This window comes from Rhamphochromis sp. 'chilingali' (genome assembly GCF_963969265.1).
Source record: "Rhamphochromis sp. 'chilingali' genome assembly, chromosome: 6".
NCBI lineage: Eukaryota > Metazoa > Chordata > Actinopteri > Cichliformes > Cichlidae > Rhamphochromis > Rhamphochromis sp. 'chilingali'.
In genome coordinates this window covers 25,931,163-26,075,341 of record NC_137933.1, presented here as the reverse complement: position 1 = coordinate 26,075,341, position 144,179 = coordinate 25,931,163, and the positions used below count along the sequence as shown (strand labels likewise).

The 144,179-nt window shown below is 39.3% G+C and overlaps 1 protein-coding gene across 1 annotated transcript; it reads left to right on the top strand.

Annotated features, from left to right (window-relative positions):
• The first annotated feature begins 60,457 nt into the window (after nt 1–60,457).
• mafa (MAF bZIP transcription factor a) lies at nt 60,458–132,351 on the top strand. Its single transcript, XM_080885736.1, has 3 exons — nt 60,458–63,672; nt 71,082–71,149; nt 129,693–132,351. Exons 1-2 carry the CDS (start codon nt 62,705–62,707, stop codon nt 71,107–71,109), a joined length of 996 nt encoding a protein of 331 aa, XP_080741862.1. The 5' UTR covers nt 60,458–62,704; the 3' UTR covers nt 71,110–71,149; nt 129,693–132,351.
• The last annotated feature ends 11,828 nt before the right edge of the window (nt 132,352–144,179 follow it).

Below are 144,179 nucleotides of genomic sequence, written 5' to 3'. Positions count from 1 at the left end.
CCATGACAGGGGAACAGACACAGTTTCCTAACCTCCAGCCATCATCATGGGTGATCAAGTCTGACATGCATCACCAGAGGCTTTCATGTCCAATGAGAACACCTGTCTGACTCTTAGGGTGAAACTAGACAGAGGAATGCCATGGCAAATAACCTTTCACATGTACTTCAGACGACATAATGATAATGTGTTCCAAAGCAGGGACAGAGACACAGAAAATAATTCAGGAGAGGATGCTTGTTTGGTGAACAATTAAACAATTACTTGAGACTAAATTGTCACTATAGATGTACAAGACAATCTCTGGATCATATTTTGAAACTCTTAAGGTTAGTTACATCTTTTCATCTGTTGTTCAAAGCTTCTGAAAAAAGCAAACTGGTTCAGAGCAAATGAGCTGTACACAAGCTGGGATTCCCCATTTCAGGGAGCTGTCTTAGAAGTTATGTTAACTGATTTATTCTTGTACATAGTGGCCAATAACAAGGACACAAAGAAAAAAAAATCCGTCACCGGAGGTTAATGCTGACAATGTGCTGAAAGGAATGACAGTAAACACTCTTGGAAGTGTTGCGAACTGAAAGTGTCATGTCAGTAACAAAGTATGTACGGTATGTATTGTACAATGCTGAGTATGCTCAACTGTGAAATTCAGATTTATGAAACTCAGCAGAAGTTGTTCAAAAATCAAATTTTACATTTTAGTGAGTTGAAGCAACATATAATTCAAATCTAACTGACATGAACACATTTTAATTACAGTGAGTCACCCAGATTCAACAGGGGACATATTAAGGTTTTTTTTTTTTTTGTAAATGTAAAAATACAATTTAATACAACTTTATGTACATGGCATGTTTTTTTAAACAAAAAAACAAAACAAAACATGCCACATAGACATATGCAAGCCTGACTGCCTAATTCATGCTGGATGAATTCATGAGGATGTAGTAACTATAGAAACATTTTTTGAATGGGTTTAATGCTCACATTATCAACAACCATGTCAATGGTTGAATAAACCAAACTTCTCAATGCTTTAAGATTTCATCAGCGAACCACTTCTTAAAAAAAATATTGAGTGGAAGTTTTGACATCCCGCTGGGATGCTTGCAATCTCTATACCAGTTAGCGCTTCACGTAAACTGCTTATCTTGTGACAAGATAATTTCCTTTGTGTAGGAGGGTTTCACATACAACATCATCATCTTTTACTATGAATGTGGTGGTTAGAGCCACAACTGCATTTATTTTCTATTTGTGCACGAGTTTTCATTATGCTTTGAGTTTTTACGTTTAGATCTAGGAACCGTAGCTGTAGGGTTGATATGATTTATGTTATGGTGCAAGCTGTTGAAATTGGAGCGCTGCAGTTTGAGGAAAGTCCCACACTTGCTGCCTACCAGTATCAGTTTTCAGGTGGGGTGGACGTTATCATCAGAATAATCTGATTAAAAAAGAAAATCCGTGTGCCAGCCAGTCACTACATAAAATCCTATACATTAACACATAACAAAAATCATCTACTATCACTTAACATAATAAAATTCTTTTCATTAATTAAAAAAAGAAAAGTCTCTTTGTAATGTAGCCGTGTCATTAGAAATAAGATACATTACATCCTTCCTGTTTACAAACTTCAAAAACAGCAAAGGGGTTGTTAGATAAAATGAGAGAGCCTCATTTGGGCAATATTGTATAAAGATATATGCAGGAAAAAACAAACCCCAACAGCCGAGCTTGATGAAATTACAGACAAAAAATGGTCTCTGATGAATTGGCACTTAATTACTGCTTGATTAGCATAATTATGCATGTTAATAGCATCTCAAATGAATTGCAGTTGTCAAGAGGGAGGAAGCATCTGTAGTGGTGGCAGCCTGATACATATTTTCTCCTACCCATCAGCGTTGTCTAACTCTTCCCCTTAAGTGTTCACTATTAATCACTACACACTCCTCCTTTGGAGCGAAATTTGGCATTTTGGGATAATTGGGCTATTATGGTGTGCTTGTCACATCTGTAATAGTAGGCTAACGAGCCCCCTCGTGGGCTAGCATTCAGAGATGATGGCAGAGCATTGGCACTGAGTGGCATGGCAGGTAAAGATGTGGCTCAGTCAAGCTAAGACATAAGATCGAATTGTTTTAGTTATTACCATCCACATTTATATTAGTCTGATGCAGACTGATATAGATGGATGCATGGTTGTGCATGAGTTTATCATCTAAATGATATGAATTACTAAAAATAATGTATGCAAAACTATACAAGGTTTAATGTTGAGCACACACATTGTTAATAAACATTGGTAGCACAAAAACAGTCTCTGGTTAATAATCACACAACAAGTTAACCACTTAAGCCCCACGCCCCCGGTATCGGGGGCAAAAAGGAGGAGATCACGTTAAATCGGTTATAACACGGGATGAAAAATATAAGTCCAGACATGTGTGGTATCCACAGAAACCTCAGAATCTCAGCTAAAATGTCATACAAACCATTTCTACAACCACCAAACACACTGAAAACAAGCCGTGATTAAATGAGCAGTTGCGTAAATGGGCAGAAGTCCGCTAAACAAACAAAACCGAACCAGAAATTCTTCAGACTTCATGTAACCGGTTAAAGATAAGCTAATAAGATAAGCTTCCAGGGCTATCACTGACTCCACACACCAAGTTTCACCACGATTAGACCAAAATTCACTGAATGAGCCGCAAAAGAAGACCACAAAAACACACAGCGGCGCAAATGCGCTAAGACAGAAACTGGCTTACCATCCCGATTTCCTCCCACGTGATTACCAGTAGTTACCATGCCTACCTAGAGCATCAGAGCCGTTTTCCGTCAACAACCTCCATTTTAGACCCACCTACAGACACGTGACTGGACAGACGCCACGTGCAGTAAATTTGGGCCCACGTGGGTTTTGGCATTACAACGTCTGATTGGTTGAAGTGATGTGAACGTGGCATCGTTACTTTGAATCTATTGGCTCAAACGATTAAAAAGAGGTGCCAATCACGCAAATGGACCAAAAGAAACCAAAGTTACAGCCCCTCGGAGTTTAAAGGGCCAGAGGCCAATCAAACGCTCTATGCGCACGGCAGAAAAGGGCCATTACCATGTAAATGTGTGGTTAATTCTTCAAAAATATATATTTTTTTAAAAAAGCATTATTAGGCCTGTTAATAAAATTTATTAATTTCTGCTCTTTAATACCTAAAAAAATCAACTGGCATGGTGTCCAATTGTGTGCCAAAATTGGACATTTTTGTACAATGTCTGGATATTCATGTATTTTACAGGGCTGTAGTTTTTCACTGTTTCACTTTAGAAACATAAATCTTTGCACAGATGATGCTTATATGTTGGTGACTGAATTTCTGGAACCAAATATGATCCGAGGCATATTTTTAAAAGGGTTATATTCTAAAAATTAAAAAAATAAATAAATAAATAGGTGAGGATAAAAATCTACTTACTTTTTCTGTGTTCCAGTCTCAGTAACTTTGACACAGTAATATCTGCTTCAATATTTACACCTCTGATGAAATTTCCCAAGTGTTAGCTTTATTTTGACACCAAGATTGTAAGGACAGAGTTTGTAAATGCAGAGAAATAATCAATTAAATTTGGGCATTACATTTTCGAGCAGGAAGCTCAGAAACCCCCTTGGGGCTTAAGAGGTTAAGGCTTCCAGTGGCAGTTTCCAGTGAAAACAAATGGCTTTTCTTTTTTCCTGCTACTATTGTCCTTGGAGTATGCAGTACATTAACCATGTCCTTTACAGTTTAAACTTCTAAAGGTTTAATTTTTTTTGTCTGTTGCCACAGCTTTGAATCCACAAAGACTTTGACAGTATGTCTCTGCAACACTCAATAATATCATGAATTACTTTGATATCAGTGTCTACAGATTCTAAAGTCAAACAACCAACAAGCATGTTTCTAGCCCAGAAAAGGCAAGGCTTTAGGTAGGTATAATCGTTGTGTATAATCAGACCAGCCGCTGGCCACTGGCCTGTGTGGCAGGAAGTGCTATATCGGATATTAACTCACTGACGCCTGGTGGTCTGTCTATCCCACAGACAGCCTCTTAATGCCCTAATGGCTCATTTACATTATTGATGAGGCAACCCTGCGTCACCTCAAACACAGACTATTTAAAGGAAATAATTTTATGCAAACTACATATTGATGCACTAATGATCAATTGGCCCTTGTTCTGTGTGTTAATGATATGCAACTGTTGCAGTGTGATGTACATCTTCAATTAGAGAGTTACCCTAAGTGCTGGCTGACTCAAACAAGTGGTGTGACTGCATCATTTGTTCTGCTGACTGGTTACAGAACTGATGAGGCCACAAGCTATAACTTCTTCAACTTCAATTTCAACTAGAAAGGGATATAACAATGTCCTCCTCAAAACACAGTCCTACATCCATCTAGCCAGCCAGCCAGTGCCCAGAGGACATAGTCTGCACCTGCTTATTTTTAACTTCTTCTATCTAACTTCAATCTTTATACGATCACAGTATAATCTTGTTCTTTATTATGCCAGTATACGGTTAAAGAAGTCAAATGTATTACATAAAGGTTTAGTGGTAACCAGTTTCCTTGTTGGTTTAGGACTTATGTGATAAGATAAAAGATGTGTCATCCACAATGGCAACGGGTGTTAACTATTGTCCTAATGAAATAATTCACTTGCAATTTCAACATAATCCTTCTTCTTATAAAAAATGACTTGCTATTACTTCAGAGCCATGTCAATTTTCACTCCACCTGCTACTCAGTTCTGCTTTAAAAATGTATATATCTTCAGAAAGGTCAAATAAGATAAATTTAAGGATGCAATTATTCAACTGCCTAAGAAGCTCTCTGGGGACATCTCTTTTCTCAAAACAAAATAATCAATATTGTGATCAATGACATTTGTTGTTCACACAGTGATGCAAATGGGTCTGCCAGGACTGTTATTGTGTTCCTGACAAATTGGGGACATTGTTTGCATGCAGGGAGATTGCCTGTCTCCCATAGAAAAGCACATGGCACAGTGTGACACAGAGGACTTGCGTTTCTGATTGATTGGTGTCATGCTCAAATGCCCATCAATCTCTTGATTGATTGAACCAACACCTGATTGACTGACTGCTCATGGCAATAAGGTGATGTCAACTTAAAAAACAAATGGTTTTCTAGTCTCTGTGACTCAAAGATCAAATATTAGTTGTCATGGGGTCTATGAGAAGATATTAGGAACTTTCTTGTGTAATCATTTATGACCTATAAAATTCATGGATGTCACCATTCAAATGAAGACCTAAATATATGACTTATTTGTCATTCATATGTTGAATTTATTTTTCACACCTTTTTCAAAGATGCATGCATATATACATAGAAAACTGAAATTATTTACTCTGTGGTTATTTAAAGCCCCCTTAGAGGTTAGCCACTAAATACCCCCTGCCTCTTTTTTCTCTAACAAGGTGTCTGTGGCACTGCCTGCCTCTTTACATTAAGAGTCCCATAAAACAGCTCCATTTTCAGGATCTCAATCATTGAGCGAGGACCCATCACCACCCCTCAGGGCTTTTCTTACCCCTATTGAGACACTTTTAAAATGAATTACCACCATCTCCTTAGTGTTCACAGATCCTGGTAAGATTGATGGTCAAGAATAAAATGTCCCTCTTCACTTTTGGCCTTTCCACATCTATCAGTCAGGAGAGCCATCGTTTATCAGGCCCAGTACTGCTATTAGGTATGTTGACTGCTACCATTATGATAACATATAATAATGTAAGAAGGATTTAAAATGATGTAATGCACTACGTACTGAGCATACAAGAGGACCTAACCTAGTAGTTAACTTGTTAATATTTATTACAAGTTTTAAGCAGGATAAATTAACATTTAACAAAGGTTGCGGTGTGTGCTACGCTGAGAGTCCAGAGTTCAAAGTCCCGAGTGAGGAAAAAGTTGTGGACGTGAAATGGAAATTAGTGGCCTGGGCTTCTCAACATCTGGTGTCAACATGAGTACAGTAGAAGCAAAGAGAAGTGACAGAGGCTGCAACTGATCCTTAGATGAAAAAGTGTCACTCGCATACAGTGAAATAAAGTATTCCTCTCTTCACAGAAGGAACCTTTTCAATGCCTGTCTGTCAATCAAAGGCTTTTCTTAGGTGCAAGAAACCCAGTGCTGCAGCTGAAGACCAGCCTTAGTGTGTTGGTCAGTTTGGTTTTTGATAAGCAGTCCTTTCACTGTTATTACCAGATGTGTTCCCAAGATGTGCTGGGAAAAAGAGCCACCGCTTAAGGTAGAAGGCAAAAACATTTTGGTAAAAAAATAAAATAAAATAAAATACACAGTTGGGAGATTTATTTGAGTCCAGCTAGGTACAACTGACTGTTTTATTGAAAGGAAAACAAGATGTGAAGTTGGGTAAATATGCAGATATTTTTGTCCTCTGCTATGGAACAATGCCACACTTCCTACCTCGCTGTTAGAGCTTAAAAAACTCATAAGAAAGAATGCAAAAGTGTCCACAGTGCTCCAATATGCACAGAGATATTGTAGATATTCTGATTACTCTGATACAAGCAGCAGCATTGTAGCTTGACTGGTCAACTGATAGCAGAGGAGAAAAGGGACTTCATATAAATTGTAAATTAGCAGGGAGTGTCGTCAAAAGTAATTAACTCTCCTCCTTACCGCTGTCCATTAGCCCTGACATAATGACACAGGAGAAAAAAACATTCATGTCAACTCTGGTAGCAGCCTGCATTGTTCAGATAAACATTTTTTTTTTGTTTTGTTTTGTTTTGACGCTTGATTACAAAATGATTAGGCAGCGTGCCTGTCTCCTCCTTACCCTTCACCTCCCCTGTGGCTTGATTGACAGATGAGGTGATATGCTGTTGGGTCTGTGTAAGCTGCCTACCACCCTTTTTGCTACAAACACACGCAGGCACATGCGCACGCACACGTGCATGTATGCACGCACATACACACAAAGGGAGAGAGAGAGAGAGAGAGAAAGCGAGAGCAAAGAAGACTTGCCCTTTGCAAGTAAACATGACACTGGAGTTCTTGCAGTTATATCTGTGACATTATAGTTATTAGTATAGTATTATGTACTAAAAAAGATTAAGCGAATATGTTTACTCTGGTTTGTCAAAAGGTATATACTATATATATTCTGACAAATGAGGTCTAATCCCTGAATTAATTTCTTGGTATTGGTGCAGGTACTAGTTGCTCTTGAGTACAACTAATAGCTTTTTAATTAAAATATATTTGCATTCATTCAGACACTTGGGTGAACTGATTTATGAACATAGGCTGTAGTAAGAAGCATATCATAAAATAAAAGTACAAAATAGATAGATGGTTTGATTTCACAGAATTTTAATATGTCAACTCTGGTAGCAGCCTGAGTTGACATATTTTATTTACATAAAATAAAAGTTTCTCTATGGTTGTTTACCAGTTTGACTACACTGTCCACTCCCTCTGGTTGATCATTTACCAGCATCCCATGATTGACATCAGCTTTAAATAGCTTCAGATAAGACACAAACAGGTTCTTCGCAGAACAGTGTCATAGAGTACAATATAGTGTAGTGCAGTGATAATACAGTGTATGGAGTACAAATATTTAGTACAGTTTTTGTGCCAAATTTTTTTTATCACTGCTAGCAATAGCTTGATTTAATTGCAATGTTACTTGCGTTAATAATACTGGTCATTAATATTTCAGAAAAATGTCAGGGTTTTCGAGTTCAAAGACAGCATTTCTTTTTGATTGCTGACCAAATAAATGGTTAATGACCATGTGATAACTTGTTAAGATAACAGCAGAAAGAACACAGAATGCCCTTGTGTTTATTTCAGTAGCAGTAAGGATGTTCATTGATCACCCATGAGGCTTTAGGAGCTCATATTTTGATAAGAATGTGATAAAAGCATGATAAGGAGAGTATCTTAAATCTTGGGCTGCATTAATTTACAGCTGGCCAGTCTACACATGGCATATCACTATCTCCTTTATACCTAAACAACACACTCATTTGTAATCTGCATAACACTGGAATTACAAATACATATAATGCGCATACATTTATTTAAAAAAATTTGTTGATACTATATGATTTAATTAGATATAACCGCAATTCCTCAAAAAGCTAGGACGCAAAATGTACAATTTGACAGTCTCAGTTCATGAGTATAAGGAAAAGGAATGCCAGGCATGGGTGTTTACTGCAAAAGACTGCTGCAGAAGTTTTCAACATGTTGGTTGCTGTCATGGGCCTGGATGAAAGCACCAAGAAAGAGTTAGGATGGAAAGAAGTAGCCTAGAAGTGCATTTTATTGTACAATATATATTTCGTTTTTTGGGAAATAAAACCACAGTGATGATGTAGAGGTCTCAAAAGCTCACAAAACCCATGTTTCAAATATCATACACTTTAGGTTACATAAATAGGGGTTGAAACAATCTGTAAAAGTTGGGTACCACCCTGTAAGAAACTGTACACTAAGGTATTTTTAAAAAAATTTTTTTAACTGTAAATCTGATTGTCTAAAAAACAAAGCAAGCCATTAAACTATAAAGTCTGGGTAACTACTGTCCATTGCTGCAATGATATAAATGCCTATCTTAATTACCCTCAATTAAGATGATAAAAGGGGATGTTTCACCTTTGGACTTAATTCGTAGAAACAGTATCCTCTTCAAATCAAATCAAATCAAATCACTTTTTATTGTCACATCACATGTGCAGGCACACTGGCACAGCACATGCGAGTGAAATTCTTGTGTGCGAGCCCCACAAGCAACAGAGATGTGCAAACACAACAACACAAACGAGCAAAATACAAGAATGGCCAACCTGAAACTAATAAATATATGTACAATATATAATAGTGTATGCATTTCTGGATGTGTATACTAAATATTTTCCTACGTGTGTGTGTGTGTGTGTGTGTGTGTGTGTGTATACACATTTTTACAAATTAAATAGTAAAAAAATAAAATAAAATAATAATAATAATAATAATAAAATATATAAAATATACAGAGTTGAATATGTGCAAAACAAGTGGCATTTATATACAGTGTGGAGTGCATAATGTTGAAGTTCCAGTAGTGAAGCTGAGGTGTCTATGACGTGTTCAGCAGTCTGATGGCCTGATGGAAAAAGCTGTCTCTCAGTCTGCTGGTACGGGACCGGATGCTGCAGAACCTCCTTCCTGATGGAAGCAGTCTGAACAGTTTATGGCTGGGGTGACTGGAGTCCTTGATGATCCTCCCCGCTTTCCTCAGGCACCGCTTCCTGTAGATGTCTTGGAGGGAGGGAAGCTCACCTCCAATTATCCGTTCAGAGCACCGCACTACTTCGATGATTGCTGTTGAATCCTGCAAAGAAATTTACTGCTAAATTTTTCCCTCATTACACACTATAATTGGCGATGGTTAAAAACCATGGATAGATTAATGTCATTACAATCATAGGTATAAAATTGTAGTAACTCAAAATGTTTTCCTTTGTTTTTCTTTTTCAGTTTAAATGAAGATTGACTGACATGGTTTTCACACCCAGAAACAAAAACATATCTTGGTGTCCTTTCCCTTAACACAGTCTAGCTATCAAGTGCTTTAACTGCTGTGCAATCACAAGGATGTTTATGTTCTTTACTCCCTTACCTGCAATAGAATCATGTGCTCAACCACATGGTGATGTGCCTTGGCCTTTGATCACTGGGTGGCTCTGGAACAGCAGTCACATTTTAAGCCATGCTCTTGGTCCTGCTAAAAATAATTAACTAAGTCACTCCAGAAAAAAAAGAAGGACAGACTGCATGAGAAATCATCCTCTAACTAGAAAACACCTAATTGAAAAGCAGTGCACAATGTCATGAATAAAAGAAGCATGGGGGGGGGGGGGGGGGGGGGACAAAATGTGCATAAGGGAGAATGGAAAGGGTGATGGTTAATGGCATTTGCTTAAGTAGCATAGAAAGCAATAACCTACTTGAGCTTAGTTCCTAATTAGTATATTATTTTAATTTAAGATATGGAAATACTTAACCTATGAATGAAGCTCTGCTTCTTGTAATTGTTGCGTATTTTAAAGAATTTGTCTACAAAGAGAAAGCACTCACATGTATAGTGCACTACCATGTACATACTACACATGCGAGTCATTTTTTCCAATGTACCAAAGATAAAGTAAGGGCTTTATTGTAAGAAGTAAAAATTGTAATTGTAATAGCTAAAAATTACTATACAATGTGTTATTACAATCTTAAACTGGTTCTCGTTTGGAGACTCTGTGAAATCTTCAATATTCATGTGGAAATGTGATGAAGTCATAGCTTGGTTCAAGACCTTCCATTATGCTACAATGGCGATTGGATGCTTGGCTGATTATAAATCACCTTGGAAACACACAGTGATGCAAAATCCATAATGTGAACATCATGGTTAGAACCATATTTAAGCATTCAGGAGCACTGCTACAATTGCCTGTTAGCATGCGTTTTGCATTTATTTACCAATTAAAAATGCATTTGGTATGGATTTGAAAGTACTATGCAAAGCTGCAGTGTTCCTGTAAACAGATTATGGTCCCAGGGGACAGTGTGGTATTGAATGACTAAATAGGCCTACTATGATTTATGATAATACAAAAGAAAAACAGGGTGCCTAACCTTAGTCCCTCAACTTCATTGGGGGTTTGGAATAATATACTGCCAGTATTTCTTCAATTCACATTAAACCTAACTGTAATCTTTCATTATGGCAATTTTTTCTGAAGCTATTTCACATGTTTTGCATACACTATCCAATATGGTAAATTTAATGCAACCACTTGAGAGTGCCATTTCAATAGAGGAACTTACACTCTACTCATTGAGAGTGTGCCTAACACACAAACAGAGACACACATAAAAAGCAAAATAATGCAAGTTTTTTTTTCTTTTCTTTAAAGGAATATAAGAATCACTCTACACCTCAGCGGGCTCAGATTTCCCAGTTTTAGTGCACACGCCATCAGCATGAGCTACACAGCCCATGTTAAACAGTAAGTGGATGTGAGTGCTCCATGAGTGGGAGAGGTGTTCGTTAAGGCTTCTTTCATTTCAACTGACGGGTTGAATGCTCCTTAGAGCAAGGGGAGATTTGGGGCTTCACAATATGTGACAGAAGAGATTACAGCAGTAATCCAGCCTGCTCACCGGGGAATCATCTTGTTCTTATTAACTGGTTCACATTCACAGTTAATTAAGAAATCTCTTAATTTACACCTTTTTGATTTACGTAGTTTCTGTATTCAGCAGAGCAATTGGACTAAATATCTTTTATTCCATGGCTAAGCTATGTTTCATTCTAAGGCCGAGCTATTATCCTTTTAGCTGTGGGTTTGATAGACTTTGGAATAAGTAGTCATGTAGTTTTGTATTACAATAGACCTATCCAGCAGTACACGTAATGACAAGGGTTCCTGGCTAAGTCAAAGGTTCTTTACCCCATAGCCTCATTAGGCAGTGTTACAATAAAACGTTAGCCAAAATGTTTCAATGAGATATTCATATGTCAGATTTGAGGCCACATTTTGCTGATACGTTTCTTTTGGCCATTGTGGCCTTCCATCCACAAAGAGCCTGTCTTAAGTGTTTGAACTGATGACACTGGCCCTACTGTCTATGGTGGTTGGGAGATGCCTGGCAACAGTCCAGATATATCAATAATTTATGATGCTAGACAAAAGTATTTAAGCTTACAAATTAAAGGAAGGGAATGTTCTCTGAAAATTGATATGAAGAATGATTTATGGTAGGGTGAAACATTTCTTTTCTTATCAGTGCAGTTTCTTCTAATATGGTGATGCCATGGGACTTCCATGGGGCAAAAATGATCATATACTATAGTGGGTTTTTTATTAGCTTTCAACACAGGTGAACATCAATGCAAGAATTTGCAGATGTGTTAGACAGTGCTTTCCTTCACCATCACCAAAATATTACATTAAAGAATATCATTAAAGGATCATGTTTAATTCTCAGTAGAGCTCCAGAGACAAATTGTGTGAAACACAGTGAAGCTTTTCTAACAGTAGATGGTGGTTTTTCCTTTAATCTGTCATCCCTGCTTATGAACTGTCTACTGAAAGGCAGCTACACGCTGCAATATCGTGATTGTAATGGGGTGTTTCCTCGTGCTGTACCTGCTTTGGGAACCTTTGAAATGTAATTAGATTTTATCAGTCAATAAAAAAAAACTTCTTGTCCGGGTCAAGTGTGTGCATCATGTGATAAATGCACTGTACACTGATAAGATGCATTTCAGTCTGAATGAAGATGTGGCATTTGGCCTTGAGTAGGTAGTGTGTATCATATAAAATACAATTTTCTTCACATATATACATATTTAATTCCATATATTAACAGATTATCAATATTATTCATTTCAAAACATGTGCAGAAGCCATTCTGATTACTAAGGGATAGATTTTGTGGTGTGGCTTTTTTTCTTCTAAGTTGCATGGGGTTAATTTAATGATCAGAAGATTATTCGTCATTGTAGACTTTATTGTCGTAGGCCTTTTTAAATAAAGTTTCATTTGTCATGAACAACTGAGGTCTGTACGCATGTGAAATTCCTCCTTCTATATGACTTAACACACAGACAAACATATTGTTCATTGAAAAACAACAAGTAAGCCAGTCCAAAAAAATAACAGTGGAAGTGAATCTGGGGTCCACAGAAGCAATATCCAATGTTCAGGGTGAAACCACCCTGCTGTCCCTTTGTGAGTGGATTAGAGTTGGTCCAACATTCCTGCCAGCTACAAGAAAACCCCAGTTTGTTCCTGTGGCCTGCTCTTGGAGTTCTTTGACATTTGTATTTTTTTATGGTCCAGGATTTATTTATTTTTCCATTATCTGAATCATAGGGATCAAGGAAAATCTGTACAGACTTAAGAACAAATGCACTAAAAACACACAAAATGGATGTGTAAAAGTTTTATATTTTTAATGTGTTTTCATGCAGATATTTCATCAAACATAACGTAAGGCCAAATAATAAACTACTTTCCTTTCTGTGTGCACCATAGTAGGCTATAGTACATTTATACAGGAATATTGCTAGATTAATAACATTCCAATTATCCTGTAAGTGATATTGATTGTCTACACAGAAATTAATGTTTTCCAACTAAGTGAATGTAAATTGGAGATGTTACTGGTTACTCTTTCTTCAGTCTGCTGCCTACAACACAATGACTAGATGGAGACTCGGAGGTTTTCATGTTGCAATAACTATGTTCACCAAAATCAATAGCTCAGGAGAAGGGGCAATAATGCAGACTAAGTGAAAGGAATGAAATCAGACAAAACAAGAGGGGACAGAAGAAGTAAATAAGGTGATTTGTATTGAAGAGTAGGCTTTTCATTAAACACAGACCTTCTGAGTGTTGGCCTGCAACATTCAATTCTGGACCAAGTATTCTTTCAAATCCCAACCCTAAATTAAATATTCTGTGTCAGCACTATTTCATTATTGCTATTTCTCTCAGGAAAATAAGCAAATCATTAAGAATTTAGCTGTGTGTTTTACATCCGCAGTAAGAAATTTACTTTGTATACAGGTCTTATATAAATGCATCTCAACCACTGTATGTATATGCTGTTATAAATTTCACAGTGTGCGAGCACTGGCAACTTTTCTCATAAACATATTCCTTTTATCAAGTTACTTAAATTTCTCAACTTGTCTTTTCAGATTTTAATTAAAGCACACCACCCTACCCTACTTCCTTCCTGCAGTCCTGAGACCCCTGTGCAGGAGGATTATGGGATTACATCAATAGGGTCCTAGCTTGTGAAAGCCCTCTGTAGCAACTAGTGTACAGCTAGAAGCCCTGTGGCACAAAGGAATTCTAGGTGGAATTCTTCAGGACGACTAACAGAGCCGTGGCCTTTGTAAGCACTAAAGCACCTCTGCCAGCATCTGATGGCAAGTTTCCATAGTGGCCCAATAGTGAGAATAACAGCAACTGATTATAAAAATGATTATCCATGTATTGAGCAAATTAGAATTCCCTCAACTTGCAATGCCAAAATTAACCCTGAAGTGGTATTTGTGTGTGCGTGTGTGTGTCTGTGTGTGCGTCTTTGTGTGTGTGTGTGTGTGTGGTTGTTGGTAGAGGTGTGGTGAGGCTAGCTGCTGTTTGCCCCTGTAAGTGTGGCAGAATTAATAAGACCATTACCTCAACAATTACTGCTCTATGCAGCACCCAGGATTCATTTCTGTGGAAACTCAATGCTACTAATTAAAACTGTTGCCATTGCTCGAGCATTAGAGTGATTGTTTCAGAAGATACATTCCCCACCAAATTACAAAGGCAATTTTATGAGTTGGAAAACTGAGGGCAATTATTTTAACAAGCATAAAGCATTTTCTATCGAGCAGCAGTCTTGGCTGATCTAATATTAGTGCCCATACTAAAAAGAGAAAAATAAAGAGTGAAGCCAACATCAGGAGAGAATGAGGCTCCCTTTCTCAGAAATCTGTTAGGCAGCAACGTGTAGGCCTCCTGCTGTTACTCTCTGTGTGGTCACAGACTGCCTGGCCATTTTTACAGGATGCACAAAGACACACACAGAGTAGTTTGTAAGGACGCAATATGTTATGAATGGCACACACTGGACAGAAAGACAGTGGCTTTACTGCATGTGTGTGTGTGTGTGTGTGTGTGTGTGTGTGTGTGTGTGTGTGTGTGTGTGTGTGTGTGTGTGTGTGTGTGTAAAGTTTATACTACAGAAACTGCAGCTGATTGCTACTGACGGTATCATAATGACTCACTTATACCAAGATTTTATTTGCATGAATCTGGTTTAAAGCAAGTTTGCCATTATATTCAAAACTGGAAAACTGCCAGCCAATTACATTCGCAGATGAACACCACAAATGGGTTTGTATCATCATGTTTGAAAGTGTACTCTGTGTATGTAATGTGAGACTGTGGGAAGGATTTTCATAAACTTCAAAACTCCACATTCAGGGTAAAGAAGCTCTAAGGATTACATTTATATCCAAATTACTAGTTGGTTGGATGGGACACCTTTTAACAAAGAGTGTACTCTAGTGTCTAATTTTTCAAAAGGCAGAGTTTATATTGGTAATGGGTCTCCTTTAACCTTAGTCATAATCATTTCATAAGCTAACCAGTTAGCTTTTGCTAGTGAATTAAGTTAGTTAGTGAAGGCAACATAACGGCCGATGAACATAACTCTAAAAAACAGAAAACAAAGTTCAAGGCACCAAGAGCCTCATTAACATGCTTCTTATTTATGCCAACACCACTACCTTGTTATGCGCACTTGTGCTCTTTCCAAGAAAAAAAAAAAAGTTGGCTCTCCGAGTCCATTATTGCTAAAAAAGACCTTTCAAGTATGTACAATGCCAGAGGCATCCGACAAAAAAATCAGCATTTGATAGCCCGGGATAAGAAAGTGTTTGACTGCTAACAACACTAACATATTAACACAGCATTATGATTATTGTCATAATCGCTAGAGGTGAGTCACTATGTGAAATATTGATCAGTTTTTACGTATGTCTATGGTTGGGGCCTGTACGAAGCAAGGTCATCATTCCCAGAATGTATTTTCCTTATGTGGCTTCACTTACCCTAACATGGTCAATAAAGCTAAGCAGTCACTTGAAGGTGGCTACAAATTTGATGAGTCAACCCCAACAAGTAAGCCAGTCCAAAAAAATAACAGTGGAAGTGAATCTGGGGTCCACAGAAGCAATATCCAATGTTCAAAACAAAATAAGAACATTCAGATAAAGGGGTGGTACTGGCAGCATATGACCAACCTAAACATAAACATGTCTATTGGCAGAAGAGCTGCTTATTTTTCTGAGTCAAAGCCATTATACACTGAGCGTGTTGCAAAAGAAACACCACCGAAATTCAGAATTTTTCTGATTCAAACTTGTCATGCACAGTGTGCACACGGTGAAAATGTTGTGCTTTTGCTGAAAATGTGTTCTTAAAAACTGCCCTGTGAAAAAAATGAAATTGATGTTAAGTCATGACGAGCTGATCCTGATGTTTCTAAACAAGAAAAAAAGGAAACAGAGATTCTGGTTTCCATGGAATTCTTACAAGAAGGCGCAGCAGGGAAGATTTGATGGTTTGATCCCAGAGTTGAAGCTGTATCACCACCGCTTTCATATGTCAGGATGTCAATGGGGCAGTTTGAGCTCTTGTCAACACAGTTGGGACCACATCTGAGGATGCAGAGAAAGAATTTTAGAGAGCTGACTGACCCAAAGCAAAAATGTGTCACACACAGACACTGCCATAAAAGCTGAAAAATTGAGCCAAAAATTAAATTAGGAAAATTACTCCAGTGAAATTATGTGGTCAGTGTGAATGTGTGGGAATAGGTGAATCCAGAAAATATTTTTAACGCATGAAATATTTGCACAGATTTTACTGGTATACTGGTGCTTGTCCTTGCAGCACTCAAAAAGTCTCATAATCAGAATCAGAGTCATAATGTTTGTCAGTGCTAATCCAGTGCAACTGAATTAGCAAAGATGTGACATGTGATAAAAGTAAGAGCAAACCAGAGATTTAACGGTACCATGCAAAGTGAAAGCTCAGTCAAAAGGTAGCCCACTACTCAAGGATGATTTAGGTAGTGTTTTCATTGCCTAAAGCACAAATCTGTAAACAATCAAGGACTTGTTAGTCATCAAACTTTTAATAAAGTCTAAAAAATAAATAGAAATTTATATGTATTTTCATATAAGCATACTTTAGAGCTGAGAAATATATATACCTTCCCCCCTGTGTTTACTTGCTCAGATCCACAATGTTCCATAACCTGCAGCACCATGTCCTGACCTCATCACACTAACTTATAAAATGTGACTTTTCACACAAGGCCTGAACAGTATGCTGTCTCTCCTTGCCAAAACACATGAAAGATTCCCCTACATATCCAGTCTACACACATTCGTCAGGCCTCCCACTTAGTTCAGCGGTGTCCCTTCATTCTCCATTATATTCCCAATTAGGGTGGAGTTTCTGGATTTAACAATATTTTCCCTGGTAACACCCACTGTTTACAATACCAGTGTCTCTATGGATGTCACAGGGAATTTGTCAGATCTAGGAAACTGAGACCATTAGTGGAAGGAGAATGCTCTGTCATTGAAGGGGCCTCTTTAATAATAGTCATGACACAAGATTTTGTTAGTGAAAGTTTGTGTTGTCCTATTGACATGTCAGTGGTGTGCTTTAAGTCCCAACACGTGCGAAACTATGTATTTTCCAGCAAGTTAAAACAATATCTAGATGCTTAGATCCATAAATAAATATCACCAGCTAAATCAGGCAGAGCATGGATTTTGCTTTGTAAAAAGGCACTAACTCAGACATCAATAATAATGGATTGGATTTATATAGCGCTTTTCAAGGCACCCAAAGCGCTTTACAATGCCACTATTCATTCACTCTCACACACTGGTGGAGGCAAGCTACGGTTGTAGCCACAGCTGCCCTGGGGCAGACTGACAGAAGCGAGGCTGCCATATCGCGCCATCGGCCCCTCTGGCCAACACCAGTAGGCGGTAGGGTAAAGTGTCTTGCCCAAGGACACAACAACCACAACAGAGAGCCCGGGGATCGAACCAGCGACCTTCCGGTTACAGATACGCTTCCCAACCCCCGAGCCACGGTCGCCCCTAAACAATATAATGCAAGATAAATACGACATGCATTATATTACATAGCAGACTGTCATGTGGGTACTGCATGTCAACATGAGATCTGGACAGAAAAGAAATTTGCTACTACCAAAACAAATTCACTGTGGTATATGGATATCCATGTAAAACAGTATACATGGTAAAGAAATATGTAACAAGCTGTTTATCTGGCTCTGTCCTCAGTCTCCTGTACAGTCTCCTGTACATCTGGCCCTTAAATTACAGCTGCTGAAAACAGGGAGAAATTTACAGTGATCTTGACAGGGCTTCAGACTGGGCACAGAGCCCAGACCCCTGCCTCACACAGGCTTGGAGCCCTGAGCACACATGGGGGCCATTATTTGTAAAGTAGCTGCGGTGGCACCAGGGAATGATTTGAAAGTAGCGAGTGTGTGTGTGTGTGTGTGTGTGTGTGTACGCGTGTCTGTCTGCATGTGTGTGCTGGAACATGCAGCCCGAGTATGTTTACTCTTAGTTATCACATCCCCACATCTCCAGTAAGTGGCAGGGAAAAAGTGTGTCGTGTAGAGAGGCAGATATGGAGAGATTATTGTGCTGTTTAAACCCTAAACTCTCCCACCCACTCCTTTCTCCGTAAAAATGGATTATCTTTTCAAGTATTGTAAAGCACTTGAGTGAAATATTCACACACACATTTATCTCACTTGCCATTTGGCAGTGAAACTCTGCCAGATGTGTTATTACAGCACTAGATAAAGCACAACCTAGAAAGTGTGCCTGGATACCAAAGAGATCTGGAGGTTTATAAGTGCTACTACATTTAATTTAAAAATAGAATATTAAATAACACATTAACCTGGGAAAAAAAAAACGACATAAATGAGAGCGAAAAGAACGAGGGGTGGTGGCTAAACGAGGGGTGATATAATAATAAGGGAAAGGGGATAATATCTCTGGCGTGCAGCCCCTCAGTAAAGGCACTGGTTGGTCATGGCTCTGGGCTGCAGACGGACCGTCTCCTCGCAGCGCTGGGTGAATTAGGCTGTGGTTCCTCAGCAAACCTCAGCCAGCCTCAGCAATGTGCTAAACCCAGACGTGACTTATGGCTACCCACCAGAGATTTGGCCTTTGGACCCAGGACCTACACCACAAAACAGAAAGCCAAAAGACGTTTTATCACAAATACTGCATTACCAAAGAAAGGACAATGCATGACATATGCACTGCTACAGTGTGGTAAGCTTCATGCAGTATAATTGTTCTAACTTAGCATGGTCAAATGCAGAAAGGCTGGGTTCTGACCAGCCACTGCCTGGCTGTGTTCGTGGTCTGCTGGTCAGTACAAAGCCACAGGGCAGAGATGTTCTGAGACTTCATGACCACAGCTCATAGGGATACTCCCAAGTGGGACAGCTCTGAGTAACAGTGGTTAAAGATGGTTTAAAAAACATGATTTCTTCCACTTTATTCTTTTCGGTTGGATTTTTCCTAAATAAAGGTTTTTCAAATCCTTGAAAGGGAATTTTTGTCTTTCTAGGAAGAGCAAAAAATGGATTAAAGTCCCTCTCAGCATAGATATCTTGCAAAATGAGAGCCTGCTTCATGTCTGTATTTAATATGTACCACCAAAGGTATAGTAGAAACCTAAAACTTTTTTGTTTCCTTTCCAGTCACAATTAAGTCATTACATAACAAGTAAAACCGCAATGTCAGTGCTGTCTTAAGGGTAAGCTCCATGTGTGTCAGAGTGACTTTAAAGTTTTTGCCTTGTTAGAACATGTTCTGATAGTTTAATACACAACTCTCATTGTCATTCAATATGGGACTCTTTCTCTTTTCATATATAGCGAGGCGAGTAGCGCTTGATTAATCAGACTCATGTATCAAGCATCTTGCTTTTCTGCTTGCCATAGAATCTGTTTTTCATGCTTCAGCTAATAGACGCCATGCCCTGCTATCAAGATAGAGTTTCCCTAAATAAAGTGACTATTCATTTATTTGTCAAAGCTTCCCCGGGGAAAACTTCAGCACAAACTTGTACCATATTTTGTCATTTTATTACAATCATATAAGTTAGAATTGTGTTATTATACTACCCTTAGCCTTGGCCCATATTTAATATGCATGAGGTTACGATAAGCAGCAAGCACGTTAGCTGGTATGTGCGCTTGACATAAGAATTATGAACTACCATTGATGAGATTTACAGTTTCATTTGCAGCATGCAGTCATTTATTGATCTGGAGGAGCTTATTAGCGATCCCTTCCACGTGCTTTATCAACAACATGTAGCTGTCATCCCTCCTAAGCAGCAGGTTCCTGTGAGAAATCTATGGCTTTGTCACTCACTCTAGGAAGTTAAAGAATGCCCTGTCACAATACACAGCTGTCTATTTTATACAATATACATCATGACACAGCTTCAGGCTATGCTCTCACTATTCTACATTTTGGGGCAAGGACATCCTTTAACTTGCTGGTCTTTTTTTTTTTTTATAGATTGGCCCAAAACACTTCACATCATTGTCAATTCTTTAGTTTGAGGTAGTAAATATTCTACTTCTGCTTCTATTGTTTTTGTTCATTTAATTGCATTTTTTAAGTAGATGTTTTGTTTTGTTTTTTAAAGTGGTCAGTGTCACTCAAGTCTGACACTATTTTGCATGTAGGTTTTGTATTTCATATATGTGTATAAGACAAGTTCATAATAAGAGCAGCTGGTCAGCTATGCAAAATGTTAAATGGACTGGTTCTTATATAGCGCTTTTCTACTCTTTCCGAACACTCAGATCACTTTACACAACTTGCCTCATTCACCCAAGGACTTTTTTCTATGCTCTTTCTATGCAAGTGCTTTCTGTCCAACATTTGCGTGCATTTATACTCTTACAGACAGACTGGAGAGAAACCTGGGGTTAATATCTTAGCCAAGACTATACTCTTTGCATGCAGACTGGAGCAGACAGGGATCGAACCACCAACCTTCCAATTGGTGGTTCTGATGCACCTGAGCTACAGCCACTATTGAGGCAAAAGTGGGCATGTCTTCATTTCGCCACAAGGAAAGGCATACTCACATGAATTCTGTCTACAGCTAAGACTAAGCTTGTAAAGCAGTGACTCAAATGTTTATAACTTGTGAACTTCAAGTTGATTAAAATCTAATATTGATAAATCATATATTGGTTATCCCAACTATGTTTGTGATGATTCAGCGCCCAGAGCTTGACCAAATATACACGTAAGACACGTGATGTCAGTGGCTTGAAGCCTCATCTTTGCTCCATGTTTGAATTTTAAAACACGCATTTATCCCAGATCATTTATACAGCTTCGCTCTAACACATTTATTGGCCATCATCAGTCTTGCTTAAAGTATCCATGCATTAGAGATGGGGTTGCTGGGGGGGAAATTGCCCTAGTTTGATAATGAGGCCTGCAAGAGGTAGGTTGATGGCGGTGGGTGGGCTTGGGGAAAGAGACTCAGTAATTAAAGTGTACAGGTGATTCATTCAAAGAGAAGGCAGAGTATGGGAATGTGACAACATTGCAGTGAAGATGAAGCTTAATTGCAAATGTTGGCTATCTCTGAAATGAATTATTCTTACTGGGGTGTCCGTCTTAGCAGAAGCCGTGCTGTGAGGATGAGTTTATCTATGAGAGTTTTACTTTACTTTGTTTGTAAGTATAAATATAAAATATGTCTAAATCTTTTTTTTTCCTAATTTTTTCATACATGTAAATGATTCACATGATGGTCATCAGACTTGTGTACTGGCCAACGGTCATGATATAAGATTGTAAATATGATTTAAGGACAAATATTTCTTTATCTTATGCAGTTACATACAGTAGAGCACATCCTCACTCATGTTTATTAAAGCTGAAATGTAAAGCGTAACTTAATATCAGTAAACACTCATATTTTACTAAATATCCCAATGATTTCTTTATAGCCACCATTAAGGACAACCTTAACAAGAGTGTGCAATGTATTTAATTGAAATAGCACTTACAAGGAAGAATGTAGCATTGAATGCCATAATAGCATGGCCTAAACCAGTGCACTGAACTGAACACTGATCTTAAATAGCTTAATACCATTAACTTGTCCACTCATTCTGTTTACAGCCTGAGAACCATCATCGTGTGCATCTTGTGACCAGTGGTTAGGAGATGCCATTGTAAATAGCTAATGGCCCAACATTTTTTAACTGTCCACATACAGACAGATCTTGTCTTGTACTTTCTTTTTTTTTTCCAGCATAAAACATGTCTTTAACTGTATTAATATTAAAAAACAAACAAACAAACAAAAACATTGGATGCATTTCATAATTATTTCTGCCTACGGTGGTTCTGAAAACAGCAGCTTAAAGAAATTTGGTAGTTATTGTAATTGAACAAGTTCTGTGCTCCTAAAATGGAAAAAGGGCTGAAAAGTCAGAACGAGGAGAATTAATGCTCTAAAATGCAAAGGAAAATTCAAATATGAGGTCTTATAGAAAGTAACGGATTTGCAAAGTTTAATCCCTTTTTAAATAGACTGTACAGTGAAGCTAGTCCTTAATCTAGAGGAATTCACAGTCCATTTCAGATGTTTGGGCATAGTGGCTCCACAGGGGTGTCACTGTAATAACCCCGAGTAGGAATCCAGCTAGTCCATCCACAATAATTACTGTTATTACCAAGAAATGAATCTGGTCTATACTTAATAAGGCTCAGATGAAGACTTTTCTGACATGAACATGTTGACTTACTTTGATCTCAGTTGAAGAAAATGACACAAACTATCCAGTTCTCGTAACAGCAGTCCTGAGAATAAAATTAAATTCAAAATCTGTGTGCTATGTACATCCACACAGCTATAAACAAAACCATGTTCTTTTTCCTGCATAATAAATATTTATAAATATTTATAAAAATTATTTTTCTTAAGTATATTTCAAGTGTTAGAAAGGTGTATGGAGATATGGAACACCATTCTTCTTTTGATGATTGTAGTGGACAGTTTTGCGTTACAAGCCCTGTGCTACTGGAAGAGACTACTTCCATCACAACATTAAATTGATTTGTTCCCTCTAATGGGATACATGAACCAAAACCATAAATATATATGTATAGCTTTGTACAGTACCATTAGATACACAAAGTAAATTTGTGTAACCAAAACATGAAAACTGTAGTGGAATCTTTTGTGGTCAGAGAGGTAAGATCTGCCAACACGTTTCAGAAAGAACTCTGCATTGCTTTTTAACTGTGAATAATTAATTCCAGGGGCTGAAAAAAAATTAGCTATTCATGACCTTGATAGTGCACACATTAAAGAGGGTAGCGTTTGCTAAACGTGAAATTATATGCGACTAGAAAGGCATAGCTACATCACTGAAGTCACCCCAGAGTAAACAAACGAGTTCAGCAAGCAGAGGAGGGATTACCATATCTCCACTTAACTTATTTTATCCTGTGAGAATCATCAATATTAAAGGGTAAGGAGAGGGAGAGAAAGTGCTGAGGTGGGCTTTTAGCAGCAGGGTGAACCACTGTGTTTAAGGAGAGAGATAAATGAAAGATCTCCCTGGAATCTACAAAGAGAGTAAATATAGTCGTTTCATCTTTTCTTTTAACTACACAAGGTCTCTTCATTTTAAAATAGTTTAATGCAGTTTGATGTAACAATCATCCACATTCCCGTCCTCTCGTGTTATTGAATAACTTCTTATAGGTAATGTGTTTGTGTTGTCAACCTTTTTGTTTTCCTGTGCAGAAACAGACAAACACAAATATTGACTGGACAGTTTTGAACATATCTGCAGCCATGGTAATATTATTATTAAATCAATCATGGCTACATTTTGCAGGTCATTGCAGTTTTGACACATAAACACAGTGATTCTAACTGAGGCGTGACCTGTGTTTTTGTGCCTTTGGGCAATAAAGCCAGTGAATATGCTGTGCTTGCCTGTCATACCAGTATTTTGTACCATACAGAGGTAGACAGTGCCCCAGGGCTATCAGAGTCAGCATGATGTCTTTGCCAGATAAATAATCCTACAGGGACAAGTACTGGATTGCAGATCTATGGACTTTATTTCTGTTACTTTACTTCTCTTAACTTATCTGTCAGTCAAAAGGGTGTGACATTAAACAGCACACACACACGCACACACACACCCACCACCACCACCAATACAGTGTTTTCACACATGCCACACACATGCTAGTCAAGGCAGACACAGCCCAGGAGGAGGCCACTTGTTACACAGCCAACCTCCAGCTGATATAAGTTATTGATATTTTCCTGGCTGCTATTAAAACTTTAAAGAGGCTGTGATTAGATGGCTCTCAAAGCCTTTATTTAACTGTATAAAGGTGTCCCTGGTGTGTAGCACTGTGGGGCCATACAGGTATAACGAATGAACATCTGTGCTGCGGTCCTCCAAATCTTGGGTTCCATGTAAAGGACTTTACCGCTACTTTCTAAAGTTGTTCATTTACATCCTTAAATCTATTACAGTTTTTCTCAAATGCTAAAACACATGTCACAAACGTTACCACCAGGTCCCCCAATGTCCAAACACAACACCCTTCTCTAAAGCTACATAAACACAACCACACCTTCCCACTGCAAAACTCAAACTCCCACACCAAGAGAGCAGCTCGAAGCTGTCAAAACTGTAAACACTATACACAGCATTACACACTACAGCAAAACAATTGAAAACACAATGCTCAATTTGTGAGAAGGTTCTTTGTTTCATAACTGCCAATGCATATTTTAGAAACTATACAGTAACGGATCGTCGTAGATCTCTGCAGAGGATTAGGCATTTAGATTTGTGAGTTTCATATGAGTAGTATAAATCTATAGAAAATCCTGCATGTACGTACACTACTGTAACACAACTCAATGCAAAAACAGAATCTATTGCACACAACAGTAATCTTGAAAACATGAACAGGGTGTGAAGTTTTTTTATTTACGTTATTCACACCACACACACACTACAATCACTGTGCGGCATCATGTCGCTGAGCTGTTGCTCGCATCTCGTCCGTAATGATGGTGCGAGGTTGTCTTGCTCTCCCTCCTGGACCTTCTCCTCTCCCATGTTGGCCTTCTCCTCTTCCTCGTTGGTCGCTCCTCTTCCTCCTCTCATTTGAACTCCTCTTCCTCATTGGCCTGCTCCTCTTCTTCCAGGGCCAGCTCTTCTCCCTCCTCTGCATCAAATTCCTCTTCCCCTGACTCTGCCTTCATCCATTGTGTTTGTTTGGAATCTTCAGCATACTGTGCACTCTGAACTTGCTTTTACATGTGGGTACAGCATTAGCAACAAGTGTCTTCAATTTTGAGACATTGTGTGTAGTGAATGACGCCAGGTGTGTTCCCTGTGTTCAAAGATTGGTGACTGTGGCAAGCATTTTGCATCACATGGGCTTTCATTTGAGAATATGAGCAGAGTTGTTTTGCAACATGTGTTTTAGCAAGGAAAAATGTGTTTAGATTTATGAGTACAGAGGGTTGTGTTTTGTGACTTGTGTCTTCATGTGACATGTGTTTATGGTACTGGAATATGGTGGCTACATTTAGTAAATGTGTTTAGACTACTGGTCATTTGGGTTACAGGATTGGCTTTTGTGTTTTAACATTTGAGAAAAACTGTAATAATGTTAGTAATTCCATAATGTAGTGTGATTTAATTCTGTTACACTATCCCTCCAAAATGCTTATTTTATGTTTAGTAAACTGTAATATTTGTTCTAGGTCACACAATATCCATTCCCCCCCCCCCCCCCCCCCCCCCCCCCCCCCCCCCCCCACACACACACACACACACACACAAATAGTAGAAGTTGTGTTTAAGCCAATTGTCTGTCACTGGAAACATCTTTTTTCTTTTTTTTACATGTTCATTGGACCTATAAAATAAGCTGGATCAAAAAAAAGAAAGAAAGAAAGAAAGAAAGAAAGAAAGAAAGAAAGAAAGAAAGAAAGAAAGAAAGAAAGAAAGAAAGAAAGAAAGAAAGAAAGAAAGAAAGAAAGAAAGAAAGAAAGAAAAAAAGAAAGAAAGAAAGAAAGAAAGAAAGAAAGATGTTAAGTTTGCATTTCATGTTTTCCCAGTCTTGTTTATGGTAAAATTGCATTATGCCACTATGGTATTAACCTGCACTATAAGTATGTAAAGTCTTTGAACCCATTATTTTTTGGACTTTTTTGGACAATTTGCAGGAGTAGACTTCATTTCTATTGATGCCTTTGCTATACAGCAGAAAAAGATGGCTCAATTTCATGGCCACGTTTCATCTCTTCACATCGTCTACATAATTTCGCTGTCATGTTTGCTGCCAAACTATCAACATTTTTCAGTCAGGAGGAATTTATTTGGAATGATGATGTCAGTCATTTGTCTCATACAAGGTATCTTTTTTTATTCTTTGGGGTCCATTTATAGATGCTTCACACTGGACTGTGACAGACATTAGTGTGCGTCAGTACCATCTTGGACAGTGCTAAAGAATCATGACTCTGATGGTAGGGAAATATGAGGGTAATTTTACTGCAAATAAAGAGTACACTGTGCTCCTTTAAGGCATTTAAGGCAGTGAAATACAGTTGAGCCCCTCAAGAGATCACAGGGTTTGGTTTTGGATTTTTTTGATTGATTAATTGTTTGCTTGTTTATTATTTTGATCTTATAGTAGTCACAGTACTAACATAGTGGAATGCCTCATGTTTATGTAGCAATCCAGAATGTAGAACTTTGGCTGCTATTGCCTGACCAGAGTAATAAAGCATATATTTAAAAACAAATTCACAGTTACATAGACAGGTATAATAAATTAATCTTCTAGTAGTTGATACCACACCAAAGCTTTCATGGTAACAATAAGGATGTGGTAAGAAAATGTAACTGACAATTAAGTATGAAACCAGGGCTTTTAGAGTACTGTTTGATACTCATACCGAAAACCTGAAGTAGGGGAAATATCTCTGTGTAAGAGTATTACTATGTTCATTTATATTGTATACATTTACTTCTTTATTTATTTTTAATTAGCAGCTGTATTATTGTTCACATGTTTGCACAAAACCTGGGATCAGCGCTGAGGAGTAGAAAGCCTAGTCTAGGGTCATTTCCCTGTGCACTGACCATCCTTATTATAAGGCAGCTGGAATCATGGGAACTTTTAACGTTGTGGTTACAGTAACACGAACAGGCCACAAACAACACCCGTTAGTCTCAGCCCCCCCCCCCAATAATTCATTATTTTCTCCATTATGATCTCTCATTCACTTAATATTCACCCTTTCTTCCGCCTCCCTTGTCTTTTGGTCTTTCCTTCCTCTGAAACACCAACTGAAGCCCTTCAGGCTCACCGTATGCTGAACACTATCCTCTAAGACTATGAAAGGTTTAGGTGAAAGATGAGCTTTACGCAAAACAACTGTCTAATAGCTTGGAAACAGATATGCTGACATAACATCTGTAATGTCAAAATATCTTAATATGACAAAAAACAATAAAACAAAAACCCAAACAATAAAAAAAAATGTATGCAACAATTTATCCCAGTGTGTGTTTGTGTATATATATATTTCTCTCTCTCTTTCTCCCTCTAAACATTTTTTTAAACACTTTTGCACTACATGAGTAGATAGAAATTTGGGATATAAATTATTTATAACCTCACTGAAGATTTTGTGACAAAAATTATGTAACAACCTCAGAGAAGGTTTAGTAATAGCAGTCTATTAACAGAAGAGTCTCACTGAGGTTTCAGACCAGCTTTCATTAAATTCTTAATTAAAAAAAAAAAACTACAGAAGCAGATAGAAGTAAGTGTGCTATACCACTGAATGGAGCAGTTTATTACTTTCAATTTACAACAGATTGTTTTTGTGTGTTTTTTCAGGGGATTTTGTGGAAAGCTTTTTTTTATTACCACAACACAAATTATAATTAAAAAAAAGGAAAAGAAAGATAAAAATGTAAAAAATACAGTTGTAATGAAATTCTCTAGTAATTCATTAAAGGTGTTTTAACAGCTCACAGGTAATTTTGGTGAGGACTTTTATGGTATTTCCTTATTTCATGGTAGATTTAGATGGTAGCTTCCATGAAACACTTATCTGTCTTTCTACCAGCAACTGCTTCGTGTCTCTTTTTTCTGCCCCACATTCCTTGTTATTCGTTTTGTTTTTGTACCACTAGTGCTTCTGTCTTCCTTGATTTTCTTTCTGCCTTCAGTCTTTTCAAGCTTCCTTTACCTTCCTTACTTTCTTCTATTAATTGCACAGCTTTGTGGGCTGCTACAATTCCTGAGGGAGGTTCTACCTTGAAGAGCCAGTTTTGGAAGTTGGCTCTTTCCACAAGTACCACGTCCAATTTGGCCCATCTATGGTGGAAAAGCCGAGTGGCGACCACATAATGACCACTGTCTGAGGGCCTGGCTAATTTTTCATGTTCAAACAGGCGGCTGACTCCTGGACCCAGACTAGGTCTAATGTAAGGTTTGTAAGTGCCTCCAGAGGTCATAAAACACGGTAACCTGTGTGTCTGATCTCTTTTATGTAATCTAAACCATGACTTTCATGACAGCCTGCTGTGGCAGTGATAAATTCACTAAGATACATTAGAAAAGAGTCTTAACACATTTTCCTAGAAAAGTCTGTGTCTTTATCAGTTAATTTAACACAAGACTGCTTGGCATAATAAAAGAAACTTTTGCCAATATGTTCTTTCAAAAAAAAACAACTCATTTTTAGATTATGCATTTTTAAAAATCTACTCTCTTCTTCTGCACCGATCTCATCATTTCTGAAACAGAGGGGGTAATTTAGGTGGTGTGCACACGAAAACCAGTTTTCCTTGCTAGAAATGCCAGGCGCTCATCTGAAAACACCCAGCTGGGACCACTTGAGAGCATTTTGGAAGCTCAGTGTTTTATCAGCTGTGAAAATTTGGTTGCTGTGATACAGAACTTGCTTGAAAGTAATGTGTTGGAAAGGAAAGTACCAGAGTCTAGCTGACTGCTGCTTACCTGGTAGACCCACAGTACAAACTCAATTGAGTAATACACCCAGTTATTCTCTGTAACTCTGTTTCATCATTTTATTTAAAAATTTGACTGAATTCTCTACATCTGACATCTTGCCGTGTTGGACCTCATGCTCCTCATCTCTTGCTCAGTTCAGGTGTTGAAGAACATTTAAAAGGTGTGCATCTGTTGGAATTCCAGACAGTGTCTTGATAGTCCTGTGAGAGTACAAATATTGTGGTGTGTTGGGGGATTGTTGTATAGGTAATAATATAGTTTCTCCTTTGCTTTCCTTTGCCTTTGCCTCCTTTGCTAATAGAACTTGAACACTTGAAGTAGGATGTAAAGTCAGTCTAGTATTTGTCCACTTCAGTTTCACTATAATTGGATACCTTGGTAAAAATAATGATAAAGAAAGAAAGAAAAAAAGAATAAAAGAAAATAAAAGAAATAGACAGTTATGAGCTACTTCATTTAATTCTTGGAGATCTGAAAAAAAAAAGGGTTATAATCACTTTAACCATTATAATCACCTTGCCACAGTGTTAGTGTTTTTAGCATCTTATAAAAACCAATCTAGCATAAAAGTGGATCTAACAACAGAGACTTCACCCACTGGTTTTGGACTCTGCATTAGAGCATTGAACATCTTGCTTTTTTGAAGCCAGAAATGATCTTACATGAGACGGTAGACTGCACAAGTTTTCAGCTAATAATAGCTAGCTTGGTTAAAAAAGACCTTTAATAAACTTTATCTGTGCAGCTCAACACACAGAGACAGTGAGTACAAAGTGACAAATAAAATCACTGAAACTGAAGAACAAACTTCTTGGACAGTCTGGACCATGCTGTTAATCAAAGCACCTGTCGCTCTAACTCAATTATGCAGATGGATGAATATAAGAAGAAGAAAAAATCACCCCACTCATGGTTTTTATTACAGATGTCAAAACAGGCTGTAAATAAACTTTCTAATGCTGTAAATTTGAACATTTATCATAAGAGTTTAGGTGAGTTTAGACTCCCTTTCAGTACCAAGTGGTACAAAGAGGAACTGCAGTTGTGGGTTGGGTTTTTCAGCTCTGGATGTTGCCCCATGGTAAAAATACAATGCTCCTAACATTTTGGCTTTATAAAAACACTCCTGAGTAAATGCTCCCTTATGTTAGCAGTTTTATTTTAGAGCTTGAAAACATGTCAGCTAACCCTTGTACATATTGTCTGAAACCGAAGGCTATTACTCTTGATTCTGTCATGTTCCCATTAGTCCCATTATGTACATTTTCTTTTGACCACAGCTCCCCACAGAGCAGCTGCTCTTAGCTTTTGGGGCCTGTTGCTTGAGTTCTTCACTCTCTTTCCAGCCTGTCCAAGTGACATTGGCTTTTTGGCCTGATTCTGTGTGGTTTTGCTCCAGTAAACTGCACACAAATCATGCTTCCAGCAGGCAGAAAGATAAACATCCTAAATGTATTAGCAATAGCATTCTCACTGCAGTATGGCAAAGAAATGAAAATATGGTTTTGGAAGGCAGTGCATCATAACTGTTAAATACGGAGTCAGCTACACTTTGTGGGGGTCACTTCAGATTTTAAATAGGTTAGTGGAAAGTATGCAGCAAAAACAAATGTCTTGCGTCATCTCAATCCTCTAATTATTAGTAGGGATAAAAAGAATAAGACACGCAGATGAGCCGCAGTAAGAATAATAGACCACCTCTATTGTGACCTAGATAATCCATTATGTAAATGGAAATATTCACTGCTCATATTGTGTTAGCCGTCTATATTAATTTCTACTGTGTATTTGTGGGTGCGGTGGTTTACCTCCTTGTGTTTACAGTGAGTTGTGAAAATAAAACAAGATGTAAGACAAATCCACAGTGAAGAATTGCCCCTTTAGTATAATTCTTGTACAGTATAATAAGTATATCTTATTGTAGAAGAATATGTCTTAATTATTTTGAGTGATCACCTTTGCACCACTGTTGTGTGTAGCCACATAATTACTTTGCCACCCAAATACATTCTGGCAGAATAAGGTAACCTATTGTTATGATGTGTCATTGTTTAAAAAAACAACAGCATTTCACTGACTTATATGAACTTTCTTCAGGAACCTTAAATCAAATTTTAACCCTAAAACTTAATAGCCCCCTAAGAACCAAGGAAAAAAGAACCTTCCTATTGAACTTTGTTTGTGATTTCCTGCCTCTTTGGAGCTAAAAGAGGCCACCCAAACACATGAGATATCAATTGAAAACCCAGGATGCCCTCTATTTAGCGCATCAGGACTAATAGGGTAGTAATAGGGTAATAAGTCAAAAGATACAGACCAAAAACAAATGTCCATTACAGAGGACATAAATAAATAGGCTGGTTCTCAGGAGCATATAGAAATATATGATAATCTGCCACAGTCTTCCTCTTCCTGTAAGTGAACACCACAATAAGTGATAATCTGTTGCAGTGTTCCCATTAGCCTTTAGGTAATTTACATCATAATTCTTACAGTGGATCACTTTGTCTTGCACATCATCTTTTAAACCATATCCAGTAAACATACGGACCCGAACTGTTCATTCTTGCACTGACAAGCTCTTTCTCGCTTACTCGAAATGCCTCTTTGTGGATTTCCTGTGTGAGGAACACAGACTAGTCAGCTTCTCAACGAATCCGGACTTTTTCTTGAGGTCTTCTAATGAAGGGTGTTGTTACTGCAATACAGGATGTAGCTCACTGGCATCTTCATGTACAACTTAAAACTTGAAACCTCAATGAAAGTACCTTGTGGCCTTGTGAAATACGAATGAAGAACTGCTTTTTAACAATTAAAAAAAAAACTTCAAGCAAAGGAAACGACTAATGCGAGAAAGTTTTCCTCGTGTAGTCATTTCATTACTATAACAGTTGTGGTTTTAGAAGGTGATTACACTGCATGCTCTGCAAATTGTCAGTCTAAAAAGAGTTATACATGTTTTGAATATGTTAAGCACAACTGTTATTAATGGGGCAGTGCTCAAGGAGATGAGTGGGAGATGTGTTTTCTAATGCAGAACAACTAGACTATGTACTCTCAAACACTGAGGTCTATTCAGACACATATTCAATTTAATCTCTATTTTAAAAATGGTTGATACTCAAATCTGCACTTAAGGAAGCATGGGTTTCTCATTGCCCTTGCTGACATACAATATCCCAATAATTGAGTTGTATTTATGCCAGTGACTGGAAATCTAATGCAAATGTGACGCAAAACAGGGCAACCTAAAAAGATGGTTGGAAAAAGAAAGGACAGCTACTCCACTTCTGGGATTGTGGCTGTAAAGTAGCTGCCAAAACTGAGACAAACTCAGTAATTCACCCAAATGTTAGTCTGTTAATTCATGGTATCTATACCAGACAACTGTAACGCCAACAAGAAATCTAAAAAGACACAAATGCGCAATGAAGAAACTGAAAAGCAGTGGTTAATTCTGTTCTGCATTTCTGAAGAAAATAAAATATTTTTGGGTGTGAAAAATCTATGTTAGTTTAAAAAAACACATTTGCCCACTTGTACATAAAACTTCAGATCATCTTTTTGTGCACCACAGACGATTTAAGGGGAAACACTGAGATTGATGCAACAAATTGACTTCTAAGTGAACAAGAATTACAGTCTTCTTTTAACACTTAGTAGGTTTGAGTTAGACATCATCGACATCATCTGTAAAAAGCCATCAAATGAATTTTAACCAATATTACCACTTTCATCTACACTAGGATGATGTGTCCTAAATCAATAAGTAATCAAAACAATGTATTTACATTTACTGCCAAAAAATGCACGGTAGTTTAACACTGCACAAAATAAACCTGTGAAAGTTAATGACCTGAAAGCTATTCTATTATAAAATGCTCTTAATCACAAAATCCGAGTAGACGATTGGAATAACAAAGGAAGCTTCAGAGAGAAACTTATTAACAAAGACACCTCTAACCTTAAAGGACACACATTTGTTTATGTCTGGATGTGTGTATATTTTTTTGAGTGGGGGAGGAGGAGCTGTCAGTGGCTTGTCTCATCTGTTGGCAGGCCTTCCATCCATCAGGGCTTAAGTAGTTTTCCAACAGTACATTGACCTTGAGTGCCTGGTATCGATTTCCTGTGGTGTCGCACTGAGAGGGGTCGTTACCACGTGGCCCCTGCCGTGGGGTGTGATCAGGAACAGATTCTTGAAATCCCGATGCGATGGTGATGGATCGGCAGCCTCTGCAGACCATCAATCCTCACCTACCGTAACCAGGGTGACACCTGAACTGAATTTATCATCATACAAGCCACAGACGTGGCAAAGACAAGGATGCAGTGTTACACTGTCAAATAAACTTTCACGCAGGTACAAACAAATACACACTCAGTTGTGTGTACTATATCTGACCTTAGCTGAGAGCATATCCTTTTTCTATCTACGGTGGGCCCGTGATTAAACTGAGGATAGAATTTAGATTGCTGATGTGACAAGATGATGTATGACTAGATAAGAGTGTGTCCAGATATAGTTGTTCAGCTACATATAAAAGGCATCAACACAGTAGTAAAGATATCCTCTCTGTCTATGTGACATTGTAAAGAGGAGAAACTGAGCGAGCGCAAACTTCTTTAGCATTTAAAGACAAAAGCTCAAGTGACCTTACATGACTTGTCATCACTGGGTGTTATGAGCAGGTTTATTCTTACGATAGAAAGGTTATAAAATCAGGTGAAAAAAAACACTCTCCTTTTTTAAAAAGAAATTAAATTTGTTGTATCTATATTTTCTGTATCCCTGATATTGTCTCTCTGAGCAACAACCATGGTGATAAATTCAGTTCAGGTACCTGTATTATTTGCTTTGTCGTAGAGGGAGTAGTCTGTCGTGCCCTCCAGACCACAGCTCAGAGCCACAGCTGTAGGCCCCATGTGGAGGACATCAGCTTACAAGTGATACCCAACAGAACGCTCTCACAGTACAATGCTCCTTTTCTCTGAGTTCCCCAACAGGCACCACACGATAAGATTGAGCCAGAGATTTTAAGAGCAAGCAGATACACGCACACACACACACACACATACACACACACACACACTCGTCCAAGTTCTTATATACTTATTTCATTAACTCTGACAGCAAAAGAGATTAATGCAACGCACCAGTAATAGCAAAAAAGCAGAGTCTAGAGGCCCAAAACTTCTCCATATGCAGATGCCTCACTCCCAACATCCTCACAGTAAGACCTGGATTAGGTAGCATCAAAGGAAGACGACTGTAATCAATCGATTTCTTTTTTAATGTTAATTCTTTCATCAAAAGTAAAACTTTAAATTACTCTTACTTTTTATTTTCAATTAAGATAGATAGATAGATAGATAGATAGATAGATAGATAGATAGATAGATAGATAGATAGATAGATAGATAGATAGATAGATAGATAGATAGATAGATAGATAGATAGATAGATAGATAGATAGATAGATAGATAGATAGATAGATAGATAGATAGATAGATAGATAGATAGGTTCTTTCTTGAATTCACATGATGAACTATGTACAACTGTTGACTAGACATACAGAAAGATCTTGCTGTGATAATTGTACAAACGAATGCCTTTTCATGTGCTAATGTACAGTTTTTTTTTTCATTGTTCTTTGATCTTCTCAGTTTGACAGTGGACTGGCCTCCATCTCACCAGTTTGACTGAGAACCAAAGCAGACAGGACTAATCTATCCACACACAGAAGATGGCCTAGACCGTGCTTCAGAACAGCACGCTGCTTTGATAAGGAATGGCTTTGAATGATTCCTTAAACTATTGATTGGCTTGAAGTTGACATCCAGCAGCAGGAGAAAAAAGACAAAAAAGAAAGATAAAATCAAAAGGCTTCTTACTTATAACCCTTTAAGGCAAAAGTTTTGTATGTGAATATCTACGTAGTTTTCCTACTTGTTTTCTCTAAAATTTCAGTCTTACTTGCACATAACAATTTATTTCTATTTCTACAAATGTTTTTAATTAAATATCAGAAGATGTTTTATGTAATTAGTATAAATTGTCCCAAGAACTAAGAGGCTTTACCAATTTAGGTGTCAAATTAAAAACATTTTTAGTGTTTAAAATATACTGATATGAATTTATTTAACAAAACACAATACTAATGATAAATGACAGCACTTAAAAATAAACCTATGGCGGCATCAGCTTGCATAGTTTCCTTCATATTTGCGGTTTCAGTGTGGTACAGTAAATACATAAATAAAGGCATTGGGTTGGAGGAGTTGCAATGAGTCTTCCTGTTTCCACTTGTGGTGTCCTTGTCCGTGGTCTGCTTCTGGCTGCACAGGCTGTTGTAGGAACAGCTTCTCTCTGTGCACCACATAATTCAGCCTGGGAGGTAAGCTCACCCCCTACAGCAAAGTCGAGACAAGACATTGCTCAGTTCTTCCACTACTCCATGTACTTCTACATGAATTAGTGGAAGAACATGTAACCATCCACATTTCTTTCTTTTTTTGACAGAAACAAGCTTGGGAATCGTGGCTTTTCGAGTTGTTATAGTTAAAACGTCTGTATTTTCTGATGAATTTTCTTATAAAAACATAAAAAATAAATAATAGCAATATGCTAACAACTACACAGGGAATTTTCAGGATTCTACAATCCTTTGTTCATATGTCTGTGTCCTTCCAACCACTGTGCGCCATTCCTCTTGCCTCTCTCTCCGAACATTGACAACAGCGTAATTTGTACTGCTTTTCCCAGGGGCCTAATCGTTTACTTCCTGCTTGCAGAATATGCAAGTATTGATTAGATATCAGACCCTAATTGGGGTGCAATCTCTCTCACCCTCAAATGTTCAAATCTATGATGGAAATGGCAGAAAGTAAATAAACTAATAATACTTGTAAATAATTCTGGCCACTTGCCCTGCCACCACATAAGTACATTGTCTAATATTCATTCTTTCATTTTAAACCCAAGCCTTTAAGATCACAACAGTGGAGCTAAACTTTGCTTTAGCAAACATCTGCCTATTAGATCCATGTAAGTGATAGTTTCACTCTCTGTATTGTATGTAAAAGGATTGACCTACATGACCCCAGCTCTAGAAAGCCTGCACAGCTTTCTGCTCTGCTTGGCCTCTTTGGAATACTGTGGGCGGCTCCGGGCACACGGTGCAGAGCATGGCTGGAATGGGAATAGACAGTTAATGGGCACTTACAGGATGGTGAAAACATTTTCCTCTGGAGATTGTGTGGTTTGGAGATTTCTCAGCAGGACGTAGCATAGCCAGTGTCCCGCCACTCACTGCCTCTGTGTCTATGTCAATTTTTTAGTGTACTTACCCAGTTTCTCTTAATTTCTGGTGTAATAGCATTCAGCTGTCGGCATACCTCAATGGTAAATTGCAACTGCTGGTATGCTGTTTACTTATGCCTATCTGCCCCCCTACTAACTTTATTTTTCCTTCATTCATCCCATGGCACTCCACTGGACAGGTTTTCCACACACCAAAACCAGTCTGCTTATGGTGTGTCTGAGGGTCTGGATTACAGTGGAGCTTTTCGCTCACTGCCCAGCAGTGTCTGGTGATGGGTACTGGCTGGGCCCCAAGCCTCACGTCCACTCCAGACCAGACATATGAGAATGCCTTTGAGTCTGGTGTCACCTCAGGATACATTGGAGTCAGCTGCACATTTTCCGAACCCTTCGTTCTGCTTTTTACTATACTGCTATATCTCTGTCCATTTAATCCACACCTCATATAAGTTTGGACTTCAACCTTAATATACAGTAGATTTTATGATCTATAAAAAGCACTTTCCCACTTTCACTTTCATGTTTTTTTTTCACTGAATATGTTTGCTAATGTTAGGTCAAGTGTTTGCACTGATTCCTACTTTTCCACAGAACTGTAAAATTTTCCGATATCTACATATGAGGCTTACTTTTGTGCCAGTCTTTTTGATTGAAAAACAGCAAAAAATCTGAGGCACAGATTAGATCACTTCAGTTGTAAATGCTGAAGAACATACAAAGGCTAACGATGGCTAATGACTGCTGACATCTCAGCATTGTAGACTGTTTTCTGCCACAGTACAGAATATGCCACAGAGGATTGTTGAAGTGTAGGTGTAGTGAAGGATATGTGTGCCTGTGGGAGGGGTGAAATCTGCAATGGAAGGCAGAAGTGTCCAAATGTGACCCCCTCAGCAGAACCATCCAACTCTAAAGGCTATCTAATTGACTGGACGGTGCTCTCCTGCCTCTGTCCATCCTCCCCCAGTCCCTGTGGATAGCCATCAGATGGATTGTGTGAACTTGCCCCTAATCAAGACCCATTCACCACTAATGAGAGGACGGTTAATGACCAAATAATGTGTGTACATTAGGTCAGTGTGTCAGTAAGGCAGAGGGATGCATAAAGCTTTAGACAAGCAGGAAGCTTGAAAATTTAAATAGTCAGATTTAGCTGATATGGGAAAAAAATCAGCTTTTGAAAATGAATAACAATAAACTGAAAATAAAGAAAATACTTGCTTACTTTTTGCTTTTTAAACATTTGGAACGCTGACTCGAAAAGTATTCTCTATCTATGAAATTGGCTTGTTTTCCACTAAATTTATTTGGTAACACATTCAACATTATATTTGTTAGCTGTTATGAAAGCTCACTCATCAGAGAAACACTCTCTAAATAGCTGAACCCATTTGAGAACTCATATCAGTTGTCTCACGAAGATGCAGATAATTTTCTTGCCCACTGGCTAGGCCATAGTTGCACATCAGTCATTGCTCACAAATTTAGATATATTTTTATGTATCTAAATGTGCCATTTGTTTTAATACCATGATCACAATGTTACTGACGTCCCCACCATCAACACACTTTAAGCATGAGGAGGAAAAATGGATGTGTTAATGGTGTAAGTGGAACAATGGGATATAATTATTTTTATTACAGAGCAAGTATCTCCATGCCATCAACTGGAAGTAACACAAAGCTGATGCTCAAAAAAGGAACTTTATGCATGAATTTGTAATTAATTTGAATCGTAATTAATTAATCTGCATTCTGTTATTCTATCAGGTCATCTCTACAAAAGTTTAAGAAACAAAGCAAAGAAAATTACCAATTAGTAAAAGAAACAATATTACAAATGTAACTGATAAGCTTCCCTAGAGTTACCACCAAACTTGGTAGTGAGACCTACATTTGGTAGGGGGAAATGTTGATGGTTAAATGTAAAACAATAGCCTAAAAGCAGGCTCAACTATAGCTCTGTTGGTTGAGCAGGAAACATATATGCCAAAAACCTGCTGAAGCTTGGGTTCAACTCTGCTCTAGAACATTTCCTGTCTCCTGTGTTTCTACTCTGCTTGCACCATAATGCTAATAAAATCGAACTAAAAATTTTGTTTTTAGGCTCTAATATAACTCTCATTTTGGTCTCCCTCTTTATGAGTCCATAATATGACGTTAATAGATCTATTTAAAACTGGAAACCTGGAAGTAGTAGAAATAAGGTCAATGACAAGTTTAATGAATCTTGAAACATCTCTCTCCAACTCTTTGGGATGCTAGGTGTCCTCATGAGAATTTAGAACCAGACTACTATTTAAAAGGCCCTGGATGACCATTTTCCAGTCTCAAATACCCCTTTCAGAGTCCAGGTTAGTGTAATAAATGTCTATTTCTAGCTGATTGTGTGTCATCCTTGGACCGGATTAGTTAGCAGGCAGCGGGACCTCTGATGGACCAACATACCCTCTTCTGCCACAGGAGAGACAAGCATGAGGATTCATCCATCATTGCTTTTATGAAGACCTTCCTCAAGGGAATGAGCAACTACTGACTGCTTTGCTAGGGTTGGAGATGAACCTCTGGGGTACATCCTGGTCTTGTTTTCTTGAAACTGTGAACTGGATTTGATTTTGATTGCTTGATTAGCTAAATGCAAGGCAATTTCAAAAGCTATGCCTAAATAGATAAGAGCTGTAAGTGTTTGAGACTGTTGCTTTCACTTTCAGTAGCACACTATAGGGTTAAGCAGAGTGCTGCTCAGGCTGGATTGTATTCTCTTCCTCCACACTGTGCGGGGCCAAGGAGGGGGAAGGGAAACAGGAGATTTATGTCCTTCTGTGACACATGCTGCTCTAGGTCTCATGTTAGTGGAAAATTAGATGTTTAAGAGTCTGGCAGAGAAATACAGCTCTCTTTAAATCCTCTGCTTGTCAGCCAGTGTAACAGCATTATAACTAAAGTCCAGCATGATAATGCTTTTAATGACAGCAATATGTCACCTTTTCAGCAGATTTTCATGGTTCTTTTACTCTGTGTCCAAGTGAAGCCCTCAGCTGTTTAAAATACAGCTTATATGATGCTTTATGACTTGTCATGTTAGGCACCTACAAGAAAAAATGTAACTTGACTTGAAGATGAACTTAAAAAATAAAGGGTTTTTGTCACTTTGACCTGATTAATATTCAGACAGCAAGTTCACTGACAATGGAAGCCCAGTTTATCAACGTGCCTGCCCACTCTGCCTGTACACAGAAAGGTCTATGAGTGAAAGTGGCTCATAATGCTTTACCTAAGGTCTGTGGGAAAATGACTTGGGACATAATTTGGCAATCTTTTCCAAACAAGAAGTCACAATTCCATACTTTCCACCCATGACAGTTAGCCTTTGTCCATCCAATCTGACATTCCCATAATGCCCACGTGTTTCAGATGCCTCCCTCTTCCTTGTTTCTTCAATTCTGTGTCTGTTTACTTTCTAAAGGGCTCTCTCTGCCCTCTGTTCTCAGCCTTGCTGCCCACTCTTCTGTAGGAGAAGAATGGAGACTGTAGTAACTGCTGGACTTCTCGATGATGCTGAGGCTTGTGCCATAAGATACACGGTCCAGAAGCTTTTGAACCATCCATCCATCCATTCTCTTCTGCCTATCCTTTTTCCCATTACACAATTTTTGTTCTTCAAACTGAGTTTCATCACATTTATTTTGAATACAAAATGTAAATGTCATATTTAAATACCAAATACCAAAAAATGATCAAATATGCGATCCCCAGTGTTGTTTATCAGAAGGACGGCATTGGTTTGGGTTGTCTGCAAATAAACCGAGACCCTACTAAGGAAAATTGAAATTTTCAAGTTGTCGAAATGATCAAATTTATCTATAAATGTTCATGGCTGCCTCTTTTCAGTGATATACTAGTAGCCCAGCATGAAACCCACAACAACAAAAACTGAAAAAATTAGGGGTTTTTTTTAACGAAAGGGTAGATTTAGTCTGTCAATCACAAAGGTTCTATGAATGTCAAAATTAATAAATGTATATGTGTAAAATAGGCTAAAATATCAACGGAAGCAGTAAAGTTAATGTAGCAGTAGTTCAAGCAGAGTTTTTTTTTCTTTTGCAAGAACATGTTCATACAATTACCAAGAAAAGCAGTTTCACTTCACAGCTGAGATGTGACTGCAGCAGAGGATATCTGTGACCTTATAAGGAAATCTGGATGTTGACATCTGCTCAATACTCTGAAGTTTGAGCTTTAGGGTACTTTCACAAATGGGTTTCCCAATTTTTCAGAATTCAGTTGAATTCAGTTCAGTTTAGTTCATTGTTATGTATATAGTATCACAACAACAGTTGCCTCAAGGCATTTTTTATATTATATATCTTATTATATATCTAATTGTTATAACCCAACAATCAGTATATCCCCTTATGAACAAGCGCTTGGAAACAGTGGGAAGCAAAAACTGCCTTTTAACAGGAAGAAACATCTGGCACAAACAGGATCAGGGAGGGGCAGCCATATGTGTGGTGAGTTAAGGGTGAGGGGAAAAGAAGCAAGCAGAATGAAGAGAAGTTATTAGTTATGGAGAAATGTGGTCTCTCTTTCTAGTCCCTGTCAGATATTCTCACTACAGCATTTTGGATCAACTGAAAGCCCTTTAAGTAGTTTTTAGGACAACCCGATCATAAAGAATTACAATAGGCCAGCTTAGAAGTACTAAATGCATGAACTAGTTTTTCAGCTTCACTCCGAGCCAAGGTATTTCTAATTGATCAAATATTATGCAAATACAAGAAAGCATATTTGTTTAATATCCACATTAAAGGAAATGTCCAGGATTCCTTACAGTGTTACTGTAGGCCAAGGTAATACCATCCATACTAAGTATCTGGTTAGACACCATGTTTCTAAGATTCTTAGGGCCAGGTACAAAAATCTCAGTTTGATGGGTTTGTGTCATCTGGCTTCATGGACAAATAAAGTTGTGTATCATCTGCGTATCAATAAAAACGCATGCTATGCCTTCTAAGAATAAATGATTGAACACGTAATGTTCTAATCTCTGTTGTACAAACTTTACAAACTTGCAGTCAATGGTGCACTGAGTGCACTGAGGTTTAGCGGGACAAGCATAGAAATTAGTCCACTATGAGAGGCCACAACAAGATCACTTTTTAACCTGCATTAGTGATGTTTCTATACTGTGATGACAGTTTTACAACTCATCTTTCAAGAATTTTTGAAAAAGAAGGAAAGTTGGAGATTGGCCTATAATTAGCTAACACAGCTGGATCAAGTGACAAGTAATCGTTTTTATTACCGCTCCTTAAAGGCCTGCAGTACACAGCCCATTAATAGACTTATACTGATCATATTTAAGACTGAAGCAGTAGTTAATATAAGGATTTCCTTGAGCAGTCTTGTATGAATTGGGTCTAAAAGACACATTGATGGGTTGCAGGAAGTGTTTATTGATGTTATTCCAGAAAAACTAATAAGAGAGAAAGAGTAAATATCATTAGTACTGTTAGTAGCTTTACATAATGATATATTTGTGAGGATTATTGTGAGGGATTACAAAAGTCACTGACAAAAAGTCATTGACAGAAAAAAGTTTTTCATAAAATATCCAAGACGATATTTATTTTTACTTCTTCTCTGTCAGCCCAATTTTATATTTTTATATTTTTAGAATAATGATTTATCTCTATAGAAGCATTGATCTAAAACTTTACTGTTTGCAATTGAAACACGGAAGACACTTCATCTCATTGCCTCATCTGTAATGGCTTCAGGACTATCATCAGACTTATACTGCCAGGAGATGGTTATCACCGCCGGACATCCCTGTTCAAAACTTCAAATCCAGCTCACCCTCATCAGTGAACCAATCCCTAAAACAACAATAGGGGAGATAAAAACAGTGCTATATAAACCACAGCAGCTTGTCTTCCTCTTGAGCACAAAACCTGTGACCACTGCTTCCTGGGTTAGAGATTGCAGCCGGATTTCATCCAGGAAAGGACGAGTATTCTCTTAGCTAATCCCAGTTCTATGGATGTTGTGAGAAAAGCTTGACCAAAGAAAAACACTGGACTCCCATGAAAAGAACTGAATAGAAAAGCAGCTGAAATTTTTGTATAGTATATGTGGGTTTGTGCAATTACCAGTTATTTGACGCATAAAGGAGAAGACGGTGGAAAAATGTTCTTCAGATGGCATTTAATAAGTGATTTGTAACGCTATAGCCTAGAGATTATGCTGTTTGTATACCACACAAGGCCATCCTATTTAATCTCATCAAACATAACAACCCATATCATGTCTTCTCTGCCTGGCACTCCTTAGAGATATACACAGCCTCATTTATCTGGTCTGGACTGGGTCCAAAATCTTCCAGCAAAACCTAAATTTGTGTAACAAGATCTGGACCTTGAGATGCACGCCTGCCACAGCAAATTGGCCTCATGTAGAGAGAAAAAAAGAGGAGAAGTAGGGGAGGGCTGCAAAGCTAGTGAAGATGTAAGCTAGCAGGGGGAGGTAATCTTAGATCCTACATGGCCTGGAGTAGCGTGCCCCCTGATGCTAAACATTTGGCAGTGGACCAAACTGTGAGGACAAACACCATGTCTTCTACAATTAGACACAGTTCTCTCAACATAGTAACATGGTGCTACTTCAAATGCGTCTCTTTTTTTTTTTCAGAATTGTTGGTGTTTAATTTGGGTTTGCCACTGGAAGTGGCACTGGCTTAGTACATACAGTCAGTGAGCTGTAAATCCAGTAGGTAGGTACAGTTAGGGTTTTTTGTGCATGATAGAAATTCTTGCATTTATCATTGTTACAGTTATTTGTTTTGGAGTTTGCAATGCAAAATAAAAATTGCTTGATTTCAGACTGAGAAAGATTCTGTCATTCAATGATGTTTAGGACTGACTGTTTGAAAATCAAATATTCTCTCATGGGAACACTTTCTGTAGTCTCTCTTTGTTCTGTTTCCCTTTTTCTGTCTGACAGCAGATGTAGGTGTGAGATAAATGTGTTCTGGTAGTGTGTTGCATGGCTGGTTGCAAATTTAATGTATATCCTTTTTAATCTGAAGTTTCTCTTGGTTTAGGTCCAGTTCATATCCACAGCCTCTATGTACTGTTTTCATTTCCCTGGTCAAGTTTTTCTTTCCGTAAAGGTGCAAATGAAATCACTTTTCTACCTGCCAAAATATTTACAGCTGCTTAAACAGCAATATACCACGCCAACTTTATGTCAGTATTTCCTTATTACACATTTGTTTAATAATAATGAGTTGTTAATTACTACCAACTTCCTCTCCTTGTCCAGAAGTGATTAGTGAGGTCCTTAATCAACTCATAGACAGAGAGAGTTTAAGACACGCTAAGAGAAATCCACCAAAACATTCATCTGCTTGGATCGTATTGAGATGCAGCTTTTCTGGGGGTGAATGAAGCACTAGAAGTACTATCACTGTGTACTTGAAACAGTGCATTTCGGGTAGCTACTGAGCTTATAGAGTGCAACACTGTGACACTAGCGATAGTTCTCCCATATGGTGAGGTTTACATAGTACAGTAAAAGCACTTTGGTTTATGTTAGTCAAACACTGTGGTCATGGTTAGAGGCTGATAAATACAGGCAAAGTCACTGTGAACATTCATACATTAGAAATCTCACCAAGCCACACATTAACTAACCTAGGCCAACTGGGCCAGAGGCTAAACATAACCATAAAACATAATAATTTCACTCAAGAGGGTATTATACAGCAAAATCGGATCTTTTAGCAGAAGGCAAATCCATTCTCAAATATAATAAGTAGCATTTTTAGGAAATTTAATCGGTGTGCATTTACCTCCCTTTAAAAAACACTGGCTCTCAGGAGTGGATCAAAAATTCAAAGAACTTTATCAACTAGTTTGTTCAACTTTCTTTCATTTGTTATTCTATATTTGTAGCTCTCCTTTTAGTATATAATATAGATTTCCTACACTATTTCCACTGTATATTTTTTATGCACAGGCCTTTTTTTGTGCTGAATACAAGGCCAGTTCGTGCCACGAGCTGGAGAAAATGAAGAAACCTCAGCTCAGTTTATGCAGCCAACACTGTAAAATTAACCCTTTCCATTCCTCAAACTGGCTTTCCTTTGACCATTTCTTGTTGAAGAGTTATTGCATATGCATCACCCTCCGTTGTGCCTCCTGAACACAATGGGTTAACACAGACACTTCCTGTGTTGGCAGCAGTCCCAGATAAAACATGCCTCTGCACGTAGACGTGCAGACGATGAAACATCTGTGTTGCAGAATTGACACATGCATACAACATTTTACAGTTCTGCGTGCGCACCCCCCACAAATCTTCTTTATTGTTTGCCTTTTATCATATTTTTAGATGAAAAGATAACAGTGTGTGATTCATGAGTTTATTTCAATTCAGATTTGGAAAAAGAAAAAGAAAGATACTTTATGTAGCAAACTGCCAAGTCATGTGAAAGACTCAAAACGCTCATCTAATGTCACTTATTAACAAGATTTAATGCTACTTTTAAAAAACCAGTGATTGCAGTTGCCTTAAATGTTTGCATTTTAGTTTGTTAAAGAATCAGCTCTTTTGTGAAGTACTTATTTCCACCTTCCAGTACTTCATTACTTTGTTACTTCATAAACATTTTTGCTTTCTTTATCTGTTGCAGGATAACAGGGTCATATAGAATGCACAGACAAAGTCCTGTTAAGTAGAAGTCAGAAAAACCCAAAGGTTTACTCATGTTGCTGGCGGTGATTAGTGAATTTTAAATTATCCCTTGCTGTCTTTGTTACTGAACAATCATAATCACATTTTGAGTACTGGGAAGCTATTCAAACAAATCAAATCAACCTGTGTGTCCTCTGTAGATAAAAATGAGCGTCTGATTTGATCTTAATTTAAGTTATATGCTCATTATAACATGGGAGTCCAGCTTTTTTCTTTTGTCAAGTGTATGACATTGGTGACATTAACACTGAGCTTTGAATAATCCATGAACTTTAATAATACAGGGGTATTTTCCCCCGTCCTCCCCCATGTCTTCCAATTTGTAAACGTGAAGAATACATTGCACTTTCTACAACAGAGACCTTTTGTTTATTTAAAGGTTGCTATGCCAGACAGGCGGTATGCAACACTAGAGCTGCGGTGCCCTGAAGCAGTCACATTAATGAAAATCAAAACAATTGTGAGCAGCAGGAACAGCTGTCGTGCATACACGTTGGCGAAATGAAACTGAGAAAACTGAGAGGAGGTAGTCCCCCAGTCTCCATTGCAGTATTAATGTGAAGGAAATTTACACTACTACTTTTAGTTTCACTAGACTTTTCAACCCATCTCAGCTATATGTGCATAACTGTATCTCTCACTTGTTGCTTGTGTCTAGGTGCAGGGAGCTGGGTGTTTCTGCCCCAGGTGGAATTACTACCCTAACCATACCACTCGACTCGCTCATCTCCTGCTACAGGTGTGTTGTCTGATCTGGAAATCTATGGGAATCAGTTCTCTCTTTGTTCTGTTCCCCCATTATTTTCTGTCTTCCAGGAAAGGTACGCCTTACGATGCCAGTAAGGCATCTAGTGCAGATGTCACACCCCCATCCATCGACCCAGATCACGTCACTCACTAAACTGAAGATTCACTAAGATACAGAACTTCCGTTAATGACTTTATGCTACATCAGCACAACCACACAATGCTAAACCATGCTAAACCACACAAACTCAATTAAAACAATTAGTTATCCACAGTCCAGCTAGTGGTATAGCATGAGTTAGATTTATTTGAAAATACTTCATTTTCTTTGTTCCTCCATGCATCCTCTTGGGATTGCAGAGTAAGTTTCATGATGGGAATCCTTGAACTGGATCAGTGAGGTTTAAGACCTTCAGAGGAATAAAAGCTGTATCTTTTTATCAGACTTTTCCCCACAGATGACAGACAGTTACAGCAACACAGGAAACATTGTAGTGTTTTAACACGTACCAAGTCCGGGGTTCCCCAACATCTCAGGATGTTATATATGAACTTGCGGCATCACATCCTGCCTTCCTCTCACTGCTCTACCACATCACATTAAAGAGAACCTATGCACACACACACATATATATACAGACAAAACAGTACACAGTACACATACACTTGAAAATATTCCCACACTGTGGTGTTTCAGTTTTGTTTTCTTTGCCATTGTACTTCACCTACTTTCTAGGCTTTTTTTTAATCACTCATTGTTTGTAACTTAACCTCTTTAACCACCTTTGAAGTAGAATATTCTCTTATGTGAATAATGTAGACCATGCTTTATTCGGCATGTAAAAAAGTTAAAAGATTGCTTAGCATGTCTGCTCCTGAATGTCCTACATTGTAATAAAAGGATGACAGACCTTGTGAATATTAAAATGTCTTTCAAATGGGTACTGAAGAGCGAAAATGGAAATGTTAATGCAGAGAAAGAGAGACAGATCCGTTTTGCACTGTCCATGTCTGACTCAGTGCTCAGTGTGCAATAATGACAGAAGTAAAGCACACCACAGTGATCAGTTGGGTAAGCTCCTAGACCTCCAATACACCCCTCTTCACTCTAATTGACGACTGTAATTTGATGGCACTCGTAACAGAGTTAGAAAGCAATTAGCGTCATGGCCCATCGGCACAAACAGTGCAGAGAGGCCACCTGTGGGTCACTTTTTAATTTGGTGAGTGCTTAGTGCTTAGCGCAGGACTATGCCTTTGATATACTCCGTAGATGGTAAATCCTGTTAGTGCTAACTTCACAAACTACCCCACCAACCAATATCCATCTAATCCACTGGTTAGGAGCTCACCAAGCCACACAGCAAATTATTAGGGTGTCATCTGGCCTAGGATTAAAATCCAGACTCCTTCGCAGAAAAAAAAAAAGAGATGAAAAAGTGGAGACGAAAGGGAGGGGAGGGAAGAAGGACAAGGCAATGATGGGGGAGGGTGTTTAATTAAAGCGACTGATCCGTGCTGTTTGTTGAAGGACTAATTGTCTTTCCCCTGAGGAGGCTGTTTCCTCAAGGAGCCTCTCCAAATTATACTCTAGACGGTAAATCCTTCTTGGTGGTGAGGACTACAGCTCTAACTGGAAAGGAAAGAATAATTTAAGGAAATAAGTTTATTTCAAAACAGTAACAACATACAAGGAGATTTCCTTTGTTCCTTTTGTTCTATGTAAATACTGATGGTCCCGAGTGTCTGTGTTTGTTCTAATTAGGCCAACAGTGTTGATCTTGTCAGACACTGTGCTGTCCCTTTTTTGTTTTTTACCCTGGGGAGTGTGTTTAACATGTAGCCTGCAAGCAGGGTACTTGACCCAGAATGACCTTTAACCTCTAATTAAACCAGTTTGGGTTTTCCTCCCTAGCTGTTATCCTCTGGCCCAGATTTCTGACTTTCCTGCCTTTGACTGTAAACCTGCCTTTGAGCAAAACGCCACATGGTTCACCAGGACACAGTATAAGCTGTTTATGGCAGTCAGTACTCATTGTGTTTATGTGCATTGTAATGTGTTAATGAAAAATGCATTGTACCAGGTGTATAGTGGATAGAAAAAGAGAGTTTGGCATAGTCTGTTTCTCAGAAAGAACGTTCCCATCACATGTTTTTAGGGATCAGTGTTTTCTTGTTTACAAGACTTGACCCTGGTCTTGAGCAGGAGTCCAAATTATATTTTGTCTAATCTGGTCAGGTGGGGTTATGTTGCATTGCTGGATTTCAATATGACTAATTCCTTGATGGATCTAAACAGACTCCCTATTAGCGCTGATCAAGTGGTGCACCACTATCATCACATGTCGGTTTTCAGGTGGGACAGAGAGTGTGAACTGATGAGAATATGACATTTATTCCTACTCATTTTGACCACAGCTGCTCATTAATGAGTAGCACGTCATGCTGCTGCCAGTTTTAGTGTTCTTTAATTGGGTCTGTTTGGGTTTACCGCATTTTCAGATCTAATTATCCTCGTGTTCGACAGTCTTTGGGTACTATTTGGTTCAGGTCTGTTTTTTGAAAGCTAATTCAAGCACATCTGGTCCAGGGAAGTTCTTCATGAGCTTATTTGAGACTGTTCTAAAATGTATTTTTCAGAACTTGAAATATTAATAAAATTGGCACCACAGCTTTTACTTTAGAATCTATAACCCTTCATTTAACAATTCTGATCAACTTCAGTTAACAGAAATCATGATTCACACAAAAATTATGATCTATCGGAGAGGAAAAATCCTCTAACTGTGGAAAGTTACTGCTTTCTGTTTTTTTCTTTGTTTTACACAAAAATCTAACTATGTAACTGAACTCACATAATCACCAAATCAATGTATTGAAGCATGACTGACCTTTGCTTTTTTTGCTTTGCTTATTCAATTATCAGGAGGTAAGACTCTTACACTAGACGTAGGTGTTTCATTAGAAAAAAAAAATATTGCACAACCTTCAAAACATAATTATACATATGCTTTACATTCTCCATCAGTAGCTCAGCACTGATTGTGGGTTTTATGACTGAAGGTTAAATCATGGGTTTTTTGTTTGTTCTGTTTTTTAGAATATACATCCAACAGGTCCATAATAAATCACATGTTCAATTCCAGTATGGCTTCTGATTGGTGAAGAACACACTGTCACTAGGCAGTTTTAACCAGTTACATTTCTCAAAACTCCACCTACATAGACAAAGCCAAAGCTCTGGCCCCCACTTGACCAAACAAAAGAGGAGAAAAAGAAAAGAACTGAGAGATCCCACAGTGCTGGACAATGACACAGTGTAGACTGGACATGTGTGAAGTGTGGATGCTGTATCAGCTCTTTGTGCTACGACTGCTGAAAGCCTGAGTCACAGCAAAGTTCTCTGGGTTGATTTGTAACTGGTCATAGTAGAAAAATACTAGTTATTCTTTTCTAATAACAGGACTTGAGAGAAATATTCCAATAGACAGCACTATAATAAGTACTGGTAAAGACGTTTGAATGGCCCTTTTAAGCTAGTGCTGGATTACTGAAAATTCTTCATAATATAATATCAGAACACACTGTCCTCTTTTACATTTAGTTTCAAACGCCTGCAGACTAAATCAAGATACTCCACTGGGCATAAAATCACAATTGCATGCATATAAAATGTAGTGGTCTCTAATGCATCCGTTCTCCTGCAGTCTGGAGCTGAGGTTTGTCTATGAGGCCTGTGTGGACGCGTGAGTCTAACTGGCACTCTTGCAATATTTCCAGCCGGCGCTAATGTCTTTAACAGCCAACTGTGGTCTGAATGGGGTGCAACAGGAAACACATAGCTGTCATCAAAACACACTTTTCTGGTCAAGGGTCCTTACGATAAATAAAAACAGGTTTGATTCATGCACTGACTATATTTTCGTGATCCCAGATAAGCTTGCCAATTCACTGTCATAAACAGAGTGAATTTACAGTTCCTATTTTGCATTTTCTATGGAAGGGAGAAGGTTAAGTAAAATCCAATGGCAACATATTCTGCCTTGTACGAGAGTGAGCAGTGCTGTGTCTTCACTTCAACTGTGCATGGAGTGGGAGCAGCAGTCACAGATGGTGAACAAATGTTCTCTTGAGGGAGTGTTGCACAAGAGTAGGTTCATGCGCAGCCTAGCAGTGAGCTTTGCTGCTGATGGTGTGAAAAGCAGCCACCAACAAACACGACTTCTTCCATTGATCTATGGTGCAATTTCACTCGAAGAGTGGGAATACATGTTTGCTTTATAGCATGTTCCCCTTTGTTTGTGTCTGAGCCCTTGCCAAATCATTTTACTCATTGATCAGTATTGATCAGAGTAGCTTAGATATGGCCTAATCAGTCTTAAAAATTCTGTAAGAGCTGTTGTAGATTGGTTTTACATGCCATGTATTATTATTTAAAATAAATCAGCATCCTGTGTTGTCGGTCTGTAAGATATAGGTTGTAATGTAGCACCACTGAGTTTGGTTTTAAGAGAAATAATATTAAGACAAAAAATATTAAGACATTTCTTGAGATTTATGTAGGGCTAAAGCTATTTCCATTACATCTGGAATATTTCATCTCACACTGAATAACAAACCAGATTTTGCCCACAAAATTGCAGAGCAGGCCATTAACACATAATTACTTGGTGTGAATAATGGCTGCATATATGAAATGCAAGCATTTGGACAGCATTAACTTTTTTCAGGTTTATGTACCTTAAAGAAACTGAGAAAATTAACAAAATGTGTCAGGAAAGGGAGGCTGAGTGTAAGTATGGACACAATATGGTATTTAAATGATCTGGAAATGTGTATTCTCTTTAAATTTACGTTTTACACTGTTTTATTGGAGGGGCAACCTAGCATAAAGTAAATCAAATATAATTTGTTCAGGCCTCATATCTTTTATCACTGACATTTGTATTTTCTGTCTTAAAAAAGTAAATAAATAAATATTACACCCAGTTTTGTTTTTCATGGTACACCTAGATACCAGTGTACAGATTTCTAGGGAAGATGTCCCACTTGCAGATATTTTTTAATAATTTTTTTTTAACACATCTGCTCTTTGGTGGAAAAGACAGACACACATACATGTTGCTCTATCTTTCTCTTTAGTGTTGAAAATGTTATATTTGATTCAAGTCACGTAGCATACTTGGCCAGGTCATAGTTTTCACTTATTTCTTCTTTAGAAAGCCTCTGTGTAATTTTGGCAGTATGCTTTAGATCGTTATCATGCTGGAATGTTGCTCTTCTGTCAGACCTTTGGCGAGTCGGACTCGTCTCATCAGCCAAAATATTGGAATTATCCACAAGCATTCGCGGTGCCATCAATAAATTTCATCTCCCAAACACCTTTTGCACTCCATATGCATCACCATATTGTCATACTGTCACATCCCTGCTTCACTTGCAAAACTACACATTCACTTCAGCAGAGTTTGCCAGGCACATGCCAAACATGCTGGACACCATGTGCATTCATCTTTGTGAAGTTTCAGAATGAGATTTCTCCAGTTCCTCCGAGAATTCCTTTTCTGTGAAGCCTTCATGCAGACACAAGGACAGACACATCCCATAGATCCAAACCAACATACTTCTATTGCTCACATGTCATTATATAATCATGTTCATGAAATTAACCTAATTAATCATGGGTCACCATCAAAGTTTCAACAAACGTGTACTTTCGTGGAATTCATTTTCTTCTTAAAAAAAAATAATTTTATTGTTTATAAAAGGAATTTTTACTTTTCAAATTATGAAATACTTGATTGGTAACATAGCCTTCAATTGTTTCACAATTGAATAGATTATGTTGCACAGGGCGGTAGTCTCTTTTTTGTGTAATGCATTTTCCAGGAGGACCCCTGATTTTGCAGTGACAAGACAGATGTGCATTGTGTTATGTATGTTGGTAAAACAAAAGGAAAACAAGGTCAAACAAATGTAGCGCTGTAGGGAAATCATAGATGAATTTGGAAACATTAATTGCTATTGGGCCTGACAGCAAACACACTACCAGGACTTGTTGTTATGGCCTTTACATTAATGTGAAAGCATGCAATGATTGAGGATTCTTCTAATGAATGAGTTAAGATTAATAACAAGATTGGACCAGGAGCAGAGGGGAAAGGCAGACAGGATAATGAGGGTTGCCCTTGTGTGTGAACAGTTATGCCATTGTCTCTGTGAGTAGGTGTTTTGGTCTGGATTGGTGGGCCCTGTGCTGTAATTGCGGCTTGGAATGTCAGTCTTGTTAGAGGATGTGCTTCGACTACTGGGTGTCATTGTCTGTGTGCAGTCCAATGACAGAGCTGTGGAGTCACAAACTACAATTTAGTTCATGACTTTTTATTAGCCAATTTAGTTCCTATGTCTCCATGGGAAGAGCATCTTGCACAGAAAGACATTTGACTAACTGCTTTGACAAGCCTGAATGTACAACAACAATGCCTAGCTTGAGTGTTAAGCATATTCTATGTAGTTTATATGCATAGTATAGACTGAATGTGTGTGTGTCTGTGAAAAGTACATGTGTGGTGGGTGGCAGAGTGCAGTAAGCATTAATACTGTATCCATACGCAGGTGCCACATTGGTTGCTAATTTACTGAAATAATGCATTAATGTGGCTGCCATATTGTTCTGAGGTAGGCCTCTTAATGCACGAATGCCTGTGGAAGGAGAGGTCAATTACAACTCATTACTTGGTGAGTTTTCTTTTCCATTTTTATTTATTATTTTACACCAGCAACCTTATCTGACATTTCTATAACATAAGGTTTTAAACTGCTTGTCACTGACTCTACAGTTTTAAAAAACTGATGGGATTAATCATTCATTTACAGTAGCTGTCTGTCCTGCCTGACTTTAAATGAAAGTTCCAAATTGGTAATTTTGTCTTCTCTTCGTAGCACTGTGGCCGATGAATATCGTCAAACTGTATCTTTTAGGAAAACTTGCGCAAAATACACAAAATAAATCCACCTGAAATTATTTGAATGTGTTATTAACTACAGTTCAGAGGCCGCTAGCTGTCACTAAAGGACATGTTAGTATCGTTAGCATTCAGAGAAATAGCTTACATAATTTAAAGTCACTTTAAACATTTACACATACTGTTGCATTGAAAAGTATTACTGATCAACTCACTCATTTCATCAGAACATGAAATCTCACAGAAATCTGGCATTTAGTCTTGTGGCAGTTGCAATACCTGATGAAGTTACATACCAAATTCAAACCTGTGACATTCTACTTTGAAGCTACCATTAAGGTACCAGCGTTCAGTACAAACAGCCTACAAATAATGGTGCTAAGTGTTTTGACCTCTACTGAGCATTAAGTCCTTAGCACCTCACTATAAGGTTGTCCTTTATTTAGGCATTCTTTTACTGAGTTGTTGTTGAGTATTTAGAAAAGTTATTCAAACCACTGCTAATAATGCTACTGCTGAGTATGATATACTCTAAAATTCCCTTCTTTCATCCTTTACTTTTCGTGGAGTACACTACAGTGGATCAATACATGGCCAGACTCCAAGCTGTTGGGGTAATAATCCTCACTTTCACCATGTTTTAGACAAAAACAAATGCTTAGCAATTATTCACTCTTTTGCAATAGCAATAATAATAAATGTACGACTTGTTTTTGTGTAAATTTTGGGTCAAACAGCCAAAAATGTAATGCATTTATTGGTATTCAGGATACTAAACAGCATTTGGTAATGATAAGCCTGTGACATGCATTTTAGTATGACACCTACAGATCCATAGATACTTGCATTTATGTGTGTGTGTGTGTGTGTGTGTGTGTGTGTGTGTGTGTGTGTGTGTGTGTGTGTGTGTGTGTGTGTGTGTGTGTGTGTGTGTGTGTGTGTGTTTTTGTGCGTGCGTGTCAGGATGCAAAGGGAATTTTGATGCTTTGACACACTAATCACCACATTGACTGAATTATCATCATGTGCTGATTGCAAGAAAGCAATGTGAACTTTTATCAGTTTAGCTGCCAAGAGATATAAATGTACGCATTGTGCAATGGTGATCTATCTCTCTATCTCGCTGTTTTTCTCTCGCTCGCTCGCTCTCTCTGCCTATCTCCCTCTGTGTCTCTGTGTCTGTCAGAAGAGCCCGGAGACTCATTGTTGCGCAGGAAATGCTCTCACGATACAGACTGCTAGCTTGTATACTCTAGATTTAACCCTATAATAGCAAGAGCGACATTTAACTAACCAGCTCCTGTTTGCCTAATGTTAAACCCTCATTCCAAAAACAAACTGGACAGACTACAACCAAATAGAGTTACCAAGAATAACCTAGACAGAAGATGAAACTGAAAAAACAGGTGTTTTTTCAAATTATATTTGTATTTTTGATTGACATTATGCTTTGGAAATAGAAGATATATTTCTTTTTTTTGTTTTTTTTTGTTCATGAGGTCTTTACGTTTACAGACACTGACAATCTCAGTGTCTGTAAACTGCTTCTGCTTCTGCCGCTCATAAAGACTGACAATTATTTACCTGCACGTCTTGTGTCTCTCACGTACAAATACAGTGGGGCACTAGTTGCCTTAGCTTAACAACATGTCTCCAGAGGAAGAGACTTTTACAGGCCAAACAGCCCTGTGAATATCTTATCGCCCCCCTCCTTACCTATGCCTCTTTTATATGAGTCCACACTCATCAATGTCCACACTAAAATCTCCATTAAAATGAATCATTAAAATAGAGTTTGCAAATGAACTAAAGCATATCTTTTGAAGAGTAGCAGGCCTTTGGCTCAGGATTGTTTAGCGCATTTTTTAGGCTCATTTAACAGTGATAGATTTATTTATCCAGAAGGTGCTTCTCTGATCTTTTTATCAGTCCTGTAGGCTGAGAATGGGCCTGACTTTCAGCCTGCCTCCTAAGCCTCGTCAGTATCTTCCCATTTCATTAGGAATCACTCAGCACTTCAGAGAAACATTCAATTACGCTCCAATGGTAATTAAATGTTCTTCAAATGAGTTCATTTAAATCATCGCCATTTGGGCTTCAGTTGGGTTTTTAATGCCGTGCTCAACACAGAGCTCAAATGAACGTTAAGCGCCTCACCCAGTGGGAATATTTGAACGGCCATGCTCACAATCACAGTCAGATGACTTTTAACCAGCTTAGCACCGTTAACAATTGAGAAGATATCATTGCTAGGAAAAGATCAAGACTGCAGGATTTAAACATGCAACAACTCTGATAATATTGGTAACTCTCTAAAGCAGATGGTGTGTACTTGCAGGTCAGAAATGAGCCTCACAGTTTCAATGTCACAGTCAGTCTTATTGGAGAAGAGCAAGTGTGACATCGCCTGAAGTTGCTTTGCTCACCGTGTTAGATTATGTCTGATTTGACATGGGTAATAGAGGGGACAAAATTCATCCACTCACGTTTCATTGTGACGAAGGTTTCCACATTACAGGTTTGGAATGTATGACGATAAAAGGCTTAAATGTCATTGCAAATCCTGTGATTAGAAATGGCTGAAATCCAAGACCAGATTTTTAACATTATGGGACATTATGGAAAACGTTAAATATGACGAGGTAAAGCCCATAATGACACTTTGTACTCTTTCTTTGGCAATAGTCTTTTTATTTAGTTAATCAGACAATCCATTATGAAGGGCACAGCTTTAGTTTTACAATAGCTAATGCACCACTATAAAAGCTGTAAAGTGTTTTGCTCTTTTGTTTTTTTACTGATGCTACCTTTAGAGCAGAACATAAGTACTGAGTACACTCGTAGAGAATAAACTTTTAATTGTTCATATTGTGTGTTAAAAGGACCACCTCCTACCACAATGGACCAGCCCTGTACAGTCCAGCATAATAAATGCAATAATTATGTGTTTCTGATATAACTGTAAATCATTTAATGACCCTACAAGCGAGAGTTATTTTTAAAAGGGGATTCATCAATATTCTCCAGGGGTGTATAAAGAAAGGTCAGAAAATCTCTTATTAGGCTTGAGCATGCGCATGGGTGTGTGCCTCTCTTTGCATTTGTATATGTCTGCATGTAGTTGGGAATAAGTTTGTGCAATTGTTTCTGCTTTCATGTATTTATTTAGATAGAAGAAATGTCCTTATCACCAGTTCACAAATATGTAGACGTATTTCATCACTTCATCACACAAGACTGATAAAAAATGAAGATCCTGCTTTTCTAAACATTATAATATTATGTGCCATAGCCCTGAGGCCACATCATTTATTGCATATGAGAAGTATTAGATTTATGTACCAACATACAACACACTGGATTTGAGAACCCTTCTAAAAACTCTGTGGATCTTATCAAACTGTTGTTTGTCATAAGCAGACTGTTTATCTTCACTAAGTCAATAGTCTGTATTGGCATATTTGACAAATACTGTGTTGAACATAATAAAGAGATAGTCTCATTAGGTTCACTGTAATGACCATGTAGAAGGTGACAAATGAATGGAAAATCAACATAAATAAGGACATGTCCAAATGCTAAACTAAACCTAAAGCCCTTGTATAGAGTCACATGGAAAGGTATAACATTAGGTGGTATTATATCATATTATTATTTACCACTGCCATGATGATCAACTCAACAAAAATGACAGGAGTAAAAAAAGTTATCATAAAAAAATTTAGCTTAAAAAAAAGCAAATAATTATTGTTTTTTGATATTCATTGTGCATTTATTCATTTTTGCATTTGTGAAAATACACAGCAGGAGTTAGAGGCTGGATACTTTCCAGATGCTTCTTTACAACACAACAACTCCCCTGAACATTGCATGTTTGCAGCTTAAAATCTTGTAGCCTGGAAATTGAGAAATAGCTGCTTTATGGTAACGAACGTGCTATATCAGCACTGAACTGCTATATTGTATATTGTATGGAAAAACACCCCTTAATTGTTTGTAAAACAGCGAATGCAAACAATGAAGTAAACATATTTCATGTTCCATCCATCCATTCGCATCCGCTTATCCTTTTCAGGGTCGCGGGCGCTGGTGCCTGAAAAAAGGGGATTGGCCAGCTCTTGGATTTACGTAAGCATCTTGCGTGTATTTAACACAATTGCCTCATGCTTTAAAGTTAAGTGTAACTACATAGTGTAGAAACTACATGGTATGCAGAGAGGCTGTTCATATCATGTTCAAGTGAAGTAAGTCAATAATATATCAATGTTAAATCCCGCGACACCGTTTCAGACTCGCGCTCTTTAGATCGTGGTTTCAGGAAGGCATCCATCTCAGTCAAGTCGAGCAGCCACCTCTACTTTTTTTAGTATACCAAAAAAAGTAAATTGGGTGGTTGTTACATTAAAAAAAGTCTAACTTGTAATTTGAACACAATAATTTCATGTTTCTATGAAATTTCTACAAAATTCAACAACTTAATTTGTTCTTGTTGACATGATACAATCTAGTAAGAGTGGTTAGTTGCTGAACTCATGAAATTCACAAGATCGCACAAGATTTCAAACTGCAGGAAAATCACTGGAGTTATAAGAGGCAGACAACTACACACGCACCACGTGCATGCTATTGCTATTTATTGTGTAATATTACAAAAAGAAAAAAATTCTGCATCAAATACAGGAAATCATAGCTTTCCTAAGGTCCTGTGTTCAAATCCACATTCTGGCTAGTTTGCAGGTATTCTGGTTTCCTCCCGCAGTTAAAAGTCATGCAGTTATTAGAGTTAGGGTTAACTGATGATTCTAAATTACCTGTGAATGTAAGTGTAAATGGTTGTTTGTTTCTATGTGATAGACTGGTCAGCTGTCCAAGGTGTACCCTGCCTTGTAACCTATCACTTCAGGGTTATTTCCCAGCCCTCCTGCAACCAGGATAAAGATAGAAGGATGGTAGTTGTTGAAGACCCATTCAATTTTTATGGTAACCAGGATCTAGACTTTGTTGAAGATTATGTAATATGAAGACAGCATGTAGTATTTAAGTGACCAAGTAGTATTGGGGTAAAAGTTATTGAATAGTGTTAAAATAAAATGACAAAATTGTGAAGGATTAAAATATTCCAAGAGCTCAACTTACTTCATCTGAACATGTTTCAATCACGTTTTATGAACACAAAATGCACAGGTTTACTGAATATGAAAAAGTTGTGTTGATTTAACTCAGTTGTTTACGTTTCTGCCAAAGCAAAACATTTGTGTGCAACCAATGTCCACTATTGAATCAAGTAAATCCAACATGGACTTTTTTTCAGTGTATCCCAGCTGTCATAGGGAAAGAGGCGGGGTACACCCTGGACAGGTCGCCAGTCTGTTGCAGGGCTAGCACACAGAGACAGACTGTCATTCACACCTATGGGCAATTTAGATTTTTCAATTAACCTATTCCCACAAAGTGCACATCGTTGGGAAAGCTATCCACCAGTTAATATATCATTTAATTGTGATACACATTAACCTTACACATGACAGTAAACCAATACATTATGTTCATGTGAATGTAATTATGGCTAATATGCAAACCACTCTGCCAACTCTTGTACAATATTGACTAGTCTTCTTCGATTACTTAGCATGGGGTGAAGAGAATAGCATACATTTACTGGGCACATAGTATTAATTAGCAACCATGTCACTGAACTTGACAAATATTCAGCTGGGGGGGAGGGAATGGAATATGAGAGATAAAACCTCAAAACTCATGTGTCATCCCAGGGTCGTGTGACACTAAGACAGTCTAGAAAACATGTGTGACTGTGCTGTTCACAGCACTGTAACACATTCACTGGTTTACTGCTGGTTTTTTGCCATGAAGCCAAAGAACTGATACTAACTTGTGTTCAGACACCAGAGTTCTCTGCTTACATAAAGCCCACTAGCTGTAGGCTACGAAATATTTTCCACCGGTGTCACAGTGGCTAACCAAACTCCACCTCAGACTACAACCCTGCTCTCCTCCTGACCTTATTTTGTCTTCTCTGTCCTCTATCACACCCTTCTCTGCCTCACCCTTCTTCTGACTAATGGATTAAAGTAATTGTGACATGGCTGTGCCCACATTCTGTTGGTAGGGTGAAAATTGATATGCCAGCTTTGTTGCTGTCACTAAAGTGTTGATGAAACTGCATTGCAGCAGTGCAATACCAGCTCGTCTCGTTAGTAAAGATGTAAAGCATGGGTTGCCTTTCTGTCTTCTTCATTTTACAGTTAAAAGTAATGCTCAGAATGCTATGTTTTATTTGGTTTCTTGTTTGGTAAAGCCATACTAAACTTTTTTTTAGCTAAATTGCCTGTATGGTTGCAGGCTCTATCGGCTTCCAGGTATTTGAGTGCCAACATGGATACAGTAACAGTCTCTGGTTAGCCCTGCCTGAAACTGAGGAACCCGCTTCCCACCACACACAAAGTCTAACAGATACAAAAGACAACTTACTGACCTCTGATCTTCCCGCTCAGTTGCCTCTAGAGCTAACCAGAATGAGAGAAGTTCAGACAGATAACAGCAAAAGACCAACCTAAAAGACAGTATTCATGTTAATGCTAAAATTCTCTTCTAAGGTTTAACAACTACTGACTATATACTTTGTAAAAAAATAAGTGTCACCATAGACAAGGAGTCACACAACAGATGTGTGTAGAAGTAATGGAGAAGTAAATTTGAGTCCTTATCTTATCAAAGCCATTTTTAATATTCAGATCTAATCTGAGGTCAGAAAATCAAATTAGAACATGACCAACACCCTAGATTGATCATAAACCATTACAGACCGAAACTACAAATCATGTTGTTTTGTTTCTTGTTTGTTTCTTGTTTGGTTTTTAAACAGTACACTGTAAACAACTACACAGTGTTTAATGCATTACAATTGACGGTTTACATGATGCATTTTAGATTAGCAAATTTAACATAGTCAAAGCAAATGAATTGATAACATGTAAGTGGATCCATAATTCAGTGTTTAACACATTCACCTAACCTGTGAAAGATCCCCAGCTCAAGAGTGGGAAGGGACGCAAATCCCAGAGAGAGTTATGCCAGGAAGGGCAAAAATCCATGCCAAATCAAATATGTGGATTCATCCCTTGTGGCAACTCATGAAAATGTGTGTTAATTAAATAAAATGAGTGAAATAGGTGACACACAAAGTGAGTATATACACAAATAGCCTTCTTCAGTCGTGTCTCACGATTCTTAAGTTTGGAAAGCCAATGAACACATTGAACATTAATGACTACAGCATTCTAACAAGCTGCACTCTTCAGTTTCATGTGGCTGCTGTGGTTTCAAAAATCCTCCAGATTTTTTTTTCAAATTGCTGAAAAGCCTGAGCGAAAAAATGAGGTGACCTATTTAATGAGGCTGGATGGTTTCATATCTTTATAAGTCAACCTCGCGTTGCTGTTCCATCTCATCCCATGAACTTCTGTCTTTCCGGTTCGATAAGTTGTCTTCACAGCATATACTGATCTCTCTCCATGTAGATCTCTCACAGGTCTGCATCATCAATAACTTCAAAAGCACAAAAGCAGCTAAATTAGGTTCGCCACTTTCTTCTGTCATGACTAATGAGCTTTCCCTTCGTTTGTATATTAGTCTCAGTCCGCTGTGGCCGCACCCCAGGGAACAGGCCGCTGCTGTGCCTTCCTGTGAACAGGTAAGCCCAAACAGATGACAAGGCAACAGAATGGAAATACAAACAATAGGGTTTTGTTTGAATTTTATTTGAGCCATATGTAGCGTTCAATTACCATACAAATGGATACATCCACTTACCCTTTAATAAAACATTCAGTAACAGTAATGATGATGTTTTTACACAAAACACAGCCTTATAAAAAAACTTTTATTCTGCATTTATTCTAATTTATTCAACATGTAATAAAATATTTGAAAGTCTGTTGTTTTACCAAATTAATAATATATAACTAGTATTTCTCCCATTTAAAGATTAGAAAATCAGAATCAGAATACTCAAATAACCCCCATAATGTTATGTCAACAAAACATAAAGACATAACCTGAACTATAGTTTTGGGCAGCCATAGGCCAAGTGTTGAACTCCCTGTGGTTGTAACATATCTGGTTTATTGTCAAGATCATCTTCCACATGACTGAGTTGAACTATCATTAAATAGGACGCATACAAAAATCTAAAAATATACATCATTGCAAAGATGAGATCATACGCTTGGCGAGAGAGTGGGAAACAGGCTATGATTATAGGCTTTTGTCACAGGAAAGAAATGGTTATTTGTCAGCACCATGTCAAAATAGGCCACAAAAGAAATCAACACTCTTGTGGCCAGTAAGACAGGGCCAGTGTGGCTTACATCACTATTTTCCCTAACAAACTTCTTTATTTTTTTTTTAAGTGAGCTGCTATTAGTCATTAGTTAATTGCATTTTGCCTATACATTAATGGGAGACTTCAACAATACACTGTATACAAACTGTATACAAACCTTACTATTTATTCTGATTTTTAAAAGTCATGCTGTGTCCACTGGGGTAAAGAAACTATAACCACCTAACTAGACAGGACTTACAGTGGAAGCTGGATTACCAAGACTGACTCATGTTAGTGTTGTACACAAGTCAATTAAATGCAGGAGACCTCTGAACTGAGATAAAGAGCAATGTACTCAGATAAAGTGAGTTTTATGGCTTCCACAGAATATCAGTTTGCACTGAGCAGCGGGTTCACTCGCATCCACTTCCTCTGATATGACTTCTTCCATAAAACACAAAATTGACTTTGTTATGTAAGATGTTTGAAATTCAGTCGGGGTACCGTGTCTTTTTCCTACTGAAGTGAAGAAAACAACGACACTCGGACCGTGTACATGTGTTTGTGTTTTGCAAACAGTATATGTTTCATTCAACTTTCAACTCTTCGAAAATTGTGTGGACTGGATGGGGAGGGGAATCCCTTTCACTAGCGTGCCCAAAAGGTGGCAGTGTTGAGTTTTACAATGGTGTGCGAAAACATGACAACCTCTTCAATCCGCCTTTCATATTTTTTTTTCCTTTTTTTGTCAAGTTACCGCGCAGCTTCTTACATGCCACTTTTGTTTTATATTTAGTTGATAAAACATAGTTTCTAGGTTTTAATTGTGCTGTACATTCAGACAAATAACAGACATTGCCATTAGGAAGTGGACGGGTTTTGTTCAGGTAATGTTCGCAAGATTAAGACTTATGTCTTAAAATGTATAACCAGTTTATGCTACAGGGTTACGCGAACTATATAAGGTCTGTTTTATGATTGCTTTCTCTCTCTTTTTTCTATATGTCAAGCATTACAACTCCGTTTTGTAATTAATTTAGAGCATGCTCTGTTTCGTTCCACTTACAACTCATACTTCGAAAAATTAAAGTAATAAATGAATAAATGAATAAATAAAATGAAATCGAAATTACGATAAAAAGAACAAAAGGATCTATGCTCCGACTGACAGTCAGCTGGTGTCCATTGACGGTAGATAAAAGTTTTGTTTCTCTGGGCTACTAATATGTTAATTAGCTGTTAGAGTGTGCGACCCTATTGGCTCGTCGTCCGAGTCAATTTCCCATTTCCAGCCTGACGTCAGAGCGGCTACAATGCTTAAACTCATCTGCTGTGTGATCCCACTAAAAAATCGCCCCACCAGACAGCGGGTTAGAACGTGCAAGTGAGCTTTTACTCCCTGACTTTCGGTGTGTTTCCCTCTCCGCGTGCGCAATGTATTCATGAAGAAGTGTTAAATGTTTGAAATCCAAAACCGCCGAATTTCACATGCTGAAAAAGGACTCCGCTACTCGTACGCGCGGCACTGGTGTGTCAGTGCAATAGACTCTGCAAAGAAACTCTACTCACACACGCCTGCAAGTCCGCGGCTGCAAAAAGGACGCCGAAAACCTAATTTTTTTTTCAGTTTCAAGACAAACGCGTAAAAATCAAACTGGCTCACGTTCTTCCCAACCAACCCAGTTTGACAGCTGCTCTTCACCCCGTTTGGAGGACTGTCAGCAGCAAGAGGATGGCATCAGAGCTGGCAATGAGCAACTCCGACCTGCCCACCAGTCCCCTGGCCATGGAATATGTTAATGACTTCGATCTGATGAAGTTTGAAGTGAAAAAGGAGCCGGTGGAGCCCGATCGCAACATCAGCCAGTGCAGTCGCCTTATCGCCGGGGGATCCTTGTCTTCCACCCCGATGAGCACGCCTTGCAGCTCGGTGCCCCCTTCCCCAAGCTTCTCGGCGCCCAGTCCGGGCTCGGGGAGTGAGCAGAAGACACACATTGAGGATTTCTACTGGATGTCCGGTTATCAACAGCAGCTGAATCCAGAGGCGCTGGGCTTCAGCCCCGAAGACGCGGTCGAGGCGCTGATCAACAGCAGTCATCAGCTCCAGTCTTTCGATGGCTATGCCAGGGGCCAGCAGTTTGCTGGTGCAGCCGGAGGAGGAAGCACCATGGCCGGGGAAGAGATGGGGTCCGCCGCGGCGGTGGTGTCGGCAGTAATTGCTGCGGCAGCCGCTCAGAACGGAGCGCAACACCACCACCACCACCATCACCACCACAGCAGCAGCCACCACCAGGCACCGGGCGTCCAGTCCAACGGCACTTCTGGGACAAATCACCCACACATGCGCTTGGAGGAGCGGTTCACAGACGAGCAGCTGGTGACCATGTCAGTGCGGGAGCTCAACCGGCAGCTACGGGGGGTCAGCAAAGAAGAGGTGATCAGATTGAAACAGAAGAGGAGGACCCTAAAGAACAGAGGCTACGCTCAGTCCTGCCGGTTCAAGCGAGTTCAGCAGCGGCACGTCCTGGAGGGAGAGAAGACACAACTCCTGCAGCAAGTCGAGCACCTAAAGCAAGAGATCTCCAGGCTGGTCCGGGAGAGGGACGCGTACAAAGAAAAGTATGAGAAGCTCATCAGCAACGGCTTCAGAGAAAACGGATCCAGCAGTGACAACAACCCTTCATCTCCGGAGTTTTTCATGTGAGTTTCGACATTATCGCGAAATAAAACTATATCAGATGAATAACTCACCCCGCGTAAAAAGTTTTCATTCTGAAACTTTTTTTTTTTATTATTTACTTGACGCAAATCCCACTATATGCCTAGATGAAGAACTAATTTATCAACTTTTTGATTTTTTTTTATTACATTTATTTTTTTTTTTTTGAAAATAAGTTCCCTCCATTCTACCACTGCTGTAGATTTGGAGGGCTTTGTTATCCGCATTTTTTTAATCTAGAAGAGGCGTATTGAGAAAACTTTCTACTTTTTGCTATCATACTCAGTATATTACACATAGTTTGTCTGTCAAGATTTTTTTTCATCTCTGTTCATTAGATTTGCAGTGTTTGATATTTGAAAGTTGATCCAACTTTATGCCGCAGTATACCAAGTGTGCATGCAAGCACTAAGTATACTCATTTGAAGTTCATCAACTTGGCCCTTTTTCATCATTTTAGTTTTGATTCAGTGTACAGATTCTTATCAAAAGTGCATCCATCGACAGTATGTTTTTTCCTTTTTTTCTTTCTTTCTCCTTTTTTTATTTTTTATTTTTTTTGTCTGCCAAACTTGGAGGATTGCAAGCCTGCCGTTTGACGCCACCTCATCTCATGCGTTTGCTTGTTATTGTGTGGAGCAACAAAAGACTGTATCCATTACAAACTCTTCATTGTTTTAAAGAGATGTGTTATTGAACTGCCCTGCATGCTGGACATGTATGGTTTTTCTTTCTATGCTTGAAGATGTCCTATTTTGTCGGATGACTCCAGCATGGCACTCATACTTCATTTAGGCCTCCTCACTTTTTTGGGACAGAGACAAAAAAGTGACAGGACTTCCCACCCCCTGTAGTGGTGCATTTCAGCTGTGTTGAAGTGCACCACCATCGGCTGTCATAAGACTGCAGTGAATGCGCTGGCATTCCTGGTGGAAGTTTGTCGGCGGGGACCCTGGTGCGAGGGGAAAAAGAAAAGACTTCAGTATGAAGGAAATTACCAGTCAATTTCCTGGAAGTTTAGTCTGTTGCTAAGCCTATGTTGTTATTTAAATATATTCCATTGTGCATTTGTCATCATTTGAATAATTTTTAAAGCGTAATTTAAAGACAAAGTTTTATAATCTATGATGCAAAAGATATCATGTGCTACAGCTTATGTCATATAGATTTCTAGGATAATTAATAATAAGATTGCTGCCCAAAACTATTTTTAACACTGATTAAGAGAAATTGGCTCGGCTCCAATTTATACAGTGAGCAGTATTGTGCAGTGCATAAAACAGCGCTTTTGCAGCATGTGCTATAAACCGAAGTGTGAGAGATCTGGTGTCCGACACACATTTTATTATTATATTTTAAATAACTATATTAAGAAAAAGTATATTTGGAGAAGACAATTCTCACAAGTCTAAGTAAATTACTGTGCTTTTGAAAATGTGTTTCTTGATTGAACTGACTTATTCTGAACAGAAATGCACTAAAAAAATGTCATGTGGAAAATTAGCTTTCCATCTCCCAAGAAGATAGATCTGACATTCGTTTACGACTTAGTCGTATCATTTGGAGATATTAGCATCAGTTCAGGGTATACTGTTGTTTTCTCTTAAATAAACGTAAACATTTGCAAAGCAATAAGTAATTATTCTAATCTATAATGTCCGGACATTATTAGATCGTCAGGGAGTGTCACCCTGCATGTATAAAAGGGGGGAGTACCATTCGCCAATAAATTTTGAAAATATGTTAATTAATCTTTCATCTTACATATAGTATATATATACATATATATATATATATTTTGCTGTGCAAAATTATTTCATTCACTAACCATATGTGATGTTCATATGTGCTCGTTTCTCATTTCATACAATTAAATGATATGCAATAAATGTATGTAATTGTCTTCAATAAGTTTCTCACTTTTCTTTTGAGTTGTCCTGAGACTCTTTGTTGTTTGTGAGTGAAACACACAGAAATGAAACTAGAAAACATGTCATCTCCATATTACTGCCCCACATTTTAACACTGCTTATAGGGGTCTTGTTACCCTCTTTTTAAGGCGTTTCTGCCAGAATTAATTTAGTAAGAGCTTCTTACACCATTTTGGAAGAATCAGAAACAGGAATGAATTGAACATTTAAGGAAAGCAATTCAGGCTGGCAGTGTAAAAAAAAAATTGTAAAATGTAGAGATGCAAGTCCATTGTTGCAATAACTTAATGAAGCCTAATAATAATAACAATAACTCACACTGGCGTGCAGCTAATTAAACATTTCTGCTTTGACAGTCTGTTGAATGATAGAGACGCATGTTTCTTCACAATCCATGAATTAACACCAAATAAAAATATATGTATTTATTATTTCCTATGATGATGATCCTAAAAAGGAGAAACAGACCTTACCTGCTGACATTTTTCATTTAAAGTCCAACGTGATTCTATCATTATAATAAAAAAAATAAGTGTTAGAAATATTGTGTTTGCATCTCAGTTCATGAACTTCATCCTCATTTTTATTTGCAGAAGTCCAATTTGATTTTATGTCTGATAAATCATGTTAACATTATTATGAACAGTCTGGTCATGTGTGAGCCTTTCTATTTGTGCATATGTGTGTGCTTGTCTTAAGTGCTGCTTCATGTGGGAGTATGCAAGCGTGTATTTGGACTTAGGTGTAAATCTGAATGTGTGTGTGTGTGTTTCCTTGAGTGGCAGTATGTAATAATGACAACACTGTGAGTTTCTTGTGGCTGTGCATGATGCATGCTCCATATTTGTACCCTTCACTTACCCTTTTTACACATTCTTTGCTTACTTATCTGTTGTGCCCGCTTACCGTGTTTCTCGGACACTCTGCACTTACAGTCATTAGCATGTCATCGTTTGGCTTTCTCAGTTTCATCCAGCTCTTTCCTTTTTGTCAGTGGGTCTGGACGTTGGCCTGAAGCAAACATGCTGTGGGAGACGGGGCGCACGGAGGGCACAGCCATGTCAGGCATGTGAGGGGGCGCTGGAGAAGGTGCCAATTTATGTCAGCCACTGTGGTTAGCAGAAGAGTCTCTGCTCTGCTGTACCCAATCTTGCATTGCATTTGGTGTTTTTACATCATATGCTGATTTTCTTTTTAACATAACTTTTGGACTGCACTTGGACACGAACTAAACTTGCCACTTTCCAGAAAGACAAGAGGAAAAGTTCTTTGCTGAGTTCACAAGGAATAGGCTTGTGGGCATTCGGAACAATTTGTTTGTTGAAACAGGAAGACCAACGTGCCAAAATACACTTTGAGGAAACGCTACAGTTTCTGAAGACAGATTCAATCTGGATTTGTCTTCTGTTTTGCAGTTTAGCCACAGATTATCAGTGTCCAACGGATACAGACAAAAAAACGCCTTTCATAAAAATGAACCGCACTGTCAATGTGTTAAAGCAGTAAGTGCTCAACCGTTCGTAGTCTTTGCCATTATAAATTTCATACTTGTTAAATTTGCAAAAAAGCAAGCTTCTGCGCCATCTGCCAATGATGATGTGCTACACAGCTCATCAAAAAGGAGAGAGAGGGAGAGGGAGAAAGACAGTTTTAACCCAAGATCTGAGGTGTGCACTGCTGCTGTGGTGGCTGATTTGCCCAGAGTGAGGGGAGAAGCTGAGACAATAGTCAGGCTTGGGCTGAATTAAATGATTTTGCTGATGATTAATAGTGGTGTGGGCCAGTGGCTCCTGCGATGTAAAGATGATAAATTGTGAGTGTAGCTCTGTGCAGCTGTGCCAGTGTTGGGTCTTAGCATGTACACACCATGCAATTTACAGCCAAGCCGTTCTCCTTCTTCCTCAATTTATCTAATTACATCTAAAGCAGTAGTACCGTTATAGTCTGATATGTCACATTAACCACAACAATGTATGAAATGACTTTAGAGAGGATAATCATTTGCTTTTCCCCTCATTTAAAAGACATGTTTTTGTATTTGCCATTTCAAAGAGGAAATAATTTCCTCTTTGCTTAAGAGTCTCTTCTTTTCTGCCTCTCTTTAAACCATGCTTTCAGTGCAGTGGGTTTTTTGATGTGTTTTGAGTGGCATGTAAAAAATGAACATTTGTTTTTTGCTAGGGGCTTCTTTATAAGACTCTTAAACTTATTTAGTTTGATTGTTTCCTCATTGGAACAGATCATTTAGACCTCTAATGTCCATCCACTAAAACACAGTCACCGCACGCATACTAAACATGAAAACACACTCACCAACTTACAATACGAAAACAAAAGAATAGATTTGCTCCATTCTTTTGTTTCAGACCATAGTGTTACTTGTGCTTCTCTGTGTGTGTGACTCAAACAGTCGAGTCCCCGAGCTAAATGGCATTTTTTGCGAAGACAGATCTAATTTGTAAAAAGATGTTTCCTCTTATATCTGTGGTGCCCGTACGCAGCGGTTATGTAAGTGATAAAATGATCGATCTTCCAGCGAGACACTCATGTGGAACGCTGGCGCTATGCAGGTTGACAGCATAAGATGCAGCACAATGTTCAGTTAAGTACCAGTACGCCAGTCGACACAACCAAAAATAAGAGCCGGTTGGGGGTTTGAATTCTTACAGGCTTTAGAAAGTGCCAGAGGAACAATTGGAGCAAATCTTTTTGTCTTGCTGTTTCGCACGGTATGTCATGTATGTGTTTGTAGGTGTAGATGCATGAATCCGTGTGTGTGCATGCATGTGTATTTCTCTTGTTGTGTTTTTTGTCAAAGAGGATGAGCAGAGGTCAAAAGTTACAGCGCACAAGGCTGCTCTCAAAGTCATTAGAGTAATCCCTGCCCTGGGGAACTCGTGCTCATTTCCTCTGCCCAGAACCCAATGAATGAGATGTACACACACATCCGACATAGGATAGTATCCAGTAAATTCAGCACAACTCCCTGCTATATATATTTTTTAATTATTAACATCCTATATTTCACTCCTGTCTTTACATTTTTTGAATCGCAAGAAAACAAATAATATATTTTTGACTGTGAAAAGATTATATAATAATACTATACTATAATAGCACACATACAAAAGGAGTTTAAATACAGGGTGCAGGAAAAGTGTCTATTAAATATGCTGTGAAGGGCAGTGGCACTTGGCTTAAGCTGGCCAGGTTTATTTTCACGCTGCCATTCATTCTGATTATTTTCATGTATTCATTTATTTATTTATTTACTCTGAGTCTGGTAGTATTTGTGGCACACATGGTGAACATTTAATCTTGTTCTCACACCCACTTCATTCAACCATTTCATTGTGGGTGTTGCAAAACAAAGCAGCCAGTCGTACATGGGGTAAATTCATTGTTCCTGTCTTAAATATCAACTGACTCAGAGTGGGTGTGTTAAGCTGTGGCTTTCTGTCACATTTTACACAACTGGGGTTAATAAAGACTCACAAAATATCAAAAGTGCCAAGTTTCAACTGTGTTTTTTGAAAACATATTTTTCTAATCTGTCTTAGTGTGATGAGAAATCCTAAATAAATGGAATAAGATCTTTCTTTTTTTTTTCTTTGCATTTTCACATTTGTTCGTCCTACCTTTGCATGGAATTTGCTTCTGTTTTTCATTTTTACTATTTTCATTTTCAACAGTTAGAAAATGTTTTATATGAGTTTGGTTGTGGATAAAAACCACTGTCGACAGAAGATTGGAGAGAGGATGTGCAGCAGCAGTGGCAGTCATGTGTCTCAACACAACCAGGTGGCAGCCACATCTGTGAATGGTCTGTCTAAGTAGAGAAACAAAAAAGGAACATTATTCTCACATTCATAGTGTAGAAGAGAGGAATAGTACAATCGTATAAGAGAGGAATGGTGCAATAGTGCAGTTCACTGGGAATAAATAAATGCCAAGCATCAATACTTACACTTTACACTTTGCTGTCGATGATGTCTGTACATTTCTTTCTTTCTTTTGTGGCAGAAAGCTTGCTTCAAATAGACATTAAGCTGATACATGTGGTGTCATTAGAGAGTCGTCCTTGAAAGACTGGCTGCAGGTTATGTTGGTAATGAGGTGGTAGGGATTTGCTGGAGTAATTTTATATGTCTGTAAATGGACCCAAACCAAGAGCCTGTGACTTAAATAAATGCAGCAGCGCTAAAGCAAGAGGTAACGGAGTAAAAGAAAAAGTGAGACACACAGTCCTTCAAACGGGCATATGTTTGTGAAATTTCTCCCACTAAAAATCTAGCTACATGAGTGAAATCCCTCTGTGCTCCACAAATGTTTTTGTTTTCTACACATTTAAGTCCATTCCTTTGGTTCCTCAGGTGTAACTTTTAAAGCAGATCAGTATGAAATAGGGAGCTGCATGCAGAGCGATACACATGAAGCATAGATGTAAGTGCAATTTTGTTGTTTAGGTAAGTCCAAGTCATATCTCAGCATATGTATTTTTACACTTTCAGTACTTTCACCTTGAATGACAGGTGAAATAAAGCAAACCTAAGACATGAAAAAGATAATATCCTGCTATATCTAACAGGTGATATGATTTGTCAGCTGATTGGCTGCTGATCACAGTTTAGCACCATTAGGAGCCTTTTGGTTTTTTTTGTTTTTTTCTTAACATCTGTCATCACAACAGCTGCCTCACTGCCTTTGTGCCAGTTCTATGTGGCATTTATTTGAAAATCCAGTGATTTAAAATTTCTCTCACAGTAGCGTACAGGCAAATTACTTCCACCGCTGTTATTTTCCAGGAACTTTAAATCGGCCCGGCTTGGAATCTGCAAAGGGAGCTAAGAGCTGAGCTAATGTTTTTACTTGTGCTGCAACATTTATAGGGGATATGAACTGTATTTGGACCCGCCTAAAGAAACATGCCCACTTTTGTATGTTTTGCCAGGGTACTTCTGAAAGTTTCAGTCACAAGGTAGCAAGGAAACAAGACTTTATCCCTCTCTTTTTTATTTGCCACGATTCCTCCCCTGTTAGAACAATTCATTATTCAACTGAATGAGATGAACAGAAATAAATGCCTCTACAAAAAAAAAAGAAAAAAAATCTATTTTGCCTTGTCTGTGTGATGGCACGCCGTACGTACGCTTAGATATTTTAGTTTTGTCTCTTGTGTTTTGATGCATGGGTTCCGCCTGTAGAATCTATTTGCATGTAAATTTTTACAATTCCCCCAGCATCAAACATTTACTATGATACATGTAGTGTATTTCACCAAAGAGACAAGGTGAGAGAATGAGTCTGCTTGTTTCTTTGTGATTGTTTGTGTGGGCCTTCTTGTGTGTATCCGTGTCTGATGCAGACAGAAGGGAAGAGGGTGAAAAGGTGACACCAAGCATATTTACGCTGATATTAATTTATCTGATCTGTTTGTCCAATCTTTTCTGCTTCTTCAGGTCATCAAGAAAATTTCTCCATCTGTGATTTCAAGCACCATCCCTCCGTGCCCTTGAGGATTCTTGAGGTAAATGTCTGATAACTTTGGCCTTTTTTTTTTACATTTTCTGCTTAATAATAGTGAGCAATATCAGATTTGTTGAGTTTACAAAATATTCCTTCTTTAGAAAAATACCACAGCTTTGCACATGCTACCAAACATAGCTGTGTTATACAAGTATTATTTGTGGTATGCATTTTTCATTTATAGCACTACACAATTAAATCCATATTAACTATTCATTAATATCAGGCAGTCATATTAAACGGAGAAAATAGTCACCACATATGCTACTGAATGTTTTAAAACATAATGCATGTCTGTAAGCTTTTTATAATGGATACATAATGCATTGTATATGCTAAAGAGCACACACCTTCTTAATGTTGGCAATATCTCTCTACATCTATCTCCCTGATGCAATAACGTTCCTTGATATCGTATCCATTATCATACCTTATTTTATCCATGGAGAAGAAAAATCACACGACACATGAAGTTTTGAGTCTAGGGCAACATCCTTCATCCCCGATCAGGACAACCGGCAGATTAGAGCCACTCATTCAAATGCAAATTATATGTTCGTGTTTTGCACCAGTGACAAAGAGTGAAAAATAAGATTTGAATCTTGATATCAATTTGCAGAGACAAAGGGCAACCTGGGAGAATGTATATTGCAAACCCAAATGTTCCTGTAATGGTTTCACTGATTGTTCCAAAGCAAACAGCTGCAATGTGCTTCATCATGACACATAAGAATGAAAGAGCACTTGCATTCTAACTTTTTCCACCAACGTAAAGAAGAATATACTGTAAGTGTGTGCGTGTGTGCTTGTGTACATGTATTTGTATCTGCTGTTATTTACTTGATTGTCTCTAAGTGGGGAGCGGGATCAGTAGCTGGCCTTTCGCCAGATCCACTTAACTTCAGGAGGGGAAGCAGGACAAAAGCCATCAGGGAAGACAAGGACAAATCATCTTTAGATGAAGTGTTTTAAGTGCTCTGATTCTCCTCCCACGTCATCACTGTGAATTAGGTGCCCTCTGCTCACTGCTAAGGGGTGTCGAATATAAACAATGCCATGGGAACGGATGTTAAACGAATTAAAGTGGAAAACCATGAGGGTGTCTATCTTACGCGGCCTCGTAAATCTCGGTTCTCCTGCCATGCGCTATGCTGATGTTGTGCTCTGACAACCTGCCAGCTGAACTTAGAGGTGCTGCGTGCGGTGTGGTCTGGTCGATCCCGTTCTTAGCAGTTTCAACCATGGCAGACATTCCAGGCAGAGCCATGTCTTTGTTTTATGCAAATCCATGCATATGAAGAATGGGGTGGGGGGGGGGGGGGGGGGGTGATGAGCAGTCTGGCCACGTAGCTCCAGGAGGACAAGCTGAGTGATGGAGACGGAGAGCCAGGTCTTGGTGTCCTTGCCTGGGGAAACAGTGTCCTGACTCGAGCCTGGACTGCCACCAGGACACTATGTCACTGCGCCTCTACCTAACTAATCCTAGAAGAAAAGGATTTTCCCAGGCACAAATGTATTTACGCCACAAGATGCAGAGCTGGTATGAAGATACTGTAAATAGAGGTTAACATTGGTATAAAACTACCTGCCAGTGTGCTTTTCCTGTGTGTTGTAAAGGTAGGCACAGCTCAGGGGATTGCCATGCAAAGAGACACTGGAGTTCAGAGCCCAGTAGGGAGCTGAAGGACCCAGAATATGCTGACAAAGATAAAATGCCAGGTGTGTGTATATGCAGTGTAAGAGGCTGTGAGAAAGTGCAAATATAGATTGGGGGGGGGAAAGGTCTGTGTGTGTGTGTGTGTGAGTGTTTGTGCTCACATAAAGATACAGCATACAGTCATGTGACCATTGTATGACAACGTGGTTTGGGTGAAACCTACTGAAGCAGCATCACCCACATACCACAGCTCATCGCACTGTTCAATTTCCCATCTTATCAAGTGTCTTTCGTTTCTTCACATCTGTGTTTTTCCTCTGTGCAGTAAATTATGTTGTTTTTAAACTTCCCAAAACATCTTCTCTTGCCCACCCCTTCTTAGAGTTGCTTGTTAACGGTAATGGTTAGTAGGAGGCGAATCCGTCACAGTGTGCTCTATTTCTGGGTGCCAGGATGTTGGTCTCAGTCGTTGAGGGCAGATGAAATCGATCCAGATTAACCTGTCATGTGGGGGAGAAAATGAATGGGACAGAGGGGTGCAGAGGCCATGGAGAGAAGGGGGGCAGTGTGAAGTATAAAAACAACCTCCTCCATATGGGTCAAAAGTTGTGGGATGATTTATTCAAGACTGGGTGCTATCCCACCTTCCCCCCCTTCTATCTGCTCCACCTGCCTCTTGGAAAGGAGTGAGAAACTGGAGACTGTTCAGGAGGAGGTGACTATATTTAGCCTTGGTGACCAAAGACACTGTGGTCTAACTTTAAAGTTAAAAATACATATATCCATGTACAGTGAGATGGACACAGTTTGCGTCATCACAAGGCACCTATCACAAATTTGTCAGCTTGAAGTGACTCGTGAAGAACGAGTGCAAAGCAATGTGCAGCTTCCAATGGATGCCTTTTCATTAAAAGACTGTATGAGATTGAACTAAGTTTTAGTACCCCTGATTAAATTCATGCTATTAAAAGTTATCATGAAACAAAGATTTTACTTGTAATTGTGAAAATTATGTATCCTAAGAAAAATATGTGTGTGTGTGTTTGAAAGGGGGGGGGGGGGGGGGGGGTGTTACGGGGGGAAACAAATAAGCAAAAACAGAAGAAAAAGAATTGAGATTTATAGTTTCATTTGACTGTGAAGTGCTACTAGATTTAGCCTGTGTTTGGGCAGAGCTCCACTTTGCTAATTATTTTCCTGTGGCAGAGTTCTCAGCATGGCGCTCCTTTCTCACTCTGAGAAGAGAGACTCACTGGTAAGTGCTTAGTCAGCCCTACTCTGGGTGTGAGATACTGTTGAGTCTCTAGTGGACTGTAGGGAGGCAGAGCAGCGTGGGACCAAAGCCATGACAAGGTGAAGGCTTTAAAGTGAGGGCGGGCCCATCATCACCCATCAGTGAAAGGAAGAGAGATAATATATGAAAGTTGGGGACACTGAAAAAGAGTTCTGTTTAGTATACTCCTTATTCTGTACTGTTAAAAGTGTTATGGGAAATATCATTGCTGTGTTGTTTTGCTAGGTTCTTGATGCCTCTTGCAGAGGCCTGAAGAACCCAGACACTGAGCAAGAGCTGTTATAAAGCTCCATAAAGCCAGCGGCTTCACTCTTTATCAACTAGCAGTGGCATGGACTTTAAAATATATCAACACATCATCATCAGATTCAAGTTATGACTTGGTGGTTCTTGACTTGATCTCTGGAAATCCTGCCTGCGTTCTGTTTCTCTCTTCCCTCTCTATTTATATTCCAATGTCAAACTTGCCCTTCTTTCTATCGCTACTCCTCTTTATAGAGTGGCACACAGCTCCTCCTCTTCTGTCTGCCCCGCTATCCTCCAAATGACTCTCCTCCCAAACAAACTTAGCTTCCTTCCCCTCCCCTCTGTTCCCAGCGTCACTTTCCCTCCCTCCCTCCCTTCACCTCACACTGCACCTGCTTCCCTCCCGCTTTCTGTTCCCTCTCCAAACGTCACTACTCTCCCTCCCCCCCTCTCCACTTCTATTCTCCCCCTCGTTAGCTTGATGAATGGCTTCACTGCAGGGAAAGTGCTGATTTTCATCCCTCTGTCTGATTTCTGCTGGCTGTTATTAATTTCAAACACTCAGAGAAAAGCAAGTGAGTCAATAAATAAGGAAATGAACACACTTCATCCTGCCATATAGCAGCTCTTGCAGTCATTCACCCAGGGTGCGGGTCCTCTGTGGAGGCCAAGTCTGCATTTACACTGATAGAGTTCAGGTCCCCTCCTGAATCACAACACGGCAACATATTTTTAAGGCAAGAATAAAAGTTGTCCAGTAGCACTGCATCATATCAAATGTTCCTGTAATATTTTTAGTATCTTGCTTCAACAGGGCTAGGGGGGAGACAGAATGGTACAAAGCTAATAGCTCTGAAGAGACTTCCAGTGTCTTCTCTCATCTTTTCTCTTTCACCCTATAGTGCACCATTTAAGAAATGTACACACAGAGTGACAAAGAGGAGGAGAGAAAGAGAAGCAATGAGAAGTAACAGGCTAACAGAGTTATTGCTGTGCATTAAACAATGCTGTCGACGCTGTGTAGTTAGGGCCGTATGTCTAAGCGCACATTACTTACATTCCTGGCTTAATGCATTGTGCGTGCCTGCTAATGTCAAACACAAATAGCCTCCGAGAACAACACAATTCTCTCAGTTTCTTGCTGTCAAACAGGAAATTTCCAACCAAAAGTTACTTTTCTTTACTTTCTGTTTTCAGTTAAAATGCTAGGGTATTTAATCAGTCCAGGATCCCAGTAATGCATGCAGAGGGACAGATATTAGGCCTAAGATATTATCACACTGTTTACAAAGTGTTAAGACAAGCAATCAGGTGGGAGCTTTAGTAATGCACACACATCATTAGATGTTTAGTCTGTGCTCTAGAGCCACAAGCCACAGAGCTGTTTCTCTTGGCCATTAAAGCAATATTTGGTTTTACCTTAATAAACATACAGATTTTTTTGTAATTAGCTGATAGATTCCTGACACCTTACTAACTTTCAGCTTTATAGAGCTCCCAAGCTGAATCACTTCAGTGTTAAACAGTGTTGCAAGTGCAATTTAATGTTGTTGTTTTGCAGGCGTACGTTAGTCATAACTTGACTCGCCTGAACTTTTAGGCAGCATTTTATATTTAGCACACTTAATAGAAACTCACACATGGCTGCACAATGCACAGTCAGACAACTTGGACAATTTAGACAAAACTGATATTTCTCAAAACTGATAGTGAAAAAAAGAATACATCAGCTGATAAGATTAGGTGTATTTAAAAGATCATGAAGAAAACTGGGTGTTAAGTTAATTTTGCTAAACTGATAGAAACATATGGTGTGCGTGGACGCCAAAGCCCCTACCCCTCCTTTACGATGTAGGGACAGGAGTGCTGTAATAGAAGAAACAGTTAGAGCATTTAACACTTTGTAAATAAACATCGGGATTCTAAATGCAGTTCCATAACTAAACCAGAGGACATTTATGGGAGGTGAGAACAGACATAACATATTTTAACTGTGTATGTTTGAGAAAGTCCAGACTTGGTGTTTGGTCAGAGAAGAACCAAATAACATAATATAGAAAAGTGTGTGTGACCTAAAAGATTGTGTGTTTAATTTAAACAACAATAGGTTTTGCTTCTTTTTGCTTACACTGATTACAAATTATGTGGGAATGTATGGTGGAGGAAGATGAAAACAAAGCTGTAATAATTACTTAGCACTCTTCAGTTGCACCCTGTTAAAGATATGCAAACTTTGCTTTTATAAAGGGATGACATATGTACATGAGAGGAGAGGAGAGGAGAGCTGTATTAGTAGTAGCTGCAGGGGTAGTGGAGCCTGTATGTCTGCTTCATGGCTCTGTGAGCGCAGACATAACTATTGTGTTTACAAGGCTGAGTTGCTCTTACTGTTAAATTATCGAGGTGGGGGCGTGTTAAAAGAGGAGGAACAGAGGAAGGGGTGGGGAGGGGGTAAATATTTTTCCGTCTCTCATAGTTCTGGTTAACCAGGCTGAGGAATTCTCTTTGCATCTTATAATTACAGAATTTGGGTAGTGTCACTCTTGGAGAGTGCATGGCCTCAGAGACCTGAAAGAGGAGGCCCCTCTGACACAGCGTGGAGAACGAACCTTAAAGTGTGGAGGCGGGAGAGTGGCACGCTTCTGCGTCTCACTACTGTCAAAGAGGCTTGTGTCAGGAGATTACACCGTGAAGTTAAACACCGTGTTGGTCACTTTTTTCTTTTCATTTGCTCTCTTTTTATTTTGGCTTGGACCAGTGTGAGACCTTTCGGAAAGAATGTTGTGGCTGAGGCAAAAAAAAAAAACTAAAATGAAGAAAGAACCACAGTCCTAGTTTGCTCAGTCTTTCGCGGAACGGAGGAAGCTCTTTCCTCTCCCTCGTGCACAGCCCCATGTATTGAACAACATCTTCACTCCTCTTAGTTTTTATTCCTTCTTCCTCTCTGTGGCCTGATCATTAAAGGAGAGGGATGAGTTCACAGCTGATAGTGTCTGGTTGCAAGAAGCGGACAACGGTATAGGATGACATTATCGGAAGCGGCTGCATATAGATGCTAAGACCAAAAAAAAGACACAAACAGAAAGAGAATATTATGGCGTACTTCTCTCAGTATAAACGTCTGTCTGCTTGAATTACAGTAATGACCCCTGACAAACCATAATAAGACACATGGATCTCTATGGATACAAGCCATGACCAAAGGAATGGCTCTCTGTTTACTTTCCATTTTGACATTCTGGAGTATGAGACTCTTGTTAGCAAAAACTAAAACATGATTAGTTTCCTGTTCTCTTCTAAAACTAATAATACACTACACACACACACACACACACACACACACACACACACACACACACACACACACACACACACACACACACACACACACACACACACACACACACACACAGAGAGAGGCACACAAACACACACACAAACCCATATGAATAAAAGAAAGAATATTAGTAACTTACAGCCAAGTATGGCACAACTGTTATTAGTGAGAGAGATGTGTAAGGAGGGTGATGGAGAGGGACGAAGCTTACCCTCTGTCTCTGTGGCTGAAGTGGAATAGTTGTGGTGACGGGTTGTGACAGCCGAGGGAACGAGGGAGCAGGAGGAGAATATCACTCCAAAAATCCCCAGGATACAGGGAGGGAAGAGTAATTTAGAATGAATGGCCTGCCGTATGCTCTCGAGCAGTTCCTCTTGTCTTTCTCACTTATGGATATAGAATTGCATGTGGACAAGTCTTTTTCTATCTCCTTCTCTAACACACACACATGCGAACACACACGCGCTTGCGTAATAGATATTTACTCTATGAATTCTTGCATTAACTCTCTAGTCACTAGATTATCATAATGATTCAGCCAATAAGTATTAATACTGGCTCCTTCGCTGGATCCCTCGGGTCAAAATTAGACATACATCACACATATGCCACACCAGAATGAGATCCGCACAAGTCCTGTACACTGACTCTCATTTCCTTCCGTCGTCTCTTGATAGTATCCCTAATAGACCTCTCTCCCAGTGGCACACTGCTGTTGCAACATTCACCTACTATTGCTTTAATGAGATGTCTGCGCCTGTATGAGTGTGTGCGCATATGTCTGTGTGTGCCTGAGAAAGAAAGATGTTAGCGATCCTTGCGGCCCTGTTTATCTCTACGCTTGTGTTGGAGTAGAGGGAGGTCAGAAGCAGGGCTGCTTGTATCCATCTCCATTCCCATGGCTGCTCTGTCACAGGCACAGTGGTCACAGGAGAATGAAAAGACTATGGATTTTTTCTCCTCCTCCCTACACTCACCAGAGTAGGAAGATTAGGCAGAAGATGAGCACAGCCTGGCCCATTCAAAGCAGCTTTAAGCCCAACACTGGAAGCATCTGACCTGAGTTCTCTGGTTCATGGAGCACAAGTACACACAAGACATGCATTCGCGCACGCACACATGCACAAATCAACCAGGGAAAGATTTCTTGGTTTACTTTTCCGGTTCAGAGCTTGGTCACATGGTGTCTGGGTGTTAAATGCTGACATTGTGGCCTGTGTACATTAAGATGCTATAAGCACACGCAAGTGCACACACCTAAAACACTGAGAAATAAGCCTTCGCACTCCCTGCTCAGCAGCCCCAGATGGAGGCTGACAGTTGCATGTGCATAAAAAGATATTTTTAGGGAAAACTTAATAGACAATAAGGTGAAGCGAGTCAGGAAAAAAGAGGGGAAGGAGGGTTCATCCACTCATAGGCAAACAGTAATAGGGAGATAAAATTCAAAGCTCTGCAGCTCTCACTAGCAATTAAAATAATTTCCGTATAATTTGAGAAAGGCCTGACCCGCCTTATCGGTTTCCAGATAAGTCTCCTCCTCCTTCTCCTCTTCTTCACCCAAATGCAGAGGGCCTGATGACTGAAAACCGACAGCGCACTGATAACCACCGCCATATGGGCTCCCTCTTCTCTGCTCAACTCATTTCACTTGCTGCTCTTCCCTCTGCACAAACACTTCAAGATGCAGGCACACAGTCACACATGCAAACACGAAGCAAGCGCCATGATCAAAAGCTTCCCTTGTTTCTTGTTTTATTGTGGTGTGTGTCCATGCGCGTGTAATTTGTATCATTTCATATTCTTTGTTTTGCACCTGGGTGGAGAAGAAAAAACGTTAAGCATTTGTTTCTTTTAACTGAATGGAAATTCTGATTGAGAAAAAAGCGTAAGATTGAAAGAGCGAAGCATATTCTAGAGAAAGTGTGGGTGAGCGAAGCGAAACTAAACAGGGCCTGAAACCTGATGCCGTCTCTGTTTACGGGGGTTTTGTGTAAAAGTATATATACTATATTAGATAAAACTAATGTTGTGGGCAAACGTGGACTGCAAAAATTAAGCTTGCCCGAATGACATATAGATGAGGCATCATTTAAATATCTTTCACCGGACTTGATTAGAGCGCTTAGAGTGGCGACGAGTAACTGTAACTACTTCACACCTAGCAGATGTATTGCTGGGGACAGGCAGTGTCAAGTTACAATATATTTATATTAACTAATATATATTCCAACATAGATTAAAATAAGTTGTGGTTAAAAGCTGGTTTTTGATACTGTGTTTCACCTGGGTTGAGTGCTTTGTTCTGCTGTGTGTGGGAAAAGATTCCTACATTGCTAAAAACTGACACAGATACACATACAGTGACACAACATGCAGAGGAGAGGAGAGAAACTAGTGTGGTTGTAAAAGATGCAAATAAAACAAACTGTGCACGTACTTTAAATAAGCCAAAGAACAGAAGTCAGAAATTTTTTTACGTGTGTTATTTTTTTAATTTACTTTTTGTTGGGTTTTTTTCATTCCTTCAATAATTTGGATGATTAGTTCTTAAGAAAGTTACAACTTGAACACGCCCATTTTAACAGGAACTTCTGATGACAATTTAACGTGAAAGTGCATTAAACCTGACTTGAGTAAACGGGTGCCACCGCAATATGGCACCCATTTGGGAAGCCAGTAAGTAAGGGTTCCAGTATTCTAGTGATGGTTCTGCAAATATGAACTAAGTTCCTCACCTACAAGCTACATGGGAATCACTGTGGTCAAACTGTTGACACTCTTCTTGGTAGATGATAGGATGTGACAACTGACTACAGACTTTTTGCTACTTTACATAAACAGTTGTGGTGGGAAATGGTCAGTGGCAGTTATGGCTTGTGTGTCACAATGTGTCAAGTAGGCTGGTCTCAGATGGCCCATTTGGGTCATGTGTGAAACAGTGATGTGACACTGTTATTCACGAATGGTGTTTAAACCACAAGCATCTGTAAGTGTGTGATCTGCAAAAGAGAGATCTCGGTTTTTCCAAGAAACAACAGTTTAGATTAGGTGTCATTTGGTGTGCTTTATTTAAAATCAATGTGGGATTTTTTTTTTTAAAGGCGGTTACAGATTTAAAGAATGTGCTCTTGTGCATTGGGATGTTTGTGTATCTTTTTTACCTGTGTGTGCAGCGCAAGCCTCGAAGTTGGTAACATGTCTGAATCATTTGGGAGGTTGTGCTGTCACGGACGCACAGAGGGCAACGTTCCAGTGAACAGGAGGTGGGTGCAGTGACATAAGCGGGACGCAGTACATCTACTATACGCGATGCTCTCACAACACCTACATATGGAGGGGTCAAGGACATGCACACGCTAAGTAATGCATATACACTATCGTGAGATGTAATTTATTTTACATAACACTGACTATTTTGAAGACCAATTTCAAGACAAATTCTGTGCAACATTTCTTTGCACCATTATACTGCATTTAAAGTGAATACAATTTTTTTTCTAGTCTCTGAACAGATACAGTACAATAAAGAGCGAGTCTGGTTTCATATACTTGGCAGCATCCTGCGCACACACTGTGTGCGTGCTGTAAATAGCCAGAGTGTGTCGTGCATCTCTGCTGTGTTTGGACCTATTTTAGAGCTGACACAGGAAACAGGGCCATTCTGACAGCCACCCTGCCAGCCGGTACTGCACACAGCAGCCCCGGAACCTTCTGTCACACACACAAACACGCACACACATAGACACACACACACACACACAGTCATACACACAGAAAAACTAGAAGTTTTTCATAAGATAAGATAAGATAAGATAAGATAACCTTTATTAGTCCCACACGTGGGAAATTTGTTTTGTCACAGCAGGAAGTGGACAGTGCAAAAGTTATGACGCAAAAATTAGAATACAATAAGAATAAATACAGTACACAGCTGTACAGAATAGAATAAAATAATATACTATATACAGTAGAATAAAATAGAATAAAAATATACAATAAGATAAAAATAGAATACGAATGCTATATACAACTGAGTAAAAATACAACGATGCCAGAAAAGATTATTGCACTTAGTGTTATTGCACATGTGTGGATGTGTGTGTTTGTTCAGTTAACAACCTACCAGTCCTTAATCCACCTCATAGGCTTCCACAAATCATTTAATGTCCTCTTTAAGGACACATTTTTGTGTTCACCTGTGTTTTGTTTTTGGGGTTTTTTGCAGTTCAACAATAAAGACCTTCAACAAAAGCCCTGGACCCCCGTTCTCAAACATCTCCCATCACATCTTAATTACTATCAATTTCAAACCTTGCAGTACAGAAGTGATTTCACATCTGAATCAACTAGAAAAAAAATAGCTTCTGTGTTACAGATCCTTGCATAATATTAAGAAAAACGATAACTCTGGCAGAGAGAAGCTCAGTTACTCAAGACACAGGTTTCTGCTTTCAGCTACATGAGACAGCTGGAGATCCAGTCCACAGTTAATTTAAAGTTCATTCGTGTTGTTCAGTGTGTTTGCTATTCTGCTTCCTTGTTCCTGCACCGTCCTATTTTTTCATATATCCACCAGGGTGATGTAATTTAATTCAGCATCTTTGTAATTCATTCATTTGGTAAATATTTTGAGGGACTTAGTAATATAGAGGCACAGACTGCGGGAGTTTAAAACCTAAATTAAGCTGCATCTCAGTGATATGACAGTGCTAGCTCATTTAGAGACAGTTAGTATACAGACATAAATGCCTCTTCAAAGGCTGCTGCAGAGTCCCACTCACCAGCCTCTCATGTTTGGGGTGGAAGATAAATTCTGCAGGCTGCTTCTGCCTTCCTGTGTAATTATGTGCACGGTGATGTGCCTTTACAGCCTGCCTAACAGTCGGAAATTATCTCCCGGAAATGAAGTCCAATTAATTGTGGCACTTTGCAGGCGTACATGTGTGCAGAAACACTGTAATGACACTTAACGGGAAATTGGCTCCTGTTGAAATATTTAATAAATAACTTGCGAGGTGAAACAACCTCATATGATACTGACAAACGTAGCTTGTTCTTTTGGTTTTTTCTACACACACAGACACGCATACACTTCAATTTAACAAATTTCTCAGTTGCTTAGTGTAAGGCATCACACTAACCGGTAGTTAAAAAGACGCATACTATGTAAACGTATCACAGTTTTTCCTGTGGACCTTTGTCACATGTCACCCATTTCTTTTTCGCCTCATGTTTCCAGTCACTGCCTGCTGCCAGCTACTGAAGAGAAGAAAAATGCCTGAATTTATCATTTTTTTAAAGAAAAATTAAAAAAAAAAAATAGGTAGATTTTTTTTTTGACCTACACGTGGCTTTACAGTATCGATCCAACCTAAAATGAAAAGGTCTATAAATGGAAACAGCAGTCTTTTAGGGTCAGTGACACACCGTGTCACGCCACAGCAGCTCTCTATTGTAGGGCACAGTGTGTTGAGTCAGCACTTTTCAGAGAATAGCACCTTTTGTTTTTGTCTCTGGGAGTCTGGGTGTTCTGCCCAGAATCACCGTCCAGACACAAGCCATTCGGGAATTCGATTTTTCTTTCTAATAAAAAAAGAGATTTGTTTCTTATTATGCTCATTTTTTTAGTTGCTCTCTGAATATATTTGAAGTTTTAATTCACTTTTGACATAGAATATTCCCCCTGTGATTTCTTATTTCTGAAATTATGTGATTACTAAATGTACAGCAAACAGTTACTTTCTGTACTCTCATACAAAAGCTGTTGGAGTGGATTTGGTTGATTGCTCAAGCACTCCTCAGCAGCAACGTTTTACAGGAAGTGAGTGGATTTGAACGCCCATGCATCTGATCATCATCATAATTGGCTTCAGATTAGCTGCGACATTCCTTTAAAAGTTGATGTGTTCACCTAATTTAAAAATTCCCATCCTACAAGACAAGTTTTCTCAAATGTGTATGAAAGGATGCGTGAGTTTACATTCACCTCTACATGTTTATAACACTAAATGACATTAGGGCCATTGTGATCTGCTTGGTTACACATAATAGAGTGTATCTGGCCAGCGTGTGAGTCTGTCAATATGTGTGTGTGTGTCTCTCTCAGTGTGTAAAGACCCGTTCAGCTCGGCAGTATGGCACATAAATGGCCACAGAGGGGTGCGAGTGTCAGCCAGAACGCGTGCTTGGCAAGCACAGAGCTATGCTATTAGCAAGCGCTAACAGTTTTATTATTAGAAAATAAACGGTGCGCTGCAAAACTCTGAATGTTATTAGCACCTCACCATCTGGGTCTGACAGCTGTGTTCAGCCACCATCATGGCTGTTCTGCTAAAGGCTATATCTGAAATCGCCACTCTTTATCTACAGCACTTTCACAGTCGTCCTGTGTCTGTCAGTTTCCTCTCTTTCTCACATTATCTCTTTTTCTTCCTCTTGTTGTTTTTCTTGCAGACATGAAGATGGGTAGATAATTCGCCAGCGCAAACTCTTGATTTCTCACACTGAAAGAATTCAAACATTTTTTATTATATCAATAGAGGTTTTGTTAGTCCTGTGTTTCAAAGTGTTTCACTAAGATTTAATTTAAATAAGAAAAAAAAAAACCTAAACCAAAACCACAGGAAGAATTCTGCTCTCACAGAAACTCAGTCCTTGACTATTGTTCTATTTTTTATAAAACATGTTTTACACACAACAGACAAAAAGAGCGTGGAAACAATAAGTCTCATAATGCTTTGTTAAAAGAGACATACTGTCTGTGCTTGCTTGTGCGCGACTTCTTGCACACTAAAATGTGTTCCCTTTTTGTAAGTGCTTGAAAGTGTGTCTGCAGGGATACCTTTAGATTTCTTTCCCCCGCATGTGTGTTTTTCCCTCCTTGATCACACAGCTTCTGCAAGGCTTTATTTAAACAGATAACCTGCTACTAGAAGCCCCCAGCACCCCCCCAAAACCTCCTAAGTCCTCTCCTGGCCTTCCAGTCTTTAACAACAACCCCCATCGAAAGGAGACACCTCCAGAAATTAGCACTCTTATTGCAGACACTGCAGAAAAGCCTACCCTCCAGTGTTTCTCTTTCTCGAGCAGAAAATACTTTTCTCCACTAAAACAGGCCAACTGCTTCTAGGCGTGCATCTCCTGTGCCCGACCTAATCTACATGCATACTTACCTTCCTTTATACTTATGGGCATCGCTACCGAGAAGCGTGAAGGACTCTGGATGGCATAAGAATCTATTTCACATATAGATGCACAGGGCTTGCGCACAGGAATAGGAAAGAGAGCAAGGAAATAGGAAATATGTTTTCAATTTCACTGACCCTCCATTGTATTGTGCCACGGTTATCCGCTGTCTAATTCTATTTGTTTAAGTGTTCCTTCACTGTCTGGTGGGTTTAAAGAACAGCGTCAAATAAGCTTTACAAAGAAAAAAAGTGGATGATAATAATTCATTATTTTATTTTAAATGCGATTCTTTCATTTACACAAGCAGCACATATTGAAAAATCCACAGCATGGGTTTTAGATAAGCTAAGAGGTGTCCAGTACACCTCTTAAAATTGATTGAGATGGACTCAACTTTTCTTCTCTGTCCAGGTAAAAGTGGTTTATTTTTAAATCTTCAAAAGCAAGTCTTCAGGATTCAGTTTTGGTACAAAAACTTGGCTTTAATTTGTAATAATTGTGGGAAATGACATATGGATGCAAGATAGAGAGCAATTTATACAGACTTTAAATGAGTAGTGAGCAAGTGAGTCATTCTGGCAGAAGAAAAAGACAATATTTGGCTCTGGACTTGTTCAAATAAGTTACACAGCACTGACAGTATGCTTGTATTTTCTTCAGCAGTATGGTCTAAACAAACAGCTTTTGAAACGCTATCAGACACAGGGAAAGCAAGCACACTCATTTCACACTGCCTGAGGTTTGCAAAAGGACCATTTTGTTTTGATGGTGTGTGCGTTTGTATTTTTATGCAGCTAAACACATCTGTGTGCAACGTGGTAACACACTTGACTTGAGCCTGACCACAAATCATAGTGATGGTTGGTGAGCACCACATAAGAGAACAGAAATGAAGCAGATAAGATTTGAGATCAAACAGACCTTCCCCAGTCGAAACTCCCCTCAAGGGGCAGCACGGCTACAAAGTGCTACTTAGTGTATGTCTCATTTAGTGGAGCCACTACTGCAACCACTAACGAGGTGATAACACAGACAGATGATAAGTTATTAGGAAAATGAAATAAGACCTGTTAAGTCACTTTTCTTTGCTTTCTCTGTCTCTCTCTTTCTCCCCATTATTGTGTCATTGTGCAGTATTTAATGGCATCTTTCAGAATAAATTCTGTGTATAAATACAGACTGTGATTTCAGTACTTTAGTGACAACATAGAATGCTGGTCTGAACTGAGATCTAAGCTCAATTGGTCCAAACACAGCAGACAATTGGCCTCCGAGGACAGATGAGGAATGGCATTGATGAGAGGTTTTTGTCACTGGCTGGGAGCCAGAACTTAATGTGGATAGTGGAGTATTTGAGTTTGACAGGACTGAACGCTGTTTGTCTGACAGCTTACTGCCGCATATCTAACTCTAGATAATATCCAAAACCACTTCTGCCCCTTGTGCTCCCCAGTAGCTTCTTCTTGTTTTTTTTTTTAAATGCATGCTGAGATTTTCCCTCTCCTCTATATTCCACATATCGGTGTAATTGGTGTAATTCTCATCTTTAGTTTCCAACACACTCCAGCAAATGAAAAGGTCTCAGTTTCACTACAACCTAAGTGTAGCATATTCCAAGTCTAAACATGCACATATACAGGAGCACGTACTGCTGCACAGATTCATGCGTTGTAAAATTATGAATGAATTTGTGGAATAAGTCTGCTAAAGCGAGCCCTTGTGAGAAAACTATAAGAATGTGCCAAATAAAAGGGGTTGGGAACCAGTGCTGTTAATATCGTTGTCTATGTGTGAACTGCTATCCCTCCAGTTTTTGTTAACTCTCCCCTCTGTTGCTGTTTAATGTATCAGAGGTAGCCACCATCCTTCTAAGAACTGGGTTTTGGCTGACTCTATTAATGGCAGAGTGACAGAATCAAAGGCGGCTTTATAACCGTTATCCCCCTGTTGACAGCCAAATTGTTCTGTCAGAGAAATCCTGACTTATCTTATCCATTGTTCCTGTGGTACAAATTCAACCACAAAGCAATGGATACAATAGCACACTCTTACACTTTAAATAACTTGAATTCAGCATCCTCTCCTTTTGTGTTTCTTTTTTGCAGTGTAATACTCTAAAGACATTTAGGATTTCAAAGAGGACAGATTTGATAACTTGCATCTCTGCTGGAGGAAATGTGCAGAGTGTGCGTGCGGGTATGAAGGGCGATGTATGTTGCGAGTAGTGGATTGAGAAAATGTTATTACATAAATGGACTATGCAAGACAAAGACGCTGATATTATCATAATTAAAAGTGAGCAGCACCATATGGTGAGGGAAAGAAAGCAGCTCATAAACAATCAAATTGAAAGCCTCTTGGTAAAAGAGAGGTAGAAGAACAGACAAAGTCTGAATGTACACTTTTCTATAACCTTCTCCTCTCCTCATCTCTTCTCATCCTCTATGTGAGTGCATGCTTGGTCAGTGCCCTGGTCTGCTAGGGGTCTACAGTATGCTCCAGGAATAGTCCAGTCACGTGGACGCACTGTGGGATCTGTTCCCCTGGCAGGAAGCTGTTATATGGTTACAGTTATTTTTGTTGTCTGTCTGGGGATAGTTTTTACTGCGCTCCAGAGGATCAATAATTGTCATAAAAGGACTGCGTCACCTGGTGCCTTCTTTGAGCAGGGCATTGAGGCGATGTGTGTCTGCGTGTTTACGTGTTTGCAAGTATACACTGTGGGCAGGTATGAATGGGTGAAATGCTTGGGTGTTTGTATATTAACTTAAGAAGGGAGAGGGGTCTGTCGATCTAAGCGTGTGAAAAATTGTGAAATGTGTTTGTTACGTGAGAGGAAATGAGCTGCAGACAGTGTGGTATCCGTGGTTATGAGATGTTTTTTAGATGTGTTACATTTGATATATAAGGATGAGGTGACATGGGTCAGTCAGTGTGTTGGTGAATTTGACCACAGCGTGCACTTTTGTGATGGTTTCATACTTGCGATAACAGTACATATTGCCCTTTACCTCTTTGACCTCTTGTGTCTGTCTGCACTTTTTTTTGTCTAGAAGGCCACACCACATCCCCGTCTGTAGCATGTCTGCCAAGTATCTGTGTCTCTCTTATAACTTGTCTACTGTATACAGTATATGTACCACCACAGCCCTGAAGCTGAAGTCAGCCCTGGGGACTCAGAGAGGAGGTCCTGTAACGGCACAGGCAACGGAAGCTGGCTTCTAGCTAATTGGTTCCTGTGTTAGCGGCACACAGAGACGGTGTCAGACTCAGCACTTTCCCCCCTCGTTCCCTCTCCTTTTCCCTTTCTCCATCCATCCATCCCTCCCTGCCTGCCAGCCACAGATGCCGCACATTTAACATCCCTTCAGGACACATTCATGAGCTAATATGTGCATTGCTTGATGCCTGTGTGCTGTGTGTTGCCAGAGAAGTTAGGTGTGGCTCAGGAGCTAATAGTTTGGCAAAAAATAAAAACAAAAATTGCAAAAACAACATAAGAAATTTGGGTGAAAAATAAATAAATACTTAAAAACATGGTTTAAAATTAAGAATTTATTTTTTAAATCTATTTCCTCTTTGAGGAAATCTACACCTCGGTCAGTGATATTCACGGTGATTGCTGCTAATCTATCCATCTATGCCTGCAATCTTGCCCATCATTGTCTTCTTTGTCCTTTGTATCTGTCTCAACCCACAGCCACAGCCCTCTCTATGGGTACAGCTGATGAAGGTCATTGTCTAACTCTGTTTATGTCCACCCTCCCCCCCTTCCACAAACACATATGAACACTCCTTCAACCGATGGTCCCAATGACAGGGAAGGCAGACTTCTAGTCCAAGTAATCACAGCTTGTAGGTGTTTGTGTTCCAAAATGCACACAGATGCCTCCACTGTGAGTGCGTGTGTGTTTTCATACTGTGGGAGGAGATGACTATGAAGGGTATCCCACTGAGTGTGAGTGAATTTGAGGAAAGTGGGCCTTTTCGCGACCCAATCACAGAGTAGGTGTCTGGTTGGTCACCGCCTAGTGCTGTGTGTTTATCATCGCAGGATGTCCTCTCACAAATGGGCTCAAACTTTGTGAGCCACTCGCTAACTCACATTCATAAGGTATTATCCTCTACATTCTTGTGTTCTTGCCAGAGGGTAAAATACTGTAGCACTGTCTGTGCTGTATTTTCTTGCAGTTAATGTTGATGGGAAAAAAAATAATCATACATATTCTAGATACACAGAGAAGCTTAGCAATGCTTTGTCCAACAACTCAACAACAATCAATTTTTTTTTAAAAAAACAACAAATGCACATTCATTTAAACATTTATTTTCAGTATTTAATCCTTCAAGTTTTCTAAACATCACCATAAATGTTTGCAGTCAGCAGGAAGAAATATTGTGGGCTTGGAAATGTTGTCAATGAACATTTTTCATTAACTGAATTTAAATATATCCCTATGGTATTGCATTTCCTGCTAAATGCATTTGCTAATTAAAAAAAAATGTTATGCATGGAAATATGTTTTAGGCTGATGTGCTGAAACAAAGCTTTACAAAAATCTATGAGATGGAATTTCTTCCACGAGACACTTTGTGCGACAGACCCTTGTCTCCTGTCACACCCTTTAAATCGCTATGATCTCCCTCCACCCTGACGACTCCAGAGATGACCTCCTGTATGAGGGTGGCAGCACAGGCTTGGCCCCCTCTCTGCTCCACTGCATTAAACATTGATGGAGCTGTAAGGGAAAGCTGGAGCCTGTCTCACACTGTGGTCTGGCCCTCACCTATAGCAAGTCTCTTCTCTGGCTGCAACCTGTCTCCTTTCAATTTCTCCCCCTCCTTTCGTAATCTTTACGTTTATTACTGCTGTGGTTATTTGAATGTGGTTGAATGAAGCTGTCTGCAGCAAGTGCTCCTCAGTATAAGGAGACACATCAAATCTCAAGAAATGATAAGTGTGTGCCTGTGGCCAGTTGCACTGCACAACGTGACTTCCTGGAAATGACTGCGTGTGTGTGTGTGTGTGTGTGTGTGTGTGTGTGTGTGTGTGTGTGTGTGTGTGTATTTGATTTCTGTATTTGCATCAGTGTCTGTGTGTGGTACATTTATGTTATGCATTATGACTCTTAACCACAGAGCACAGCTATATGAAAGGAAGTGGTAGGAGACAAGACGGCAAATACTTTCCTTTCCTTATCAGTGTGTGTGTGCTTGTATGTAGCAGAAGCGGTGCATAACATCAGACCATCAGCACCCTGCTATTTTCACAAAATGTAAAAAGATGCGCAATTGCTTCTAAAGCACTTTCAGATGCATATGAATAAAAGCTTGATTAAATCATACGCACAATGCAATTATACCTTGAAAAAATAAAAATAAAAGTGTATGAAATGTGGGGGCCTGCAGTGAGGACGGCATCAAAGTAACAAGCATCGCTAACAAGTGAAATTTACTCATCCATTAGGCCAGTTGAACAACATGTAGTGACAAGTTCAAACATGAATATATCCAAGAGAGATTTAGTTACTGCCACCCTACCTCACCCATCTGTACCCAGTGCAGACTTACCATGGGAGATCTGCCACACAACCAACAAGTGGTAAAGTTCAGCTGCATACCAGACCTGTTAAGACTGTAAATGTATTTATAGAGTGCAATATGAGCTGGGTTCGGGTGTTGGACAGTAAGAGAATGAGACTTTGTAATCTACTATGTATGAGAATCAATGTCTGGTGTTACTTTGTGTTAATGTGCGAGGTCTGGCAGGAAGCATGTGCCTTATATGTTTGTGTGCATGTGTGTGTGTATGTGTGTTCCTGTGGTGAGGATGAATGTGTGGGAGAAGGCTTGCGTTAATTAGGATCATGCCTGATTATGTGGCTTTAAGGCATGGAGAGTTTGTAGATAATCACAAGTGGTTTGTGCTAGTGTGTTGGATCCTGAGAAGGTCTACTGATAGATCTCTCTGCCAGTTACCTGCTTTAATAGTTCACAAGCGAACGTCCATTCAACACATGTAGGAGTACAATAGGACTGTTTTCAGCTCTGAATTACACAAAGCAGGGATATGATACATCCTGCAAGTGCTGAGTAATATAAGAGCAGTGCACTTTTGAAAATAAGATCATCATGATGCAGTGCAAAAACATAGAGGAGATAAAAAGTGTAAGACTCTAATAAAACACTCAACCGATGCGGTACATTCCTTACTTTTTTTTTCCTAGGTATTTTAAAATGATCTGAATTGGCAAAACTAAGCATTCTCATTAATCTGAGCATCTCAGAAGAGTTATCTGCTTTAAGATGAGAGAATCACATGAGAATAAACCTAAGTGAAATAATCACAACTCTGAGCAACAGCAAACGCGGATGAATAAATAAGGCTGACTAAATAAATGATCAGTGATTGTTTGGCTCTAAGTGCTGTTGCTGTAGCTCAGCATCCTGATTTAGTCGAAGCCTTCAGCCATCCCTCAGCGGCGCTATGGTCTTAGCGGAAGAGAAACGGCTAAAAAGCCCCATTCTTCTTCATACCTTCAATATTCAATGAGAGTGCTAATTGCAACGTGCTGAAAGAAAGAAAAAAGGGAGGGAGGTGCAGTGGGGAGGTGGGAGGAACATACTGGCTAATGGTCCGTAGGGGGAAAATAAAGAAGAGGAAAAAAGGGGGATTTAAAAAGTTAGACATATCCTCAGGAGGTTCCTTCTTCTGGGTTTTTACCTGTGCATCTCTTAGCTCTAATACTAATGCTCATTAACCAGTCTGTGTGATATCCGCCATATCACTGCTACTGTTAGCCACCATCACCGGGAGCACTCTGGTGAAGCGAGTGCATCGAATGGTTACACATATGCTCCTCTGTTGTCAGCCGGAATACGACCCCCCCCCCCCCCCCCCCCCCCCCTCACACACACACACACACACACACACACACACACACACACACACACACACACACACCTTTTTGGGGTTTTTTTTGTTTTACCTCAAAAGTTAGTTGGATAGATAGCTTGGAATATATTTGCTCAAGGTGCACCCATTTGTGAAGAAGAATTTGGGGATGCATATGCATTAAAAAGTCTTTGTGTGTATAAAATGCAAGCGCAGCACTTTAGCTTTCCCTCATCTTTCTACCCCTGTTTCTCCCTTTAATCTTTGGCTGAGTTATAATACAATAAGTCTCTATAATCACTGAATCTGCTTCTCTCGACTTTGCTGGGATAAATGAATGGGCTCAAAAAGAGGTGAAGGAAACAGGAAAAACAAAATAATGCAAATTTAAACTTGATATTAATCATTATAGAATAAAAAGTGATAAAATATCATTACGTTTAATACTTTTTGCATTGCATTCCACTTATGACCACCAGAGGCAGCATTTCCAACATGTCTCTCTTAGATATTTTAGCTGTGGTGTTTCCTTGTCCTATGTCTTGCAGTCAGCCCTTTCACTGTCCCCTGGTATACAGCAACTGAAATACTGCTGATAGGAAGTTTTCCTCATAAATCATGCCATTCACCAAACAAAGCAATAAAGATGTCTGTTTGCATTATTGAAGGAAAACTATTGCCTGAGGTCAGCTTTAAGCAGTGGCGTGTGTGTGTGTGCATGTATGCATTCTTATAATACGTGTTTACTTCTTTGTTTTCCTGCCAAGTATTTTTTTTCCAGGTCTAAGGAAAGCACATTTTGTTCATTTTCTATTTTTTCCACACTGGATCAGGTAATAGTATTTCAGACTGCTCAGCCAATCAAAAAACAGCAGTGTGTGTGTTTGCGAGCGCTTTTGAGTGCTAAAGTGGTACTGGGAAGGGGGTTCTGTATAATGCACAAACTTAAAATATACGTTTGGCTGCATGTCTGTACTTGTGCATAAGAGCTGGTCCGCTTTTATGTTCCAATGGGATCTTTGGGGATTATTTACAACTCTTGACAATTTTATAACAACCCATTTGGTGCTATTTATATTGTATTTATATGCTGCCAAGTACAGACTCAGAATAAAGGCTCTTCCTGAAATGTATTCATTCTGGGCTTTCTGTTTTTTACTCTTTCCTCCTCTTTTCACTGCCTTACTGCAGTTTTGACTTGCTTCAAGTTTTTTTGTTTTTTTGTTTGTTTTCGGTGACACATGCTCTCTCCTAAAACTTGTCCCTGGAGTTACAGTGTGGCCCTCTTATTAGACACACATCATAGTATATGTCATATAGACCACTTTCAGTTTGCAAAAATATATTTGAGGTAAAACTGTGTGTTTTTCGCCACGCTCATGCTAGACTCAAAAAATGAATATTAGTAGTATATCAGTACTGATCAGTGACGTCTGCCTAACCCTTTGCCTTGTTTGTGTTGTGTGGCTTCTGTCTTTCTATTGGTGAGTCACACAGATACCCAGATAAATACACAAAAAACACTCTGTGGTTTTGTGTTTTAATTACTGAAGTGAGTCAGGAAACTGAAAATCACAAAAAAATGTTTCTAAAAGCATGTCTGACATAAATGAAATACTCCATATTGTCTGTTTGACAATATGTCAAAGGTCAAAATGTTGTCAGTACCTGTGCAACATAGCTTACACCTACTTGATAATTAGAGAGCAACCCAACCCAGGTCTCTATCAATAGGACCCTCTGCACAGTTGGTCAGTAAACAGCATTCCAGATTAAGCCTGAACCTGGTACACTCGTTAAAATCAAACCCAAGTATTTGGTTTCCCGTCATGACACTTCCATGTGATTCATCACTGCATGTGTTTGTTCAAGTGTGATGAAAGTTTATAGGCAACGTCTCCAGCTGTGCTGTAACTTAACCTAGTCCATGGGAGTCTGTTCTGGGCTCTCATGGCCTTCAAGCAGTCAGCACTTCATCAGAGGGAGAGTCTGTGAGTGCTTTGCATGGCAAAAATACTACTTTTATACCGAAACCAAGAGGGAAACTTAAAACACAACTTGAGAACGTTAAAAGACAAATAAGAACATGGGAGACAGGTAAAAGGTGTGCACTGGAGGGCTTACATATAGGAAACTAAACAGCTTATAAGAAAGACATTACTTGCTTGCTGTCCACTTACTTTAAAAACTTTTTACGATCTTGTTTATGCTGCCTCCTCATCCTTGCCACTCCTCCCTCCCATTCTGTCACAGAATGAGTGATGGTAAGTGGCTTCCAAGCGGGTACTGCAGAGTGAGGGGACGAGAAAGTACCTGCTTTTGTTATCTTAACACGCAGCACCATGCAAGAGACAACCATCAAACATCCTGCACCACACTTGACAAGACCAACCTCTACTGATGTGAAGGGAGATGGGATTGACATGCTTGGTAGAGTGCGCTGCATCCCTGGGCCCGGTAGCTTTATGAGTCCAAGTCGACGATAAAGACACAGGCTTCCATGGCCTCAAATGCTCCCCGGGTTAGGGTTAGAAAAGCATATAAAGCAGGGACAGGATGCCTGTTTAGTCAGAGTTCAGTGTTATCTGAGTAAGCTCTTCCCATTCACAGAAGCAAGAGTAACCACAGCTCACTAAGACTTGAACTTTAAATAATATCCGTATCCACATATTACCACTAATTTTCCATTCAAGGTCACACAGATGCATCAAAATGAACAATGCAGCTTTATCTTTCCACGGGCACAAAAATAGGCAACTACACTACACGATAGTGTATGCAGGCACAGTTATAACCATACACAGTATAAAAAATGTAAAAAGCTACTGTGACATCACCTATTGATTTTGGACTCTTCAGTGTTAATGTTTTTTTTTCCTGCTACCACATTTGGATGGCAGTGTCAGTGGACAAACAAGTATCACCACCAGTTAGTGCAAAGTAAAAGACCAATGAAACACTAAAATTTCACACACTAAAACTGAAAAACAAAACTCTTGGATAGTTTGTACCACACAGGAAGCATATTTTTAGCTAGATAATCTATTAAGGATGCCCCGAAAAGCACCAAGATCACAAACACTGTGTAGTGAAGAGGTCCAGCTTTGTTGAGTCAGCCACATGTCAGACCTACAGAAACTGCAGTTTTCTGAACTTACATTAGCTTCATTTCTCAGTTTTGCCTATTAGTTAGCTTTGCAGAAAGGTGAAGATAATGGTCAAGTGAGGTCATGGTGAAAACACCAAGTAGTAAGGCTGACCATGCAGCACTTGGTAATTGCTGCTGGGAAGTGCAGCCAACGGCTGAAGAAAGATGAACATGTAAGGAGCAACAAGAGAACTATCAATAATGGGGTGAGGCCCACGAAGGTAGGACTGCAATCAGGTAGACAGGATTTGTATGGACCTGATGCACACAGTTACTAGTAAGTAGACTACATAAAAACAAAGAGCTAGGACCTGAGTGTAACCATTGAGCAACACAGGAAATAGAGGGATAAAGTACAGGGAAAAGGGGAGAAAACAGAGGGCACATGCTGAACAATGGCAGCCACAAATGCAGACGTGAATACACTGGAAGAAAAGATTATTTCCTGCTTTTCACATACCTGTGGCATGTCACTGACAGATGCTTGTGTCAGTGTTTGTTTTAGCAGCTAGGTTTTTGGATGACAGGAGGAAGCTCTGGAAGAGCTCTATCAGTGTTTAGACAGATACCACTGGGCCTGAAAGACACGCAGGCTATCCCCAGGCCATCAGGTCACTACTCCTGAAGTAAAAGTATCTGACCACAATAAATGGACCTTGACCAATTTATAATGCCAGATAATTGGATGTATTAGATGGGTAGTTTTACTGGCTCAGGGCAGTATTCACTTTGCGCAATTGAAAAAAATAACAAATTTAAGAAGAAAGTTGTAATATATGTTTAATCAAAACTAACTGTACGGGCCGTGCTAAACCCTGTCCATTTATAGCTAATACCATTAGGTATGAGTAATTTAAATGAGTAATTTAACATAACCAGTGACTGACGTGACAGTCTGTTTGACCTCGTTTTCAAAGCTTTCTTTATGACTGGAAGTGCCCCTCTTTGCAGGAAGTTGAACAGTGTTTCATGGAAGAGAAATCTTCATTTCCCTACCCTCATGTTCGGGAGTTAACAGGACCATGATGAGGAGCAGGCAGAAAGAAGATGAGGAGCACAGGCAAGATTAGACACAATGAGAACACACAAGTAGGCCTACATAGACATCTGTTCCTACTGAGAAACTGATGAAGAACAGACCTTTACTTTCTGTAGGTACAGAGACACACAAACACATGCTCCCAGCTGCACTTAATGCACAGCGTACATGCTCATGTAGCACAGATGACGGACAAGTTTTCAAAACATTTTATGGATATAGTTCAGCATTGTTAAACTGGAAATAACAAGGCTGCTGGTACATCTAAATGCAACTGAGAGACGGTGGAGATGTGAGTCAGTGCCACAGTCCAATCGCACCCTGTTTTTCTAGGCGTGTGAGTGAGCGTTCCCTTGACAACCTCTGACAGTAAAGTGTGAATCATCAGTTGTTTCATCATCATCACACTCCTCCCCCGGAGCACAGTATGGGGGCTGTGACCGCTCCAATCTTGTTTTCTAGTAATGTGTTAGCCAACAAAGCTTCATACACCTTTCTTCCTACTTTTCTAACCCGCCCTCTATTTGTATGACTTTGTCATGCTCTCAATAAAGTGGATCAGCTTCATCTTTATATGTATTTAAAGGAAATCCATCTATGCACAGCAAATTATATACAAATTTATTTAAGTCTTTGACATTTACGCTAGGCTTTTCTCCAGAGTAGAATTTATACAGATTGTGATCGGGTCACTTTCCTTTTTTCTTTTTTTTTTTCTTTTTAAGATGATTTAATTTCAGGAACATTTCTCTCAGAGAGGAATTAGACTGGGAATTGGAATTAATTAAATAACTCTGTGGGTCAGTGATGAATGGTTTCAAATGGTTCATGCAACAAGAGAAACCACAGCCCTGCTACTTGTCTCTAACAGCTCCTCAAACTGGAGGGGGGGGGGGGTACGGGCTGAGGGGTGTGGGGTGAGAGCTTCCAAAGGCAACCTGTGGTAAAGGTGGTCACACTGAGGTTCACAGCTACGTGTGAGTGCTGTATTGCTTTTGTTCAGATGAACTTGTGCACAACTGCAGGCACAAACCTACATCCGTGTGGGGCCGAGAAAAGGGAGAGAGGCAGGTAGTGAAGTTTCTGTTGCCACAGATAGTGTATCAATTCTCACCGCCTCAAAAGTCACCGGAATGCGAGACTGCAGCTTCTGCCACTGCTGTGCAAACAAAAACACTAACAGACTCTGAACATCTAAAATGCCCGCTGACATGTTCCACTGAGCGAGCTAACATAATGAATGTTGGTTTTCAGCAAACTGTCTTGACAATAAATTAACTGGATTTATTGCAACGGTACATAGTGACCTGGGCTTTCTGCTGTTAGAGACAAAACACTAATGCATCCAGTTATGTAGCTGTATTGCCTTTGTAGCTGTGCGCATTTGCGCCTGTTGTGGAAAGGTGTTTTATTTATAGTTATATTGTTTGACATTTCTAAAAATGCATTATACGTGAAAGGGGTGCATTAAATTGCCTTGGAGAAAAGTTGATGCATGAGATTTAGGATGGAGTGCAGTGTTTGTGAGCGAAACATCAGCGGGCTGTTTTGGCGCCTGCACACCAATGCTGCCATGATTCACTCTTGTCCTGTGCACAAATGAAAATAAAATACCCAGCTCATGTCAGTTACAGCGGCAGTTGTGTAGCCCTTTGTAGGTTTTATGTGTAGCTGTGCATGAGATCAGTGGATGCAGAGGTGTGGGCAAAAAAAAAAAAAAACCCTGAATAGGTGAAGAGAGGCCAAATAATTGCAAAATGAAGCAAAAATGTGAAAAAATTTCACAAAAAAAACTGGTCACAGTATTTTAGCGTTGATAAATTCTACTTACTAGTATAATGAACTGTTAAATATTGAATTTTTTGTCTTGCAGTAGTGTTTGTTTTCTTCTGTAATATGATTGTCCGATATGAGCTGCACCTTCCCAGCACTGCGGAAAGGATGGTATCTATTTCTTCTCCTTCCTGCCATGGCTTATAGAGCAGGCATCCATATCTTACCCTAACCCCATCATAGTTCTCTCAAGCCTGATATCTTTGTCAACCGCACTGAATAAAACGCTGCTTCCTGTTTGGGTTGTCCAAGCAGTGCCAGCTCTCTCTTACTGGCTGCTCTAATGTTCCTATGTCAACTTTGACCCTACTTAACTGAAACCACTGTTATCAGCCTGGTTCGCCCCAGTCACAGGAAGTCATGCTCTGAACTCAAGGCCTAAGACAGGGTTATGAAAGCACGTTGAAAAAAAAAGAAGTGAAGGGTGAAAATCTACTCAGCAGAAACATTTTGTCCTTTCAGCCTGCAGTATGCACGTGTGTAGTTTTAGTGAAAAACTGAAAAACAACAACAACAAAAGTTCTATCCTGGTTAGTGATGATGCTATTGTGAACAGAAAATAGGTGAAAGAAAGAGCATAACCTGAAATGATGCTGCTTTGACTGGGTTGGATTATTTATGATGTTCAGTATGGGTGTATGTTTATTGTGTTGCAGTCCTTTTCTCGTTTAGATTAAACAAACAGCTCAAGGTTTCAACTGCTTCCAGAGTCTGTCTGGTATAACCATCATCTTTTCATTCACGCTTTCAGAGATGATGTTTATTTGACTTCCTCTTCTATCCTCCTCCATTTCTGGTGTACTCTAAACCGCTACACTCCCACACGGAGTGCTGCAGCCCAGCAGCTGGTAAGACAACGAGTAAAAAAATGTAAAAAGACAGACCTCTTTTGGCTTGGCTACAGGGGTAGTCACACGCAGCTAGTAGGTGCTAAGTCTCATGCTGAGTCTGAGTACAGAAGACTTATGCTCCAGCAAAGCTCTGTCTCCTTGGTTACAACACTGCGTTGTGTGCTTGTTATGCTGTTAAACATCCAAAGGTGGACTAAGTGACAAATTATCTGATGGGAATCTTTGATGACGAGTAAGAAATTTTAAAGAGTAAAAGTAGGAGTGTCTGTCTCAGCGAGGGTGCATACATAAGGGACAGCGTAAAAGATGAAGAGACTGAAGTTTGAAAGGAGGGACAGACAGCATGACAGACCACTGAGTGTCTATGAAAGTGAGCATAGCACCGTCTCCATCTTTCTTAATAGAAACACGCACTAGTCCATTATGGGTAGGTGTTTGAGAATAAATCATCTAACAGGGCCCTTTTCAAAGCATTACCCTGTCAAACCTAATCTAACCTACCTCTGTCTGCCTCTCTCCTCCCCTCCCGTACCATCCCATGCCGCACTCCCTCTCCTCCCTCCCTTAGTGAGCAAAGCCGTTTGCCGCCTCAGGCAAGGGCTGGGAACATAAGCAAAGTCAGAGCAGAGTCGTAGATTCGAGTCACCACCACAGTGTCTCCTCTCAGACTGCATGCTTTGCCTCGCAGAAACAGGCCAGCATTATGAAGAGAACACTCTGGGTGAACACCATCAATTTGTGTTTGCTCACCCATCGCAATATTTAGGCCTCAAAAATGATGCACTTTGTGTTCCAAGGACATTGTGAGTGCGGGATTTGTAAATGAATTTGTTTGTGAATTTAATTTTTAGAGGAAGAATGCCGGAGCCTTTGGTGAACCAAAAGAAAACAAGTTAATAGCATTTGATGTGACCACTGCTGCATTGAACAGAGATGAGAACTACTTTCCTCATGTCTCCTCTGTGTCTGTCACACAGTGTGGTTTTCACCACAAGACACATCCCCTATCCTTCTGGGAACCATAAGGCCAACCTCTATAACAGCATGGCAAAGCAACAAATAGACTAGTGCAGAGACTCTGAAAGCCAGAAAAGTTTTTGGAAAAACATGCAGAGCGATGCTATCTCTTATGCGGCTTAAAGAGGGGACTATTTGACTTTAAATGCTCAGAAGCTTGTCTCTTTCTCATCTTAGCTGATTTTTTTTTATCAATTAAGTTTGAGAGGTGTACAAAAACTTTTGTTTTCTAATTTGTATATTCAGAATTAACAATGTAAGGTTTGGCAAGGATTCTGATACATGAGAACTGTTTTGCACAGCTTTGCACTTCCGTTCTCACTTAAGGACAAGCCCCATTGATCGGTTGGGATATCGGGCAATAAGCCCTGTGTGTTTTTCCATGGTTCCCTCCAGAGCTAAAGCACGCTGATGCACAGGGCTGCTATGACTGAGATGGCTCGGCCCACTGACTGACAGCACTGGATAAGGGATAGTGTGACTGTCCTCAGTGCCAGCACAGCTAGAAGTGATAAACACCAGAAACCTGATCCAGAGACAAGAGACGCCTTTGCCTTCGACAGAGCTCAAACTTAATGCACTTCTGTTCTTCTTAGCCAAGCCCAGATTTGCTTGGCTCACTCTAACTGAGCCCGATATATTCTGGCCAGGTGGAGGTCAGTGGAGGCTATTCTGGTAGTTTTTTGCCCACTTCTGATTGGCTCTTCCAATTGCCAGTCTATCAGAGCACTAGATAGACAAACCATCAAACTTTCAATCTGTGTGCTGCCTCTGCATTATACTGGGCCTTTCAGTCTCCATTATTCCAAAAGCTTGTCCTATCCAATATTCCTAAAGGACATACAGGACCTGAGCATTCTCTCCAGTCTGGAATATTTATGGAAAGTTTATTTTATCTGTTTTTTTTATTGCTACTCTTGTGCAAATAGCCCCCCATAGAGTCCCTGGTCCCTGCCCTTGCAGTAATGGCAATGTAAACATGGGAAAGTAATTTGAATTCTAACAAAGTGGAGATTAGCTGGTGACAGTTTGTGGCATGGGCGATTATTTCTAAAATAATCCTGTTTTGATATGCATCTGCGTCCTGGCAGGGATTTTCAATTTGTTTTCCCATTGCCGCATGTAAACAAGCTCTAGTGTCTCCTTATCATGGCGTCGCACGGACAAGGAAAGCGCGTATTCCCCCCACCACCCCACCCTTTCCATCTCACCACACAACCTGTCTCTTCAAGCCTGCATCTGGTTAGAGTCGCTGAGCAGCCGCGCTTGTCTGGGTTTCAACAAGTCTCTCTATCGAGAGCAGGTAGGGGGTTTTATGTGTGTACCTGCAAGTCATTTGCAAACATGAAGTCCTCAAAACGCACCTCCTGAATATGTTCTGCTTGAGGGGTTCTGCCCATTCCCCGTCTGAATAGGCAAATATGCAGCATGGCAAAATGGCCTCCTGTCTGCCAAAGGAGGCATCCTACCCACAGGTCTGGGGCATGTGATAAATGTTTACACTTTTGATTGTCAACCAGCAGTTCGGAAAGAATTGACTATTAAAATGAATTACTTGCCTTAAAAAACCACTTTAAAGTTACAGACTTAATCCAAAATATTACTGGAAAATGCTGTATTAGAAAGATTTATTGTTGCAAGTCTTATCTGTCACTTCTGTAGATGTAACTAGTGACGGGCTTTCCACATGGTATCATTTCACATGGTGCTTATAGAGGTGGTAAAACCATGGTAAGTTCTGAGCAGCAATATATTAGCTGTTTACTTGTCCTTCTTTCATGTGGATAGAAAGCCAGGGAGCTATTTATCTCTCTCTGATTGATTGCTCCTGCCTGAAGCTAATCAGCATGTAGCTTGTTGTGTCTTAATGTTTATGGGGATTAAAGGAGGATAAACATGGTAATCCCTAGTGTTGTGCAGGACTTCCAATTATCACGCTGCTTCACCAAAAATAAGGTCACCATAGATTTAACCTATTAATACGATATAAGCCAGCCAATATCCCCCTGTTGTTCATTTCACCATAGCTAAACGTGACATTGGACCCAGATCCAAACCCACAAGAACAGGCTAAAACTTACAGGTGACTCATCTCCACGACAGTAGGTTGTGACTGGAGCTGACCAGCTGGGTTAGGCTGTGGTCACTGACGTGCCAGAGGCAGGCTTCCTTACAGATAGAGATAACAGGCAGAGGTGAATGTCTAGTCCATGCTGACAGTCTGGATCGATTAGGGATGGATCACTTACACGTACCGATCGTTACAACCCCACCCCAGCACTCAGGTGGAGCCATGGAGTGCACAGCAACATAGAAAGGTGATGGTCCTGACTGAAGTGCGTCCTTGCCCAGATAGCTGTTCTTTGGTGGAGGTGGCATTTGCGTGAACTTACTTTTAAGAGTCATTTCCAAAACTGTTGACAAAAGTATCCTGCGATCTTTGACTGACATAGATTGCAGGATTGATATACCTTCACATTTCATACCATTAAGGGTGTAGGAAAAAACAGAGTGGACTGGCTTTCAGTACAAACCACCTCCATATCCTCCTCTCATTAATCTACTCTAATATATTCAGTGCAAAGAGCTGCTTTCCTGGGGAAGAGCAAGCAGGCCTTAAATTACAATACAGAGGAGTGGAATCATTACTACCTTTAATGTTCCCAATCTAATTGAGGTATTAATTTAAGTAGAGTCTCCAGTGAGGATTATTCATAACTGCTTTTTAATTTAGAAGGGTGATCAGCAGAAATATTCCCAGATCAGAGGCAAAGTTCCTCCCCTGGTTTCCCATTTCACTGCTTTTGAAACCCCCTGACATTTACATGGTGAAGCAGGAAGAAAATACAGCAGAAGAGAACAGTCTGGGTTTTTTCTTTTCTTTCTTTTTTTTTTTTTTTTTTTAGCAATAAACGCAAACAATAAATTAAATCTACTTTGGTGTGTTTCTTTTGTAATGCTAAAGATTATGTGTTGCTCAAGGCACAACTAGACACAAGTGTGGCACTGACTATGTAAAGTATGCTAATCTAAGTATTACTGAATGTCTCTAGTCGAATGATAGCAGAGAGGCTGATGTGTTAATTAGCTGCTTCTGATGAAGCATAAACAGTGGATTGAAACACAATATCAGTGTTCTGTCTGAATGAGCCCAGTCAAGTGTAACAGAAGCTTTAGCCGAGGAGAATATATGTATGTATACATTATTCCTCCTACAATGAAATGTTTTTGGAAATCCATGACAAGTTTTCGCAGACTGTGTTCTTCCGTTTGAAATCACTTACTTAAACAGTGAGGCTCAGTGGGGAGGATTATTTGTGATGGAACTCCATATTGAACCACAGCAGCCAAATTTGGCCAACGGGGAGAAATCAGCAGCCCAAGAGAGAAAGGCATTTGACTTTAAAACACACACACCCCCCAAAAAATGCACTTAAGGGACGCGCATGCACGCTTACATTCACATACCAAAACAAGCACACTCACACACACATGCACATAGACCATGCCCCAAGGCACTCGAGTCACGCCGATACTGTCGCAGTCCCCCTGTGGCACAAGAACCAGGCATGGCATGCCATCTGGAGTTGGGAGGAGGGTTTGTTAGAAGGGTGTTGAAACCGAGTGGTACATGCTTCGACCGTGCGGCTGACCATCTGGCTTGGCATACTGTGTATCAGTAACTTTGAGCATTCCTGCAAGAGGGAGGAGGAGGGGAGATGGATGGATGGAGACAGAGAGGTAGATAGCTGTAGGGTTAAAAGCAGCCAGAGCACAGTGGCACCAAGCTGATGGATGTATTCTGTGCTCGCTCGCTCTCTCTCTCTCTCTCTCTCTCTCGCTCTCTCTCTATTTTCTCTTTTGCATTTGTGTTGAGAAAGCAAAGTTGTCAGTTTTGCAGGGACACAATGAGCACACTCTGTGCTCATAGAGATTAAATAAAATTCTGCATGCAATACACAACATTAGGAACAGAAATACTGATCACTATTCTTTAATAAATCCATTTAAACAAGAAATTCTAGAGTTTAAAATAGTTGAGTGAGTGTGTGTGTGTGAGTGTGTGGTTCACGCTGGTTTAAATAATCTGAGGTATGATAATGGTGGTTTAGACAGTAAAGGATATGTTTTTTCAAAGATAAAGATAGCCGTTGAGTTAGTAATTATGAGGTTTGATTAAATAAACTGTTCTAGATTATCTTTACTGTCACTTTTAGATCACTCCACACAAGTCTTATTGCAGTATCATGCACTTGTACTGAGAAAGTGGATGAAATATGAAAGTTTGGCAATATATCCAGGCAGTAAGCAAAGACTGTTGGTATGGTTAAAAAGTAAACGTAGCTTCAATATATTATGTGTCAGCACTCAATTTCACAGTTCACAATATATATATATATTGGAATCTAATTTTAAATGTTAGATAAGCTACACTAAAATCTGATAAGGTTTTTGATTTGTTTTCATGGCCCAGACCTTCCAAGGACCTTTTGATCACACCTCTCAGTCTCCAGTAAAAACATGCTTTTACCAACTAAACCATCATTATCAATACAGGTGTCACTGATGTCAACGATGTGAAATTACATATAGAACTGTGGCGAGAGACAAAAAGTCTATTTTTAGCTGATTTCTCCATTGATGGGTTAAATTATTATCATCAATATGAGATTAATAATAAATTAAATCAAGTCACTACAGTTTCAGATAACCGGCACTTGCAACACAGGCATTCCTGGACTTCTGCATGCTTTGAAATCAATGTGGGTGTGTGTGCAGAGTGGCGATACTGATCCTTCATTGTCATCTTTATAACATTCAAGAAGAGAAGTGTATTCTGACAGAGTACATGTCTGACAGTTCAACGGATATTTCAATTATAGCTGAATGCGAGTGTGCAATCAGGGACACGCTCCTTTATTTCATATACTGAAAAGCCTTTTTATAACAATTATGGTAAATCTAATTCGTTCATTTTCATATTCCAACATGTGAAAGTCTCTTTATGCTGGAAATGAGAAGTAAACCCCTGGTGTGTAGTCCTCTGTCACTTGTGTGCTAAGTTTTTCTTTTGTTGTTTCATTTACTTATTTATTTTTGGATTTTATGTCACACATTGCGGATTATGAAGGGTGCATGGGACTACCCTAATGGGCGTACATTAACCTCCTCTACCACACTATCCCAGCAGTGATGCTATCGGTCATCGATGGCACAGGGACGACGAACGATTGGACTATGGAACAGATCGCCCAGTCCTAATGACACATGAAAAGCTTGGCAATGACATGAGATGCTAAATGGCTTTAAAAGCACATGCTATGATGGAAATCACAGTCGCTGAGTTATAAACCTTTTTGTTGGCTGCTTTGGCTGAATTTTGTGCAGCTTTTTTTTGTTGTTTTCTTAAATAAATTGTGTAGTTTACACACATATTTTAAGTCAGAAGTGGGACATTACTGATCTTATTTCCAAAAAATAACGTTCCCTTAATTTATTGAAGTACAGGGGGAAGTTTGGAAAATGTAATCATTCATTTATTTTTAGTGACTTCTGATCAAAACAATGCTTTTTCTTCTAATCCAGTTCTTACTTATTACATAGTGTGCATAAGCAAAGCAAATGACTGGCACGATCGTGGCTCAAGAGTTGGCAGTTCGTCTTGTAATCAGAAGGTTGCCGGTTTGAGCCCCGGCTCGGACAGTCTTGGTCATTGTGTCCTTGGGCAAGACACTCCGCCTACTGGTGATGGCCAGAGGGGCCGATGGCGTGATATGGCAGCCTCGCCTCTGTCAGTCTGCCCCAGGGCAGCTGTGGCTACAACTGTAGCTTGCCTCCACCAGTGTGTGAATGAATAGTGGAATTGTACAGCGCTTTGAGGTTCTTGAAAAGCGCTATATAAATGCAATCCATTATCTGTGATGAAAGTGAAGACAAAATAAGTGCAGGAAAAACCAGTGCTGAGGAACTCCTGCTTGTGGCAGACCTGAAAAGAGCCGACAAGAACGCTTAAAATCTGTGTAGCTTGAAACTCCATAACATTTTTTTTTTTTACCACAAAGACTGACAGAGATAGTAAGGGAAGGAAAGCGCGAGAAAGAGATAAAGAGAGAAAAAGAAGATTTCGCTTGTGAGCTTATGTGTGGCCTGACTCGTGTCCGCATTAAGCCAAGTGAGGTATCCACTTCCCCTTAATATTTTATGGTTTCCTTCAAAGAGGTCCTGCTGCACGTACTAAAGTCTCTGTAAGGGTTCAGTGAAAGAATTCAGACTTCCTACCTGGTATCCTGGCCCTGTATAGAGTTACCCTCCCTCTTTTGCTGATCTCCTTCCACACACACTTAACTGTATTTCCCCAAAACAGTGACTGCGCAGTTAACCTGAACCCATGAGGAGAAATCCACCGAACCATACTGACTGGATATATGATCAGACAGCTTCTTAGCTGAGGTAGATAAAAAAACATGAGAAAAAGCATTCACTTCAAAAACATGAAAAAGCTTTGATCTTATTGGCATGAGTACGTGTTACGGTGTCATGGCATGCTATATATTGTAAAGCTGTCAAATAATGAAATGTGTCAATGAAAACAGATTCCAGACACTGTTAATTCGATTTTGTTGAAAAACTCGGGAAAATACATTTTTAAAAAAAGAAGATGCACTATATGTATTTATCTTGGTGCCCAATTACTGACCAGTGAAAGGGACCAAAGATTTTCAAGGAATACATAAAATCTGGCCTTGCTTTAACTTCAAAGCCAGGAAAGGGTATAGGGTTCCTAAACACATCATGAATATTGCAAGATTGTAAAGTCACTCTTTCTGATCTGAAACAGAAACTTTTGAAGAGCTCCACCCCCCCCCCCCCCCCCCCCCCCCCCCCACCCCCCTCCTCTAGCCCTCCAACTTACAGTAGCAAAGCGGATGGGCAGTCCATTAACTATTTAAATGCACACAGAGATGTGAGAAGTACTGGCCAGCATTTTAATGAAAAACAGAAAGTGAATTGGCTCCTGGCGGGACCACTCTGTTTCTGATTACCATTACTACAGCTCAGAGTTACATTTTATAGGTCTGGATGTGATTAAAGTTACATTGCTATTTTCTTTTCGTCTTTTTCAGTCTGCATATGCATGCTCTTTTCTACAAAACCAGATGTGGATACATAACCTTCGTGGCAGATCCATTTCAATGTCTGCAAGTGTAGACGGTGACAAACTGCTACCAAATACAAATAGGTTTGAGTCAAAGCCAAAGTGTCATCTGTCATTCCTATTTTCTAACCCTTGGAGCGGTTCTCACCCCTCCAGCTTTCATGGTCCTATCTTTTGCTTGATACAAAAAGCAACATCTTGTATTTATGTTGTGCTCTGGTTTGAGACTTGGTTTCTGTCAGGATGAGACATAGAGGTTGAAAGATATATCACACTCATTCTTTCAGAGTTTTCCTGTAGAAGCGGGTAGCTTTTTACATTCATTTTTAGGTTGGTCCTTTTTACCTGAGCGTTTTTTGTTTTTTTTTTACCTTACACAAACATATAAATCACATAAGCATGAAAAATGCACTTAACATAAGGGATGAATCAGTGTTGTATCTGCACATAACAGACAAGTTAGCAAGGACCCAAATTTAAATTGTATCTTTAAACACTTTTGTTACTATCACCCTTTTACAACAATATATAATTTGTTCCAGCTTCTTTAGTTGAATCCAAAAAAATTGTGTTTTTGTTCCAGTAATGTGATTATTGTTCAGTGAAACCTCATCAGCGATGGTCTGAGTGGAAGCCTGGCAATCAAGTGTTTGAAAATTTGGGTTCCAGTTGTTTTGAAGTCAAGCAGAGAAGCAGAGCAGTGAGTGTCTAAAGCCATCTGTAAAACATGATGGAGGCACTATCGTAGTCTCGGGCTACATTTTAGTCACTGGTGGTGGGATCTTGTCATAACCGATGGAATTATGAACATAGAAAAGTACCACCATACAAAACCATCTGGAAAGCCTGGGATTGGCAGTGGCTTCATTTTTCAGCATGACAATGATCCAAACACACTGTTCATTATATATTCAACTAATGGGTCCCAAACTGAACAAAAGCTGAATACAAACATTTTAGATTGTAAAAGTGAAGCATCTCTAAAATCACCCTCTGTTCTAAATGCACCATGAAAGAAGGTGCTGCACATGTAGGGTACAGTGCACCACTAGATTATGTGCTTCAGTTGCAACCAAAGTATGAATCTCATAATACATCCACTCTCTTGCTAACATGGTCACTACTTTCTCTGGTGTGTTCCAGTCACAGCACAGACTGGAGATTTTGAGAAATGTTAACTTGGTCAGGGGGAGTTCACACTAAATAGAAGCCTAAAAGTAGAAAAAAGATAATAACTCATATAGAACAAGATTACAATCTATTTCTGACTTTGCTGTGAGCTCTGTTATTGTTCCACACATGAATGGTCTCTTCTTTATTCTTCTTATATCTTTCATGAATGTCAAGTTTGTTTACATTTCACGTTGTTTGATGCAAATTCATGTCAGCAAAATTTAAAATCTTTTTTTTTTAAATATCTGGAAACACAATACGACTGAATTGTGTGATAATAATTACAAAATTCAGGCAACATTCACTTTCCTACAAGCATATTATTTCTGCTATTGTAAATGATTTAATACTATAATATTTTGGAGCTAGATAAGAACATCTGGACATAAAGCACAGCAATATGTAATCTGATGCCCACTATCTTAAGTATGTGTGTAACAGATCCATAAAGTGATGCAAAAGGTTTTACATATATTCTGACCGTTTCTTTACTCAACAAGTCTATTAATGCATCTAAGAACAGAGAGTGAACTTTAATGAAGCATTATTTCAAAAAGTATGTACTGTCTTTTTAAGAAAACGATCCATCTAAAGCACAGTTCTGTTCTTTATTTTCAAAGCATCTGACTCTTTAGTATTTTTACCCGAGATGTTACAGCAACAGCCACTTGAGCTCCCTCAGGCAGGGTGCTAAGTGGCTGAGAGGACTGGGAGCACTTGTGCAGAAGACTAAAGACGTGCCTCTGTAGACACGCATGCATCTTTGCACCGCTCCTACTTCACACACAAGCTCTCCCCAGCAGAGTCAATAAACGGTTTGTTTTAAGTGTCTCTCTCACTTTCATTCACTCCGTGTATCCTTTGCTTAGCTCTGTGCTCATCTTATGAAATGCCTTTCTCTCTCTCTTCTCTCTCTTTCTGCGCTTCTGAAGCAGTGCTCAATCTTGCGCTGCAGCGCAACAGGAAGCCATTTAGAGTGAAGTCCCCACCATTGTTCCAGTCTGTTTCTCTCAAAAAGCTTTTATCGCTTCTACTAAGCGCTCTGCCAGGGGGAGAAACAAAGATTTGTTGATGGTTTGCTGCTACTAAAATTGCACCCTGGAGGTCCACACGCTTAACATGTGGAACATGTAATAAATTAGGAAAAACGATATGCAAACGTGGATGATGGAGGATGTTCCTGTGAGTGATGACAGTGGGGCATGTACCATGGCAGGGACACTGCCATTTCCTCTTTGCTATCTAAAATCCCTCACTCGAGCTTTCCTGTTGATCTTAAACCTTTTCCTTCTTTTTTCCTTCGCTTTCCTGGAAACAATCATGTCTGTTTAAGCCCAAGTCTGTAGTTGTGAATGTCACAACAACAGTTAATAATGTTTATTTAATGTTTAACTTGACACAGCACAGCTTACAATTCATGCATAAATATTGCATTTGACTTGTAGAAAGACAGTAAGAAAATGCAAGACAAAAGGACCCATCTTATCAAGAACCAAGCACTACAGATGTCTGAAAGACACACAGTGGAACTAATGATATTGGGATTTGGTTCTCAAATTATTATTTTTAATCACCTCATTTAAGGAGTATATTATGACCATTGGTTTCTTAAACACTGAATATCAAATTAAGCTATGAACAAAAGAAAACCTTTTTGGGGCGGGGGGTATGTGAAGAAAACAAAACAAAATGAAAAAATCTGAATCACAATGGGCAACACTATAAATATAAAAAGTGCCTACAAACTTTTTTAAATGTGAAGATTTACATTTTATTGACATTCATTTTCTTTGTCACATTATCACAAACATCTTTATATAAAATATTTGGATAAAAATCAGGCAAATAGATTCTGGAGTCATCAGCATATTACGCATAATATAGTCTCACGCTTAGAAGGGTGTGCCTTTCTCTTGACTTGTTCAATTCTGTCTTGTTTAATGCTAAGAATCCAAGTCTGTTCCTTGACCCTTGCTACGGTAAGCTACTTTTGGATAATCAGTGAACATAAGTTAAAGTTAATTGCCATGTCACAATGTCACAGACACCACAGACTCGCCATTGAGGACTATGTGTGGGAGGCAGTTGTAAGAGGATTACAGGGACCAGATGTCTGTCTGTTTAGTTTGGCTTTAGTCCAGGCAGGTTCAGGTCGGACTGACCGCCAAGGTGAGTTCCCAGGAAAAAGAAGAAAAAAGAAAAAAAAAGAATTTATGTTCCTGAAAATGCATCTTGTTTTATTAGAAGCCACGGTGTTGCCAGGTACTGACAGTTACACTGATGAAAATCATAAGACCAGTGAGAGCATGTAGTACAGCATATGTTACCATGCAGGGGTAGCAATATCACCCCATAACTTCAGGACAGTGCTACACTAACAGGCAAGCAATTTCTTTTTCTTTTTTTTTTGCATAATATTACACTATAACCTTTATGTAAATAATTTAAAATGCTTCCTGAATTATTCATCAAAAGTGGCTATAAAGCCAAGGAAGCACTCAATCTGGCGGTATTCCATTTTTTTTAATGTTCTTTACTATAGTAACTATATGTATTTATTGAGAATACATCACTGCATTTCTTTGTTGATGCCCAGCTAAATGCATAATGTGAACATATACAGTCTTCTGAGCACAGATGAGGGCTCATTGGTGTTGCCACTATGTCTACAAGTTATGGTTGCACAGTAGTGCACAGCTGCTTATGATATACAAATATGCTTTTAAAGCTGTACTCATCTATAGTGAAGCATGTTTATGTGACGATGAAGAACCTCCTTGGGTTTCAACATATCTGTTGTGTGGTGAAAACCAGCTACGACTGATCTATAGCTGCTCTTACAGCAGCATACAGACTTTATCCTAGAGATAGAGTCTAAACATATACTGTTGCAGTTGAGAGACCACACAAGATATTGCAGATGTGCTCCCTACTTAATTCCCCCAACCTCCAGTTGACAACTTTGTAATATCCATGCTAAAGTCATCCTCTCCTGCCTGCATGTGGCTGAGTAGAGACTTGAGTTGGATACCGTGAAGGTTTTGGGACTGGAGCAAAACCTTCACCTACTGTATAGGATCCTGAAGGTATATTATGTCTACTCTGTCCATACCAAGGACTGAAGGCACCCATCAAAGCCTTTTGTCAGCCTGTCACCATCTCTTTTCTGTGTGACTTATGTCCCCTCAGGCATCTTTGGGGCTCCATTACCTTTGTGTGTATTGTGGGAATGCCAGGACCTTCCCGTGTGTAGAGCGTGTGGCTCAGATTGATGGGCAAAGGTCTAACTGTGACCTGGCTCACTTTCGCTTTGAGCACATACAGATTTATATGGTGCAGGGATGGGAGAGGATACAGAGACACTCAAGGGAAACATTTAGATGACTGATTTACAAGCATACAGTTCCTGAAAAATCCTTTAAACGAGGACAATGGATTTTTTTGTACACATACACAAAAAATTGTCATTTAAAACCTGTTAAAATGACAATCAGAAGACTCCAAGCGGTAAACAGACTTTAAAAAAAAACTTTTATGTCACAGCGGCAGTGTTGAAAGGATGACTTGTGATCTAAAGGTTAAAGTTAGTTTCACTTACGTATTGGGCAGCTGTGCAGTGTTTCACTGCTGGTAGGAGAAATGTGCCACATTTGTGATCTGTTGATCCGTGTTTTTTTTATAGAAATTATAATAAACACTCAACAAGACGCTTATTATTTGCACAAAAAGAGAATTTTGCTATACTGTCTGGGAAAACTATGCCAGCCTACTTTCTATAGTCGTGGCTTTCTCTCCATTTCCACATTGAAACACTTGAACACATTCAGTTGTCAGTTCATTGGGTTGAGGAGCGTAGTGTTTTTTTCCCTCCAGAGAAACTGTACAGCGCCTTGAGCAGAGAGCTAAAGCTTTGTAATCACTGTCCTGTCTCAGCCTCTGCATTTCTCTGTCTGTGTTTTTTGTTAGTATTGGAGCTGACAGCCTCTCAGCGCAGGATGGGCTTTGAACCTGGGGGCTCCTCTCTCTACCAGAGGCTAATCGCTACTTCAGAACAGGGGACTGCCCCTAAACAAACATTTACTGTTGTAAAAAGAGGGTCAGCCCCTAACGATGTGGGTCAGCGGGGCCTTTTTACTGCACAGCCTTTATGGAGACGGATGCCAGAGATGGACAAATATCATGACATTAGCTGTCAGCAGCACCAGAAGGGGCCAGATCCAGTCATACTTTAATAGCTGTTTGTTGGTGGAGAGGAAGAGCCTCATAAAAGAGGAGACTCTTATCTTCTGCGGACCCTGTGTGCTTGTGTCACAGCCAAGATTGACCACAATGAATCACCACCAGACTGATTCAGGCCAGAGATGGACTGCACTCCGTCTAATTGCAGTGCATACTTCCATCTACAATGGCCTACAGAAGGAATTATAAAGTTACATTAGCATTAGAGTCTAGCTGTCTTTATAGCATATTCCACATAGGTTATTTGTCAACACTGCATATACATTAGTTTAGGTGTCATGTAATACAATGATATTTTGGACAGCATAATCAGTTCATCCAACAAGGTTTTATTTGGTGACAGCGCTGAGGGTCTTTCTCAGCCTGAGGATGTACACTCCCCACCTCCACATGCTCACACCTTTAACGACTTCTTAAATGTCACTGAATGTCAGGCGGGGGGATAAAAGCAGAGGACCTCCTCCTGCTTGCCAGTGATCCTCTGTAGTTTTTACTATGCTACAGTGCTGCCGGGCAGGACATATGCACTCAGGTGTGGCCCAGATTTCACCGGACCGGCTGGTGACATGATTTAATGCATTCACTACTAAGGAGCCAAGTGAGAAGAACTCCTTGTCAGTGGAAGAACACTGATTGAGCACAGCATGCATGCACCAACAAATGTATCCTTTGTGCATGACACTTAGGAGAAAAATCATCCATCACGCGTGGTTTCATACAGTATAACACTTCAAAATAAAAAGTAGGCACAGAACCAGGACCTTCACAAAAACCACACTATTTACTTTCCTTTGTTTCAGAAAGATTTAAAATCATTGTAAGTTGACTGTGTATTCCCTGCGGAATGGGCTACTGCTGTGATGAAATAAGCATCAACTCTGCTCAATTTTCCATTGAGCTAACCAGGCAGCTCATCTCCATTAGTGTTAGTCTAACCAGCTCCGCTCTGGATCTCTTTAGCTGTGATCTCGCCAGAAGCCAGCTGGGTGTTATATGTGTGTGTGCGCATGTGGGTTTGTGCGTGAGCTTGTGTGATTTTGTGAGAGCTCAGTACTCTGAGCCCTACAGCTGTGAGAGATCTGAGTGTAAGGCCATGACGGGGCTCAGTTAAGCTCAACAGCGTGAGCCTGTATCAATTACGCTGCAACAGCGATACGGACACAGTGTGCGGTCTTCAAAGACAAAGACTTATGACCGCCCAGCGTCTCAGTTCCTCTGGCCACAGAGTCAGCTGGATAACCTTCAGACAACACACACTCAGTAGGGGGTGGAGAAAGACACAGAGAGACGATTTTAATACTATGTGCTAAAAGCATTACAGCTTACGCACAGTTCTTTTCATAGAGATGTAAATCTACTCAAATAAGAGTTCAGAGTTTGAACATTAATATAGTGTTAAGTATTGCATTTTACATTAATTGTGCTGAACTAGAAAACCACAGGCAATTATCTAACTTTGCCAATGTTTACAGTCTAGACTGTAAAGTCTGTTACAGTACTCTGCAACAATCCTACACATCTTTGAGTACATAATAGAGTAACTTTTGCAATTAAGGAGTTTGAAGTGAAATAACATAGGACAATGAAGGACAATGGTACCTGTCTCACCTCTCTGCAAAAAAATCTGTGGTCGAGCACTCCTTTGAACATCCTATGGATCTAGGTCCAGGGCTGGAGACTAGTGGTATAGATGTATAGATGAGCTATAATCCATGCAGGTGTTTCTCTACCTAAAATCTTCTTTCCAATATCTTTGTACCTGCACATCCAATATTGCTCAAAAGGCAAGCCAATTCCTTTGAGGATATCACCAACTTTGAGAAATTCCAAAGGCAAAACTGTCACGCACATTATGTCTGGTATTTTCCTCTACTCCAGTTAAAGAAATGACTGCTGTATCAACCAGTCAGCTGTGGACTGTAGGGAATGTAAAGGTGTATGTGTGTGTGTGTGTGTGTGAAGAGTGGTAATGAATGAAGGTAAATGGCAGGGTATGAAGCACTTCCTATCGTAATTTCACACTTGTCAGCTCTTGTGAGGAAACTTCACCTTTACACAAGGATAGCAGAACAGGCCAGACTATAGAAAACAGAGAGAATATGTCTTCATGTTGTGAGATAAATTCTCTATGCAAAGAATTTCCCTTGCAAATATGTCCTGTTTTTAAATCCAGTAAAATAGTGGTGTTTTGACAACATTTCAGTTGTCAATCAAAGGGTATTTAATGAATACACAATATGCATTTAAAAAGTCAAGCCAAAAGACTGTAGCATTGTATACATTGCTTTATAGAAGCAGGTGGCACGGAGTTAAGTTGTCGTGTACGTGCACAGGCACACGCGCACATGCCCATGCACACATTAAGTTGGGTGGTATCTCATTAAACTCTGAGGTGGGTGCGTTAAGTGCAAGCACATGATATCCATTAAAGTCGCTTCTTAAACCACATTAATAAAATTCATCACTGCTTGATGGGAACTGCTTTTCATTATTAATCCTTGTGCATGTATGAGTTAAATCCTCACAGTGACTGTGTGATGAAAGGACCCTATCATGCTCACGTTCCAGGACCATACAGCCGATAATCTCCAGCTAAATTGAACCGTTCCTTTATTATTTTTAATTATTTATTATTATTATTTTTATTTTTTGGCAGTCAAGCTCCAGTTAACAACAAGAACAGGGACAACAGTCACCCCGAGCCTAATTCCTTCAGTTAAAAAAAAAGAAAGAATTGTTTTATGCATTGTTTAACATACACAACAATAAAAATTTATCCTCAGTGTAAATTTTAGCTTCGGTCTGTTCAAACATTTATTTTCAGTCAGCGCATTTACTCATAATGTATTAAATGAGAGACAGACGTTATACAACTCTCTGCTGATGCAGCACTATCCATATTCATGTTCCATGCTTTTCACTGAGCCCTTCAAACTTTTGTAAGTGCATTACTAGGAAAATCATTATCGCTTCTATAACATTTACTCCAAACAAAGCTTAAAAGCTAAATTTAAAGTACAAAAAGAGATATTCCAATATTAATGATATTGATTAAATATGGACGGAGCTGAAAAAATAATCAATTGATTCATTTGCACATGTCAGCTTCTATCTATCTGTTTAATATGTGATGCGAGTTAGGGAGCATGAAAAGTAAGTGTTTTCGTTTGTGTGAGCACGAGAGAAACAGAGCAGGGATGAGGAAGGGGTGAGTAGAGGGAGGATATGGGAGCCTTCTCGGGGGACCTTAAACAAACTGACTAAAGTGGTCCTGTTTTCTGATCAGGCACAGAGAGGAGAACACTTAGCACTGCTAGAGACACTCTAAACAGCCACTGAGGAATTAGCCTGTTACTGGGGAACTTCACAGCTCCAGTACTGGGCTGTGTCCCTGACTAAGTAATACAGAAAATAGAACAGACAATAAACAGCAATAAACAAGTGCAAGCATGCACACGGCTATTCATACTCCACCCACACTCGTTCACACATACACAGGTGCAGCAGGATGTTCTCTGTGTATCCAGCACTCTGGATAGTTGTCTCAAACCAGCACAGATAAACATATAAGTACAAAAAACCCAGGATACCATATGCAGAACGGTTTCTCTGAGGAAAAGTTGCAGATAATGAATGGGCCCCTCACACATTTCATAAAAGTGTTGCATGTGACTTAAAGAAAAATATGTTTCCACTGAGGAAAAGCGATGACCTTATTCCTTCTCCGTGTCCTCCGTGTACAGTTTCCCCGCATCGCCAGGTTTGTGCAAACAAAGATGAGTTTAAACTTGGGCCCCATGATGTCAACACAAACACAGGATAGAAAGTTCATCTTTAATTAGGTGTCCCCCCTTTTCTAAAGTTCATTTCAATTAGTCCCACCTCGGCCCCACTTTCAGGTCTCAGTGATTTGTCAATGCCTCAACTTTTATGTAGTGCAGTGTGGTCACAATGCAGCATGCAAACAGGCGCGTGTATGTTTTCTGCATGCGTGTTGCTGTTTATTCTGTTTGTGTGACCTCGACCAAAAAAAGAAAAGAAAAAAGGAACTCCTGTGCCCTTGACATTTCTTTCTTGTTCTTATGATGAATTGCAGGGGTTATTTACTAGTTCATAGGAGAGAATCCCAGATCCCTGCTTTGTTACCAAACGCTCAAAAAGAATGTAGAGACATACATAAAAATAACTGCTCTGGAACTTTAACTGTTTTAACTGAAACGCTAGTGAGAAATGCACAAGGTGTACTACTATTAACCTCAAATTATTTGCAATTTTCTAAATTAGGACATTAATATTTCTAGAACACTTAATGATTTTGTTAATATCAAGAACATGATTTGTTAGTTAAAAGACTTGGACAATAAGAAAAGGTCTTCTTAGTCACATCAGAGAAGCAGTTCAGTTGCTGATTTGAAGTTTAATAGAAGTGTTGTTTATACAATAAGCACTTTTAATCAAACGCTGTCAAGTGCCAGTGGGCTGTGTACAAATCAAGCATCAAGAACTGTTAAAGAAATATGTCTCATGATTTACTGTATATCAGCGTCTCATGTAGGAGCCTTGATAAATAGCCTATAGGTACTGTATAGGATCCTGAAGGTATATTATGTCTACTCTGTCCATTTTGTGACACCCTAACATAAGCCGATCAATCAGCTGTAATGAAACCCATCAGGTCACCTTTGAAATTTATCATTTTTTTTTGTGAGCGTAAAATGAAACGCCCCTTGATGGTATGGATGCTAAATTTAGATTACCTATGCTATATGCAAACATATGTCTCCCCCTCCCCCCTCACAAAAAAGAGGGGGGGGGGGGGGGGGGGTTGTGAATTATGCTGAGATACCGAGGCCATATGCTCATGAACTTGTGGAAGGCGAGTCTCAGATGAGACATTTGACTTTGTTTTTGCTTTTTTTCCCCCTTTGCAGCAACTGTTCTGTTTAAACATAAAATTATGCTCTTTTGTTAAGAGCAAAGTTGAAAATGTAAACGTAACATATAACAGTGCTTTGTTGCTCATCAGCGAAAGAAAAATTGAGCAATCACCTGAGTGTTTGACTCGCTTTCACCCTGTGGTGTGCTTTCCTCTCTTGCTAAGGTTTGAGGTGCTTAGCATCTCTTGTTTGCACACAATCCGTCTGTGATTATTGCCCGCTTCAGGCTTCATGCACAGTGATGCGTCTTTTCACAAAGCAGCTTAATTTGCATAGATTTTGCCAAGAACCTCTCAAGTCTTTAGGAGTGTGCTTAAATGAGCAATCATAATGACAGATCTTCCAGTTTGGTAAAGGCATGCGATATCAGTATCAGCTGAGTTGCACGCAGTAAATTGGCTCTTCAAGTCAGAGAAGGCTCACAAGAACTTATAAATAAATTTGTTCTGATGTGGTGGGAGGATTTCCAACACTTTAGTGAATTTTCCACAAGTTTTCTTGAATAGTGAGCGCAAACCTGTCTAAGTGCACTCCAGGTCCAACTCTACGGTTCACTTTCTGCAGATGGCACACAAAAAAGTCCTTATTCGAGCATTTGCAAAGAAATAAGCTTCTCTTATGTGTTTGTTGATTTGTTTATTTATTTCTTTATTTTGTTGTTGTCATTTTTTTTCTGCTGAACACAGCTGCTTGGGCTCCGCCATGCATAAAGGCCCAATATGGCTATGTCTGTAAATCGGAGTCCGGGGGCCACAAGACAGAAAAGAGGGGAGAAACACCCGGCGAAATTTAGCGCACGATGGCTCCCAGCGGGCATCATTTGGGGACCAGAGAGATTTTTTTTCCTCATTCTCTTTTTTCCCTTTTTCCTGCATGGTGAGCAGATTGGAAAGCTCAACCCTAACGTTGCTGCTGACACAACCACTCAGGGACGGCTGTAACAGCTCTCTTAGCATGGCACCTGTTATTGAGCCATCAGAGGGAAAAAGAGAGAGCGAGAGAATGAGAAAGAAAGTAATGCGGGGTGGGGGGGTGGGGGGGTAAGTGTGGAAGCAGGAAGGAGTGAAACTCAATTGTAATTTCAGGGTTGTCACAGTTCTCAGAGCCTGTAATTCTGCTGTCGTATTGGCGAGTGGACATACTACACTGACTCTTCGTGCTGAGACTGATCTCATCTTCACAGTGCTGCCTTCCTAAATTTTCATTCATCTCAAATCAAGTAAACAAACTGATTATAATTAGAGTCACATCAGGTTACTTTGTAAACAGAGAGCGGTGTGTGTCTACGTAGCGGTCACACTCCTGCTCTTACTCTTTCTCCACTGTTGTGTTTGTCTGGCTTAACACATTTTCTTCCCACTGTCTCTTTTCCATTTTATTGCATCTAAAATTACTTGGACAATCCAGTCTGCCTTTTATGCAACTCCTTTTCATTTGTCTTCGTCCCCTGAATACAATTGGCTTTTGGAGTGAAGTGATTCATAATGCTTTCATCAATGATTCTAAGACTCCCTATGTCTCAAGCCTTACGAAGATAAATGAGCTAGTGTACAGTCAAAGAGGGAGTAATAATAGCAGTGTTTTTCATTCATGATCTATTTTCTCTTGAAATGATAACACGATAGAGAACAGAGACGTTTCAAGGATTTCCATAACAGGTCAACATAACTGATAGTTGAGAGAAATCGTACAAATATCGGTCAAGAAAACAAAGACAAACACTAGTCTTGTTTTTTTCAGTTTGAGACAATCATAAGAGGTGCAAGGCAAGTTGTTGTCCACTCAAGCAAAGCAGCTGCATTCCTCTGCAGAGCAATCAAAATGGATTAAACCAACCACGCTCCAGCTGCCTCCACGCAAATCAGATATGCCTGTGATGATGATAATCAATCCATAATAAAATAACACAACATAAATCTGATAGTGTTGTTCCAACAATTTTAATAACATAGATTTAAATATTGCCATGTGCACTGGAGTGATTTATTGACGAAAAAGTGCTATCAAGCTTATATACACCCCGTTCCTGGTTGCCCGCCAATAATGCCATTAACTGCATTGTTCAAACTCATTATGTGATGAGAAACACAATAATAATCGCAGGACTACAAACGCACAATTTCTCCCATTGAGCTAATCACTTTCGCTAGCATTATTAGTCTCTCTTCCTCTCTCTCTTTCTCCCTCCCCAGTTCTCTTTCGCCATAAATCCTGGGAGAGGCGGGTGTATAAATCCCTAGCGCTGAATTAGTATTGTAATTTCTGGTATCCATGCATGCTTTGCCAGCACAGACTTTGGAGTTATTAATCTGGGGAGACAGGTGCCACAGAAACAATATGCTGAGCGGTTGGCCTGGATACTGGGCCGACCCCACCCAAGTTTAAGTCCTCAGTGCATTCAATTAAAATTACAAGGCATGGACTGAAGCCTGCTTTTAGAGAAAATAAACAATCAGAGAACTGCAGGGATTTTTATATGTTTTATTATTGTAAGTTACTTTAAAAAAAAATGCGAACTTATAAAAAGTAATATGGAACTTAAAAGTGGTGGAAAAAATGGCTGTTTTTTTCTCTTTTGGCATATGCATTGAGACTTATTTTAAGTCCTATAATGTGCGAGTCAATGTGGTTTGCCACATTTCTGATAGAAAAACTGTTACCGCACACATTTGGGCGACCGACGAACACAACAGATGAAACACTTTGTTTGCTTTTGTTTAGGCATGAACTCTTCTCCTAATACAAGCCTTTTAAGTGATCAAAAAGGCCTGGCAATATTTGGTGTTGTCTGCGTGAAGAGGGGGAGGCAAAAGAAGTGTCATCGAGTGATATACAGCTCTAGTCCTCTGTCACACAGCGCAGTGTCTGCTGGGAAATAATCTGACATCTTGCGCTCGACACATTCAAGCGATGAGTACAGCCGGGTGGAGGAAAAAAAAGGAGGCGGGGGGAGAAGGAGAGATGGAAAGCAGAGTGATGGGACAAAGAGGCGAGGGAGGAGAGAGACTCCGGAAGAAGTAGGAGTGCGAGCAGAAAAGTGAAAGGAGAGAGAGGACACAATCAATTCACCAGCCCCGTTTCCATCATGTCATCGCCTGTCAGCATAGATTTAAGAATAAACCTTTTGAGAGACCTTCCAGAGCTTTAGTCTGATCGATGTCCTGGCAGTGTTGGCCCAGATGTCACTGACATGAATCACATGGCCTTCCATCAACTCATCACTGGGAACTATCTGACCCTACTCTTCACTATTCTAAGTTTGTAGTGGCACCCATTCTGTAATCTTGTCTTATATCTATACACGAGTATCCACATATAATCCTACACAACCCAGACAAACTAGTTCAGATGCTAACCTTGCACCCATTACTAATAATATCCCAATGGGACAGAAAAGTGAAAGCGCATATGGGCAAAATCATTAGAAAAAAACAGAAAGACGGAGAGAAAGCAATAGTGACGGGGTGAATAAATGAAGTCATTAAGCATGTGTTTGTGGGAGCCTGACTCCCATATGACAGTGCAGGGTGGCAGGATGCTTCCTCCGCCTTTTGCCATAAACAGACAAACAGATTGACTTGATCGTCTCTCTCCTATGGGCGGCTTTTCGCCTACTTTCTGGGGACCACTTAGGACTTTGGCTCCCCTGACTCTCCAGAGAGAATGCTGCTTGTGCCACTGCAGTGCATGGCATGGCTTCTCTTAATTAATCATTAGCTCTATCAGATATCAGACTGATATAAAAGCTGATATTAAACCATTTAGTCTGTATCCACAAATAAAATGACATGTATTGTGTTAATAATTTACTGAAAGCTGTCAAAGAAATAGAAAATGTTTATTTAAGGTGTAAATAGTTGCTCTCTTTTTCTTTTTCTTCCTTAGTTTACCAGCTACAGTATAGTATGGAGGATTTTTTTTATTATCACCACATTTGCCTGAAACCATTTGATGTAAGTAAAATGTAAGTAGAATTCCAGGCCCAAATGTGCATACTTATGGCTTTCTGCTGACCCAGCTGTCAAGGATGTGGACTGGCAGCTTCAACAAGAAACACTATCCTGTCTGTTGTGAATTTCCGGACTGAAAACACTGCCTTTAAAAATAAAAACTGATGAACTCATGAATCATCAAATGTTATATATATATATATATATATACATATATATATATATATATATATATATATATATATATATATATATATATATATATATATGCCAAGAGTATCATGTTTGGTCATACTCTTGGCATAAATAACATTTTTGTTCTTCGAGTCTTCAGTAGCGAAATTAGTGCTCACCAAGGTGATTTTTAACATAGGCAATACTGCTCTAAATGCCTGAGACAGTTTAGGTTCATTGCTAAAAAATGTTAATGACTGGGCCCTATAATAATAATCCAGGATAAAATGAAGTGTTAAAAATCATATCTGTCAGCAGAGTGGAACAAATTCTCCTCTCTGGCCAATGGAAAGAGAAAACCACTGTGACTCCATCTCCGCAGCGCATAGTGGAAAATCTACCTCTGAGTTCAAAACCTTATGAAATCATGAAAAAAAATGTTCAGTTTCATAGATGAAACTGAGATAAAATTGACTCTTTCCTCTCTCACCGTGTTTGTGTAAGATACGTGAGCTGTTATTTTTACTTCCGTTAGTTCAGTCCTTCCCCACCCTCTCACTCTGTCTCGTTATGTGAGTGATGTTACCCATCAGTGTAGTGCATGTGTTGTAAAACTGTCAGCCACTGAAAGATTGACTGACATGGTCAGCCCTAAGATTACCACCATAGAACAAGCAGGGGTAGAGAGAAAGAGATACAAACTGAAAGACGTGCAAAGGGGGGGACATGAGGGGAAACAGGTGCGTTTAGACAGCCACGTTTTATTTTACTTTCTTCTGTGAGCACTGATCAAATCCGGCACTAAAACCATAAAACAAACACTGTTAGCATTAAAAAGAGTGAAAAGAATGAAAAATAAAAGACTGATCTACAGACAAGGAGTGTTCCCGTGCAATTTCCAACAGCTGTTGATTCAAAGGGAAAAACTTTATTTGGTCCAGATGGTCTCAGTCAGTGGCAGAATGAGAGAGCTGACTTCATTGGCTCCAGCCATGTGTTTTTCCTCCTGATAGAAATTAAAATGGTCGTTCGTTTGTCACCGCTCACTACACAGCTTAAAATGTAGCAATGAAACGTTCCTTGGCGATAATGCACCATAATTACTCAAACGCCTGTTCTTTATCTGCAGCAGAGGGAGGACAGAAGGAGCATTTCCTCAGATGAGATTTTAAAACCCAGAGAGCTGTCTCAACCCGCAGCAAAAGATGGAGAACACAGTCAAAAGCGTTGTTCTTTTTCAGCTGGAAAGAGACATAAGCCTGTCATCTTCTTGTTCAAACCGAGGAAAATGAAAATCCAAGTGTTGTACGACTTGTAATTCTTTTTTTTTTTTTTAAACAGGACACGTAGACAGTTTGATCAGAGCTAATCTCGCTACAGAATGAGCCTGAGTATCTCTGCCTCCGATCAGATGTAACGGGCTGTAGTAGTGTGGTGTAGCAAGTATCCCGCTGTGATAAATGTATTTATTTTAGCAGTCTGATGGGTATTGATCTCTTCAGCGGCTCCTCCACAGGTTAACATTATGGGACCTTGGAAAGGAAGATAGTAGGCGATTCTCAAAGAGCACACATCTCACACCTTACAAATGAGGTGAAAAAAAAGTCTGTTGTGGAGGTGTGGAAAGGTTAACAGTGGCCGTTTGACTGCCAGCTAAACGTAAAATCAGTCATTTATCGGAAATAAAAGTAAGAGTATCTTAGCAGATGCCGATGCCGAGATGAAAGACCTAACATGACAGAAGTTGAGTCACAGCAGCGTGAAACTGACACACAGTGGCGAGAAAAAGAAAAGAAAAACTATCCACATGACATTTTTTAAAGCTGTAATGTGCACATCCAAAGGCACTCATGAGTAGGCAGCAGAGGTATGAGATGAAGTAGAAGAGGTAGATGTGACCTGTGGTTGTTTGACTCAAGCATCCACTACAGCGAGGATGCTGCTTGTAGAGGACACGAGTGGAGCTCACTGAATCATACAAAAAGATATTTTGAATGGCTGATTGTGACTGGCCTAAAACTCAGCCGTGGGCGAAGTCCAGTCATAATGCTTTGTGAGAAATTTCACAAGCACTTGCTTTTCAGTTCAGTTTCACTCATGTATTTTTCTTTTGATCTCCCTGTCTAAGCCTTTTCATGTTAAAACTTTGACAAATGATTCACTGAGCTTTTTCTATGCCTATTGAAAATGTCAGCTGCATAGCCAAAAGAATTGGAATAATATGAATAAAAGTAAAACTATGACATTAAAACATATATATATATATGTATATGTATGAAATGCATTTGCATGTATAATTATTAGTTATACAATTAAATTTACAATTCCCCAATTTAAAAAGGGTTTCAGTTTTATTGAGTGAGCATATAGCATATAGTAATATTTTACATATTTATATTTTAAACAGAAAATGAAAATAATGTCGTCAGACTGAAGTGCAATGAAGCAACATTTTATTTTTCTGTTCTGTAGATATTTATGTTTCTTAAATTCAAATGAACTCTACTACTCATGTGTAAACTGAGCTGAAAGGAAAGGGTGTTTTCTGGCATAATGTATTTTACGATGACTTTAAAGAAATCAATGTGTGTGCGTGCACTGGAATCAAAAATTTAAATATAAGAAGATAAATGTGGAAAGGCAAAAGAAGAAAATTGTATGAATGCTAAAAGTTATTTACCTCAATGTTTGGCTGTGCGGATGACGCTAAATAGCCGCAGATTATGAAACACTAAAGGAATGTGGTGTTGCCCTCATTGTGGCTGATTCTTTGAACACAGGATCTGATTGGGTAATCCATGTCTCCGTTTAAGTTTTCTTAACAGGGGGACTGTAAAAGGTTAACCAGAATAATACAATGTTCACAGACATAAATGCTGAGCAGATATTACTAATAATAATAGTAGGGAATTTCCACACTTAAGTCTATTGTGATATCAAATCAAGGTCTATTCTGATTAGTGATGATTTGCGGTCGGTTATGAACACGTTCATGGTGATTTTATTGCGCATGCAATAAAGTTGTACATTCCTGGGTCACCTAAGTTTGCTAGAGACCATTTAAATGAATTCACAGAAAATCTGAGTACAATCAAATCTTGTTTTTTTTTCTTCTTTTTTAATCTTGTTTCGCTGTTGTCTTTCTCACTCTCTACTCTTTCATCTGCTAGAGCTACTTTTAGTCACAATGTCTAACTCATATTTCAAAAATTCATTTAATGTTACATTAAGAATTTTTTTTCATTACATATTCTCTTATCTTTTCATGGCAAATAGATGTTTAAGTGGGGAGTGTTTTAGTCGGTGAGAATTTTTTCTCTTTTTTTCAAAAAAGGCTATCACCGAATGTACCACAAGCATTTGCATCTCAGGAAATGTGTCACCCTTATGGGACAGTCCCAGTACCAAGCACTGAATGTGGTCGATTGTTTCAATTCTTTTACTGGAAAAAACTATACGATTTTTAGAGATTACACTGTGCAAGCTATGGCTCTAAACTACATTACCTTTTTATTATTTTTAGTTTTCATTATGTTACTCGACGGTATGCTATATGTTTCCCTCTTCCAGTAATATTGCATTAGATTTCCAATATTCATGGTGTGTTTTTCCATCTTTCACAGATCAAGACTTCATGGGCTTTTTAGATGAAAAATTATCAATACAACATGAAGCATCAGCAAAAAACCAGTGACACATTGCCAACATGCTCTTGTTCCCGGTGCCAGCATCAATAATTCAAACACTAGCTCATAACTTTATTTTCAATGCATAATTGAGGCCAACCCGTGATGGTTGGTCTTTCTTTATTCAGCCATTTATATGTTGAGCAATTTTTAAACAATAAGAGCAGCAGTCCATTAAGCTTTTAACATCTCCCTTTCATATTCCAGTACACGCTGGAAAGTATGGACAGTGGCCTGTGCTGCTGCTTTACTCTGTGCTTTGTCGTCAGTGCTGTAAGTGGTGGATTGCTTTCAGGTGCTTTTTTTTGTCTGTCGTTGTATCTAGTGAGAGCATGAAAATCTTAAAGTGATAACTGTGGGGAAAAGCTGTGGTGTGGAAGTGAAAAAAGTATAGACTCCACATTTAAAAAGTGTGGTTTGGAAAGGAAGGGGTCTCAGGCTGAGGTGAGAATTTGCACCTGCAGAAGCACTTCCATTTGTGCAGGGCATGGGTGTCTGTGTCTTTCTAGTAATTTACAGCATGCCTAATTCATTTCAAAGCTATTTTCTAGCTTTCTAAGTTGTTTTCACAGCTAAATATTTGCAGTGGAGAATGCAACTTGGAAGGGCACAACCACTACCCTGTGACTCATTATATGACCTGGCTACATTTATTATGTGTTTTGTACTACTGCTTAATAAATATTGATTTACTATTTTAATTACATGTTAATCTCAAAACACATAGGTACCAGGGTTATTACTCTCTCAAGTCATACTGCAAATTTCCTGTTTGCAAATATTTGTTGAGGATGACATCCTGAGAGGGCCATAAAAGTGAATAGCAATCATTAAACAGAGACTAGCTTTCTACAATATCTGCAAAAGTGTCAATATCAGCAGCACAGACTGACCCAGTCTTTAATCAATTGCTTTTACACTTCTTTGTCAAAAGCAATAATTTTCAGGGCATACACGCAAAAGATATAGGTAGAAATCTCAAAAGTCCCTTTCTGTATTTAAATATGGATTTAAGAAAAGAATCTTTAATGTTTATTTCATTTTCTCCTTAACTTAATAAAACCAAATAATCAGGTTTAAATTTCCTGACAAGCTTTTGAACTTTCCAAACAGACAGAATGACCCCAACCAATTTAATGAAAATGAATAATGACTCCAGTATTGTTTTGAGATAAGTGTAGTAAAATGTTAGTACAGTCCCAGAGCAACTCGTGATTGAACTGATATTAAATGAAAGCATGAAGAAAAGACAGATTAAAAGGTCCCTTTTTATTTATTTATTGTATGAATGAAATTATCCTAACCATTTAAAGACTCTTTTTTTTTGACAGATTTGAAGACCTGTTAAAGCAGCTCTTTGAAACTAAGTCCAGGTAATAATTCTCCTAAAGGTTGCAATCTCTTCCGGTTGCTGTTCACAATGATGCAAATCGAATCAAAGGAATTTAAATAACAAGCATTAACTAAGCTGTGTGTGAACTTCTTGCTGTTGTTATACTAAATTATTTTCCAAACAAGAGGGACTTTTTCAGGCCTTCCAAGTTATTGAGTTTTAAAATGGGAGAAAACAATGGGGAAGGTAAAAGCTATTTTTTTCTCTGTACTAGAAGGTTTTTTTCCTTCTCTGTTGCACATAAAAAGTGCTTTGCGTGAAACCAGTAAACAGTAGTTCTTTCATAAGCACATGCTTGACATTTGTAGTTCAAAGACAAAATACTTGAAACTCAAACATCAATCAAACAAACTCAGATTATACCCTGATAAAACAGTTCCCAGGAAGGAAAAGGAATAAATAAAATACAAACATGGAAATAAAAACTCATAGTTCCAACAGTATTCCATGTTCTTATTACTATAATTTATCATTGTATACTATCTGTAAACATATACTGTATATATACTGTCATAGTTTTTTTTTTTTTTTTTTTTTTTTTGCTTGGCATGAAAACCTGCAGACCCCTTAGGCCCTTTCTGTATATGACTCCTAAAAGGTTATCATACAGCACTGGTTCTTAAACATTTCTAACATGTCCTCTTTCAAATGCCAGAAAAAGCTCAGATCTTAGAGTTTGTATCAATGTTTAACTAAATTAAAATATTAAAGGTGAATTCCAGTAAAATAAAGGTGAGCATGACACAATTGGCTGGCTGTAGTTAGTTCATCATATTTGCCTCGTATTTTTTCTTTGGTCATTTTGCCTGAACAAAAGTAAAAAAAAACATTTACTTTTGATGAGGGTGAACAACACTGAGTGTGTGTTTGGGAATAATCTATGCAGTATGTAGTATTCACATGGTTTTTTCCTGAGATCAAGGTGGCTGGTTTAATTGAGCCTGTACTGGACCCAGGGCTGAGAGTGCAGGCAGAGGAACATCGATAAACTATAAAATGGTTCCAATATGGCTAATCGATGTGGCTTTGTGAGCAGCTCCCTTGGTACTTTGATTTTCCTCTCAAACAACAATTCAGGATCTCTGGTCTTCAAAGCCAAACTCCATCTTTGCTGTTATTGTAGTTGTTGCTTTCCCCGTGTTTGAGTGATGTCACTGAGGTCGATTTCATCCCTGACCATAAAGACTCTCCCACACTTGAATCACCCAGGAGACAACTTCGCTTTGTCTGTGCAATGGTAACAACAACCAATAAAGGTCAATCTCCCATGGTAATGGCCAATTGGGTTTGTTCCCGTTATTGGCCCTCTGAGCAGTGGTCAACAGATGGAGAGCTGGCATCACTGACGCAAGTTACACTCCAACCTTCTGTATCCAGGCACTGCTGTGTGATTCTACTCATCTTCTCCCTCAGCTTGTGTTGGCCTGTACATTACTCTATCATGCACAGCTTTTGTATGAGGAGGACCGTCACAGTAGAGTCACAGGAGTGCTGCCAGTGAGGGCTAACCGTCTAACCATTTCAGCTAATTGCCTCATTAATGATTCACTGGTGTTAGGCTGCTCTAGCACTTCGCTGTGGGGAGCAAATTGTTCTGATTGGTTTGCCTCTGTCAATTATTGATGAGGCAGTGAGCTGAAGTGCTAACACCTGGCTTTAGAAGTCCAAGTGGCCCTGCATTCCCATCACATCCTCTGTTATCACACACCTTGGGACTACATTCTGTTTGGAGAGGATGTAGTCTTGACGGTAGCAGTTCTCTGAGAATGGACGTAGCATGCCCTGGGGTAATAGCTGTGAGCATGTTAGCTCAAAGAACACGGCTAGCTGATGTGCAAAAGCTGGACAAAAAAAGACAGTTGTAGTGATTTGTGCCGTAACTAACCGAAGGCAAACGCACGAAGAGGCACCACTGATGAAGCTAGACTGTGTACATGTATTTATATGCAACTACAAATAACAGCAAAATCTAAAATACTTGATTATAATAATGGAAAACTACTAGAAATAATAATCATAAATCATATTCTTAAGTGTATTTTACCATCACTCATCATGTCCTTAGGAATCATGTTAGGCAAAATTAAACAAAATATAAATAGATAAAAGTAAAAACATTTTCCACAAATGGATACAATGTAAATACAATGACATAAAAAATGTATAGATTCTACCAGCATCAGTGGAGCTGTGATGGTATGCAAAGCAATGCCAATACTTTGTTTATGGTGATTTATAATGGGTGCAGGCAGTACCTTTACAGTAGGGTCATGTAATTGGATCTCCAGTAGATAGCAGCTGAATTCCACTATAGTCTCTGTGTCTAATGGCCCACCCACAAAGACCTCCCTCTGGCCACATGAATCATTCTTTCACAGTGCACAAGATGCTGGAAGGTCTCCCGAAACTTTTTAGAAACACACAACACAATAAAGAAAATGTGTAAAAAAAATGTTTACGGTTCAAAATGGTAAATCACAACCAGACTAAATAATATTTTTAATAGAATTAAATTAGACTCACCCATGTTGTTAGTGAATTGCCTCATCTCTCCTTGGCCTTAATTGAAGCTGATTATAGAGTCACCCCCCCATGCTGACGCCACTGTCACTCTGAATCTCAGCCAAGTGGGCTTTCCATGTACACTCACAGGGTGGTCATTCTGCCTTTGTTTTTACACTGGGACCAGTGACAGCAGAGCCCATCCCACACTTCAAGTGCAGTGACTGTTGCTTACTGTGTGTCACAATAAACCCTGGACAAGCACGCGCAGTTCAGACAAGGGTCCTGTATTGCTCACAATGTGGACTTCACTCACAGTCTTGAGGTGTACTTTGTGTGTGTGTGTGTGTGTGTGTGTGTGTGTGTGTGTGTGTGGGTGTGTGTGTAGGTGTGTGTGTGTGTTTACATATCTTTGTGGGGACCAAAAAGTTTACTATACTTGTGGGGACCAACAGCCCTTATGGGAACAAAATGCCTGTCCACACGAGTTTGAAGGCATTTTTGAGACTCAAAATGTGGTTTTAGTGTCAGAGTTATAATTAAGTTATGGGTAGGTTTAGGGTAAGGGTTACGGTTAGGCATTCATTTTTGATGGTTAGGGTAATGGTGAGCAACTAGGGAAAGCATTATGTCGCTTAGATGTCACCACAAAGATATGAAAACACAACTGTGAGTGTGTGTTTGTATGTGTGCGTGCGTGTGTTCACGGCGTACATGGAAAAGCAACACTAGTCAATTGCAGTATGACTCCCACTTTAATTCTTGTCTTCCTTTCTTGTCCAACCCCTCCTCCCCCCTTTCTCTTTCTGTCTCTCTCCATTAACAGATAACCTAATGACTGAGCAGTGATGACATCAAAGCGACTGACCAATTGCACCGAGACACCTACAAAGCACAACATTCAAAATTATTTCCCGAAGAACAACAAACAAGGCCCGCTGGAATTCTTCAAAATCTCTACAGCGATTCTTGAAAAGCCTCTTACTACCCCTGTTTCCTTTCCCAATATTTTACCTCCAGCTTTTTTCTACAAAACCACAAAAATAAAAAAGAAATAAAATAAAATAAAACAAAAATAAAAATCACAGAGACTCATAATCAGGAGATGGTTGATTCTCTTCGATGGGAAGATCACTGATGCATGCTTCTGTAAATAGATCACAATAAAAACCCTATTCTTATTCCTAATATAGGAAATGTACCGAGTTGCTCTCACCAAATTCATAAACCTTCATTACTGTGAATAGAATACCCATGGTTCAATATTTTCCATATAAAATCAGTATTCTTACCTATTCAGAGCCAATGTAGCTATCATTTCAGATATTGCTTCTCTAGTCTTTGAAGTTAATTTAATTGTAAAAACTGTACTTACAATTGTTCTTATTCTCAGCCTAGTCTTCCTCTCCAGTATCCACACTAGTACGTGTAAATAGAGACAAATGAAGACAACCGCATGGATCAGACTTTAGTGTATATTTACCACGCTCTTAGATCACAAATCTCAGTATGTGGATATTTCAGACAACATTTTTGAAAGTTTAAAATAGCTGAAGATATTTTCTGATGGCCAGTGATTTAGTCTCAGATACCTGGATACTGTCTGAATAGATCAAATTTATCCGGCCACATTACAATGATTATACAACAGAAACTCCTTTGCTATCATCAGTGAATTCCATTGGGAAACAGGCAAATTGAACAGAAGAAGCAGGCAATTTCCCAAAGCCATGATTCTAACATAGCACCTCTAAGTATTAGGTTTAATATTTGATGTACTTTTTTTTTCTTTTTGTTTTTTTTTTATATATAATTTACAGATTTCTCCCATTGTCTTCTTATTTATTATTTTCTACTACAACAACTGCCCTGCCCTCTCATGCCCACTTCGTAACTGTTGTAGCAAAGCTGCTGTTAGCCTGAGAGGGACACGTTTTTTTCTTTGCATGGTTTGAAACTGTGCTCCAGTCCTGAGCCTACACAGGGGCAAAAGAAGACCTCAGTAACTGCAATGTAGAAATGAGGATTCTGGCCTCTGCCTTCAGTGGACTATGAAGCTAACCAAAAGGACTGACTGACATCGTACCAAGCCAATGAAGAGATGACCTCAAGGATTAGGCCCTCACTGGTGAAGACAGAAATCCTTTTGCATGGACAACAGGGATAATTTCTAGCTTGTTGAAGACCTCATCTCCACCGTTGTGCATCCTCTACCTCTCAGTGTTCTGCTGTGCATCAAGAAATCCATGTCTTCACACTGACCCCCCTCTACTACCCCACGTTTCTGCTGCATGTCCCTCTAGAGCCTCACGAGGAGAGTTCAGCATTAAATGCTTTGGATGGATCTATATGGCAATGGGAGAAACCAAACCAATGCCCAACAAGTACACACATATGACGCATGCATAGAGATGCTCAATCATACACAATGCCTCTCGAATATGTTGCTGTATATATGTACACTATGTCAAGTATGTATAGTCTCAGATGCTGTACTTTGCATGTTGATTTGTAGATGGAATGTGACCTTTATTCAAACAAGAGGATGAGCAGGTAGTGAGTGGGTTGACTCTCTAAACCAATGCAAGCCCTTTGACAGCTTTACATCTCCATATTTGATGGCAGGAGATTTACAGTAAGGTGACAGAAACAGTTTGATGTCTACTGTGACATGTTGTCTTCCAGCAAACAGCAGTTCTGATAAGGTTTAAACTCTCTGAAGGAACACATACTGTCCCTGCTGATGTCACACAGAATCTGGCCACAGCGAATGTGGGTAGAAGAAGAGAAGGAAAACTGGGGCGCTCCAATTAAGTGGCTGCGCACAAAGTGGCATAGGGCATCCTGCCAGCAACTGTCTATTCATCCAGTGTCAAAGGGATTTGCACGTCTCAATGAGTGTATGCACTGACAGAGAAGTCCAAGAGCAAAGCAGAGGAGGGGAAGGAAAGGAAACAAGGCTGGGCTGAAAGGAGTTTTTTTTTTCTTTTTTTGTGTAATTTCACAGCTTCTGATCAAAATTTAAGGTTGTACTAAGCTGATGTTGACATACTTTACTGGTCGGTCCACTTATTTGTCAATTTTTAAAAAATTTTCAATAACCCCTTGACCCCATCTATTACTATCATACAGCTCTCTGGGCTGTCATGACCTAATGTCCTGTCTAAGGTTAACTTTGTGTTAATGAGTATGGCCCTCTGCTCCACCAGATGTTCACCCTTGTGGCCAAATACCCAATACCCTCTATGCTTCTGTAATGCCTGCCCACTACATCTGTACTCTTTCTGGATGCAGCTGCAGAAATTTCTCAACCATCTAAAATGCAGTTGAAGTAGGAAACGACATCAACTCTGCAAAACAGGTGCTTTCTTTTGGAGTAAAATTAATAAAAGACATAAATCAAAATGCTGCACCATAAAAATAGAATTTTAGCAGAATACATGTGGTTGCCTAATTTGTGTGTCTTACACAAAGTAGGTCTTACAATTTATGTGAGCAAATCTTCTTAAATCAAATATTGTCAGAGCACACCAAAGCTATTTACAGTCAACATGTAAACTGACTTGAAATTTGGACTTCTGACTTAGTGGTGATTAGTTAAGGAAGATTTAAAACACAGAAAGGGATGAAGATGTCATTCAAATATGAGACTGTGTGTGGTCTGAGTGTCAAGGCTTTCCACTTTGTTAGAAGTGAAACAAAGATGAAGCCGTATGTGACAGGTAGATGTGCTTTCCATGTTTTTGATTGCAGTGTTTAAACACCACCCAGCAATAAAACTGGACAGGACCAGAACAATATAGACAGCTATACACCTGAACACACAAAACGTGTGTAAATGCCTACAAGCACAGAAGCACATCCTTGATCTTTTTGTGACAGACGCACACACACGCGCACAGCAAACTAATCTAAACAGCAAGGCTGTATGTAAACAGATCGTCGACATAATGGGATTGTTCAGTGTGCAAACAATAAGCTGTTAGTGTAATCACAGGTCAAAGATATATTACCCAGAGGGCCACGCTGTATGTATATTAACATGATGGATACGCTGGAGAGGAGGGGGCAGGGATATCAGGGATATAGAGCTCTACTGATTCGGATTTACCCCCTACTGGGTCTTGCCCGCTGCCTTTCTCTCCTCTGGCTCCTTCATATGGGCCCCACTTAATCAGTCTTCTTCTCATCTTGCTCCTCCCCCCATTCACCCACCCCTTTCTTATACACCAAATTCTTCTATTTCTTCACAACGCTCCCTCTTAACTACTTCAGTCATGTCTTTAACACAGTATCTTCATTTACTTATTTCCTCTCCCTGTCGCCCCTGGGCAGATTATGATCAGCTTCGGTAAAGTGGTCAGTCCATCTCTGTGGTCAGTGGGGTATCAGGATAAAGTAGCTCCACAATCTTATTTTTGGATTAGGCCAAGAGAGGTCTGGCTTATACTGGACTACTGAGGTGCTTCACCCATGTCTAATAAAAACAGTGAAAGAGCAAGGCTAGAAAATAAAAGACAGCACCATGTTGGGGAAGAACAATGCATGTGATAAAGAGAGATTGCTACATGTTCCCCTTAACTATGTACTGTGCTTGTGTGTCACAGTGAGTAGCAGCATACTAGAGCCATTTCGGGCAGGATAAATGCCGCAGAGCTTACTTTATAAGATCTCACCTTATTAACTTATCTCTACTTTATTTGATTATGATCTAGCCCATTCTCTAAACTGGTTAATAAGTCCATGTCCTCCTGACTAAACACTTGATTAGTGTCATCACCGGCTAGCTTGTGTGTGTGTGCTGCATATGCCTGTGGATCATTGAAGCAGATGCACACTGGGGCCAAGTGACAGAGTAAACACATAGACAGAACACTGCAGAGGAAAAACAACCTGAATAAAACGGGCCTGTTTGATTATTTCAAGTCTGTCTGCCTTCTGGATGTGTGGCTGAAGATATGGTGTAAAGCTTTTGTGTGGACAACCAATGCTCAATACAGAATAGTGAAAAGGCAATGTTACATCAACTACTTCATTACAGCTGCTGGCAGGTCAAATCCCGTTATAAAACTATCCCATGAGTGTGAGACAGTTGCTTGTCACAGGCAGCTAGTTAATCCTATGCCAGCTGCTAAGCAAAGTTCTGTTACCTTGCCTTGTGAGTGATTGGTTGTTGCTATGACAATCGTGCCAGCAAAGATACTTCCCAAGCCTCAGGCATCTTAACCATCAAGTATTGACACTACGCATACATGTGAATCCTGCCAAGGACACAATGCTGTGGCAAGTGATAGCTGCCCCCACCCCTGGCACACAAGAGAGAGAGATCACTGTTCTGAACAGGGAATAGCAAAATGTATCATAGAAAAAATGCATGACTAAAAGGCGATTTATTGGAAAATATGAGTATAAATTTGACAAGCTAAGATTTTCTAGTAAGACCCCAAAATGATTTTTAGTCAAAAAAGCTACAAAAGACTCACTTAACACTGTATAACAGAGTGGCATGGTATATGGAGCTCTTTAAGTAACCACCAATCATGAAGGATGGCAGTACAATTTCCAGTGTGAATTTTAAATTCTTATTTTGTGTTTGTGTAGCATTAAGCTACACAACTATAAACTTATCCAGATGACCTCTATCCTCTATTTCTATGTTAAGTAATACTGCAATCAAAGTTACATACAGTAACTTTGATGACAGACACATGCTTGACAGCAGCTCTTCTCACCATGCAACTCTGTACTGCAGAAATATGCAGCAGCATACATATCCATGCCCTGCTCTTCTTTCTGTCACACACAGCTCCTTTTCATACACACAAAAACACACACTTTGGCTGTCTGTGTCTATGTCTGATGGAGTGTCATGATTAGCAGTGACCTCAAGCTAGACAGGGATGGGGTAGTGGGAGTGGGGTCAAAGGTGGTAGTATTACAGTGAAGCAACCCGTCAAGTCCTCTACTTCAATCCTGACCTCCAGGCTGACCTGAGCCTTTTGAAAAATTATTCACATGTATGAGGTCAACATACTGTGGGTACATCAACACATTACTCACAGAATATCTAACTCATGTGTGTATTTGAACTAAGAGAGGACTCTTAAAATGCTTGAAATGTAACACATGAAGTGGTGTGGACTTTGACGTAGGGATACAGTGGATGAAGGTTGGTCTCACAACCAGACAGCAAGAAAGACAGAACAGCCCTCCTTATGCCACATAGCTAATGGCAGGGATGAATAATAGAGCCTTTAAAGCCCTTACTGCCACCTCATTCTGGCCTGCACATAAGCTTGAGCTCTAGGTGGGCAGTTAGCCATCAAGCCCCTCGCTGAGATGAGATGAGCTCCCAAGAAGATTGGGGATGGGGGTGAAGAAAATCGGATTAACCAAAATGCCTCAATTGGAAGAAATGCTCTGGGCTGACCTCATTGTAATACCATTGATAAATGCTGTAAACCAAATCTTTAGCATCTGATTAGATAATGGAGGAAATCACAACCTTTGTCTGTGGGATGCAATGGTTCAAAACACACAGAATGTGAGTTTTTAAAAACAAAAAAACGAGAGACAATAGGGACTTCTACAAATAGCCAAGTTTGCTACTATAGAAACAAATAAATGGGGAAATAATAAATTGCCAGGAGCTGTGGACAGGTGGCATTTCAGTCTGCACCGTTTAGCTGTGCAGTCTGGTTTCTGACAGCTTGATTTAGTCTCCCACACCTGAGCCAGAAAACAGAGAGAAAATTAACGGCAGGGAAAACAGCTTAACTAGATTCCAATTTGCCTGCTTTGAAACACAATTGATGAAGCTAATGCACATGGAAAACACAGAATGCCGTTTTTGGTAGAGTACCAAGCTTACTTTGATTGTGCGAAGTCTGTGCACACTAATTCAGGGTCAGACAGGAAGGTAATAGTACTAATTTAATTTACCCCTGTTTTGTTCTATCCTGCTTCGGGGGGTGGGGGGTAAGGGTTTACCTTTAGGGTGTAAAACTGAGATTATAGTGGCTCAAGAGGAGATAACATGCTGTTCTCCCTGCTGTGATTCGGGTGTAATCCTTCAGTTTTAGAGAAGTGAAAAGTTTGTAAAGTCCAGAAAGTTATGAATACATCCCTTCTGGGCCCCCTACAGAGCAGAGAGTCTGAGACAGCAGGGGATAACCATATGCTATCAAAGTGCTCTTCAAAGCTCCCATCTTTAGTCGACTAAATTATACAGTATCATCACATATACCTGACAAAAATAGAAGAAACGTAATTATGCAGCCTAATGTACTAATGGGGGGAAAAAACATTACTAGAAAAAATATGTATTTCGGAAGTCTGGCCACTTTGAAAGGTAAATAATTTTCTTTTTCACTCGAATGCGTTTGTTTAAACTGCGTTTGTGCTCCAGTAGTGTGGGTCAGCTCATCATTTTGTTTTTACATGCTTTTAAAATACTGCTGCTGGTGAACAATTAAAAATTTATGATTCCTATCACAATGAGCTCCTTCACTGTTACCAGAGGTTAATTTGTGCTCGCCCCTCATTTCAATTGTACCATAGTAAATGTCCACATTATTTCCCACATGGGCCTGGATGAGGGGTTTGATTATCCAAAGGTAGACCTTGGTTGGCTCTGTTATTATCAGAGGGGCCGTAAGCTGCAGTAACAGCTTCTAGGGTCTTATTGCCATGGCGATCAGCCCCTTGCCACTTGGCCTCCGTGACCCTAGTCAGAGATAAGCTTTATGGGAAAGCACATTAACATGCTCTGGCAGTCACCTCCCTCCTTTATCAAAGGCAGTTCTGTGAAATCAAGTGTTTATGGACCCCCAGTGAGGGTATAGTGCTGCTGATTGCCCATATTAGAGGTTGACTGTAAATGAGCTCGAGGTGGACAAAGGACTTGTAGCAGTTGGGAGAATTGAGGATACGTAATAGTGATGTTATCCTCACTAAATGAGCAATATCTTTAATGACTGCAACACCCCATGAGCAGGTTACTAGCCCCTGGATTACAAATGCTGTCTGCAGCCTAAATATATCCATGTCTTCCATTCTTTCTACAAAAACTGACAAAACTATAACAATAAAAATGCAAAATCTGCTTTTGGATATGGTGTAACATATTTTGTAGTCATTTATTCTATTCGCACTATACTGTAAGTGGCAGCTTCTTCTTCGACTGTCTTCTCATTTTTGTTGCACTACATCCATTAAATAAAACATTTTAAAGGCCTTTTTTCTACATTTCCAAGCACACTGATGTGGGCATTTTTCTGTGGCTATGAAAGGCACAATTCGAAAAAGAATGTGTCAGTGCCGAGTGCCTGCTTAGAGCCTGATCGCTGATATAAGATCATCTCAGTATGTCCGCAATGATGGATGGTGATAGCCCAGTGTCTTTGTACAAATCAGGAGGCCCTCCTGTTGTCACTGACTGGACAGATACAGGAAGCATGAAAGAGAGAGACGCAGCCACAGCTTAATGTCCTTCTCTGGTGCTGTGCATGCTCTTTCCTATTTGCTTTTCCCTTCACGGCACGGTTAACATCGTAAATTAACCTTTCCAAGCCCCCTGTGCTCAGAGACTAGTGCGCAATACAGACAAAGGGAAAACTAGATCTCTGTTATGCAATGCGGTAGCACTGGTCAGAGACAAAGCCTGTTACAGAACTGAGCTATTCCTTTTGCAGTGAAGGGGAATAAAACAACACACCTTGTTTAGTCGAGCAAACATTCTCTTTTATGTGCATGTCCCATGTACTCAAATCGGTATGAGGCTGCTTTTTGTTCTCCATCCTAGAAATGTAAATGAAACACATGAAAGAAAATGTATTGTAGTCTTTTCTTCCTAGTTCAAGTCTGTAAATAGGATGTAAATACCAAACAGCTATGCATGCTAATATACAAGCAATTTGTTCAGGTACTTTTGTAATCCCGACTTCTCATATGGCATGTAGTGACGACAAGAAGCAAACACTGAAAATCATAAGAAATTGTAAACACGGATATGGTTTGTAAACAACTTCAAAACTGAAAAGTATATGTCTTTGCTGTTAATGTTTTCTTACTGATAACTAATGCATTGGCCTGCCATTTACTACACTGCTCTGCTCATGTTACTTTTTATCTTTTTTATGTTTCGTAAGGTAGGGCTGAGGCAAAAAAAATAAAAAAATAAATCACTGGTTTGCGGTCTAGTTGGGATGGGGACTAAGAAGCTGAGGGGAAAGCAGTCAGATCATGTTTGTAGGTCTTTTGCTTTTTTGTTGATTTGTTTTTCTTTTCTTTTTTTGAGTTTCTTTTTTCCATTGCCACTGCATGTTTACATGCATACGCTTAATAATTAATGACATATTCTGAATGTCTTCCACAATAAATCAAGTGTTGTGGCAAAACTACTTAAAAGTAGTGAAACTGCGGTGCAATTTTAGTTATTTCACCAAAAAAGTCTTATCACCAGCTTTAGAGTGTGCTCTTTAAAAAAAGGCATTAATCTGTTTTCTACAAAAGAAATAACAATTCTGTAAATGTCTGTAAATTCCGATTAACAACAAACTACAAAGCTGGTACAACAGGCAATTTTGACTCCAAATTGTCCAACTCATGACATGCAAGGGAAAGAGTTTTTGATATTTTTTTTCTAATATTAAAAGAATAATAATGTCCAATGAAAAATGATAATCTATATTTCAAATTTGCCTCTGCCCTAGCAACTCTAATGTGACATTTTATGAAAACAGAAATAGGGAGGAGTGAAAATAAAAAATTGTTTTTGTTTCTAGAGGATTTATTTTCAACCATGTTAGAACCATGTTAAATCCCAAGGCGCTCATAGTAGATGGAAGTGTCTAATTTTTAACCTGTGCTAAAGATATTTTGAATTTAATAAATAATTATTGTAAAGAGAAAACATGTCTGTCTTCTGAAGTCTCTCTTGAATCCTTCTGCGTACGAGTGATAAAGTAAAACTAAACAGTGAAGGGAAACTAAACACAATTACAGAGTTTAGTTATAAAACGCATTAATCCGGTGTTGTGTCCTGATAAACGCTAGCCCTGGTCTGTAAGGGAGCCTAACTGCTAGATTTTTCCTCTTTTTTATATCTTTGGTGGAGTACAAGGAAAGCAATTGACACAATGACCTTTGACCCCTGGCGCCCAGTTGTATAAGACGGAGTGGAGACCTCTCACTTCACCTTGGCTTTGGTGAACCAGACTGTCTATTATATGCCACTTTAATATCGCAGAGATTCCCATAATATTTGTGAGTTCTGTGGCATCTGTTTAATTATCATCATTCTAAGATTACTCCTTGCCTGAAACTAAAGGAATGGCTAATACTTTTGTGAAGGTTATCAGACTCGGTCTTCAATTAATTAAAAGTCTCTTGCACAGAGCAAGGGAAGTTTGTGCTTTGTATGTTTCAACAAATTGTTTACAAGAGGACACATTCAATTAGTTATTTCATTATCGCCCTAGGTGTAATCAATTGACAATGCCAATAACAAAGCCAAATCAATTTGTGAGCTGACTTCAGCAAATTTCTGTAAATGACTGAAGAGCACTTCTAGGTTCGTGTTTTTCTGCACCGTTTACACAGAAACCCCAATCACGGGCCATGCTACCGTACAGGCCATGAGAATATTTGCAGATTTGAGTGTTTCAAAGATGTTTGATTCGGTGGCTTCGGTCAGGAATTCCACATGTACACACTGTCTTCTGCAGGGAGCAAGGTTCTGTATTTTTCTTTGCTCCTCTTTTCCCCTCGAGTGATATATGGCAAAGAAAGAAAGAAGCACTCGCTTTCCCTCTGTCATTCCTTTCTCTCCCCTCCTGTAGCATAGATAAACAATGCGAGTGACAGTCTCTCATCACTCAAGAGGCTGAATCTCTGGCCCTGACCCGATAACATCAAGTGTGTGTGTCACCTGTCAAGTGGCTTCTGTCACACTTCAGTGGGAACTCAAAAACAAGACTCTGTGCATGTGTGTGTGTGTGTGTGTGAAGTCGATTGGGGGATGGTGTTGTGGGTTTATCAGTGCCTGTTGGCATGCAAGCGCAGGCCTCTTTAGGCATGAGTGGAGTTGAGAGTGGCGAAGGGGGGGGGGGGGGGGTTGGTGCTTCTGAAGGTATGCCAGGAAACTGAGAAAGAAGGAGGGGGAGGCGTAACGACCCAAATGAGAAGGACTTGTGCAGACACTGTGAAACTATCTCATTTTGTAGGCTCCGCTAGTCTCATTCTCATGTTCAGAATGGACAGGGTGATCTGGGAACGCAATTATTTTCACCTATAAAAGGCAACATATGCCAAGATCATAAAAGATCTTATTGGACAGTAATTTATTAAAGCAAGTCATAGAAATGGAGAGAGGTAGGGCACTAGCTATAATACGAAGGTGTCGTTCTGCTTCTCATTAGGGGCCAGTGTCAGTGAAATTCAATACTCCAGGTGGCTGACAACAGAGGGTTAGAAGAGCTAAACAGAAAGATGCCCTCTCTTTATAAGATCCTGGGGAAAAGGGAACATTTACTGCAGCTATATTGTATTGAAATTCCATTCTTGATTCGTTTTCTGTGTTTCACTGGAAACTTCCAAAGTTGAATATGTGCAGGACAGGCATCCTTACTATGATTTATTTTTCCATTTTATTGGATAAACACGCGTTTTCTTTTTCCAAAGGTACGTATGAACTGTAGAGCTTTGAGGCTAACAATGATCATCATCCTCATTGCAACAAACAGCTGCTACTAAGCAGAACTGGCATCCTCTTAAATGGATGAGTGATCTGAGACAGCGTGTTTGTTCCTATATTTCGAACGTTTAAATCACTGTTGAGCCCTGAATGAGCAATAATAAACTATCATTGTGATCCTCACAATACTGAATGATGTGGATTAGCCAGTGGGGAGCAGATTGTATTGAGGAACTTATCAGCATCTTCTCATTATCTAATACACGAAGTGAAGGGGGAGATGATTATGCTATGGCACATTTAAACCAGAACAATAGAAGCGTGTGTACCTCTGTTCATTTGTTGCACAAAATGAACAAGGCAGATATATGCTATTGTCTGAGGTTATTGTAATGTTAAAATACAGTTTTTTTGTTAATGTAAATGATTGTAAATGACTCTTCTTTCAGACAAGAGCAGGTTTTTGTATTCTTCACTGAGATAAATACCATCACAAATGAGGCGCGACAAAACAAAAGCAGAATACAGAGAGAAACGGGCAATTGTGATCGAGGGAGGGAGGGAGGGTTTTTGTGCAAACCTATTGTGTAATGTTTGGCAACACGCTTGCATGTTTGTTGTCGTCTTTCACACTGACAACCACGTTCTGACACACTCAAAATGGAGGAACATCCTGCACTGCCTGCAATTTTTGCTCGTTTTAACCAAAAATGTGGCATATGTCAGCATGGTGTGCAGTGTGTTTTTAAAAGAATATAATGGAACATTTCTGGCCTCCCCAGAGCTCTGATCTCAACGTTATTGAATCAGTGTAAAATCGTCTTGATAGAGCATTGAATGTCCTTCAAAAAGCCTGGAGAACAATTGCAGAAGACTGCTTACAGAAATTAGAAGGAAATTTGCCTAAGATAGGGTGTGTTGAAGAATCAAGGTGGTCATAGCAAATATTGACTTTCAAGCTTAGTAGAATTGTCAAAAGTTTCTGCCTTATACACTGGATTTCCATTTATGCTTGCACATGCTTCAAAAATTACATAATAATGGATTTAATTGGAATTAGTTCCCATTTTACTAGAAAAAAAAGCATGAAGGTCGGTTCTAGACTTTTGCACAGCATTTAAGGATTTAAAGTTGAACTGCCAACAACTAGACAGAGATAAAAGTCATATCATTCCATAACTCCTGTTGACATTTCAAATAATCATGTTATTAATTTATCAACATCAGTGATTTTTGCCCTCATTTTTCACTTTAAAACGTTAAGAAACTACATTTTAAAATAAATCTGTTTATCTCAAGTATTCCGTAGAACAAAGACAATCTAAGAGCCTTACATCTCTACAAAGTGCTAATACGTTATCTATATTACAACACACAGAAGTGAAATTGTGTTACCAGCTAATTAGTCAAATTTACACATTTATGCAAATTCTCAGTGTGTATTGACATGATGTTTGAAGACATTTGCTTTTGGCAACTTCTAAATCTACGTTTTCCCATAACCTTTGTGTTCAGTTCAATCACGTATTGATGTAAACTTGGTCAAGGTTGCACAGGCCATTTGGTCAGCCTGTCGAACACGTCCAGATCATGTCTGCCCGAACTGTCCAGAGAACACAGAAAGCTCTAATCCCTTGTTTGCACTGTAATCAATGTCAATATAGATCTCAGACTAATTACATAATCATACTTGTATCAATAACAGATGGAACTGATTTCTAGACAATCCTTTATTTATAAAAGTGGTGTAGCCTCATTATAAGGTAAACACAGAATGTATCCTTGACTTTCAGATACAAATAGTACATGCAAATTCTGAAAGCAAGTGAAGGAGCTTATTTGAAGTCCCTCAATGAACTTCATTAGTCACAGCCATGCATTCTTGAACATACAGATGCACATCTTAAGTCAGAGTCATATATGGACACACACATGCATCCAGTATATTCACACAAGCACACAGCCCCTTGGACATGTCTCATTAAATTCAGGTGAGCAGATTAATTAAAATGATATTTAAATCCCTCGGGGCTGTAAATCTGCACTACTGGGGGTATATGTCACACACGCATACAGACACACAGACATACAGATAAAGCATATTGCATGCTGCATAGAAATGAAAGGTAAAGGTAAGATGAGTCATTTGTGGGTAGGCATAAACAATTATGCAAGCAATGAGTAAATCAAAGAAAATGAGAAAATATCAGAATGCAAACTTTCTCTACTTTGTCTGGATTTTACATGAATAAATAATTTGATTACTTATTAGATCAATGCTGAAAATGTTAGTCTCAATTTTAAAAATCTTTTCTAGCATAAGTATCAACTTTTGTTATTACTTAGAACTGTCACACTCTGAATCCTTCTGCTATGAAGAAAAAAGAAAAACAAATAGGGGCGAAAGGAGAAAAAACTCCACCACACGGCATAATTATCAAAATTATTTTTTTTTAAATGCTTGTCTTACTGGATCTTTTTTGCGCATGAATGCTAAAATGTTTCATTATTACGTCTAAACCACTTAAGGCTACTTCACCACATGGTGACACTGGGGGTTCTTGAAAGGTGAATCAGCCATCTGTATTCATATTGACATGGGGTGTTTATACACGATATCAACAAAATGTCATTGCATACTAACACAGAAAGCTCAAGTGTTACGTAGGAGGTGTGTTTCGCATATGCTCACCTACTTTCCCACCAATCACATCGAGATAACGGATATGAAATGAAACTTCAGAGCACTTAGATACGTGCCTATCATCAAAAAGGAAATGATGACAGGAAGTGTCAGGTGTACATAAGTCTAATGTCTTTCTTCTTCAAGTTAGCCTCTGCATTTTGAAACAGAGTATATTTTAAAGTTAATAGCAGTTTTAACCGCTCGTATTTTTCACGCTTGCTTCGCGTTATATTTATTCATATTCAGGTTCAGTGAATTGTTTGAAGTTGACCCGAAGAAAGAAAGTGATTAAACATGAAAAGTAAACGAACAAAATAATAAAACCATCAACTGGTATGCTCCGAGCCCTCTCATGACCTTCACCTGCTGGAAAGGTGGAGAGGCAAATTGCATTAGAGAATGGCACGTCATTCATCTGGGCTGTACTTGGAGGATCATTTAGCTAATTTAATGATTAATAAGTTTAACACCTCTTAATAATTTCATTTGGCCCTCTGATTGAAATCCTGGGCTGAGCGCAGCGGGAGGCAGATGAGGATGTCTGCGACTGAGACTGCCTGTTCGAGGCTGAGCAGAAACAGCGAGGTGTAGAGGAAAGAGAGAAGAAAGAAAGGAAGAAAAAAAGAGAGAGAGGGAGAATCTCCCTGAGGACGACAGATCAGTCTATTACCACCATGACCTTTTCCCTTCACTGGATATGCCATTAGAGAGGAAATCTGAAAGTAAAGCCTTGATTAACACAGTTATCCAACATGTTAAAAGAAAAAAAATGGAAAAGAAAAAATATGTTCCCTCATTAGGAAAATGTTCTGCATTATTAATGTTAGAGAAGCCCGGCTAAGTGGACCTCAGAGCATTTAGAATTCTTGCTTTAACCAGAGGTGATCACTGTAGAGACTCACAAAGACTATATGATACAACATGATTGTGCA

Excerpts from the sequence above, each read along its gene's own strand:
- mafa (XM_080885736.1), top strand. The coding sequence starts at position 62,705 with ATGGCATCAGAGCTGGCAATGAGCAACTCCGACCTGCCCACCAGTCCC. Across the intron at positions 63,673-71,081 it reads TCATCTCCGGAGTTTTTCAT|GTCATCAAGAAAATTTCTCC; the intron begins GTGAGTTTCGAC and ends CTGCTTCTTCAG.